Raw genomic sequence first — 108,382 nt, forward strand, 5'->3', positions numbered from 1 at the left:
AAAAAAATAAGACGAGTGACAGTACCCAGTAAGACTTAAGATGAAGAGTATATTGAGAACCTACGGTCGCATTTCACTCAAAATAACAAGAATGAGTAACTTCCAAACACATCCAGCAAGTATAATTCATGATTCCTGACATCATTTCTCTCCTGTTGAAGAAGTAGCATATCTCCAGATCAGTACCGTCAAGCAACTGCCGTTTGCAATTTCTAGTGGAAGAAGCAGCATCGGCACTCGCAGCTGATTGACTCATCAGAGTTCAATATAAAATTATGCAAAGAAGTTACATTCTCCATACTTCAGTTTATTACAATGATAACAGAGCTCGAAATGACTTTGTGGAAACGACAACGAATTGCACATATGAGAAAATAATTGTCAGGTAATTCTAATTTTTTCGGGTATTGGAAGTTCAGCTATCTTTTACGCTTACACTTTTTGTATATCCTGAGTGCAATACGGCCCGAGGATCAGCTGTAAATTTTGTTCTTTTTGATTGGGTATGATTAACCATCTTATTTGAGACATTTTAGGAACAATCCGTATATTTACATTATGCAATTTGAAGAAAGAACTGTATTGTCACAAGAAAGAGTTAGTTGTACATGCAGCCTTATATAAAGCAACCTCATTTTGGAGCAGGTTTTTAGTAATTTGTTGAAATTCCTAAATTAGAAGAGCCTGTGTCCGAACGCCCTTGAAATGGATAGAGTTTTATTCAAAGTTTATACCAAACGAAAGTGTCATTTTTGTCTAATTTTAAAATTATTTTTGAATCATTAGGTTTTTGAAGCAAAAGAGATTGATCCAGCCCGGACTCGACCCTAATTCTCGAATACGCACAGAGGGTGCTACCGTTACAACACGAAGGCATGTAGAAAGGAGGGAGAAAATACCTTATATACTGCCCCTTTTAAAGTACTACTGAGGATTAGGGGGACCCAATCGCCAAAACCTAGTGATGAAGAATAGCCATCCACACCTTTTTAGTTCGGGCGCCACTGCCGAAGTCATTAGGTTTTTGAAGCAGAAGAGACTGAAAAATGAGAAATGCCTTCGCCGGGACTCGAACCAGAACTCTCCAATACGCGCCGAGTGTTCTACCGTTACACCAGGAAGGCATGCTGAAAGCAGGACGAACATACCTTATAGTATACGTGAATGCTGTTACGTACAATGGTGTAAAAATTAATATATCAAAAAAGGGGGGGAGTTATTTTGCCAATAAAAGTGCACTTCGTTGGGCTCTGACATTTAAATTGATTAAGATAATGTTTTTTAACCTTTTAACTACAGCACTGGTGTTCGAAAATGTCACGCCCGAGTATTTCTCGGGGTAATTTTTTTTTTTTTTTTTTTTTTTTTTTTTTTTTTTGAGTGCATCGTATTGTCATACCCGAATATATATCAGGAGATGTTTATTTCGGCTACATTTGGTTTTTCCAATAAAAAAATTTGACAATTTGTGTACCCAAATCATGAAAATAGCTTGACAGTTAAAGGGTTAAAATACTTCAGATACTCTTTATCTAATAACAACGTAACAGATAATCGCAATTATTAAAACTTCCTTAGGCTGCTATTAGAATTGTTTTTGAAGATCTACAAGCTACATTAGAGGACGTATTGCACTTAGAATTATTTTAAAGTTTTCTATACGATACGTTATGCTGTTACGTCATGATCACGTTGCATTACGTTACGTTGCCAAATACTTATCATCCACTTGTTTTAGCAGGTGTTCCTATTGGAACTCCGTTGCACTGCCCAGCAAAGATGGCTGAAAACCCTGTAGGTGAACTCACAAATAATGTGAGCTCACCTTAAAATAACATTATTAATACAATATTTCCCTTAGATTTTCAAGTTCTGTACTCTATACTAACTTTAACTAATGAGTTTGTTTGATGTTAATATGCGATAATTAGATTTTTTCCTTACTTTAAATTTGGAGTCAGAAAATAAAACTATTCGTCCTTTAATAAAATGAACTCAATTATTTCTAACATTTCTCATTTATTTCAGTTTAAAACTCCAAAATTGCAAAACTGTGTTTTAATTTGCTACTAATACTCTGTAGAGTTATTTTGATGCAGGAGATATGAAAAATGTGCGGTGGCCTTGCCGAGATTCGAAACTGGACCTCTCGAATACGCGCCGATTGTGCTAACCGTTACACCGTAAAGGCATGCAGAAAGAAGGGAGAATATATCTTATATACTGCCCCTTTGAAAGGGAGACAAGGGATTAGGGGAGCCAGTCACCAAATCCTGTTGGTAAAGAATTATTATTCACCACATTTTTTTAGTTAAGCGCCACTGTAGAGTCATTAAGTTATTTTGATGCAAGAGACATAAAACTCTGCAATGCTCTCGCCGGGACTCGAACCTGGACCTCTCAAATACTCGCTGAGTGTGCTAACCGTTACACCACGAAGGCATGCAAAAAGGAGGGAGTTAAAAAACCATAAATTGCAATACTTTAAGGAATAATTGCATTCCTTGTGCGTGCTCTGGTGGTAGAACTTGTGAGTATGTTCGAATATCTTGGAAGGTCTGAGGTTCGAATCCTAGGGAAGACATAGATGCTTTCTCTTATTTCCTGTCTCAGTATCTCTACAGCACAGCTCGAACTAACATGTAGAAGACGATAATGGATCACCACCAGGAATTGGTTAATAGGATCTTGGTACCTCTTCCTTGTCATCTTCGTGTTGTCGTGGTGTAAGTGGTTAGTACATCTAGCTAACTTCGAAGATCCATGATTGAAATCCTTAGAGAGGGCATAGCTTGTTTTTAACATTTTCTACTCCAAAAATAATGTTTCAAAAACATTAATTTCAGTTTTGATATAAAAATTTTACTCCCAAATTTAAACCTTTAAAGAACTTGCTATTAAAAAACTAGACTACTAAAATCTGAAATTCATTTTTCTGTCCAAATTTTCTTAAATTATATTGCAGTGTACCAGTACTTAAAAGTACAATAATAATATAATTGCTTTAATTTACATAGAAATATGCATTTTTAAAAAAAATTTAAATGAATAATAAATATAATTGCTTTCACTTAAATAGAAAGCAAGAAAGAATATATGTATATAATATATTATATGGAAATAATAATTATATAGAAAGCAAGAAATAATAAAGTTATATAGAATCAATAATAAAATTACATAGAAAGCAAGAAAGAATTACATAGAAAGCTATTTTAAAAAAGCAAAAGCTGTAAACAACGTTTCTTGAAGTGTAATTTATGAAAGCAATCAATGCTATTTTAAATTAAAAAAAAAAAAAAAAAATACGCACTCTACTTTATTTCTCACTTTGTTTCGGCATTTATTAATTTCTTGAAACTTTTCGTCGTGTTCCTCAAAATTTAATGCATGGCAACTGTTTCATGTCTGATGGAAAAGCTTAAATCTTGAATAGGAATAGAAATAATAACAGTGCAGAAACATTTAAAAGAACATTACTCCCATTTCTTTACTTCTAAAAACTCTACCTCGCTATAAACCTGAATAGACTCCATTATCCTTTTATATTTACATAAAACCTATTTGCATTGCCATTATGATCCCTCTTTGTAGAGTTTTGCTGAAGATAATGTAGGTGGTTGCGATGTAAACAGAACATCACAAAGATAGCATTGTATATGTCTTTCGTAATAAAAATGATCCAGATTGTCCCTAACATCAGATACCTTTGTGCATTTTTGAAGCTATTATAAAGTTTTTCCAAAGTAGAATGCAAAGCTTGGGTGGAATTGAATACATACAAATGCCCACTTACTTTAATATATGATAAATCAGGAATAAAATAAGCCATTTGTGTATTCATATATTGCGTAAGTATGTGACTTTAATGGCCATAGTAAGATCAACGACATCAATTTCATTCTATAAATACTTATACTATTCTAAAAAACGAGCGTTTCCTTAATTTAATTCTTCAAAGTAGGGTTTTCTCTAGGCTTGTTCGAATAAATTGCCGGATTATTTCAAAACTCTGTTTTCTAGATTCCTTTTAGTACATGTTAGCAAACGTCAGACTAAAATCTATCAGAAAAATAAATAAAGTAAAACTTTGTTTCACAAATGTCTTGGATCATGAATATATCGGCTCACGAACAAACTTTCCAGACAAAAAGTGTTTTGGATGATGATCGATATCTCGAGATATGAACAAGTAAGTCGGCAACAAATTGTAAGGTACTTTCTCCCTCCTTTTCGTGTGGCTTTGTGGTGCAACAAGAAGCATTCCTGACGCGTAATCGAGAGGTCCAGATTTTGAACCACTGAGGGCACTGCGGATTTCTTCACTTTCCTGACATCGAAAAGTTCTATGACTCTACAAGTGATACTCGAACTAAAACATGGCAGACAATAATTCGTCACTACCTGAATTTCACGACTGGCTCCCCTCATCCCCAGTCGCTCTTTAAGATAGGTCCTTTAAGGTATTATAAAAAGAATGCGTCGAAACTTTTTTTTTTTTTGTCTGTATTGTCTTATTTTTACTTATTTTCAGATACATTGTGTAAAAATATTTGGTAATTGTAAAATTATTATAATAAGTTAAAGAAATATCAAAACTGCTAAAATTTTTGGCGACATCCTGCTGCAGGTCCCACGGCCCCAGTTTAAGAAACCCTGATTTAAACCAAAAGTGTTGGCTTTTGGAAGCACGAGTTGGTGCCGATTATTAAACTCCATTCAGTTAATAAAGGGTTCTATACACCCTTCTCCCGACTTTGAAGTACTTTAAAGGACTTCGTGAAAATTCACCAACAGCCTTCAACGTCGCTTACATTTTGTGATAGCTTAAAATACACGACATTACAAACTATCGGAGAGTAGAATTCTTATATACGTGCATTTCTCCGCAATTTGTGGGGTACACCGAAATACCCGAAAGATGATCATCTACAAGATAATAATTTTTATCTCTCGAAAGATCAAATCTTTAAATAAGTCATATTTTGTATGTAATACTGTCAATCATCAACAAAAATAATTCTCAGCATCAGGGTATAGTTATTACTAACAAGAATATAAATGTATCTGGTTTTATGCGATTAATTAATTTCACAATGTTCTCAAGTATAACATTGTTATAAATTGATACGCCAGCTGTTAGGTGACGCATCAGAATAGTTCGGAATAGTCAAATCAGAATAGTCTTCAGAATAGTTTGTATATCTGCATAAGCAAGGAGTGCAGTAATGAAAGCTTAGCCTAATAATTCAAAGGCATATGCCAAACAATTCTAGTTGTATATTGTATTAGTAATGTAAATTATAATATATAAGTAAATTATATATGTGTATTAACACTAGATTTGTTATTTATGCGAACGTCACTTACCTCTGGATGAATACTTCAAACCGAAACGAAACAAAACAGTATTGCAAGTACAACAAACGTAAACAGCTTAATAATAATACTACACATTTGCTTTTGTATTTTAATTTGCGCTGTCCTTGTTAGACGATATGAAATTGAAATATATGTTAAGAAAGTAAATGTAAGTATTCAAAAGTTAAAATTAATATTGCTGTTCTTAAAATGTTTTTTGATACCAAATATGCTACATTTCAAAGCCTAAATGACTGAAGCAATGGAAAAGCTAAAGCAAATTCAGGTTTATACATAAAAAAGAAAGAAAATGTAGTCACAAAAGTTTCTTCTTTTGTTATACTAAAATAATTACTGAATTAAAATAAATAGCAGACTTAATTAAACAATTCGAAATTTTTTTTAGGAATTTCTTAAAATGTGTTATTCAACATATATAAATTATGCACGCATGAGACCTTTCAGAACAACATGGGATTTTAGTTGGGAGATGGGAAATTAAACTTTAAGACTATATCGAAGATTGCCCTTTTTTGATGTATATTGCAAAGATGCCTTTTTCATTCGTTTTTAAGAGTTCAAATATAATCTCATCAAGAATTAAACAATCAAATCAAAATAGTAGTTTTTAACTATATTTTGTTCATATTTCACCAGTCAAAATAAAATTTAAAGCTTTAAATCTATTTAAAAATTACCAAATTTAATTGTATACTATGATTAGTTAATTCTGCAAAAACAATCAATATTATTTTATGCAAATATAACAGGATATGTTTTAATTAGTTCATTTCATATTTTTCTTCATTGACTTCAGTTTGGATGTAGAAATTTTAAACGCTTGAGATTATACCGGATTTTGCCATTTTTAATTTACATTGCAAAAGTAAATTTACTAAGACTGTTCGCACATTTTTAGACGATTTTCACTGTATTTACAGAAATATTTTACCTAAAATTTTGTCTTTTAAATATTTTATTTCATAACTCTTATTCCTCACTACCCTTCTACACCGTAATTTCAAAGACAATGAAGCTTTCCTCAGTAGCGGAAGAGGTATTTTATCCCATCCCTCTTAAACAGCTTACCAAAGTCCAAGGAGGGTTATATGTCGACGTCTGGACAATCCGATTTTTAAAAGTCCAAAAGCCCAAAAATCCGTGAATGATACATCAGGAGATTTAGTAGGGATTTGAGTATGGTCTTGATATAGGTTTTTTCTTCCACCTTTTTTTTTTTTTTTTTTTTTTTTTTTTTTTTTTAGGAAATTCATAGTGGGTTTTGACGTACGGCTGATTGCTTTGTCTTGATGCAGTTCTACTGATAGATGGCACTATGGGTAAAGAGAAGTATTTCATATTTGAAAATTGGGTATAAGTTATGTTTCCGATAATATGTGGAGTTAGCTTTAACAGTTTTCTGCAATCTCTTTAATTTTATTTGCCGTTATATCAAAAACCAGCAACAATCATATTTCCCTTTAAAAAACTTTCTTTAGATTCTTTGAACAATATTCTAAGATTTTTTCTTCTCTTTGATAATAGTAAATGGCTCTCTTTTCATTGCAGTCATTTAAATATACCACGATTCATCTATTGTGACAAGATTTTTCCATTTTTATCCAAATAATTGGTTCTCATAGAGAATTCCGCAGCGCGTTTTGCTTTCGGCGATATGCCGTGGAGAAAGATAATGCACATTCCGCTATTTCGCCTTCTTGGGATTGAAATCAGCATTAATCACTTTGTTTATAGTTGACATCGAGCATTTTAATGATTATGCAACTGTCCTTTGACTTCGGAGATTTTCTTTTAACATAAAGTTCTTACCTTTGCAACATTCGAAATATTCCATTTTTTGCTTGTATATGTATTGTGAACAATTTTTCCCCTTGAAGCCAAACTCTGATTCTTTTTTCTTTCTTATTATCTATCGTCTATTACAAGAGTATCTATCGTTGCTTTGGATACCAAAAAATCATGGCTTTCATAGCTTTTTTAATAACTAAATACGAGTAATTTTCTTCGGAAATAGCGGTAACATAGCCTTTCGTCCACTGCTTCTTTCAAAACGCCATTTTGCAGGAAAACAAAATTGTTAACTTTCGGACGATAATTTACATTTACAAAACTATAGCTGCAGTTAAAAAAAGTTTTCAAGTGGGCGAATTTTTTATAGTCGTCTAAAAAGTGTACGAACAGCCTTTGTAATATTCTGCTTTGAAAAGGACAAAGGCAAATTTATCAAGAATTAAAATTTAGAAAATGGATTTTCAACAGTTAAAATAAAATTTATAGCTCTAAAGCTGTTTTAAATTTACCAAATTAACTTGCATACACAGATCAATTAACTTTTAAAAAAATCAGTATTTTTTTTTGGCAAAGTATAACAGGAATTTTTTATTTCTGTTCGCCATCAACAAGACAGCTGGTCCATTGGGAATCTTAAAAGCTTAATCTTTATCGGAAAAGCGCTTATCAGCTTATAAAAGTCCTGTCAACGAGTTGATGTATAATACATAAACTTGGGTTACGTCTCTTCAATACTGTCATCGTTGCTATTGAGATGCTAAATTGGATAGCTTATTCTAACTAGGATAAACACTTCCGAAAGACTTGTTTTGTATTCTGCTTAGGCGCTCCTTGCTTTGACATTCGACTGGTTTCACTTTCTCAAAGTCACAATATGCGTACTGGCAGATGAATGTTATGATTTTATTAAGTTATAGGAGATGATATCTACCTACTACTGACAGCTTTAAATGCTATAGGAAAGTTAAAATACAGTGCTTAACAATTTCTTACGGTAACAATACATACATTGAGAAACAGGCAGTTACAACTAATAAGTATGCGTCGTTATAAGATTATAACAAAGCACACAATTAATAGTTTCGCACGGTAACAGTTTGTCAATACCACGTGATTACTACCGTATTATATTATTTTTCTTGATAGTTGTAGCATTCATACATTTGTACTGTTATTGTTTTTAAATATTTTTAAATGTCATGGAAATGTTCATTTTAAAAATTCATTTTAAAAGGCATGGAACAATGTTCATTTTAAATGTTTAAGGCATGGAACAATGTTCATTTTAAATGTTCATTTTAAAAGGCATGGAACAGTAATATCTTCAAGTGACATCAGTTGAGTTTAGAATTCGAACTTCAGACTGAAAAATGTGATGGAGCTCTGAAAAGAAGAGATGGAAAAGCAAAATAACAAATAGTAATAACTGCAGTAACTAAGCAAAATTGCAACAAATTCGGTTCCCTCAACATAAATCAAGCATGACCGCAATCGTAAATTTTAGCATGTTGTACAGTGTCAAATAAAACAATGAAGAAAGATGCTTTAAAATACATAAATTCTATCATCTGATGATTACAGATCAACAAAAGGCAGGAGGCAGCATTCATGGGCTTTCTACATGAGTCTACGAAATTCTAGATAATGTAAATGTATAAAATCAGCTAGGGCTTGATCTCTGTCTTTCAGGAAGCCAAAATTCGAGAGTTCAATACATAATCGTGACCAACCCAGGGAAAACTTAATAGTATCGACTTATTGCTTATACTAAACATATTATGACTTGATAATATTTCTGTGAATGGAGTAAACAAATTTCGTTTTACTCAGATGTTAAAATAGATTCAGAATACTATACACAGAAATATTTACAGCATTTTCTGCAGTATAATCTTCCCTAAATATGTCCAAATACGGATGGAATGCTCCATCTTTGCAATTTTTTACATTTTAAAATTTACTCATTGGTCAAAATATTCATGTCATGAAGTTCCAGGGCTGGAACTTGAATAATTCTGATGCTACACCATGCAATTAATTTCCGTGGATGGTTCATGAAAAATAAAAAAAATCATGAGAAACGTTTTTACTCTAAGTAATATCTTGGAGAAAGGTAAAGAAAATTCCCGAATGAATAACATTATGCGATTTAAAATCATAACCAAAGCAATGTAGATTAATCTCTTGTACCAAAGTTAGTCATATTGAGAAATCCCTAATGATTTTGTAAAATTAATATTCTTGCTTGCGTGCGGGTTCGTAATAGATTGAATGCACAAGTCCGGTAAAACGTTAATAAAATTTATTCTTATTACAAGAAATATAACAAAACGCTGGATTTTTCCACATAGATATTCGTATAATATCGCAATATCACGCAGTAGTTATATTTTAAACTGCTAAAACGTTAACTAGTACGCAATCCAAAACGCAGGGAAAACTAATCCGACCTTACCGTGAATTCGCTACAATCAACAACTAAACAACTACTGAACTGAGATGTTCTCTCTCTCCGGCTTTTTATAGCTTTTTTAATTAGCTGCCCGAGATAGTTCTAGAAATGTCTGGAAATCAAAAGGATACAGTTACAGATAGCATAATCGTCAATTACATTTATTCAAATAAAATATCAGTTACAGAGATAAACCTTTATTTCAATGTTAAATGCACGTGCTCTTGTATTTTCAGTTTACCGGAGTAGCTTTCTCTTAAAATTTGTCCCGCTCTGCATTACATGGAGAAGTAAAACAATTTTAATTATAATTCTATTAAAAATATCTAATTAAATACAAAATTCGTAGCACTGCACGTCCCGAGCAGCACGATCCCTGGACAAGAATCCAAACTTACAGTTAAAGCATCAATGCAATAATACACATCACAATGCAATAACAAACAACATAAGCAATAATTGTAATAAGTAACTTAAAGCAAATCAAATACTACTAAATCAAATAAAATACAAATTTATAAATAAAAAGGACCATGGTTTTATATTATTTACATTATATACACTACGTACTATGGCCATAGTAAGAAGCTAACCTGTTCTAATGATTTTATTATTCCGTAATTTGCCTAAATGGTCATATAAATTTTTTAATTTATTTTAAATCAATTTATAAATATTCCAGTGGGATTCCTATTTTCTGTATTTTAGACTAACAAATTTGAATATTTTTCTTCAGAAAACCTTAGGTATCAAATGCAGACCTGAAGTATTTCGCCTGAGGTTTCAAATTCAAACAATTTCCTGTATAAAATGTTTGAAGAACGGTGCAAATTAACCCAATTCAAACTCTTGTTATTCAATTCTTAGACTTCAAAAAAGAGTCTGAACTTCCAAGAGAAACTTCTTTGAAGAATTTCATGCATGACCCGCATAAATTCTTGTCATGAAAAGTACTGATCATAGAAAGAATGAAGAAGAAAAAAATTCTTTTCCCTTCGGTTTGAAAAAAATTTCACTTGAAGTATTTCTTGAAAAAGTAACTTAAGATATTTTCTGTTGCTCGAGATATCGTCTCTTATCTTCCGAAACAGAAGTTTCTGCCCCTCGGGAAAATCCGACTAAGTTGCACTGTTTTAAAATCAGATTTTTACTTGAGCTCGAGTAAAGCATGAAAATTATTAAGATGGAAACTAATATTCAATATTCACCACTCATTTGCTTCAAAGAAATGCTTTGTCCCGTAAGAAACGATGTTGAACTCTGTTAGGTAATATGAATAAACGAATCATTGGAACAATTTTTAAACATATATTTGCTTTAAGTTTACTTCATGACTACCATTGAATAGGCAGCGCTTAACAGATTTTCTAGGCTGCCTAAAATATATTTGAATTATGATACTCTTATAAAAAGGAGATCAAACCGATATAATAAAAGATTTCAAAATAACGTACAGTTCATCCTGGACCGATGATAATTTTAAAAATTAAATGCTCCATATATTTTCAGAATATGAATCAGATCTGATTTCTTCAATACTTTCTTCCTTAAATGCATTGGCTTGCATTGAATTATAAGATCATTAGAGGTGTATGCTTAAAAGAATGCCTTCGTAGAGAACTTTCTAAGGGTAACTCTCTCCTATTTTCATTACATATGAGGAAAACCATCAAAGCGCTTATGTGACTGGTGATTCTGTGTGTCATATTCTATATTTTATTCTATAATCTATATAGTTATTCAAAAACAGCATCCTAGCAACGGTAGATTCGGGAAGGTGCACAGGCGACTATAAATTTAATTTCAGTGTACAGAAATGTCGCTAGAGAAAACCAGAACTGATTAGCAATGCATTCGGAATTTCCAGTTTTGTAGCAGCAGAAAAGAGCATGGTAACATAAAAGCATAAAAGAAATAAACTGTTTTATTTTAATGATATATAACGACTTTTATATGAGTTTTTATTTCTAACTCTGAAAAAAACAAATTTGCCACATGGTTCTAAAATATTTTGCTAGGTGTCTATTTAATTGTTCATTTAATAAAACTTGCATCAATAATCGAAGCATACAATGATTAAATGTCTATCTGAAGCCTAATTGCAAAAGTAATGTTTTGCGCTGAATTATTAGACAAATTAACGAGTAGATATAATGATTAACACAATATTTCTTCCAATATCTTTATTTTTACACTATTGGTCTACCATAGACAGCTTAAATACAGGCAGTTAAAGACAATGCGTAAGAGAAGGCTGAAGTTTTATACATAAAATAAATAACATTTCGTGGATTTTCTTCTTTTATTTAATTTTTTTTTTTTTTTTTCTTTTTTTTTCCAATTTGCTAAGCAATAAAAATCATGAAAATCTTGCATTCGCCTGCTGCACAGTAATTTTCCTTAAATACACTATAATGCAATACTTAAACTACAGTCTGTTCTCTTAAAAGAGGAGCTTCAAGGTTATTTTCCGCCGCCCGATTTCCCCCGTAACCATGGGAACAACAGCAGCGGAATAAAAGGTCAACTCGTATAGCTTTTTTCTCCCAATTAATTTCCGTTTAGCGAGTTTCGCTGCAAGGAAATTGAGTCTGATTTAAACTGTCGTCTCAAAATGGCATGAAGAAAATGAATGCTGTTCAGTGATAAGAACAACAGTTAGAATCGGACATAGGATAAAGCAACGGTCATGAAGTGCCTTTAAAGTAATGAGTACAACGGCTACAGTTGATTTACGTCAGTAAAACTGATTTATACCATCATCTTGTTTTTCATACTAATTCATGGTATACTTTGCTAATCTGATGGCTGTATGTATTCTGAATGCGCAAGATCCTGAATCACTGGCATGACAATTAAAAATGTTTAAAAATCTTACATACCATAATATTACGCCATCTCAGTGGTTTTCTTGCACGCTCATCGAGTGACATAAGCAGTGAAAATGATGCACGTTTGAAAGATGTCTTCATGGAAACATTTTCTTGAGATTAAAAAATAACGCTTGCAGTGAATGAAGTAGAAAAGAGAAAGTAAACTTCTTTAGATACGGCATAAACCTTTGAGGTTTTTGATTTTGCTCTATGAAACACCGTATCACGCACAAAGCGCTCAAGAATTGCTCAGAGAAGTAATTGTACATTATTTTCCTTCCTATTTTTGATGCTAGAAATGTGATCTTCCATCTTCTATACTTTAATTTGGTTTTAGAAATTAAAATAATAAATCAGATTGATTAAATAGATTTCTTACAGGTCTCGCCACATTCATACAAATATTCTTCTGTTTGTTAGTGATTCAAATTTGAAATTTTATTTACCCATAGTCTATAAAAATCGTGAGTCTTCTGCTGGAGACGTGAAAAATGAGCAGGGCCCTGGCTAGAACTTGAACACCGGATCTCTCGAATACGAGCCAAGTATGCTTCCAATTACACCAAGAAGGCATGCGCAAAGAAGGAAGAAAATACCTTATATACTCCCCCTTTTAAAGGGCGACTACGGATTAGGGAACCCAGTCGCCAAATCCTGGTTATAACAAATTATCGTCCATCACTTTTTAGTTCGGGTGCCACTATAGAGGCATTAGGTTTTTTTTAAAACAGGAGATGTGAAAAATGCGCAGTGCCCTCGCCAGTACTCAAACCCTTCGCCTCTCTAATATGCGCCGAGAATGCCTCAAATTACACCACGAAGGCGTGCGCAAAGGAAGAAAGTACCTTATAATGTTACATAAATTTGTGCTTCATTATTCTCATAAATTAGTCACCATGATTTTTATGTTGCTCTGTGCATTTAAGCGTATTTCGGCATTTAGCATTTTGGAAAGAAGAAGAAAAAGAATAAGATAATAAAATGAAAAAGATTATATAATAAAATAAAAAATAAAGAAATAAAATAAGAATGGATAGAAAACATAACGAAACAAAACAAAATACTGAAAAGACACCATATACATAGGGATTAATACTATTCTTGCATAAGCAATATACTGTACAAGCAAATAAACAGTGCTTATTATTATGCAGGCTAACTGAAAAGCTAACTAACACAATACATAGATAACACTATTCCAAGTAAATTAATAAAATATAGTATTGTTATATGGATAAATGATAAAGACCAGCTGATACATAAATTTAGGACTGTAGCATGTGAGTAAGAAGGACATGTTTTCAGTTAACAATAGGAAGAACGTTTGAAACCAGTTGAAATGCAAGTTGACAAAATAAATGTTACTAGAAATACGGTACAATATTTTTTATGATTATTAACAGGATTGAAATGCCTTGCTCACTACATGTATATCGATACTAAATAATATTTACACTTTACTGGGCATACATATCAAATCTCCTAAGATCTCAGTTCAAACATAAGAAATAAACTATACATAGTATGCAGAAAAATGATAGAGCTTAGCTAAACGATACATAGAATTAATATTGTTACAAGCAAATGAACAAAACATATTATTTCCCACGTAACTGATAAAGACTATCTGATACAATACATACATTTAGGACTGTTACAGACAAATAAACAAAACATATTATTATGCAGATAAATGATAAATACTAATTGATACTCTAAATAAATTTAGAACCGTTACAAATGAATAATCAAAATTTGTTACCAAATAATAATGAGAAACATATGCTTGAAACCAGCTGAAAAGAGAGTAGGCAGTGTAGATATTACTGGAAATATTATTATTTGTTACTATTAATATGTGTTATCAATAAGGTTGAAATGCTTTGCTCAGTACATATTACATATATACCCCATTTTATAAAAATACATGTTTGACAGAGGCTTATCAAATATTTATTTGGAACCGAAGTTCCTAGTTCTAAAAACTCCAGTACTATCATGTCACGTATCGATATCATTTTATACACAGTAACTAGAATGTGTTTACGATTTTTGCACCGTAAACGTTTACTGTAGTTACATAATTGTACATAGTGTACTAATATTTTGCTCATTAAATATCAGGTCCTCTGTTGGAAAACTAGCCGCTAGCAAACATTTTGTGGTTGTGACACTGCACAGTAACGCTTGCAGCCGTGCATAAGTGTCTGGTATCATTCTCCACTATTTACTACAATAAGTAATATTTTTATATTTTACTAATAAGTCCTCGGTTCTTTAACAAATCGAATAAGTGAACGCGTGAAACTCGCTACGGTATGAATGGGAATGAGAATAGGAGAGTTAAAAAGTACAGAATAAATCCAACTTTGGAGTTGTATATGTATTTTGAGATTTGGTGATAAGTTTAAACGAAAACTAAATGATAAGTAATATTAGATAACGAGATGAGGTTAAACGAGATGGAGAGATTATTTTATTGTTTATTTTACAGCATAAGTCAAACTTCGCGCAACATTCCCCCCCCCCAAATGGCGGGCGCTTGCTTATGCCGGCATTGGCCACTCCTAAGGCCTGATGTGGTAGTCTCTTCATCATGGAGGCACCCAACATGTAGTCCACTCTCGCCTCCTATGAAAGGACAGACAATTTACATCCATACTCTCTCCGGGATTCGAGCCCGGGCCCTTCGGTATCGCAGTCAGGCTCCCTAACCACTATACCGTTTGGACGGCGGAACAATGATTGTTAAAGTTAACCAAAATCATAAAAACTTCACTCTACATAATATTTCGGGTAAAAACATTTATAAATATGAATTAGCATTCTGAGTGTGCCAACGCCACACACTTTTTTCTCTTCCCCTTTTCTAATATAAGATTATAATGTAAAGTTATATATTTAAAATATTTTATTCTTTGATTATAAAAATTTCATTTAAAATGCAGATTTTTAATCTGAAAATGCTTTCATAGCGATGCATATAACTTTTATTCTCATTTATGTAATACATAGTTTTGAAAAAATTGAGAAATACTACTATAAACTGTTTACCCTATTTACGACGTATCTCTTTCCGATCACTCATTTTCTGATTTGTCAGTTTCATTTATTTTCGCTATTGTGATTGTAAACTGCCTTCTCTACAAAATTAAATCATTTTAAATCCCTTCCATTGTATTTGAGATTTCCCATACTTTAAAAACTATTCACATGACATCTTGGGACTCACTTCCCTCTGCTGACAATTCCTGCAGATTATACCCAATCCATAGTAATATATGGCTTCCATCTATCTTATTCTTGCATTCGCATAATAATTCTATGTGGTAAACTTTCTTTTGCAAAAGTGCTGGTGCGGGTGGTCACATTTTTTTTTTTTTTTTTTTTTTTTTTTTTTTTTTTTTTTTCCCCTTACTGAATATTAAGGTGCAGATGAATTTTTTGCTGAGGATGAACATCCAAACATGCACATTACCTAGGAATTTCTAACACAAAGAAAAAAAAGAATTCATGCTTTAGTTTTCTAGAATTTCTTTATTTAGAGTATAAACTGCAGAGTTTATATTTGCAGCAGTAAAGCATAAATACTTAGAATATAAACTACAGTGTTTGCAATCATAAACACTACAAATACTGTATTTTAATTTCTAACCTTCGAATTATTCAATACACATTATACTGTTTGCTGCTAAATAAATGTATGAATATATGCTTTGCACTTTGATAATCGAAACTCTTTCCAGCGAGAACTTGAGATTTATAACTCGGAGATTATGTGTTAGTCCACAATGTCTTTCTAATAAAGATAACGATTTTTTTTTTTCGCTTTCTTAACAAAGTGCCAAAGCTTCTAACGTCATTAGAATAAAAGGATGAAAGCTTAGTGGCAAATAAAATCTTTCAGTATCCCTAGGGCATTGAGGCAGACTATTCAAGCAGAAATTGTGTCAACAACAATTAATGGTTCACTCCCCTAATATCAGTTAATGTTCAATGTGATTCTACCTTGAAGTGAATTCATTATAAAGGCATGTGATGTTGACATTTTAAAAACTTGCACTGTATTTTTACTCAACTGTGATGCAAATAAAGTATAACCATAGTCAGTAAAGAAGTTGGTCTCTTCTGACACAATCACACTGACAGAACCCTTCAGAGCTTGAATAAAATGGGCTGTAAATAATTAATATAAAAATTTTCATTCCTTTAGACGATAATTTTAGAACTTTCCACGAATGAATACGGCGAATTTCAACTACCAGATTTTTTAAGCTTAATGGAACTTAAGCTATGAAAAACCAAATTAATTCGAGTAGATCAGTGTGGGTAATATCCACAGAAGTTAAATATGGCCAGTTTGTGAACAGTTGAATACCAAAGTGAAGACTTCAGATTAGAATCTGAAATTTGAAAAAGAATATTAAAAACTACAAAGGATAAAAGAAACATTTTAAAAGAATTTTAAAAAATTATTATTTACCATTTACGAAATATATGGCGTTAAAAACATCTTTTTTAATTACATCAATTCTGTATATGCTCATAAAAATTATCCGCTGGCTATAAGATAAAGTTAAAAAATAAAATAAAATTCAAAATAAAGATTCAAATTAAGGAGTGTATTTGCTTTGAAGTGGCTAGGTTTGTTAATCAATAACAAATTGGTCAAATCTGAAAGATAAATTAAAGATATGCTTTGCTGAAAGGCAGCACTTTGAGAATCCCCTGTGTGCAAAGGCGCATGGAATATTAATGAAAGATCCATATGTTTCACTTTGTGACAAACTAAATAGATTCTTTCTATTTTTTCCATCCGTTAACCTCCGAGGCTGTAGATTTAGTCTGAAGAAAAAGAAGCCAAAACTCGTTTATTACTTTGATAAATTCTAAGTTTGAATAATACATAATATTCTTGAAATATCTGTAAATATTTGAATTATTTTTACTGCGTTGTTAATTTTCTGTTTTGTTGTAACATTATGTATCATTTAACTTATTTATTTACTACTTTGTTGCTTTAATTGTGATAACTTTACGGTTTATTTTATGTTTAATGAATTTGTAGCCACGTGTTTTGTACTTATTTCTTATTCATCATTGTTACTAACTTGTTATCTAAGTACACTGTTTCGAGAAATTAGCGTAAAGTGTAGCTTTACTAACTCGAAACTTTTTAAGGATAAATGTTATGTGTGGGTATTATGAGATAGTTTTACTGAGGATCACCCCAAGATAAAGGACTTGCTTGGACCATGGGATATCATCTCCATAGAGTTGCAGATTTTTATTGCATTTGTTCTTCTTGGTAAACTGGATTGCTTGAGTCTTATCTATATTAACTTTGATCTTCCATTTTGTCATCATAGTCTCGAGTATATTTATGTAGTCTTGTAATCGTTATATTCCTGGGCTAATAAATGCACTTTGTGAGACGATCGCAGTGTCGTCTGCATACATTGCGAATGTTGTGTTCTGTGCGGTGGAAATGTCGTTTATGTAAGTGGGTCTAAGCAGACTTCCCTGGAGGAGCCCAGCAAGGATTGCTCTACGTGTTGATAGTGTATTTGAGACGCAACGCCAAAGTGTCTACCAGTTAGGTGGGATTTGACTATGTTTAATGGTAACCTGGAAAGCCCAGGTTGTGTAGATTGTATACGAGTGCATCCAGCCATGCACGGTCGAAGACCTTTGCTATATCCAAAAACAGACCTCCTGTAACTTTCTTATTTTGCAGCCCTTCACTTATAAGTTCCACAACCCGATATACTTGGTTAACCGTAGAACGTTTACGTCGGACTCCAAATTGGTGAGGAATGATAATACTATTTTGTTCCAGATGTTGGTTGATCCTGTTGAGTAGTACCGCCTCCGTAATTTTGCTAAGTGAAGACAATAGGCTTATCGAACGATAAGATTCTGAGGAACGTGGCGGTTTCTTTTTCAGAATCGGTGCGATTTGAGCCAACTTTCAACTTTCCGAAGTGCTGTCATCTGAGTAAAAGGTTGATTACTTCGTGAAGTAAAGTATGATCTTGGCTGGGAATCTCTTAATCATCCTTTTGCTAATAGCATTGTACCCAGGGCTCTTGTTTTTCAGCTTCTTTACAAACGAGCAGACCTCCGACGGCATGACTAAGTTCGTGCTGTCTGTGCGTGGGCTTGTCGTATAATTGTTGTGAACGTATAATTGTTCCAGACGTCCATGGTTCGATTCCCGGAGAGGGCTTTGCTTATTTTTCATCTTTCCTGTTTCGAAATAACCTAATGACTCTAGAGTGGCACCCGAAATAAAAGGGTTGTGGGTGACGATTCTCCACACCCAGGATGTGGCGACTGGTTTCCTTAAAACCCCAGTCGCCCTTTAAAAGGTGTAGTGTATAATGTATTTCTTCCGCCTTCTTAGCATGCCTTCGTAATGTAGTGGTCAGCATGCTGGGCACGTATTCCAGAGGTTCGTGGTTCGATTCCCGGCGAAGGCGTTGATCATTTTTCACTTCTCCTGCTTCCAACAAATACCTAATGTCTTAAAAAAAAAAAAAACACATTTATTTCGATTGTTTCAATGCTCAGTTCTTAGCGTGTTTCAGAGCACCATAGGTGCTAATTCATCTCGAAGTTCACTTTTTATCCGAATCACTTTTCAAAATACGTATACTTCCATCCGAAAATGGGCACTTTGAAGCCGGAATTTTGAATTCGTTTTTGATTTTTTGGGCAAATTTAACAAAATTTTTGTTTAACAGACTCGGCAATTTCAAAGCGATCAATGGCAAAATTGTTCGAAGTAAAACATTCTCATCTGCAGCGCGCCTTACTTTTGCCATTCCTCAAAACATAACACATTTGCCTTTCACTTTTAATGCACAATTTCGGTTATTCGAAAGCAGTGTGTTGCCTCTGCCTCAATTAGAATGCTTTTACTCGGTAACGAATCAAATGATCGACAAACACCAACTTCTTAAATTTATTTTTTACATTTTAATCTGATCGGTTTAATAAAAATGCATTAAATCCTGAGATATTTGATTAGAAATATTTTTAATGACACTAGCTGGACTCATTAAAATTCATGACATAAATATCTTTTTTTTCAATAATTTTTTGGGCGGCAAGCCGTTCAACCATGTAATATTCAAAAAATAATATAGCGTATTTAAATATATGTATGGAAACCCCTAACACTCTATCGGGAATTCTGAAGATATGCTAATTCTTAAATAAATTCTGATTTTACTCTTGAATTTAATAGTCAGGACGGTATTGATAAAATCATCATTAGAGATTCACCGAGAATTCCCAGAACTACTCTTCGCAAACATTTAAGCTTGATGGAACCATCAGCATTTTCTTAAAAAGATCAAGTTGGCACAGGCGGCGTTATTTCTAAAACCTGGCAAAAGTCCGGCAGTTCCTTCATTTTACAGGCCAGTCTGTCTATTGACAATGTTCGATTTTCCAGATTTAACTTCTTTCTGCGAAAGACCAATGCCCTGCACCCAACCAATATGGTTTCCGAATAGGCAACTCAACCGAGCATGCCATAAAAGACTTAATGGCCACTGTCTAACGTAACAAGGATAATGACCAAGGAGGTTAGAATAGAAGGAGGGAAGGTTCAACTCAAACGGTGAAGCTTGGCGGCCATCTTCCTGTTATCACCGTGACTTGTGCAAGGAAGTCTGTCATTGCAACATTTTTTTCTTTTCTTTTTGAAGCATGTCAGCTTGTATTGCATATGGATGCACAAATAGATTCTCGAAAAAAATTCCGGGCATTATTTTTCACACGTAAGTATTAATTTTCTTTTTTTATGTAATATGACAACTATGTCAAAAATATCACAATGTCATGTGGTTTTCTTTCCAGATGTGAAAAAAAGGACTTAAAATAGGTTATTTAATATAACTATAATCAAAATATATTAAATACATTTTAATGTTTCTTTTTATAGCTGGTATCTTCGTTCCTTAAGATATAATGCTATATGGTAGGATTTAAATTGTATAATTTGAACGTTTTAGTTAATTCGTTTTATAACTTTCATGAAAAGTAAGAAATCAATTGTTACTATTTTTATTAATTGTAAAGGTGTTAAATAAAGCAATGCTTTTCTTTATATATTAATTATTATTCATTTTTTTAAGATAAACTGTTCTGTTGTTAAATTTTTTTTGCATAAACTTACAAATTTCTGGGCAGTATAGTGATAAAATTAAGTAAAATATTTACACAGTTGAACATGTGAAAAGATGTATCAAAAACTTATATAGGTGTATTTCTGTAACTCAACTTAATTAAAGGCAGTTTCTTTGAGATTAATAAATATGAAATGCGCATAAACTGAAATCAATGAATTCACATAAATCTGTCTTATTTTATTAAGATTTATTTTCTAACCTAAGCAAGTCCGTGAAATATGCAGAAACATCATTTTTTAAAGGCTTTAATGTTATGCGCATGCATTTAGATTTCGAACTATTTCTTAATAATTTGCTGTACATAGTAAATTATGGATATCATCTTTATTACTTTAAAACAAAAATTCAACAATAGCGAGGGATTTCGTTATAAATTTAACATATTTTTACTGGAAAATAAATGCACAGAACAGGTTAGAAACATGTACATGTCACTGCAGTAATGCAATGTTTTGAAGTCACAAACATGGACGCCGCTTGTTCGGCGGAGTTTCATTCCCCGATAGTGGTGGAAACCACGAACCCTTTCTCCTTCTATTCTAACCTCCTTGATAATGACTTGAAGTAGATATTGATATCAGTGTTGCCAGAAAATTTTCAACTAAAGTTGCAAAAGAAGACTCAAAAGTCGCAAATGACGTCAGATATCGCGATTTTTCTGACGTCGCAACTATTTTTATATATTTATATATATATACATACTCACTCACATGACATCTGAAGTCATCAAAAATTAATGTCTATTGGTTTCGTAAATTACTGTATTCGATTCTATTTCAGTTCTGCCTGGTCGATTTACTTCAGATTCTGATTAATTATGAAAGCTTTGTTCTTTCACTATTTAGAAAAATGACGTTGCTTTGATTTTTAATACATTTCCATTGCATAGTTCTTATCAATGTTATGAATTAGGACAATGAATTTCCTTTCTTTCTCTGTTTTGGTGATTAATAAATGGCGCGCAAGCTGCCATTTATTACACCGATCAGATTAAAATGTAGAAAATAAATTTAAGAATTTAGTGTTTGTCGGTCATTTGATTTGTTACCGAGTAACAAACACATTTGCCAAGTTCCTTTGTTCGATTCGTTATCACCATAGAATTGGGGGAAGGACTGACTGAAAAACAAAACACACAGGGGACAAGAGGGAGGGAGTGAGAGGTCCTAAAGCAGTTTTTCTTCCTTTTCCACTTTTTCCTTTTCTCCTACTCGCTTCTCGTTACACCGGCGTCAGGCTCTGCAGCCTTGAAAAGGAAAGCACATATGTAAACAAGATTGCCAGATGCAAACTTCTATTTAAGCCTAAATAAACTTTTTTTTTATTATATATATATATATATTATTTAATTTTACGATACATTAAAAAAATCTTTGTAGTCGCAAAAAGTAGCTTAAGAAAATGATGGATGTCGAAAAAATTTTGCAAAAAACGCAGATACTAAAATTCTAGTAGCACAAGTTTGTCAAAAGTGGCAAATTTGCGAAAACTTGCACTATCTGAAAACACTGACTGATATTAAGGAAGACTCCCTATGGTGGCCAGACGTAATACCTTTACTGCACATTATAGCCTGTCCAGCAGCCGTTATTACCATTCTTCGCTCGTACCTTCAAGATCGAAATATACAAGCAATATCAGACGGTGACATTTATGTCAAAAATGTCTTTAGAGGGTGCCTACAGGGATTATGCCTAGGACCAAACCTCTGGAATATAGTGGCGAACTCGGTATTTTCTCAGTTCGAGAGTGTAAAATATGCATACGAATTTATGCTAGTTGTGGCAGAAAAGAGCAACCTCGAAATGAAATCTTAGTGTTGTCTCGATCTATTCAACCAATGGGCCAGAGCACGTAAGCTTCAGATTTCGGCACAGATAACTGTAGGTAAAGTAAACCTTTACCCACAGGATGCAGAAGACAGCTTAGATGCAACCCCAGCGTTGAACTCCATGGGATAAAGGTAAAATGTTTCCTCCAATCTTGGGATAATACTCGAAAACAAACTTTCCTGAATGCCACAAGTCAGGAATTTTAAGATTCGAATTAGCATCCTAAGCAGCAACTATACAGTTATTAGTTTTTTTATACGGGAGACTTGAGAAATTAGCAATGCCCTCACCGAGACTTGAACCTGGACCTCTCGAATACACCCCGAGTGTGCTAACCATTACACCACGAGGGCATGCTGGAAGGAGGTAGAAAATACCTTATATATTCCTCCTTTCAAAGGTCAACTGTGGATTAGAAGACCCAATCGCCAAATCTTGTTGGTGAAAAATCATTATCCACCACCTTTTAGTTCGAGAACCTCTGTAGAATCATTAGGCTTTTTTAAGGCAGGAGACATGAAAAATGTGCAATGCCCTCGCTGGGACTCGAAAATGGACCTTTAGAATACATGTTGAGTGTGCTACCATTGCACCACGAAGGCATGAAGAAAGGAGAGAGAAAATACCTTACACAGTACAAAGTCCGTAATCCGGACATCCATTATCCGGAATGATCTATAATCCGGACCTCAAAGCCACAAATCTTTTTTTTTTTTTTTTTTTTTGGTATGCTTTATGCATGCACGTTAATGCGCATTCGGAGGATGTGTCTCCAGATACGTTAAAAAATGCTTGGCATAATTTATGGCCAGCTGCCATATTTCATTGTGACGACAATGAAGATGATAGCCGCAAATTTGAAAGTTTTCGGACATTGCAAACTAAAGGTGAAATTTCCAGTTATTGGATTTTGTAAACAAATGTGGAGAAGTGGTAATAAACGAAGATGATATAACAGAAGTTTTTCATTGCAACGACAATTCCCCAATCATCACTCAATTAGCGGACGGCGAAATCTGTAGTATGGTTCTAGATCCAGAAAATACCGCTTCCGATAGATGGAACTTTATAACTGAACAAGAAATTATGTCTGTTTATAGAATTAAAGAGAGATTATTAGCACAAAAATCGAAGCAACTTAAACAACTTACATTGAAAGAAATGTTTAATAAAGTAAACAAATAAATGATAATTTTATTTATTTATTTATTTATTTATTTATTTATTTTTTGTAAATTTTGATATCCCTTAGATCATAATTGCTCTTTATTTCATAAATTACATTTTCATATTTTAATTGTATAATTTCTGCATGCCATCTCACCTGATTTAAATTGACAATCTATAATCCAGAAAAACCCCTAATCCGGAATCGCCGAAGCACCGACGAGTCCGGATTATGGACTTTGTACTGTATAACAGGGATCCTTTTCGTCAGGCATCTTGATTACGAGGAAAGAAGAGAAAAATTGAATACAAGTGGGAACTTGCATCACACGGAAAACTAATTCGTAAATCTAAGGTAGCACTTGCCTTAGATTTACGAAATAAAAACAAATAAAGAATGTGTTTTTACTCGGCAAGTGATTTTTTGAATCCTCAACTTTATTACGAAAACATATTGGATAATGTTTTTGATTTTGGTTTTTGTGATAACACAATTTGCTTTGATTATTATGCTGGCTATGAGAAAAAACAGTTCACAAAATCCGAACTCATTTCTGTTATTTCCGCGATTTGATTAAAGAGTGCATCGGGTCTCGACGTTTCACCCCGACTTTTCTTAAAATATTTTTTGATTTCTTCCCCGATTTTCTTTTAATGCTGTTTAATAACTGTTTAGAATTACACACATTACCTAATAATTGGAAAATGGCAAAATGGCCAAGATTATTTTGATACCGAAGGAAGAGAATCATTTTCGATTTATCTCTTTACTGAAAGCTTTTGCTAAAACTCTTGATAAGCTGACTACAAAAAGGATTTATCACCATTTATTTATCAATAACTTAATTTTAGAAAGACAGTTTGGTTTTGTCCCAGGTAGATTAACAGAGGGTGCTTTCTACTGGGTGGTTGATTTCATAAGACATAATAAACCTAATTTACATGTTGTAGTGGTCTCCGTCAATATTTCCGGTGCCTTTGATGCCCTTGGCCTTCTCTTCTGTCCTCCTTGTGTAATATTGGTATTAGCTCTAATAGTAAAAGTGTTTCTCAGCTGCAGCCATGCTAGGTTGCTAGTGGAGCTTACAGCATTTCTAAAGAAAATAATAATTTAATACATGATGTTTGTGAATTTATACCATTTAAAACATGCAATTTTTTTTCCTATAACTAAAATGTAATACTTCCACTGCATTTTAAATAAAAAATTTTGAATTAATATTTTTGTTCTTCATACTGCTATAATTGCTTCTGGGAAAATATAGGTAGTTCAGGTAGAAGAATATGAATTTGTGTGAAAAACAGAATGCAAGTATTATGAAATAATATTCATATTCAAGGTTAATAATATGGTGTTATTAAATTTATAATCATACATAAAATTAAATAATACAAAATTAAACAAAACTTATGAGTGAAATGTCTATAAAAAAGTATGCTAAAGGAAAAAAGGCAAAATAAACAACAAGTATTACTGAAATAACGAAAAGCAACTGGAATTTTATGAGTTTATACTAGATATTTTTTTGGTAGCTTGTAAGACAATGATCATTTTCTCATTATCACTGCCAATTTTGCCTTCAACTTATATGAATTGGCAAAGCAAGGCTGCAGTCAGAGTTTATAAAACTATTGAGATATTTCTTAGCAATTTAAAATTATCCAATTTTCAGAATTTTAATGAAAATATTCAAAATTTGTACTAAAAAATGATAAATGTGTTAGGGCTGATTTGAAAAAAAAAAAAAAACACTAAGCATGAAGAAATGCATTTGTGTACATGATGTATACTTCAAAATTCATGTATTTTCCTTGAAGAACTGGCAGAATTTTAATTATCCAATTACAGAAAGCTGTGAAGACTGTCCATGAAAAAATGATTTAAGTGTTTTCTAAAAGAAACTAGCTTATATTTATGTTACAAGTAAAATGATAAAAATATATATGCTCTTATCTTTTTTCAGGGGGAGGGGGACAAAAACCAAACAACAATGGGGAGGGGACAAAACAACAATTTATTACAACTACAAAATGAACTGAAACAGCTCTGGCTACAGCAAAAGTAAAAATAATGAAATCTGAACAGATAAACAAACTGGTTAACCTTAATCTTATTTGTATATCGTTCTTTTAACCATATGATCATGACTTGATATACTCCATGGGGGAAAAAATAAAATAAACTTCAAAATAATACATGAGTATTAATACAACAGTAATAAAAAAATCTACATAATAGAATAAGAAAAATTAAAAATAAATGTTTTAATAATAAAAGACTATTTAAAAATTGACATAAACATGCATACTACATAGGTGTTTAAATGTGCTGTCAATCAGAAAACATTAAAAATGATACTTTTTTAAATAACTAATGGTCTTAATATTGACTCCTGAATTTGTTGCTAGATACAAGATAATGTAGAGTTCATATGATTTATTACACGTTTTGACTGAAAATTTCTAAATTTATTATGAACATATATATATAATCAGATCTGATTCATAGAAAAATACATAATCTGAATTAACATCCTTTACATAATATAATGTATAGTTTATATGATTTATTACACATTTTGACAGAAAATTTCTAAATTTATTATGAACATATATATATAATCAGGTCTGATTCATAGAAAAATACATAATCTGAATTAACATCCTTTACATATATGGATTCCAGAACATTAAGAATTTTTCTGTGGGATTTTGATGGTAACCTAGAACATAACAATAATGCTTATTAATAAAATTAGACATTGAAATACAAAATATGCATGCAGACATGAATTTCCAAAATATGCATTATATGCTTCAGATATTTCAAATATGGCAGAAAGAAAAATTTTTAGAGTCATATCTGCTTCATTGAAAGGCAATGATAAACTGTACATTATACAATGTCATTTTTCAAATTGCTTCAAAAATAGTAGTAAATAATAAAACTATTAATATTACTGATAATGATGCTATGTACTACATTCATTTATTCATATTAATAATAAAACTATTCAATATTATATTTAGCCCAAATGGCATTAGCCCAGAAGAGCTATTAATCTCATTCTGGCATTCTGTCTTGATTCACTTTTCAAACTGTTGCCACCAACTATTACAGCCCTGTATCATATTTAAAGAAATTGAATAATGTAGATTCTACATAAATATATGTATGTTTCTCACATTGTGATAAAACAACAGTACCTAGAGCCATCAAATTTTGAATAATGTAATCCTCCAGTGAATATGGATATCTGGAAGCCCAAATTTGGAATTTGTTTTTACCTATTTCATATTTTGTCAGACATATTAAAGAATTTTTGATTAAGAAACTCAACGATTTCAAAGTGAGGAATGGCAACACTATGGGGGGGCATTTTTATCTCCAGCACATGAGACTGTATATCGAAATTTCTAAAGGTATTTTAAAATTATTTTGTGATATTGCTGTTGAACTGAATTTAATGGTTTAAGTACGAAGAACATGATATTTAATAAATAGAGGTAACATACAAAACGTTAAAAAAAAAAAAAAAGCCCCAGTGGGCATAATGTAAAATCTGAAAGCTTTCAGATTTATTTATTTTTTCCTATATCTGTATTTTCCCCTATTTTTGTGTTATTTTATTTAATAAAATTTATGCATACAAGCTCATTTAAGAGTCAGTAAATATTCAAAGAGTTTATATGCCAGAGATCTTACAACAAATGGTTATGCAATTAATATATAAATAAGTATAATTTACTTTCTTTAAATATTTTGTTACTTAAATAGTAATTGCAATAAAGTCTGCTACATGTATTTTGAAAATCTGAAGAATTAACCATTATTATCACAGGTCAACATCATATCAGCAAAAAACCTGGCTAAAATAAGACTTTCTTAACTTAACAGTGAAAACATGAGCTGAATTTTACGACAGTTAATGCGAAATACAGCATCACTTCAGATTTCTTGACAGTAAATAATTTTTACATTTATATATTGGAAAAAAATCCAGTTAAAAGCAATCATCCAGATCTCTGGCTCTGAAATACAGTAATTTTTGGTATGGAGTTAACTGAAGTTAAGGATATAAGGACATATATTACTTGGAATATATTAACTGTCCCCCCTTTTTTTTCACAGCATACATATTAATTAAATTAATGAGACAAATATTGATAACAGTTATTGCCATTAGAAACTAACAGAAAATGAAGAGATACATATTGCTTTTACCTGCTTCATCTTATGACTCTGATTTGTAATGTGCTGTTGTAAATTCAAAGACAAATTTAAAAATTTAGCTAGGTAAGCTACATCACATGAACAGCATCAGATCCTTCCATAAACCAGGTCTATTTAAAATATGGATTGTTTTCAGCCACTTTCAGTTTTAAGGGTTGGTTAATTAACACCAGGCAATTATGGTTTTGAATCATGTTACAGCACATTTTTAATTAATTTTGAATTTCATATTTTTATCAGTCTTTAAATCTTAACTTAAAAATACTTACTGTTTTTACTTCAAGATATTCATGTAATCCATCCTCACCTCTAAAAAATAAAATTTAAAATCGATTAGAAAATTGCATTTATTAAGAAAAAAAAGAAAGAGAACATTTTTACTAAACCACTATGATAATATATACAACCAGGCTTTTTAAAACTGGCATTAAGACTGAAAGTATAACTATGAGTTATTTATACAAAATATGGGCATCTACTATAAGGGGTAATACGTTGTAGGACTCAAAATATCCCGGACTGAATCTGCAACGTAAAACTTTTGTGCAGGAGTGCAACTATGAGAATGATTTTGTGTTACTACATTCTCCCCCTTTTCTAAAAGTGGTTTGTCCCAAATCACATGCTCACGGCAACAGCGTTTTTTGTAGGCAGGTACATTTAGTAACCGGCGATGGAAAGAAATAGCGTCAATTGAGCAGAGAATCAATGTCAAATTTTGTGTTTGCTTGGGAAAGAGTGATATGGAGACTTTCGAAATGTTGAAGCATGTGTACAGAAGTGAAATGTTATCAAGAACACAAGCTTTTGAGTGGCATTGTTGTTTCAGAGAAGGCAAGGAAAGTGCCAAAGATGACGAACGCTGTAGCCATCCTGTGATTTCGTGCGCCAATGAAAACATCAAAAAGATGTCTGCTGCGGTACATGCAAACAGGTAGCAAACAATTTGCCAAATAGCAGAATCAGTTGGGATATCAGAGGCCACATGTCAGTGGATATTGACTAAGGATCTTAACATGCATTAGGGTGTGTCAAAAAATCATTCTCCACATGTTAAACGTAAACCGAAAGGGAATTCGAATGGAAATAGCATGAGACTTAATCTCGGCTGTTGACAAAGATCCTTTCCTACTTGGCAGAATTGTTACTGGAGACGAGTTACTGGTGTTTTTTGTATGACCTGCAAACCAAGAGAGCATCAGCAATGTGGAAATCGCCACAATCTCCATGGAAGCAGAAATTCCGCCGAGATCTTTCTAAAGGAAACGTCATGCTAGAGGTATTCTTCGATATCCAGGGCATTGTGCATTTGGAATTTATCCCTGAAAGACGCACTGTAAACAAAGAACTCTACATCGAAATTCTGCGTTGTTTGTGCGAGTCAATCCGGAAGTAGATACCAAAAATGTGGGCTGAGCAGTCAAGGGTGCTATTGCATGACAATGCTCCTGCTCACCGATCTGTACTCATCAATGACTTTATGGCGAAAGCAACTGTGTTACTTCATCCTCCTTACTCACCTGATCTTGCAGCCTGCAATTTATTTTTATTTCCTGGACTGGCAAGATGCTTGCAGGGTCGTCGATTTCAATCTTCAGATGAAGTTAAATGTGCATCGCAGGCTGAATTAAAGGATGTGGCTAAAAACGGATTCCAGACATGCTTTGATGAACTTTACAGGCACTGGCAAAAGTGTGTTGTTGCACAAGTGTCTTATTTCGAAGGATATGTTTCTGAAATTTAATTCATAATATTTTTTATGTTACAGACTCAGTTCGGGAAATTTTGAATCCTACCTCGTATATTCAAAACATAAAAATATATAATTTCAAAGTATTTAAAGTAACATTTTAAGAGATTTAAAAAATAACTCCATAGACATTTTAAAGCAATCGTACAGAATTTTTACATAAAATTAACTTCACAGATCTATATAAAAGTAACTAACATGTATCACATTTTGTTAAAGAAGTCAAAGAAATATATGACACTTTAACAAAAAGAGATCATGTATTTCTTTATTTTCAATACATTAAAAGTAATACACTGAAGAGACAAGAGCAGAAAAATAACTGATTAATAACTGCTATCTGCCTTAGATAAGCTGCTTTATGGCAAATTCTGTAAAAGTTTATATTCACCAATGATGAAATTCAAATAGTTTAACAACTAATTTACTATCTACATAAGTTTAACTACACTAATTAATTAATGATAAACTGTTAATTAAATACAAGAGATTAATTTTCACAACAGGTTGACCAAATTGAAAGTATTTTGAGAAAAAATTCTGTGAGCTGGTTGAATCCCACCACTTATATTCACATTACACATGAGAAAAACCATAAAATCCCTTGCACACAACCCATTAAATCTCTCAAAACAGAACCTAGCATAAATTACCAATATTCAGAATCTTATACATAGGGCTATTAGCGGGTCTGTGAGAACTAATGTACATTCATTAATCAGTAAAACATAAAACTAAAAGAAAGTCCAGAACATATTAATAAGTATCAGAATCTCATTTTCGATCAGATTTTGATTCAGACTACAACAGAACATGGAAAGTTTCCAAGATATGTAAATAGTTTCTTCAAAGAGAATGTGAGATGTAAATATGATTGATTACCTAAATGAGGGGGCAGATATTAAAATTATATTTTGGAAAGTTCTATCACATTGGCATTCAAAAGAGAGTTTTCAGTAAAATCCCATCTAACAATAAAGTATCATTTATTACTCCAGTCTATCACACATGTATACATAAATTAATGGACTTCATTAATAAAGCAGATAACATTATATGCATGTAATGTTGACTATAATATTAACTCTTAACCTTATTTTGTCGAACAAATATTGTTTTTGTTTGACAGAATGCGACTCTTATATAAAGAACTTTTATTATCTAACTTATGTACAATGACCTATGAACAATTATTGTATAACTTATGCAATTTTTTTATTTCTATTGTGTGAATTGCATGCAGTGTATATATGCTGATGCTAAAATTAATTGTAAATTTAAATTTCTGTGCTACGAAAGTCTAACTTGCCATTTTGGAGATAAAAATGCATCCCTACTAAAAGATAAATTTTGTCTTATTTCACCTAGGCCATTTGGTTTCTTATCTTGCTTTTATGCCTGTAGTACTAAATTAAGTGAGATAGGACTTAAATTTTACTATTAATTTACTATTAATTAGGAATAATAATTTATTTTATGAAACCTTAGCTATTTTGCTTACAGTAATCCTTTTGTATATCATGTCTACTGTGAATTAGAGATACATTCAATAAAAAAAAAAGATTCCATCTCATAATTTGAAAAATATTAATGCTTGCTTTTATTACATACTTCTTGAAATAGTTCATGAAACTATAATTTAATAGCACCAGACTGCTCTGGTATATTTATGATAAAAATTATCAAATCTTTATCTATTGATAACTTTGTAAATTTTAAGTTTTCAAAACACTATTTTTCGTTTACACAGTCATTTTTTTCTCTTTGTTTACTTTAAATGTGCTATAATACTGAATTTAGCATAAGTCAAGCATAACTTCAACCATTTTAATCCTTTTCACATATTCTTACTCATTTTCTAACACTGTCCTCTGAGAAAAGCTAAAAAGGAGTTTAAGTAGTTTTAGAAAATAATTAAAAAAACTGGTTGCTGACACACATGTCATACAGTGTTATTAAAATAATAAAACGCCCAATAGGTTGCTTACATGTATGCATATCATATCTAAAATAACTAATTCAATATTAATAGAATACCTGCATGAATTTATTCTTAAATGCCCATTTCTTTACAAAATCTATGTATACTACAGTCATAAAAAATGACATTAATATCATAATATTCTAAGTCTGTGAAGTATATTTTCACTAAAATTATATGTAAGTGCATATTGTTTTTTCTACAGGATTATAGCTGTGCTGATATGATGACAGGAAAGACAACTAAGAAACACTGTACAAACCACTGTTTTGCTTTTTCATAACAATTTTACTTTCAATAGTAACATTAGATGGTCCTCTATGCTAAAGTTTAAATTCCACACTGCTGTAGCTGAGTGTTTCTTAGCCTGCAGCATAAACAGAAATAAGTTTTATTCAATACATCAGAATGAATATAGTGAGTAAGTTATTCTAATTATACATGGAATTTGTTGGATTCTTGAAGCTTGTACATAAGTACTTGTCTTTATTTCTTTGACTGACCAAAGATTGAGCCAAATGAAAGATGTTACGTTGACAAAATTTTTTAACATTGCTTCTGACACATAATGACAGTCATTTAGGTTTTGAATTTATATCACCACAGCAATGATAAGAAGGTATTGTAGTGTGTACTGTGTATGAAAGCTAGGAACAAAGGTGCATGTTTACAAATAAGTTTAAAGGCCATATTGAAACTAATTACCAAACAGCATTATCTTACCAGAAAATTAAAATAGTGAAACAACTAAGGCATTTTTCTCAGGTGCAATTAGTCTGTGTCAACTAATATTTTACTACCATTATGGAGTTGTATGTAAAGTCACGAAGCACAAAAAGCCTCATATCATTGCAGAACAATTCTGCAGGCCACCATAGATTTGATGACAATTATGATCAGCGATTCTGAGAAAAATTGCTTCCAAAAGCATTGTAATGATCCTCAGGTTTGATGGAATGACAGGATTAAATTAGAGGACTTCTTGCTCTCTTGAGAGAGAACCACCATTTCCGCTAAATGATGGGAAAGTAATCAGCAAAGGAAACTCGTTAAGGACCTTCCCCTTGTGCAGTTTCCTTGCAACAATACCATATAAAGAAAGGAAGAGGCTTTTATCCAAAAAATGCCGTAGGTATAATTCGCGCTAAGTGATTATGTGATCTGCATCATGTGGACGTTTTGTCTGTTCATTCAGTAGCTGTACTGATGATTTGCTTTATTTAACCCAGAAATCTTTGTTCAAGTTTTAAAATAAATATTTAAAAGACCATTGATCTGATTATTTTCCATCTCGGAAGTTCACTTATGGTACAGCTATAATTTTGGTGACAGCGGTGTGGATCAAAAATCCATGAAAAAAGTTTACGGACATCAGTCAGGATAAAAAGTAACATCAGATTCCTGAATTCAGCTCTTTGTGGGACAGTTATTGTTCAAATATCAGCATTTTTGCAGAAAATACAGACTACCACGTTCTGAAATTCAGCTCGAGTTTGTGGGATAGTCATTGTCCAAATATAATCAGCTTTTTGCAGGAAATACAGATCGCCAGGTTCTGAAATTTCAGCTCAAGTTTGTGTGACAATCACTGTTTCAATATCATCAGAAATTTTAAGATTTTGCGCAACTGTCTCGTGTCTGAAAATATTTCCATATAGAATTATAGTGTTAAAAAATTCATCCATTTTAATAGTGGATTGTCAGGTTCCAAAAATTCATTTCTGAGGGAAGTCTGTGGGACAGTTGATGTCCAAAGGTCATCAGCTTCTTGTGGGACCATCAGTGTCCAAAAAGTGAAGGGTTGTGAAGTTTGCAGTGTGTTGTAAAGTGTCTGGATCATTAGCATCAATAAAAATCTTGTGATTAATTAATTAGGCTGTGACAGAATCTTCTTTTTCCAAGCATCAACCAGTGCATTTAAGTCTACAAATCCAGGCGGGTAAGTACCTTGGATTTTTATACTACACCTTCTAGTCTCCGCAAAGAACGAAGTAAACAAACTTCGGGTTTCTGTCACGCGATTCTACGTGCATGCAAAATGTAAATAAATCTTATGAATAAGAATCTATAAATTTGTAAGGAATAAAATATTGGTTCCATTGGAGTCAGAGAAGTGTTATTTTCCTACATTTGTATACCAGACACTTCACTGGTGTATACCGGCATGATCGAATTCTACAATGGCTGACGAAGACAAAAACCGAAATTAAAGCAACAACTGCATCTGTCGCCAAGGTAAGCGTTAAAGTTCTTCCTTTTTGGAAGCCAGATCCTAAAATATGGTTTATTCAACTAGAAGCACAATTTAGAAATGCAAAAATAAATGCAGATCAAACAAAACATGATTATGTTATAAGTTCCATTGAACCCGATATTTTGTCACAGGTATCTGATATTTTGCTAAGTCCACCACAAGATAATAAATATGAGGCAATTAAAAATAGACTAATTTCATTATATGCTGATTCAGAGACTCAAAAAACCCAAAAATTACTGAGTGAATTAGAACTGGGTGACAAAAAGCCATCTCAATTACTGTGTGAGATGCGTAATTTGGCGAGCGATAAAGTAACAGATACTTTCCTAAAAACATTGTGGCTACAACGTTTACCCGTTAATATGTGTAGCATTATATCTGTTAGTAGTGAAGATTTGTCAAAAGTGGCTACAATGGCCGATAAGATTTCGGAATTAAACCCTGTTACTCCCCAAATAGCTGCTGCGTCATCCATAATGGTAAAAACGGAAGTGATTGAAAGTTTACAAAAACAGGTTAGTGAACTTAGCTTACAAGTTTCTGCTTTAAACAAGTAACGCCACAGTCGTCCCTATTGCCGTAACTGATCCAAATCAAGAGATATTAGTTACAGTGGTAACAGATCTACTGATATTTGTTACTATCATAAAAAATTCGGTGATAAGTCATTTAAGTGTAAACAACCCTGCAACTACTCATCAACATCACAGACAAATAGTCTGGAAAACCAGCTCCCCGTCTCTCATTGACGATGGAGGGACAAGTGGTGCAGCTGAGTCGTCTTTTCATCAGCGACAATGAATCGGCTACCCAATTTTTAATAGATACTGGGGCAGTAATTTCTGTCGTTCCTCCCTTACCTGCAGATAAAAAAAAAAAATCTCAAAAATTAGAACTCTTTGCTGCAAATGGTACGAAAATTAAAACATATGGCCAAAAATTACTCAAGCTTGATCTTCAGAATCCGAAATCAGACGATCATTCACATGGCCTTTTGTAATTGCGGACGTAAACAAACCGATAATAGGGATGGATTTTCTTGCAAATTTTAACTTTTTGGTAGATTCTAAAAATCGCAAGTTGATTGATGGTATTACATTCTTAACAACCAATGGAACTCCTTGTTTTCAAAATAACAATAATAATATTCTGATTTTAAATGCCGTAAATGATCCATATAAACGTATCATTAACGATTTTCTGGATTTGTTGAAACTGAATATAGTTAATAATAAAGTTAAAAATCATAACATCAAACATTATATCGAAACCAGAGGTCCACCAGTTTTCACTAAAGCCATGAGACTATCAGCTGAGAAACTCAAAGCGGCTAAAAAGAAGTTTGAATTTATGCTCCAAATGGGTTTATGCAGGCCATCCAAAAGTAACTGGTCGAGCCCAATACATCTCGCTATGAAGAAATCAGGTGATTGGAGACCTTGTGGAGACTATCGAGCGTTAAACAACGTCATGATTCCTAAAAGATACCCTCTCCCATTTTTAACAGACTGCAGTTCCATTTTAGCTGGAAAAAAAGTTTTCTCATCCATAGACCTCATTAGAGCGTACCAACAAATTCCAGTTCGCGAAGAAGATATACCGAAAACGGCCATTCTCACTCCCTTTGGCTTATTCGAGTTCCCATTCATCACGTTCGGCCTACGAAATGCGGCCCAAACGTTCCAACATTTCATGAACAGTGTCTTGAATGGACTAGAATTCGTCTTTTGCTATTTGGATGACATTCTAATAGCCTCTCCAGATGAAGAAACTCATCGAAAACATATACGAGCAGTCCTCGAGAGACTAAACGAATATGGCCTCTGTATTAATGTGGCAAAGTGTAAATTTGGTCAAGCAAAACTTGCATTCCTGGGATACGAAGTGTCAGCTGAAGGACTCAAACCTCTTTCAATGAAAGTTGATGCCATCAAAAATTTCCCAGAACCAAAGTCATTTACTAGTTTAAGACGATTTTTAGGTATGGTGAATTTTTATCACAGATTCATACCAAATTGTGCGAAACTGCAACAACCTTTAACAACATTGCTCAGTGGTATTAAAAAGAACTGCAGAAAAGAAATAACCTGGACGGCAGAAACAAGAAACGCCTTCCAGATCTTAAAAGATGCACTTATTCATGCCACAAACTTAACTCACCCATCCGAAAAGGCTAAAATATCGCTAACAACTGATGCTTCCGATACTGCCATTGGAGCCATTTTACATCAGATTATGAATAATGAAAAACAACCCTTGAGTTTCTTTTCCCGAAATTTGACATCAGCACAACAAAAATATAGTGCCTATGACAGAGAACTCTTAGCCATCTATACAGCAGTAAAACATTTCAAATACATCTTAGAACGGCGAACTTTTGCAACATACACGGATCACAAACCACTAACATTTGCCTTCCAACAAAATTTGGAAAAAGCTTCGCCACGACAAGCTAGACAACTGTCATATATTGGCCAGTTCTCAACCGATATCCGATTCATACAAGGGCATGAAAATACCGTCGCTAACGCTCTCTCTCACATAGACACCATTTCTGTACCATCTGCAATAATAGACTTACAAACTATAGTAGACTGTCGAGAAGATGACGACTTGGAGATAAAACAACCCAAACTTAAAAATCCTGCAGATCCCTATAAAGCGACAAGAAAATTTACTGTGATACTTCTACAAATTATAATCGACCATACATCCCTGCAAAGTTTCGGCAGAAAATATTTTCTTCAATCCATAATTTATCTCATCCTGGAATAAGATCCACGATAAAATTGATAACACGACGTTTCATATGGCCCAATATGAATAAAGACTGCCAACTATGGACTAGAGCATGTTTATCTTGCCAAAGATCTAAAGTTCACAGACATACACAGTCATCTTTGGGTGAATTCAAAGTACCTCCACACAGATTCCAGCATTTAAACATAGATCTGGTGGGTCCGCTACCTCCTTGCAAAGGGTTCAAATATCTTCTAACCATCATCGATCGTTATACACGATGGATCGAAGCGGTACCGTTAGAAGATCAATCAGCAGAATCTATTGCTAAAGCTTTGATTTATATTTGGTTTTCACACTTTGGAATTCCGAATCGCATAACATCTGACCAAGGTCGGCAATTTGATAGCCAAATTTTTCAAGCTTTAGGAAAATATCTTGGTTTTCATACAAACACTACAACTGCATACCATCCACAGGCAAATGGCCTGATCGAAAGACAACACCAAACTTGAAAAGCAAGTCTCAAATGTCATCTACTCGAATCAAAATCATGGCTGGAAGCATTGCCTTTCGTTCTTTTAGGCATAAGATCTGCCATCAAGGAAGACTTAGGTTGCTCATCCGCAGAACTTGTATACGGAACCCCTTTAGCATTACCTGGTGAATTCTTTTCAACAGTACCTCATATGAAACAGTCTGAATTTTCTCAAAACCTTCAGAAAATAATAAGAGCTATGAAGCCAAGTTCTACCACCACCCATGGAAATAGAACAGTCTTTGTTTCTAAACATCTTTCCAACTGTTCTCACGTATTCCTATACAACAACATTAATAATTCGTCGCTACAGCCTGTCTATCTTGGACCGTATCCTGTAAGAGCAAGAAAGGATAAGTACTTCGACATTGAAATCCAAGGAAAAGTTAAAAGAGTTTCAATAGACAGACTAAAGCCATGTTTCTTAGTGCAAGATTCTGATATTCGTTTCCAAAACTCCCATTCCAAGAAAGCGGAACTTGGGGAAACACCTGCACTCAAGAACACTGAAGAAAATTCAGAAACTCATCATGAAACCAAGACTACTAGAACCGGCAGACATGTGAAGTTCCCCAGTCACTTTAAAGATTATCTTCCATAATCGCTGTCACTAGGAAAGGGGTGTGTAGTGTCGCTTTAGTTCCGTTAAGTTTCTAATTAAATTTAGTTAAAGTGGAATGGCAACACCTTCTAGTCTCCGCAAAGAACGAAGTAAACAAACTTCGGGTTTCTGTCACGCGATTCTACGTGCATGTAAAATGTAAATAAATCTTATGAATAAGAATCTATAACTTTGTAAGGAATAAAATATTGGTTCCATTGGAGTCAAAGAAGTGTTATTTTCTTACATTTGTATACCAGACACTTCAGTATATTGTATTATCATAACTATTTGAGTTTTACACAATTGAATGTAAAGCATTGAAGAGGTTAATATTATTTGTAGTATCATAAGTCCTCAAGTAGACAAATTATATTTGAATGCATAATGTGCATATTATAGTGTAAATTGTCTTGATCAGTGTTTAAATTCGTAGAATATGTTGTGAAAAATTACGGGTTAAAGTTTACTTCTCATATTTTAAACTGCTATTTGCTTAAAATAATTATATATATATATTTATTTATATATAGAGAGAGGGAGCTAGGGAATTGTCAGATTGTTGTCATAATTCGGGCTTACATCATGGCATTCTTAGCAAAGGTTAGAAAAGATTATCTTTTAACCTTGGCTGAAGAGTTAGGGAAAAAGGTCAGACCTGAGATTAGAATACTGCTTCTAATACAGCTGATTATGAGAAATGATCTTATGAGGAGGAACTTGTGAAAGATCTGTTGCAAATTACTGCTTCAATGAGGCTTCAGAGAGAAGAGAGGCAGGATAGAATTAAGAGAGAAGAATGGGATTTTGAATTAACGAGATTTTGAAGTTACAAGCTGCAGTCAATAGGAAAAGTTTGGAAGTTGGACACTATTTACTCAGAAATCAGACTGCACAAAAATTATAGGAAATCAAAATGAACATGTCTTTTGTCAAGAACCGATGTACAAGAGTCGATATCAAAGAAACCAAGAAACTGTTAGTACTGAAACTGAAAATGGGCAAAAATATAATGAAAGGAGTGAAGATGGCAGGTGCTTAACTAACAGGGAAATTTCACCCTCTGTTAGGAGGCAATCAGCTAAGAAGGCCCAGAAGGCAAAACTAGCTTTCTCTAAAGAAAACCCTATTGGGCAACACAAAGATGAATGAACTGTCTATTCATTCATTTGATACGACTCAAAATTCTCACTTACAAAGAGAAAGTGATGATTTGAAAACACCCATTTATTTAACATATTTAAACTCTCAAAGTTTTCCTTAAGAAGCAATTATCTGACAGAAAACGAAATGCTATTTAAAGACCTGGAAAATGGTTAGAAATCACTGGTCATTCCAGAAATAATTCAAGAAATAAACATAGATATATGCAGACCCTTGCCCACTATACCTAGGAGAAAGAAAAATATACTAACCACATCTTGTTTATCCTCCAACTACCAGGAGACGATTCCAATAGAAGATATCACTTCTGTTACTGAGGTGGATGCATTACTAAAACCTTCCACCAGAATGAGAATTTCTAAATAAATTTGACACGATCAAAAAACTTTGGTTATGCCAGTTTTAGCCTTTTACCAACCAGACAAATTCTCAGTAAATTTGACAGAGTCTGAAATTTTCAGAAGTAGTTTGTCCGAAATAAATTGCGTTGTAAATTTACCAGAGAAGAAAGATCCAATATTCACCATCTCATTACGTTAAAACCTTATACAGAGAAACCTATTAGGAATAATTATGCATATTTTATAGATAAAGTAAATCAAATTGATAATGAAGTGGGTTTTTCTTTTATTGATATGCCATATTATATATATATGATTATTCTGAGGTCATTAAGTGCAGTATTTCAGGATTAAGTTTCAGGTTTCCACAGAGAGATTACCAGAAACTGATGTTCAAATATCCACAAGGCTTTCATTTTTAACCTGGATAAATACATAATCAATATAAGATAAAATTCTAGTTTCTACAAGTGTAATTTAGTTTAGTATTTAGTTTTGTGTTTTTTATGCTGGCCTCAATATAAGTTCATATTTTTTTATCCTTGGTACTTAACCCAGCATAGTTTACAAATTTTGTGCTTAGATTCATTGTTTAGTGCTTACTAGCAGTGATAATTAAGCAATCAGGTGCATATAAATTCATAAAATTAAGCAAAAGATATTGGAATTCTGCACACCCCCTAGGAGAAAGGGATTGTAACAATCCTCAGGTTTGATGGAATGTCAGGATTAAATTAGAAATTAGTTTCTTGAGAAAGAACCATGGGATCCGCTAAATGATCGGAAAGTAATCAACAAAGGAAACTCATTAAGGAGCCCCTCTTCCTTGTGAGGTTTCCTTACGATCATAACGTAAAAGGAAAGGATGAGGCTTTTGTCCAAAAAAATGCCATAGGTATAAGTCGTGCCAAGTGATTATGTGATCCGCATCACATGGAAGTTTTGTCTTTGTTCAATAGCTGTACAGATGATTTGCTTTATTAACCAAGAAATCTTTATTTAAGTTTTAAAATAAATATTTAAAAGACCACTGGACTGATTATTTTCCATCTCAGAAGTTCACTTATGGTATTGCGCCTATATGTTACAGGATTACCAAACATGGAAAGCAACACATAACAGAGGATCTCAAAGATTAATTTTTAAAAAGCAAATTTTGGTTGTAAATAAGGCCATGAATCCCATTCACAAATGGTAATTTCATTAAAAAGATCTATTCTTTAAAATTATCAATGCAAATACAAAAACTCACAACCTCTTTAAAACTCTGAGCACATTTGTAGAAAATAATTTGTAGTGTGCAACATTTTCCTTAGACTGGTTAGTTTAGTCATTTTAGAAAATAGCAGGCATTTATTCAAAGCATAGCACTACTGTCACTATTGATCCACTGGATCAAAGAAAATGATCACATCAAAACTTTGGATCTTTCAAGTGAATCCGATAATAGCTTATGTGGTAAATGAGAAATAATTCATAAAAACCAGATTTTTTTTGGTAGAGCTCAGAGATTTGTACAACATTTTCTGAATTTATATGCACCTGATTGCTGCTTGTAAGAAGGAAATGAGAAAATTTTGAAATAAGCTGAGAAAACATCAGCTTAAATAAAAAAAAAAAAATTAAATTAGAGCTAGCTTTGTAAAGAAGAACAATGAAGACGGTGATCTCAAATCTAGCTGATTTCTCTGGAGGCATACAATCTGCTTTTGAAGAATATCTACCACATTTCAACAAATCCAAACTAGATGACAAAATATGATTATATGTTTTAAGCCTTCATGGAAAACTTACTAACAGAAACTAACCAGCAAGCATATGTACATACAATAAAAAATTATGAAGAGTTCATGCAGTATGCTCCACTGCTAAGAATAAAATAAAATCCACTGCAAACAATCAAGGTTTTGTGGCTCAGTCATACACCAACTGCTTTGAATGCTCTTCCAAAAAGATATTAATAGATTTGAATGGATTCACGATCAGTTTAGGGTGGACTTTCTATTTTAATTTATTTCAGTAGAAGAAAATCTTAATGACTTACGCTGAAAACTAATTTGGAGGCATAAAAACTTCCTCACTTTCTGATATTGGAAATAAAATGAACAGATTGTAAAGCTCAGCTAATTTTAATTCCTTTTGCAACAACACATTTGCATGAAGTTGTGTTTTTCTATCACCATAGCTGAAAAGCAAGTATTGTACAGAAATCAGTAGGATATGAGGATGAACTGTGCAGTTTCACTCCAGGATTTATAATGCATTCTGCAAAAGATATACTCACCTATCTAATAATTACTAAATTTTATTCAAGAATATGACTGTTTAAAAATAAGTAATTTAAATTATGTATTCTTTATAAATTTGAAATGTGCATTTCATTAATATTTTTAATCAGCCAAACCTAATTGCACCAACTGTGCATTGCAACTGTGCATTATGTTTTGAATATGGGCAGATTCATGACCATTCAGAACACTATGAAACAAATATGTTTGGAAATAAATGATTTAATCATAAATGGCATGTTTATTTAAATTTTGCTTTAATTCAAGCTTTTGTCAAGGTTGAGAATTGCTTCATTTGCAATGCATTCACCTAATTTTTCTAATGTACAACAAAAATCTAATATACTTAATACTAAAACATATAAAGCGAAAATCTACATTTAACCATAGCTTGGAATATTATTATTTCAAAATTAAACATATGACTTTAAATCTAAATTAAGAATTCTTATATAAGAATCAAATGAACTTAAATTTCTTAATTTTTATTAAATAAAAAATCTTACAGCTCTCTTCCTTGTCCTGACATCTTGAATCCACCAAATGGAGTCTGAGGGGTTGTAGCATCATAACAATTAACCCTGTAAAAGGGAATAAGTATTAAATTATTGGTGGAAAAAAAAATGTAAGCTTGTTGGTATTAAGTACAATACATGGTAGATTTTTTTATATTTATCAGAATGAAGTTTGCTTTAACTTTCTAAGGATATATATGAACAAATCTGTAATTATATAGAATAAAAATTGAAAAGCGGGGGGGGGGGGGGGGGAGTTTCTCACATTCATACATCAAAATTCTGCTCTTGATTTTAAGAACATAGTTACTGACAGAAATTTTAAACTTAATATATCTAAAAATTTATTTAATTTTTTATTTTCATAAATAAATTATATCTTTCGATTAAAAAATATTTATTTCACTTCTACTTGTAAAAGATACTATATTATAAATATACTACACTGTAAAAATAATCCATGCATTTAACTTAAAAATTGCATTTAACTTAAAAATTACTTTCTTAACTACCAAACATTCATATTTCTCTGTTTAAAAAGGTTTTATTACAATCAAACTACTTCACTATTTTAAATAGCTCACCAACATATTAATTACATCACTTGCATTAGCTAGATTAAAAAATTGTATAAAGTGATCCAAAAAAGGTGAAATTAAAAATTTTTTTAATCATTGTCAATATCTTAATATTGTATACTTCATTTTAACATTTCAAACATTTATTCAGAGAATGTTAACTGACAAGTTTAAGTTTTCTTGAAGCATTCCAGTTACATCAAGTATAATAAATGAAAATAAGTACAGGGTGCAGCAGGGAAACTACCTTATTTTTAAAATGAATAACAAAAATAGAATAAGTGATATCAGTTTAATTTTTTCCAAGTTATACAGAGACTCTTCAATTAGGGGTTTTATTATGGTTTAAAAATAATATCATTAAGGTGGCCTCCGTTCTGGTCAATGCATTGAGATAGTCAAGTCTTAAAATTTCTTTCCACTTCTGCCAAATATGTTGTCGATAGCCAGTTGAGCCAGGGTCTTTGGACATTAGAGATTTCAGATAGCCCCACAAAAAGAAATCACAGGGGTCTAAATCAGGCGAGCGCGCTGCCCACTGACGATTGCCCCATAAGGAGATAAGGTGTCCAGGAAAACGTTCTCCAAAAAACCATGGTCGAATGATGCCTATTCTGGACAATGCACACCAAACAGTCACACGTTCTGTATGGAGAGGCTGCTCATGAAATTCTTGGGGATTTGTGCCATTCCATTATGGCATGTTTTGCTTAATGCATGCTGCATAAGCCTTATCACTAAAGAACACAAGGACATCATGAGGCACATTGTCAAGAACGGCTTCGCATGCATTTTTTCGTAAAAGAAAATCCCGTGGATTAAATTTTTGCAGCACTGTCAATTTATATGGATGAAAATGCAGTACGTTGAAAGTACACGACTCTATGGTGACTGCATAGACTCTCTCGTCCACTGCATGATCGGTACTAAACCTACACAACATAAAATGTTAGATACCACTCTTTTCAATGAGTGCCACCCTACCCTTCTCAGAATAATGTTGTGTGTTTCAAATAAGGAAGTTCCCCTGTTGCACCCTGTACTTTCCCCCTAAATCAGATGAATCTGCTCATTTTGATTTCTACTACTATAAAGCTCTTTTGATTATATATGGATGAAGGCCAGAAATATACTTCCTGAAGCCCTTATTTCAATATGGAGTATTTATTCCTACATTATTCAGTGTTTCTGGCACATTTTGCTCTCCCGCAGAAAATGAAAGCGACAACTAGTATTAATATCAGTTTATAAGTAATCATGTAACCCACATCTTTTAGTTACCTATTTTTTAGATGGTGGCACTATTAGTGATTATTGTTTTAATGTTTTAATGGTGCCATCTAGAAATAAATAAAATTGATAAATCACATACTACAGTACAAAGTCCGTAATCCGGACTCATTGGGACTTCGGCATTTCCGGATTAGGGGTTTTTTCGGATTATAGATCATCAATTTAAATCTGGTAAGATGGCATGCAGAAATTATACAATTAAAAATATGAAACCATAATTTATGAAAAAAAGAGCAATTATGATCCAAAGGGTATTAAATTTTACAAAAAAACTTAATATTTATTTGTTTACTTAATATTTAAATACTTTATTAAACATTTCTTTCATCGCGCGCATGCATAAAGCATTCATTACACGCAAGCGTAATGTATGTGCATTTTTTATGCACATGCGTAAAGTTTGTGGCTTTGAGGTCCGGATTATGGACTTTGTACTGTATATGATTAATATCGACGTCAATTACATAAATCATTTCAATACTGGTTTCAGTAACTGCTAAAAGAAATACAGTAGAAGTCCAGAAATCCACAAAGCTTGGGACCAGAGGTTGTGCGGATTTTAGGGATTTCAAGACAGAAAAGATAAAGCATAATATTCGGACTAAAAGTGCAAAATAAATAAGGCATATCAGATACATTTAATTAAATTACTATATACATTATTGCAATAATTTATCGTAAATTATTATTACATATATAAATTGATTATATTATTCATTATATTATATGTACACAGCATCAAGGTTTGCCAATTTCGCCTCATACAAAGATTTCCGGTTTTGGATTCCGGTGTTAAAATCACTGTTGCTGTAAAATTTCAACAGCTTTTCTTTATTTTTCAGTATATCATACACAATCATGTCGCAATTCCATACCATTCTGCTATAAATCGGGCACCTGCCTCCATCTTTTGCAGAATTTGCAGTTTTTACATTACCATCAATGCAACATGTTTATGTTTTTCAGCGTTGCAAGCAGTAAAATCATGAGTGCGTTTCTTATCTGTCATTGTATTCAAAAGGGCTGAAATTTAAAATATTCTTAATTTATCCACAAAATATACGGATTAAAAAAAAAGGTAGCACTAAACAAGCTCGTAACAAAGCTCAGAAAATACAACAACGTGAATCGTGAACTTGAACAAAGAGTTGAGCGAATCGTCTGCTTTTTTACCTCGATGCAGATTAGAGGGAGAAAAACTTTCATCTTATTTATTTTTTTAACTCTTTTTCTGTCAATAATTTGGTATTTCCTTTATGACTCATTCAGTAGTTATGACGTCATTATTTGGTAAGTATTTTTTCTTCGATATTTCGTACTCAATGTTGTGATTTCCGGAACCTATAAACTGAATGTTTATATTTTGAGAGGCAATGCGGATTTCAGGTCGGCAGATTTTTGGTATTTGACTGTACTAGCAGAATATCATACTGATATTGCAATTCAGTTCCAAAATATGGGAAACTAGATACAAATATTAGTTTTCTAAACAGCAGTTTTTTTTTAATGCATGTGTGATGATGACTTAAATGTCATGTGTGATGACATTAAATTACCACGTTTTAACTTAAATAATAATACTCTACTTAGTCAAACAGTGATTATGACTGCTGAATACCAATACTTTGACCTGTCGGTTCAATCCTAGACAAACAGGCTGGCTGCAAGGTTGAGTTTTGAGGTTTTGCCCATGAATACAAGCAAATTTATCTTAGAAAGTTCTCCATGAAGGCACTCTTCTACATAGACAAATAGCCCTCATGGCTTTGCCATATTCAAATAATCTAAACTTAAATAATAATAATTTTAATAAGCATTTTGTTACATAATCTTTCCTTAACAATTCATTAACAGAAAGTACTGAAGTGAAAGAACTGCGGGTACTGAAGATAATACACAATAGCTTTCATGTTGCTTAGGAAAAGAACTTATTTGTAGCATTTAAAAAAAATCTAGCAATTTTCACTGAATACAAATTCAAAGTTCTGGCTAGGATAGTGATTTATTTTATAATATTTTTCTATTTAAATTCCTATGAAGGCTAAATTAAAATCATCTAAAAATTACGGAATATGAAAATTTTGCAATTCATTAATTTATCTATTATCTGCAAAAACTGAAAAAATTCCACAAAAATTTCAGAAAATAATTCTTAAAACTCATGCCACTAATTATTAATTTATTACTTTAACTAGACGATACATTAAGACATATAGAATAAACAACACAATGCATTTCAATAGTTAATATAAAAGAGAAAACCAATAGAATGCAGTAGGATTCTGTGAAAAAGGTATCCAAATTCATTATCATAAACTAACCAAACAGATCCTGCTTGAACAGCCTGTGCAAATGTTATAGCTGTGTCGATATTCTTTGTGATTACACCAGAGCCGAGCCCATACATTGTATCATTGGCTCTTTCGATGACTTCCTCAAGAGTTTTGAACTTCAATATTTGTTGCACAGGTCCAAATATTTCTTCTCTTGCTATTGACATGTTGTCCTTAACATCAGCAAACACAGTAGGTGCTACAAAATATCCTTTGTTTCCAATCTGTTTGCCACCACAAACTAGTTTTGCTCCTTGTTTCACACCAGATTCAATTAAACTGAGGATTTTTTTCAGCTGTTCATTATCAATCTAAAAAGAAAACAAATAAATAAAGATTATGGTTCTTTATCACAATTTATTATCTTGTACTTTCTGTTTCAATTTCATAACATGTTTTTATTTCTTTCTTAAATAGAACTACATACAGTGAATTTAAGGTCACATATTTCATTCATTCCTGAAGGCTGTTTTTCAAATGAAATGCTTATGAACTGAAACAGGTACTTAACATTTCCACCCAGCTTAATAAAAGTTCCCAAATGTCCAGAATGTGCTAAACTCTTGCAACCATGCACATAACAATCCTTCAATCAATTAACATCGCCATTTTCACATGTATTTTGTTATACTGCAAGTTCTAACAGTTTTTTTTCCACAAATCATGATTTTTTTAAAAAACAACAGAAGAAATTGTGGTAAAATTTCAACAGGAATATAGAAATTTACCACAAAATCTCTAAAGGGAATAATGGTTTAGTTGATTTGGTTAGTTATGGTAAAGCACTAGTACTACTTGGCTGAGGGTAGAGATGCCTTCATGGAGGACTTTCTAAGGGAAAATGGCTTGCATACACGTTACACATGGAAAAAACCACAAAAACATACATGCAGCCAGCCTGTTCACCTAGAATCGAATCCCAGATCAGTGATTTTACTACTCGGCCGCTGATGAGCCCTAAATGGAACAACAAGGAGATGCATTTTGTAGATAACTGGTATTAATGAGGTTTGTGCAATGCAGAGTTTCTGTGATTCTCCGATTTTTTTTTTTTTTTTTTTTTTTTTTTTTTTAAGCATAAACTGATCATTGTGTACATGGGAAGAACACAGCAAAAAAATTGCACTAGATAAAGAATGTAAGTGTATTTGTTTTTAATGTGTCACATAATCCTAGTTAAATAATTAAAATTTGTATCTTAAATTGCTATTCTTTTCATATGTTGATCATGTTTGCCAATTTACAGTAAATATTGATAGTTTCGGAATCTTTGAAAAAAGTTGTGAACCACAAATTTATACCCAATAAATAACTTTACCATTCCGTCTGTAAAAAATAGTTAAACTGCGCTAAGGTGTTTGTTTTAATGTGAAAGTACAATGGAACAATTCCCCCCCCCCATAAAAATTAACGTAAAATGAATTAAGTAAGTAATGAATTAAGAAATTAATGTAAGTTTCATTATTTGAGAAGACTAGAATGTGAACATATAAAGATATGACCTTTTTCTCAGCTATTCTACTGATTATAATGAAACCATACACTGAATTATATAAGAGTATCAAAGAAATAAAATAAGAGGTTTATAATTCTGAATTTCTCATGAAACATTCAAAACAATCTGTTCTGGACTTCTTGTAGTAAAATGATACTGATATAAAAGAAAATATAGATAAAAAAATTATGCTATAAAAAGTCTAGTTTTATTCCATTGGGTCTAAGGTAATCTATAGAAAAATTATACTTTAAGAAATTTTAAGAAATTTTCTGAAAAAATTTAAAATGGAAAAAAAGAAAAAGAAAAAGAAAAAAAGAAAAAAAAAAAAAAAAAAAAGAAAAGAAAAGAAAAAATGAACATTGTAAAGATATTAATTTAAAAATTAGAAATAAAATGAAAACAATAGAATAAATCAGACAAGAGATTTCAGATACTGAAAACTTGTTTTTGGTGAGCACCTATAACATTAGTGGAATCACTGAAGTTCTCACAGTTAATTGATGAGGCGGGGTAAAACTGACATTACATTCTTAGAATTTAAAAATTGTGTTTTTTCGAAGAGACATGAGGAGAATAATAACTTAAATACAGATGATTTATTTGTCTTATTTAAAACAGAATTAGCTTGCATATGATTTATTTGTCTTACTTAAAACAGAATTAGCTTGCATAAGAAGTTCTGCTCAAGTTCAAGTAAGTCTTCCTCACAAAAAATATTCATTTGACTGGTAAAAGGCATGTGAAAATTACTGTTTCTTTGATTTATCAATTATACATCAATTTAATATTATTCATCAATTATTATTGGAAAAATCCAAAAACTATAAGCAGCTAACCCATTCACCATGAACCATATCACAACTAGCTGCCAGCTTTAACCCCTCAGATGATTGTGCACAAACTTTAGTGAAAAAACTAGAGAAATTCCGAACGTAGATGAGAATCTCAAAGCTTGCATACTAAAACATGATGCCCATCAGCTGATGAGTAGTCCAGCCACCAAACACTGGTAGTTTGGCCTTGGATTCAAACCCTGGCGAACAGGCCAGCTGCATGGAGGTTTTTGTTGTCTCCCCCCCCCCCACATGTAATGTGTAGATGAGTCAGTTTTCCTTAGAAAGTATTAAATGAAGCCAACCCTTCTCTTTAGCAGATAGCTCTCGAGTCTGCTATAATCAAATAAACCAAACCTTAAATATCTTGGAGTAACACTATATTACAATCTTAATATTCTAATAAAAAATCCTTCATGGCATTAGCTTGTTCATTGCAAAACCTGACGAAATGTTGTTTTGCAAACAACCCACATCTCCCAGTAACAAAAAACAAAAGTATTACCGTATTTGACGGCATATAAGATGCACCCTTATTTAGACAGCCACACACAAGGAAAAAAGTTTCAATAGCGTGGTTTCTTTTAGTTCTCATGTTTCGTAAAAACCAAATAAACAATTATTGAATGCAATTACCTTCACGTATAAGACGCAGGTAGCTTTTTTGAGACCAAATTTAGGAAAGAAAGTGCGTCTTATATGCCGTCAAATACGGTAATGAAAAAAATATTTTTGATTACCATCTATCTTAAAAACCAGGAGATGATCTATAACTTATACAAAATAATTTACGTACTATGAGTAATATTCCTATACTTCATAAATAGAACATGCATATTAATGAAAATTATTTTTTTAATTAGTAAAGGGTATGTTTCTACTCAAAGTATGCAGAATTTTAAAATAAATTTTATTAAATTTATAGAAAACATATAACCTTTAAAAGAAACATTATACCGAAATTTGAAATGAAACAAATATTTAATGAGATATGAGCATTTCAAGGAAATAATTTTTACCAGTGTGTGTTGGACATAATACATCAACCTTTTTCTTTCATAGTTTAGTAAACAAACATATATAGCAACTTTAAAAAATTATGGACAAATGCAGTGCAAATTCAGGAAGATATTGAGAATACATTCGAGTTTCTTTCTGAATCTAGATGGATGATAAAAGATCTTCCATGAATCACCATTTTCTAAATTTATTGGACTTGGTTCAGTATTATGCAAATAAGCAAAAATGTGTATGATGTTATATAAATGACAGTATCAATAATGCAAATTTTAATCTTTTATTGCAAAAACCTATCTATCATTCAAGAAATTTGGTACGATTTTGCATACATTCCAGTAAAAATAATTTCTGATATACATGGATAACTTATTTATAAAAAAAATGATTTTGTTGGATTTGGTCTTTTTTAAATGTACATGAGACAAGCTGTAGGAAGATTAAACAACTTTGAAGTCACATTGAAGTGAAAATAATATGAAGTACAGTAGAAGTCCAGAAATCCGCAATGGTTGGGACCAGAGGTTGTGTGGATTTTAGGATTTTGCAGATTTCAGAACAGAAAAGGATAATATTCAGATTAAAAGTGCAAAATAAATAAGGCGTATTAGATACATTTAATTAAATTATTATATACATTAATACAATAATTAATTATATGCATTAAATTATTATTACATATATAAACTGATTATACAGTACAAAGTCTTTAATCCGGACTCGTCGGGACTTCGGCGATTCCAGATTAGGAGTTTTTCTGGATTATAGATCATCAATTTAAATCTGGTAAGGTGGCATGTAGATATTATAAAATTAAAAATATGAAACCATAATTTATGAAATAAAGAGCAATTATGATTTAAAGGGTATCAAAATTAACAAAAAAAAAAAGCTTAATATTTATTTGTTTACTTTCTTAAACATTTCTTTCAGTGTAAGTTGTTTAAGATGCTTCCACAAAAAATTCAAAAAGTTCCTTTTTCTTTTTTCTTGTGTCATCCAATGCCATACTCCTCACATAATTTTGAGACGGATATGCCTTTATCCATTATTTTTTTTTTTTTTTTGGGAAGCAATTCCACTTTTTGTTTGATGGACATCGAAACATGCTCTCGCTTTGTAGATCCTTTGGCAGCTCCAGAATCAGAAACTCTTTTTGACATAATCAAAAGTTCAAGCTTACTTTTTATAAAATTACTCTAACAGTCTGTAAAAAATAATAAGCCGGATCCAATTAGAAGATTAAGGAACAACGCAATCTGCAACATTAACTGAAATAGATAATTACATAATTTTAGCCTAGCTTATACCGTCCATTATACATTAAATGTGCATACGTAAATGTATTATGTGCATGCATAAAGGTATTATGCACGTGCGTAAACGCATTATGTGTTTACGCACGCGCAGAAAGTTTGTAGCTTTGAGGTCTCGATTATAGATCATTCCGGATTATGGACGTCTGGATTAAAGACTTTGTACTGCATTATATTATTCATTTACATTAGGCTCCTTTATTTTTAAATCAGCATGAATCTGCTTCCCCTTTTCTCTCAGGAGTAGTCCTGAAATAGGTACTCCATCACTCCGCCGCTGCCGGAACGATTCGTACAAGACAGCATCGAGGTTTGCCGATTTTGCCGCATGTAAACATTTCCGGTGTTAAAATCACTGTTGCTGTAAAATTTCAACAGCTTTTTTTTATTGTTCCATATATCATACATAGTCCGTGCGACAATTCCATACAATTCTGCTATACACCGAGCAGTAGCACCTGCCTCCTTCTTTAGCAAAATTTCCATTTTTTTTTATTACCGTCAATGCAACATGTTTAAGTTTTTCAACGTCGCAAGCAGAAAAATCCCGAGTGAGTTGCTTATCTGTCATTGTATTAAAAACGCCGAAATTTAAAATATTCTTAATTTATCTACAAAATATCCAGATAAAAAAAAGACATCACTAAACAATCTCGTGAAATAACAAAGCTCAGAAAGTACAACAATGTGAAGCATGAACTTGAAAGAAGAGTTGAGTTAATCATCTATTTTTTTACCTCGATGCATATTGTAGGGGAAAAAACTCTTATCATGATGTCAATAATTTGTTATTTCCATTAGGACTTATTATTATTCGGTAATTATGACGTCATTATCCAGTAAGTATTTTTTCTTCGATATTTCGTACTCCATGTTGCGGTTTCCAGAACCTATAAACTAAATGTTTCTATTTTGAGAGGCAACGCTGATTTCAGGAGTTGGCGGATTTTCAGTATTTAACTGTAATAATATGAAATAATAATAGATATTTCAGTTAAATGTCTGTTTTATCAAATGTCCAAATTATTGCCAAAAAATGTATTTTCCACTTATAATTTATGCTTACAGCATAAAGACTGGATGTTTAAGATTAATTTACCTGTGGTCCATGATCTGTAGCTTCATCAAAAGGATCTCCAAGGACTCTCTTCTGTGCACGTTCTGCACTTTTTGCCACAAATTCATCATAAATACCTTCTTGAACATAAGTTCGTGTGCCTGCACAGCAGCACTGACCCATATTAGAAAAGACAGCAGCATATGCAATTTCCACTGCTTCATCAACTGTGGAATACAAAATAGTATTTTTTATAATTCAAAGTATATGTGGTAATTACTTTATAAACTTCTTAAATTTGTAATAGCACAGGAATTTAATTTATAAAGGGAATAAAGAAGACCGATTGTTTCAGGGCTGACTAGCATTGTTTAATTATGAAAAACCACAATGCTCCATGACGATGTTAATAGAAAGCATCTCAGAAAATAGGTTTAGAGGACTGTATGTTTAGAGTTGGACTGTTTAGAGCAATTTTCATGTAACAGATTTAAAGTTTAAAAGGATTGTGTATTACTCCTAGCATTAAGCCTCACAGGCACAGAGTTTATGTTTCTCAATATTAAACAAAAATTAAATGTGTCCTATTTTGTAATTATTTAAACTTAACAAAATGATAAAATTGCATTATTCCTTTTCCACATAATGTAACATTTTTAAACGTATTTTACAAATACTTAATAAAATTCAAAGAAACTTGCAAGATAATGCATGTTGTCTCAATAAAATCTCACATATGAATTTTACATGACTAAGTTTTTTCACGTTTAACTCATTTTGCTTTACCAAAATTCACGATAAAATTTTTTATACGTAATTTGTTTTATATTTAATCCTAATGCAAAATCTTTATTTTGACAAAGAATAAATTTTCAGTGGAAGCTAATTTCCTACATTTTTAAATACATTAAATTCTTACCATCTGCATCATCAAAGACAACAAGAGGACTTTTGCCACCCATTTCTAAAGTAACTCTTTTGCAGTTGGAAACTCCAGCGGCTTCAAGTATTAACTTCCCAACCTATTGACAGTCAAAGTAAATTGTGAATACTTTGAAATTCATTCCAAAATTTAAATGCTCATCTTTTACAATATCTTTATAGCTCTAAATATCAAATAATCTGCACATCAACTACCAGGTCTGAAAAATAATGAAAAAATAAATCTGGAAAAAATTCAGTATTATTGCATTTTTGAAGACAAAATTGCAATTTGGTTTAATAAATTCAGACATGCAAAGATCTATTTAGTTCCAACTGAAAGATCTACTATTGTATAATTCAATAAAAATTATGTGATGTCACATTCAATGTTAACATCAAATTATATTTGATAAATTAATGCTTTGACAACACAGAATATGCCAGTGCAATTTTTAAAACTTATCAAAAAACAGAATCATTAGAAATAATATAATTAAATTATCATTAAATACTTAAATTATCATTAGAAATCTTTTTAATTCTTTTAAGAACAAATGATTGAAAGTTTATCAAATATTATTTATTATACATTGACTTGGAATGAATAAAAAAATCAAGACATAATGACAATATTTTTGATAATAGGTATCATTTTATAACATATATCATGCAATACAGCATTTTAACTAATGTAAAAAAGAATATTTTCAAGATCATGGGCACAAGATGAATGATAACTTCATGTGCAAATATAAGCTTAATATTATCTTTATAAACATAATTATATGAACATCTTACTTTAATCCTCACTTAAATTTTGAAAATGATGGAACTGCATTATTATTTTGAATTATAAATGATTTATTTCAAAAGCAGTAAAAATGATTTAAAAAATATTTATTGAACTTGCATGCAGTTAAAGTCTAATACCTATAAAACAGATGCTTTGTAATCGAATATAATAATTCTAGCATTGCTACCACTCTTCATAGCACTGAAAGAAGTTTCCAGTTGAGATATTATTCAAGCTGCTTGAGCAGAATTACCTGGATATTATTAGCTGCTAAAAAATTATGCCCTCTGAGGAGAGTTTGAGCACCGGAAATAAATTGAGTGGAACCAAAACAGGATTATACAATGTAAAGAAGAGCACTAAACAAAAGAGCTGTAAATATGTTTTAGCCAAAATTTTGCCCACAGGCAACAACAGCATGCGACTTAGTACATTGCTGTGATGATAGAAATGTGGATTTTCGAGTTTCATTTTTCATGTTGCAAACAACTATTTTTCAAATGCTTGCATCTCTGTAAGAGACATTTTTCTCAGTTTCTTGAGTTGAAAGGCATTATGTAATGATACCTTTAAATAAGTATGTATATATGCAACAAGAAGTTTGTCTAAACAATTAAGACAGTATACCAGAAGGAAGAGAATCAAGATACACGGTGACAGAGTCATTTCGGAGTTATAATGAAGAAAACTGTATTTTCTTATGGCCCTTTTAGGAACTTTAAGGTTTTGGAATTGGAATCAAACTGTTTGTCACCTACAGGACTAGTTTATTACTTGAGTCAGATTCTTAATAGAAAATTTAACAAGAAATATAGATTTTCAGTTCAACTTTAAACACAATAATATTCAGAGATAAGGATATACATTTAGAATCATAAGATTAATAACAATAATATAATAATTAAGACAAAAATTAAAAATATAAAAACTCTTTAGGATTATAAAATAGGCATCTGTTCTTTGAATAAAAAATTTCTTTGTCTGAAATAAATGAAAATATCATTCCCTTTGACTAGTTAATCCAAGTGGCAATATGAAATTTTGATACTTTTCCATCATAACCATAACATGAATTTTTGGCATTATATCAATGAATTTATACTTCTGTTTTTACACCTTCGATTTGAATTTTTTTTAAAAAAAAAAGGATTGACCAGGAACAGCAACAAGAACACATTCTCTAGTTTCAGCAAAATTCTCCAAAAACGAATCATGGTGGGAAAACAAGGAATGTATACATATATATTCTTGTTTTAGATATGCTTTCATCAATTTCTATAACTTTGCAACATCCACTGATTATAACAACAGGAGGATGTAATAAGGAATTGGCCTATATATATGTAGCCCTACTTAGTTCATGTAATCATTCCAACCAATCTTGAGCTGTGATTCATTGAAAGCACAATGGACATATTGTGCATTTAGTTCACAAAACTCAATAGACATTAATTCCTGTCACCATACATAAATGAATCATAAACCAGTAACTAAGGGCATGCATGATCTTAAAAAGCATATTTGTCTTCCCAGCATGAGCAAAAGCTGCACAGATATTTTAGCTTAAACATATTTTAATTTCATTAATATAGATGTTTATTCAAAAACAACCTTCCATTGAGAAAAATATCTTTTAAAAAACTGGATAATCATGTATCACTTGCATTTATTTATCTGAAAAATGTGGTTTGGGGAATGATATTGATAATTATCACTAGAAAAGACATGAAACCATCGCACTGAGAAAATACGTCAAAGCAAAGCACCAAATGGTACAGCTTTAACCCTCTAAGTGTCCAAGCCTTATACATGTATCTTCTAAAATATTTATCATATCTCTAAACAGACATACACATAATGAAATGTTTCCACACAATAAGGCTGGTATAAGTATTTGAAAAGGAATCAAGGTAAAGGGTCATTTTGGAAATGTATCAAAAAAATCCCATTTACTCAAATGGCCCTTTTGGGAAGTACGGTTCTGACAGCAAACCATTGGCTGCTACAACCGTTAATGAAAAATACTGAAATTTCTATGCAATCAAAAATATACCTCTCAGATAGTGCACCTCACCAATTACATGTTAACAATCTTAAGTATAAAAACAAATTACTATTGCTACGCTGAGCATAGTATTTCAAACTACATAGCGGTACTTTGATATTATCAAAGCAAATGAGTTATTTAAACCAGATCTGAACTTTAAATAAATTTAAAATCCTTTTAAATTTTTCTAGAAAGATTTCAACACAGTTACAATTTTTTTAACTGATGATTTTCAAGTAAAAAATTAATCAGCTTTCGCACATTTTTAAAAAATTAGGAACTGTTAATAAAAATACATTGATGGCAGATTTACCTCAGTTGATCCAGTAAAAGCAACTTTGTCAATTTCTGGATGAGCAGCAATTGCTGCACCAGCAGTAGGTCCAAATCCTGGAAGAATATTTACAACACCAGGAGGAAATCCTGCCTCTTTAATTAAGCTTGCACAGTATAGAGCAGTTAAAGGAGTCTGTTCAGCTGGCTTTACAATTACTGTATTTCCAGTGGCAAGTGCAGGTCCCAACTTCCAGCTCAACATCACAACAGGATAATTCCACTAGAAAAGTATTTTACTCCCATATTATCAAAATGGTATTTAGAAAATTTAAAGCTGATTACAACAAAAGCTTACAAAACACAAATCTTAGTATTACAAATTCTATAACAGCCACATGCTACAAAACCACAGTAGTAAATGAAGTTTAGGAAACATGAAAAACAGTGAGCTATTCACTTCATCTGCTGTTATAAATTTTCTTTGTCAACAGTAAAAACATTAGTTTTACTTAAAAAACATGAAGTTTAAACAATTCAGGGTCAATAATTAAAACCGGAAATTGTGATCCTGCACGAAAATATCCTATGAAAGAGAGCTTTCAATACATACCAAACAAATAATTGAAAGTTCATGGGATTAAATGAAATTTCAATTAAACTGGGTCATGATTATTCATGACTTTTAATGATTATTACGTCCATCAGACTTATATATTTGCATACATTTTATAATATAAACAGATATAGATTATTTAATTCCTTTTTGTTAAATAGAAAGTACTTTCAATGCATTACAAAAAATTTTTAACTCTTACTAGTGCTTACAACAAGCACTAAATACATTCACATCAAAAAGTACATTCACTTCATCTTAAAATGATTTTAAAGGCTTTAATACAGTCTAAAGTCGTTAATTCGGACACCCATAATCCGGAATGATCTATAATCCGGACCTCAAAGCTAAAAACTTTCTGCGCATGCGCCGCGTTGGCACATGCGCACAGGCGTTTTACGCGTGCACGTAAGACCTTGACTACTGCGCATAGGCGTGTGCGCAAGTGCAGAATATGTTTTCGCCTGCACGTTTAATGTATAACGGACAGTGTAAGCTAAAATTATCTAATTATCTATTTCAGGTAATGTTAATGATTGCGTTGTTTCTTAATCTTAGAATTGGATCCCACTTGACTGTAAGAGCAATTTTATAAAAGTAAACTTGAACTTTCGATTATGTCAAATAGAATTTCTGATGCTGGAACTTCCAAAGGATCTACAAAACGAAAGTATGTTTCGATGTCCAACAAACAAAAAGTGGAATTGCTGCAAAAAATGGATAAAGACATGAAGAATGTGACAGAGAGGTTAGTGAAAACAAAAAAATTTCGATTTACAAGTTAGTCGGTATTCTCAGCACAGCAATTAACGGGACTTGAACAGTGGAACTTTGTAACTGAACAAGAAATTATGTCTGTTTATAGAATTAAAGAGAAAGTATTATCACATAAAATGAAGCGACTTAAACAACTTACATTGAAAGAAATGTTTCATAAAGTAAACAAATAAATATTAAGCTTTTTTTTTTTTTTTTTTTTTTTTTTTTTTTTTTTGTAAATTTTGATACCCTTTAGATCATAATTGTTCTTTATTTCATAAATTACGGTTTCATATTTTTAATTTTAGAATTTCTGCATGTTATCTTACGAGATTTAAACGGATGATCTATAATCCGGAAAAATCGATAATCCGGAATCGCCGAAGTCCCGACGAGTCCGGATTAACGACTTTTGACTGTATTATCATCTGGCACTATCAGCATTAATAAGACATTATAAAAATATTTTAATATTTTAGTCAGCTACTTCTGTGCTAAGAAAAGTCGTTAATTTAACTTTTTAAAGTTACATTTGAAAACAAAATATAAGAATGACTCACAGGTATTATCTGCCCACAAACTCCTTTAGGTTCAAGACGAGTGTAAGAGAAAACATTTCCATCTAGAAAAGGATAATCAACTTTTTAGCACATAAATTTCAACAGTTAAGTGAAACATAATACATTTAATGGCTGACCCCCCAAAAAAAATAAAAAGCAGAATCAGTTTATTGCTACTTTTGATTTAACCTCTCACGGAATTTAAGTCACTTCTGTTAATATCCTACATAACTTATAAAGTGCTTTCTCTTCCTTATTTACTTCAGTAAGTCTTAAATATAATTCAGAAAAGAACACTTAAGTACATTATTTCACACTTAGCATTTAAATTCCATATATAATAGAGTTATTTTAAAGACATATATATGAATTATATCAAAAGCAGAACGATGTTAGCAAATTTTAATGCTTAAGAGAAATCTTAATTGCAATACTTTATTATACTATGTGATTTTTTTATTTCATTTTGAAGTTCTCATTTTTTCCCACAAGCTGTTTTGCTGCCCTTTCACATGACTCTCAGTAATATATTTAACCCTTTGACATACAATGATGTCCAGGAGACATTATTCATTGCATGCACCATAGTTGGGCGTCTCCGACATGTCAAGAATTGTTTTTGGTGAAAGCGAATCTTTATATTAGATTCTTTAACTGTTTCAGTTGCACATTGATGCTATTTAGTTGTTTAACATGTCTTCCCCCTCTCAACAGTACCAATAAACAAAATCACATTGCCAGACGAGCAAAGCGGGAAAAAAACACAATGAAAAGCAGTAGTCAAAACAGGAGTGATTTCGCACGACAAACACCATAGCACATATTTGAATTTAGTAAAAATTAGAAAATAGCCCTCCCAACATGTTCGAGTTGAATGTAGTACATGAAAATGACGATGAAAGTCTATTACACTATCCTACTGATGATAATGAGCATGAAAATGGTCATCAAAGTGTTTATACTGTTGAGTATTTACGTGATGCTCCAAATTCAAGTGAAGCTAGCTCTGTTCGCCAAAACGTATGTAAACATGCAAGACCTATTTTTAAGCAATGAAGATTCTGATGCAGCAGAGGATGAATGGAATTGGAAAGAAAAAGAAAATATTATGAATATAAAACAATTTACTGTAACTTCCCATATCAATTGTTTAGTTCTTCAAAGATTGGGTACAAATGCAATACCTCTGTGTGTTTTCAAACAAGTTTTATGCAATTTTTTTTTTTTTTTAAATGATACGAAATGAATAGATATGCAGTGCAAATGAAAATGAACGAGGAGTGGTGTCCGTTGACAAATTATGAAGTTGGAGCAAATGTCGCAGATAAAAAAATCTAAAATAAGACATGTATTGATAAAAAAGAAAAATATTAGAAACACTCATATTTTGCGAACTATGCCTCCTAAATATTTTTTGGTCATAACGTACTCTCTTCATTTTGTGGATAATGAGATGGTTTCTAAAGACAGAATATGAAAGGTTTGATCTGTGGTGGATTACTTGAATACCAGATTTCAACAACTAGCATAATTTCCGGAAGAAAGGCCGCATCAGCGTAAACGCTGCACTCGAGAAAAATGGCAGGAAAAAAACTTAAATTACACAGAAACGCCGCATCAGCATAAACGCCGCAATAGATTAAATTGCGCGTGACATCCTCGTGGGCCGTATAGATGCAAAAACTCAACCTATCTTCACTATCTGAATTAAAAAGATTTAGTAAATCCTGATCTAAGTCTTCCAGATCATCACTTTCATCGTCTTGGTTTACAGTCTCTTTATCTAAGGATATAATTTCAGCTTCTTTGAACCCTGCTATTATTGACGATGTTTCTACCGATTTCCACGCACTTCCTGCCCACTTTGCAATTTCTTCAAAAGATGCTCTACGTATTTTACCGCTTTTGGTTTACGTATGCAACCTTTCACTCATCCAACACTCCCACCACTTTCGGACTTCAGCTTTGAAGAATTTATTACCTGACAAATCTAATGGTTGTAAAATTTTTGTCAAACCACCAGGAATTATTGCTTCGGTCGTAGACAATTTTTGACATCTGGTTTTCACTGACTCAAAGAAATGAGCATGCATGGAATCCATTATCAATAACCCCATTGGTTGGAAAAAAGATCCCATACAACACTGCCAAACTTTTTGTAGCCACTCATGCATGATTGTTTCGCACATCTAGCCGTTTTCGTTTGCACAAATAATTACGTTATTAGGAAAAATCTCCCTTCGGAATAGTCTTTCGTTTAAAAATGATTATTGGCTTTAGCTTGTCACCGTTTGCGGCACAAGCTAACACATATAATGACGTTCTTTCATGCCCCGTCATAAAACACAGATACAGTTTTTGCACCACTTTCATCAACAGTTCAGTTTGCAGAAGAGTCGAAAGCTAACAGCGTTTCATCCATATTTATTATCTCTGACCGAAGAAGTTTTTTTTGTCAATAATAGCTGTCACATATTTTAGAAAAGATGACTTTTTATCCTGCCGTTCCATCGGTAATTGTTACCCGACTGTTGTTCTAGTACGCACAGAAATATTTTTCTTTTCATAAATTTGCTACACCTCCTTTGAAATCATTTATGTTCATTCGTTTTGCTATAAATTTTGCTTGTAAGCGAATTTTTACAGTTGAAATTGCCATTCCCTTTCCTCGTTGCTCCTTTATCCAGTTTACAAGGTCGTCCTCTAGATTTGGCCACCTTACAGTACTTCTTTTGGCTCGTTTCTGTTGTGGCATATTTTTAAGAAGTTCTTTTTCAGTTCTCCAACGTCGAATACATCTGTTGTCCACTTCAAACTCTTGAGCTGCTGCTCGATTTCCAATTTGTTCAGCAAGTGAAATTACATTAAGCTTAAAACCAGCAGTATAGCTTCTGTGCCATTTAGGGACATTTTCAAAAATTTTTCGCTCCCATCTTAGTTAAAAACTATCCAACAAGTACTTGTACCCAAACTGATGGGATCTGTATCTGGCAGAATGCCAAGAAAAATCCATTCATGCTGAAGGGGAAATATGTCAGAGTTTGTTATTGCGGGGCAGGTGGAGTTGTTTCCAGGCAGGTGGAGTCGTTTCTGCCTTTGAAAAAAATTGCAGAGAAGGCAGGGGTGGGGAGAGGATGGGTCCTGGATGATTCATCGAATGGCAGAGGAGAGAGACTATTCAAACTGATGAGAATGTTGATTTGAAAGGGGGAAGAATGTTATTGCTCTGAGATCTGGTTTAGGGTGAATAAAGCATGTAGGTCCGTTCAAGGGAAAGAACGTAAACAAAATAACGTTCGCAAAAAGCAACTGAGTGGTCTTTTGTGTGGGAACAGCACCAGTCTATGCACAATGACAAGGCCATCCAAACTATGTACAATGACCATCATAGGAAATATTTTAATTTTAGTGCACCTAAACGCCGCATGCGTAGAAACGCCGCACCCGCTGAAAATTTAAGTTTTAAACATGTAAACGCCGTGGCGTTTCTTCCGGAAATTACGGTATATATTCTGGAACGAAATATTTTCATTGACGAATCCTTAAGGAAATTCACAGGCAGATTGCTGCAAAGTGAATGCTCAACTCAGTTACATGCAAAACACTGGGTACATTTTCCTGAACATATATATGCGAGAAATATAAAGCAACATCCTGCAAAGAGATGCCATGTGTGCATAAAACAAATATAACAGAACATGTTATATTTGTTTTATGCGCACATGGCATAAAACAAATATGTGAAACAACTCGGCAGTGTAAAACATGTCTAGTTCCACAACATATTCCAAAATATTTTGAGATGTATTGCAGTTTACAGAACTATTGAATTATTATTTTGTAGTATTACTTAATTATTGTACATTAACATTTGCTATATAACATTCAATAAGGTTGATATATATAATGTAAATTTTAGAATAAAATATTCTGTTTCTAACCTTGCATACCTGCATCCACAGTTCAGCCAAATTAAATGGTATTCTTTGGACACATTGACGTGTATTCTATTTGATTGTGAAGGGGTTAAATATTTCAGCTAGAGTTAAAACTGTCAGGAAACTATGAAAAGTACTCTAAGTATTAAGCTTAAGAAGGCTGACTGAAAAGTTTTATGGCTAATTCTTTTATTCAGAATCAAAGAGCATGGTGCCTGTACACTTTTTAATATGAAAATAGTGTGTTTCACAATTATATTTTTAGCATAGGAGTCCTATACATTATTTAAAGTGAGAAAGATAATTTTGTGACCCTTTTTAATACTGCCATCATAGTATTTTTCATTTTTTCATCGAAAAAGAGAATTTTACACAAATGGCTTTCAGTGTCAAAAATGTCCAGATATCAACTTCACATTAAGACACAGAAGATTTTCCAGTGCTGTTTCATAGATTTCATACAGTACTGTACATGATAACAGCAGTGTTGCTGAGTATTGTTGATATGTCGACCATTTAACACAGTTAAGGCGTTTAAGTAAACTGCCTTCTATTTAACACAGCTTTATAAAAGAATCATAAGCTAGAATAACTATGAAATCTTTATTTAACAAGTTACCGAATTTGTTTAAACAAGTTACAGAATTTGTTTAACTTAAATAGAACAGAAATCAAAGTTAGCGGTCTTCACAAACATTTAAACCGAAGTGATAAAAAAAGAAATTACGTGAGACTCATTTATAAGTTTTAAATATCTTCAGGCTTATTAAGGCAATATTATCAGGAATATATTCCTGATAATATTGCCAGGAATATATTCAAAAAGAATGAAGCTCATGTACAATGCAAGCACAAAATATTTTTAAGAATTCTTCAAAAACACAGGTAGAATCCACTCTCGCCAATATATTATTTGGTGCTCATTTGTTTTTTACATTATCAAGTTTCATTATGCAAAAGTGATACTAATTTATTCTAACATTGCCCCTGTTTTGCTAATGAAACTCATACAAATTGCAATTGATTCTTGCAAACCTAAAGTTTAGCTTTAGGAATAGGTTTAATCATAATAATAGCAACCATTCACTCTGTTGAAATATAAGACAGTTTTGTGATTCTTTTGTTATGCAAGTCGTGTATATGATCAAACCTCTGAAAAGTACACTTTGTGTGCTTTGTACACAAAGTGTACTTTTCAGATAGCAAAAATTTAATTGTTGATTGATTATCTTCAAAAATGGTTATCGGTAAAGTTTGCGGTGGATTTTAATGTTTTGTTAATTGTTAATAATGTATGTTAATTGTTAATAATGTATGTTAATTGTTAATAATGTACTTATACGGCAATGCATAAAAGGCTTAAATAAATTGACCACAAGCCCAGTTGACAAGAAAACTTTTTTAGCTAATGGTATTGCATGTCCTGATATAAAGTGAATGGTAAAATGCCATCAAAAGTTAAGCCACAGAAATATAGATGTGATAAACACGCTTCAGAAAAATAATCTAATAGTTGTACTAAATTTTACAAAGGCACTCCCAGTGTTGAATGTTCAACATGTATAAGAGCAAAACTACCAGAAAAATCTTATCCAAAATCTATTTCTAGATGTAAGAATTCACTAGATTTAGTGGACACAGATGTGTATGGGCCAATGGAAGTTAATAGTATAGGAGGGAAAAGATATTTTCTAACTTTCATTGATGACTATTCACATTGTACTCAAATTTATTTTATTACTTCAAAAAGTAAAGTATTAGATAAACAACATATTGCATCGAAAACAAAATTAGAAAGAAAATAAAAGTTCTCGGATCTGACAATGGTATGGAATAATGCAATGAAACTATTGAAAATTACTTAAACTTGGTATTTTTCACCAAGTATTGGTTCCTTACTCCCAGCGCAGAATGGCATCGCAGAAAGGAAAAAATATTCTTTAATAGAAATGACAAATGCTATGTTGTGAAATTCAAAATTACCAAAACGTTTCTGGGCTGCAGCAGCAGCTACTGCTGCATATCTTCAAAATAGGTTACCAACTAAAAAAAAAAAAAAAAAAACTAAAGTCATGAATAAAATGCTGTATGAATTCTTGAATAAAAATTCATCACCGTATTATGGAATGGTAGAAAACATAATTTAAGTCATTTATGAATATTTGGCTGCAAAGCATGTTATTCTATGAACAAACAAAAGAGGCGAAAATTAGACAACAAAGCCAAAAAAGGAATATTCATAGGGTAAGATTTACAAAGCAAAGGATACGGGATATATGCAGGTAAAAGGAAAATAATACCGTAATTTCCGGAAGAAACGCCACGGCGTTTACGTGTTTAAAACTTAAATTTTCAGCGGGTGCGGCGTTTCTACACATGCGACGTTTAGGTGCACTAAAAATAAAATATTTCCTATGATGGTCATTGTACATAGTTTGGATGGCATTGTCATTGTGCATAGATTGGTGCTGTTCCCACACAAAAGACCACTCAGTTGCTTTTTGCGAACGTTATTTTGTTTACGTTCTTTCCCTTGAACGGACCTACATGCTTTATTCACCCTAAACCAGATCTCAGAACAATAACATTCTTCCCCCTTTCAAATCAACATTCTCATCAGTTTGAATAGTCTCTCTCCTCTGCCATTCGATGAATCTTCCAGGACCCATCCTCTTTCCACCCCTGCCTTTTCTGCAATTTTTTTCAAAGGCGGACACGACTCCACCTGCCTCGCAATAACGAACTCTGACGTATTTCCCCTTCAGCATGAATGGATTTTTCTTGGCATTCTGCCAAATACAGTTCCCATCAGTTAGGGTACAAGTACTTGTTGGATAGTTTTTAATTAGGAAGCGGAAAATTTTTGAAAATGTCTCTAAACGGCACAGAAGCTATACATTTCTTACCTTTAATTTATTTTTGAGTTATGGTTTCATTTCATGCATTTTTCTTAACTGGTATGTCATATATCAGGACTTAGGTTGAGTTTTTGCATCTATACGGCCCACGACGATGTCACGCGCAATTTAATCTATTGCGGCGTTTACGCTGATGTGGCGTTTCTGTGTAATTTTAATTTTTTTCCCGCCATTTTTCTCAAGTGCGGCGTTTACGCTGATGCGACCTTTCTTCCGGAAATTACGGTAGTTAATATTCAGAAACATGCCTGTCTCTGACAAACATGAACAAAATAATGCCCAAGATTTAGAATTTATTCACTTTGATATCTTGCAAAGTGCTGAAGAATGTAATGAAGAGTTAATCTGCAAGTAATAAACATAGAATTATTGAGAATTTAAAAGTCTAAAGACCCGTTTCCACTGCTGCGTATGCATTGTGGTGTCTATGCGTTTCTCCAATCAGCGAGTGAATTCACTTTGATTGACATCTGCAAGTCGGTCGATGTGCAGTGACGGATGACATATGGATGGAGTTCAACAATGTTCAACTTCTTATCCGTATGTCTGCAGATGCATTAGGGTCACGTGGTAAAAAGGGAGCAATCAAGTGTTGTCACCAAAAATTAATGGCGGCAGAAGTAGCGATGAACACTGGCTTAAGGAAAGAATGTTTTGCTAAAAAATACTTATTTCTGAATTAACATTATAGAGACAAATCTGCATACTGAAAAAGACAGCACTCAGCTGAATTTAGTTAAAAAAAAGATAAGAAAAATAAGATAACTGCAACTACAGTAGAAGTTCGCATAGAAAATCAGGAAGTCAAAATATTCAGTTCGAGAAAATCAGGCACCAAAAAAAAAATTTCAAGTCCATGAAATAGCAAAATTTGTCCTGACAATTACTTAATAGTTCTGGATACACATTTACCTTTAATGAAACTGAACGTCTGACTATATCAAACTGCTGTAGCAAATCACATATGGCATTAAAAGAGTCGTTATTTTTTCTTTTGAAACATGTAAAAACTAAAAACGTTAATTTTAAATTAAATTTGATAGTCTTTTAAATATTCCACTGCATTAAAGAGTATGTTAAATTTGTATTTCTCTATTTATAAATATACCTTTTTGGCTAACATATATTTGTAAGTACATGGAATATATTTTTAGCAGCCCGTTTAACTTCAATCGGAATGCCACTTTAAAAGATAATGTTTTTTTGTAAGAAATGTACTAGAAGCCTGAAAAACAAACTCTGCTGAATTTTTTAGACGATACCACACTGAAATAGGACCAAAAAATTTTGTTTTAAAAATTGATTTATTTGATGATGTATATAAGCCAAAATATGCATACCATTCCTGTCTGATGTCCCGTTGATTCTTAGTGGTAAAGCTGAACGGTAACAAGGTTTAACTTTTGGGGTCAAGAGTTCGAATCCCATACGCTTTTTACACCCTGTCTGCAACTTTCTTAGCTTCTTGTTCCAATTTGATCTATATTCGTGTTTTACAATTTATTTCTATTATTATATGCATTAAGCATAATGTTTCATTTATGCTCTTATTTAAATTTTCCCCACAAAAAATTTTGAAAATTATATAATATGAATTTAAAGCATATCCTGTACATATATATATATATATATATATTCGTTTCACTTTTATGTGAATGTACATACATGTGCTCAGACTTTTGGATGTTTACAGCTCTAAACTTTCATTACCAATTAACGTGAGACAGTATTAAGCCCTAAACATTTTTTAACAAAAAATTACTATAATAATTGGCTTTAATTCAGTCCTCTCCAGCAGAAGTGCAGGAATTAATTAATTAAATATTTCCATTTTCTTTACCTAATGTGTGTGTTCAGCAGTACATATACTAAAATTGTATATATATAAAGAGAAAGAGCTTATTTTTATAACTTCTTCTATAAAAAGAGATATGAATTAAAATTTTTTAAATTAAAAATAATATTTTATGGATTATGCATAAAATATAACTGCCCATAGTGCATTTTAAAACAAATGAGATTTCTAATAAATTATCCAGCTATGATCCTGAAGGAATTAAAAATGAAGAAATTGGTGCTAAAATTTTATATATTACCTGCTTTCTCCCCAAATTTGGGCATATTTTAAAAATATACGATCTCACATGGCAGTCAGCAGTATACAAGCATAGCAAATTTTGTGTAAATGTTGTAAACCTTTTTTTACAGTTGCTCTGTATTTTTAAAGTACCAACAGTTTTTTGATTTGTTTAACATTTTTATTTTATTTATTTATTTGCTTATTTTTTCAGTAACAGTACATTTTAGTTTTAATAATATATATATTATTTCATTAATATTTAAGGCTTCTAGAAACACAAAGAAATTTTTAAAATTTACTTCAGCTTCTATGCAACTAGTGATGTTCATAATATGCATTATAACCTTACTTATCTAAAAATTACTAGGGTACTTTACTTTCACAGTTTATAAGCAGAAATAAAAATTTCCAATAACATGGAATTTAGTAAACGAAACTTTTCTGTGTTTTATGTCAGGATCCATATCAAATCCAAAACAAACAATGCTCGCTTAAGCGGGGGAAATTCAGATGTTCAGAGTTGTAACTTGCGAACTGGTTGTTTGGCGCCAAAATATTACAGTGACATCTAGCGAATGATAAAATGAAAATAATCTACGGATACGCGACATTGGAAATGCTGGTACGGATGCCGTAGGCGTGTCTTCAATTGGGGCAACGTGTTCGTACGCAGTAGTGGAAATGGGCCTTAACGAGGCCGCCATTTGTTTACATCTGAAACTCGTAGTAGAACAGGGAATTAAGGAAAATGGTGCATCAATTTCAGTGTAACTTTGCCCAGTGAGACAAAGTTCACTTTCAATTTTGTGCACTAAAAATTTTGTCTTCCTAGAGGTTCGACTAATTGCTTGTTTTGTAACAGAAATAATTTTAACTGTAAAATTCATTTTTTAACTGTATTTGGTGTTATGGTTTTTCTGTATTTTACAATTTTTAATGAAGATGCTTTGAGTTTTTATGTATTTTTGCTTTGCCACAAAGTGAGAACTGAATTAATTGAATGAGAAATGTATCTGTAATGAAATTCGAGGAAATAAAGTTTAAATGAAATACAGCAGAAAATGTGTATAATTTAGTAGGTTGCACAAGAAAGTCACATGCGGTGATAAGATATTGTTAATTATTATCAGAGATTTTTAATCAGGTCATCAGATATTTTTAATTAATGTTCCACTTCACATATTTTAATTGAAAGAAGAAAAGATGACCAATATTTACTTGTGTCATTGTTTGAGTGAAAATAAAACTAAAAAAGAAAATGAAAGAAGATTTCTGTGACAGATTTTCTAATCTAAAAGAACTGTTTCATGCTCACATAAGCATGTTAAAAAATAGGCATACAAAAAGAAAATCTAGGAACAACACTCCTAAACTTTCATGCAGCCAATTCACCTTCAGTGGTGCAGTTTATTAAATGATTCTAATTTTTAAAACATGTAAAAATTTTGAAGATCTGCAAGAGGAAATAATCATTCTTCTTACAATGTTTCCAAATCAAATACAAATTTTAAAAAATACTTTGTACAAAATAATGTACATCACAGTATAATTCGCTCCGCTGAATAGTCTGTTATCTTCTCAATTAACCTAATATTACATTGAATTAACAACGGATTAAGTATAGAATTCAAGATAAAGCATTGGATATTTTACCAGATGGAATGGTTTTTCCATGGAATTTATCAGCATACCCAGCATAATAACGCAATGTTGCTATAGAGTATTCCATATCAAACATGGCTTCAGAGAAAGGTTTACCATTGTCTAAAACTTCCAAACTCTAAAAAGAACCATCATAAATTATTAGAATTTTGAAAACGTACAAATGTTTGATTAATTATATTCAGCAAAATTACAGAACAGCAACTTTATCAAACATGCCATTTACAGGACTAAGCTATTTTTATGCAGTTTTAAGATAGAATAAATGCTTTTTCATATTTGATAATCTATCTCTTTTTTTTTTTTTTTTTTTTTTTCTTTAAGATAAACAGAAAACAGCTTAAAAAAGTTTCAAACTCAAATTGATTACATAAAGATTTATGTAGTATTTGGATGCACATAATTTTCCAGACATAATGTCAATGTCAAGAATTTTGGTACATGAAATGGTACTCAATGAAAACATCTTGGAGAATGCAGGAAGAAAGCATCACAGCATAAATATCATCACAAAAATAAATAACAGTAAACAAATTCCTTGTTGGAGAAAAAGAAAAATGTCAACACACAATTTCAAAATATTGTAAAACATCATAATTCAAACAGCAAAATTTTCCACTTAATGTTTTTATAGCAATATTTTTAAGAGATGTTTAGTATTTGTTTTTTCCCCTACAGCAATGTTTTGAAATTTTTCACTGCATTATTATTATTATTATTTTTATTTTTATTACTTTTATTATTATTATTATTTTAAACTTGTAATGCTTTTCTCAAACAGCCTAGGAATCTTTTCTTGTATTAATAATGAATCAACCATTTAATGTCTAGTACTTCTTATATAACTTGATCGCCTATGAAGAAAAGGTAAAATTTTACCAATGTTAGAATATGATTGCATATTTTGCTGTGTTTCGTAAATAGGAATATAGAACAGTTTTCAAGATCTCATTCTGTTGCATTTTGACATCCCCTGTTATGTTTCCCTGTTTTAATTTGTTTGCATAATACATTCCATTTCTCAGCATGATGATTTAAATTAATTATTAGTTTTATTCCTGCTTGAACTTGTTTTACTAAAACTTAATTAGAATTGATTATGAGGCTAGTTTGCCCAATAATTTTTTCAGCAATAACAAACATAGAGGAAAAATTACTTTTCGCTTTACTTTTGTATGTTGTACTCTATTGCAAATTCACCTCAGAGAAAGGACCATTACTGCCACTACTGTTCAGACAATTGGGCAAACTCCGCAGACAAATTGATTATAATAAGTGGAAGTTTATTCTCAGAAATTAATTTGAAGATGGTATATTTATGATGTATGCAAGAGAATACTGATGCCATTAAGGATTGGCATTGGAGATCAGTCACTGTGGTTAGAATGGGCAGTAATACGATAAAAAAAATTTTTTTTTAAATTGTGAAACAGAAAATTATACATGCAATCAACTTTCAAATCTATATGATGAAAATAATCTTAACAGATTCATATCTCTGAACCAAGATATTTTTTCAAGAAATCTGAAAACTGCAGAGATGTATCTGAATATATTGAAAAAAATTAAATCTATTGGAATTTAGATGAGGATGATATTGCCCACACATGCTGTAGATAAATTAAGCTGTTGTTAAGTGTGCACCTTCAGTGTGCAACTCAATATGCTATTATAGCTAAAAAAAGATACAATGGAAAAGATTTTGATGCCATTAAGGATTGGCATTGGAGATCAGTTACTGTGGTTAGAATGGGCAGTAATGTGATCAAAGATTTTTTTTTTTTTTTTTTAATTGTGAAACAAAATTCCATGTGCGATCATCTTTCAAATCTATATGATGAAAATAATCTTAACAGATTTATATCTCTGAACCAAGATATTTTTTCAAGAAATCTGAAAACTGTAGAGATGTATCTGAATATAGTATTGAAAAAAATGAAATCTATTGAAATTTAGATGAGGATGATACTGCCCACACGTGCTGTAAATAAATTAAGCTGTTGTTAAGTGTGCACCTTCAGTGTGCAACTCAATATGCTATTATAGCTAAAAAAATGTGGCGTTCCGACAACTTTTGGTGGTCGTGTGTGCTTAATGCATGATATAATTAAAGAAAATAAGAATAGACAATCTCCTATAACAAAAGAATATATTAAATACTAAATTACAATTTAAATTACATTGCAGAGATCAACACAGAGCTTGGAACACAGTCCATGCTACCTTCGCGTACAGTTGTCCCACGAGAAGTCTGAGTGAGTAAAGATGTCGCTTTGCTGCTCCGATTAAGAACTGGATTTTACACGTGGCGCCATCTCATGAATAGAAGTTGAAGTATCTGTCAGAACGCCACAAAAAGATGCAATGGAAAAGATTTCAACAGTGAATAATGGTAGCTGATTCTCTAAAAGATAATTTCCATAAGAAAGAAATCTTTTATTTTATTTATTTATTTATTTATTTATTTATTAATGAAAAGCATGAAACTGTACTAACTTTGGAATCGGGAACAGCATTATAAAATGGTAGGTTTTATTATATTTTGTTCAATAGCAACATGCTGCATAGTTTCCTTGGGCTTATTTTGTTGTTATCTTTCAGCATCACCCATTTTTTAATATTGCTTTGAATTGCTTGCACGGTGCATGTCACTACTTAGCATGATAATTAAAAATTAAATTTTATTCCTACTAACACTGTCTTATAAAATCTAATTTCATTAAATGTATGTTGATTATTGGATTTATGAATCTGAGAAAAGTATATGAAGATACCCACCGCAATGTAATCAATGTCCCTTTCAATGAGGTCTGCAAATCTGAAAAGAAGTCGTCCCCTTTCTGAAGCATCCATGGTTCTCCATGGTGAACCTAACTTAAAGGCCTTTTTTGCAGCCTTGACAGCTATGTCCACATCAGCCTAGGGAATTAAAATCATTAAATTACATCACTAATGTTTAAATTAGAAAAGGAAAATTTACTACTTAAAAAAGCTATTACATCAGAATGCACTGCATTTTAGATTTTTTGCATAACTCAGAGGTCTTCAAAAATTTTTAATATCTTTAAAAATTGCTGTAAATAATAGCTCTTAAGACATTAAGAATATGAGCTGACCTTTTCCAAGAAATAAATATTCTACAGAAATCAAAACCTGCATGAAAATTCAAGATGTTTTACTACTTCAAATATCAATGTTTTACTTTAGTTAGATTGCCTTGTAGTCTTGCATAGTTAAGAGTTTAAATATTTTACTGCTAATGCAATGTAACTTGCACAGCAGGCAAATAATCAGTATTCAAATGTAAATTCTTTAGTGATTTACATTACAAATGTAAATTCTTTAGCAATGCTGAACCTATACTATGATTATAGTAGTCATAGTATAGGTTCAGCATTGCCTAAGATAGTCACAGAGAGGTATTTTCCATGCTTAAAATTATGTCATCTAGAAAGAAAGGAATTATTAATGAAAGTTCAAATTTATAACCTTGTAGGTAGACTGGAAAGGTCAGACACACTTAAAAATTTTGGCCGTATATACTATAACGAAGGTGAAGAACTGGTATCTGCAAATTCTAAACATCATTTTACCACTTTCTAAAAACTACCCTAAGAAAACAGCAATTTTGTCTACTTATACATGTTTGTTGAAAGACTTTTCTTAAAACTAGACTGATAAGCTGCATGGAAATGTCAGAAGACTTTTAAAAATGGTTATTTCTGGGATGTTCTCCAAATAGGAATGGTTAGTTAATCCATCAAGGCAAAGCAGATGATGGCTGTCTGTTTAAACAAAGGAATTCCTTCATGCAGGACATTTTTAAGGGTCCTTTAAGCTTGTATTTACATAAGTATATTGCATGTGGAAAGTCATGAAAACTTCAAGCTACCATTTAGCCATCTGTAGCAATAAACAACAGCCCACATAGTTGAATAAAGTTTAGAGAAAATTACGGCAGTAATCAGATATAAAAATGAATCAGTATCAAATAAATACAAAAGTTGCTGATTAAACTCAGCAACTGGACTGGCTTTTTCAAAACCAAATTTCAGAAATCTCATAATTTTCTTGCTTGATTTGCCTCAAAGAAAATATGTTAGCTTTTAGGCTTTCATCTGACCCTTACATATTCTCAATTTATTCTTAAGTAAAAATAAGCAAGAGAGATCATGCTTATAAATCTTTTCAATTCTTTGTGTAAATTTATCATGATGGTGTGGTGGTGTATTTAATTATGGCAAAGCACACGAGGGCTATCTGCATAAAGGGAGGGATGCCTTTCGTGGAGGACTTTCTAAGGGAAACTGGCTCGTATACACGTTACACATGGGGAAAACCACGAAAACGCCCATGCAGCCAGCCCGTTCGCGGGATTCGAACCTCAGACCGAACTACCAGTGTTCAGCGTCTTTACCGCTCGGCCGCTGGTGGGCCTAAATTTATCATGAACTAATGCCAAACTACAATCCTGAGGATTTACATAAATTTTCACTATAACTTTTGAAAAGACAAAAATTTACATCTGACAAGATTGATGCAGCTTCCTCTCATTTAAGTGAGAAAGACAGTAATATAGGTTTGGAACTTTTCCTGTAATATAAAAAATAAAAAGAAATTAAACTTCTCTAGACTTTCTTCTAGACCATACAAAGCTTCAGATGATATTCATTTCCTTAGAAAATATAAGTATTGATGATGTTCAATTTTGATCTTTATTCATAATCCTCAGAAATACTTATCTCTTTCAATACTGTTATCCAAGGATACTCACTGCAACAGATTTTACCGCATATTTAAATTTAAAAGGCTTCTTTCAAGACTTCTACAGCTACTGCCCAGCTTTTAAATCAAAATTTTACTTCAACAGCCTTATAAAATTAAAATTTCTGCTTTGCATTTTTTTTTCCCTATAATGTTCATTTCTGAAATAATCAATTTTGTAAAAATAAAATATACGAAAATACATTTCATTGCTTTTAATGTTAATTACATGGCAGCAGAATCAATACAACCAGTGCAAAAGGCACTTTACGGCATAATTGAGGTGAGATAAAATTTTAAAATTTAGGAAGGCAGACTTCAGATGCAATAGAGATTGCCCAAGGTGACAAAAAAAAAAAAAAAAAAAAAAAAAAAAACCTGCAATGACCTTGTGTGGTAGGTTTTTGATGGCAGGACCTGGCCAAAGATTATCAAGTTTCTCATCATTAGTTAAAGACAGCTTTTGGCATTCTATTGCAGTCATATTTTCCATGGTACTTTAGATAATTTGATAATTTTTATATTATTAAATATAAAATTATTAGATATTTTTTAGATGAGCTCAATTCATAATTATATGATATAAATTATTTCATTAAATGTTTAGAGACAACTTTAGAAATCCTATGTCTGCTTTAAGCAGTCACTGCTAGAAAAATTGCTTACTTAAAAGAAACATCACAAGAAGTTTTATATCAAGAAATCATATGTCTAATTAATACAGGTAAAGATGACACAACTAAATGCATCAATGCAAATAAGGAAAAAAGGCTATCGGAGTCAAGCTTATACTGTTTGTAGAGGATCTTCTAACTTCTAGTTAAAGTGAAACAACATTTCAACATGCAAATTCAAAAATTAATACAGACTTACTTTATCAGCTTCTTGAACATCACAAATTTTTTTTCCAGTATAAGGGTTAATGGCTGGAAAAGTTTTACCACTGACAGAATCATGCCACTCATTGTCAATGAAGATCTGATAAATAAATGTACATTAGAAGAAAAATCTGATAAATGTAAGATGATTTTACCCATACATAGTTAATAACATCAAGAAAAATCCTAATATGAAGGGACTGAGGAAACTGAAATTCTTGTTGGCTTATGGTATAAAGTATATTCTCTATTTTATTAAATACTACTTATGTTTTACAAATGATACAAACTCGAGCTTTGGAAAAGCACTACCTTGTTTGTCTGCTGACTTTGAATATAATCCATGTTTTACATTGTTATTTTGTTTTATACTCATCACTTAATTTCTAAAGTTTAGGAGACCTACCGAGGAGATCTACAGAAGTTAAATAAAAATAAATAAATTTATAAATAATGATAAAATTATATGTTAAGAGATTTTAAAAAAATTAAATGACAATTAATGAAATAATAAACAAAATTACTAGAGCTCACTTAATTTGCACTCGGACTTGAATTATAATTTCAATCAAACACTGAGAAGTGCCACAGTAGAGCTGGCAAATGAATTTATATTGTTTATAATTAAAGAAGGCGAATATCGTAGCCATCTTCCAAGAAGGAAAAAAAAAAAAAAAAGAAAGAAAGAAAGGTGCAAAATTACAAGAAAGTTAGCAAAGACGATAAGCAAACAAACGTTTAAATGTATTTAAAAAAGAAAATTGCGATAAAAGGTAAGCGAACAGACGGCGGAAGTCAATCACCTCTGGCGCATGACGCGCCAAGCTTTCGCAGGCACGTGGTTTGCTAAAATTGTTTGTTTTGCTTTCCGCAAACGGTTTTCTTCTCTAGAATACAATCAGACACGTTATGGATAAATCTCATGCATTTTCCCTAATGCGATGGATTTTTTTATGTACCATCCACTTAAACACCTAATAACCTGAATTTTCCGAATTTCTCAGTTAAAATTTCACACTGCTGCAAAACATTTCATAAAGCTCGTGGAACTCTCATTATAATTATCGTATGCTATTCTGCCTTATATTTCTTCGGGTTTAAATGAAACGAATATCGAGATCATTAAGAGGCCAACTTATCTAAGACTTTTAATGTACTGAAACGGGCGGCGGGGGGGGGGATTTGCTGTTAACGTATGCTCATATTCCAACAGTAAAGATGCAGAACGTTTTGCCACTTTTCGGAAATACTTATGTGTGAACCCCATCAGAAAGGTAAAAATATCGCATGAGCTATTATAGTAATATAGGGGTAAAAAAATATTCGTTAAATTACTTTAGTAAAAATGCAATTCATTAAGCGCAAAAGATAAGACAAAAATATTTTCTGTAAAAGAAATATTGAGTAGCTAAAGAAGTAAAAATTTTGTTGAATTACCATGCAATTAAAATTGGTTTTTATTCTCTGTAAATTCGCGGTTGCGAAAACTAGTAATTAGACCCAACTTCAAATCTCGCGAATACCTAGCACTGGCGGAACGGTAAAGTCGCTGAACATTGGGAGTTCAAAACATGGTTCAGTTTCAGGTAAACAAGCTTTGGCTGCATAGACGTTTTTGTGGTTTTACCCATGTGTTACAGGGATACGAGCCAGTTCTTCTTAAGTCTTCCGTGAAGGCATCCTTCAGGCAGATAGCAATGTCCTCTGCGAAGACCTCCCTCCCTTTTGAAACACAGCCCTCAAAAGCTTTGCTTAACCTAAATAATGAGTGAACTGCGGAATCAATTCTTCAGAAGGAGTCTCTAACAAATACACTGGAATTCACTGCGCGTATTGAGTTAGCATTAGACAAAATTCGAACGATACCAAGGTTCTTAGAATGCGTTCCATTTCAGACTCCAAAATATAACGTCGCTTACTGATACATTTAAGCGGTTGGTAATTCGAGAACTTATTATGAGACACAACATGCAAGACATTAGTGGCCAAATACTTAAAACTAAAGAGCACTGTTATTTCTACCAGGATTCCAATCATGGTTAAGGGGCTGGATGTATGGGTGTTTTCGTGATCTACCCTCCCACGTTATGTAGCATGGATGCACCCCAATTTTCCCTAAGAAAGTCGTCGACAAAGGCATTCCTTAAGTACACACCCCTGATATATTTTAGTATAATTAATACCAACAAAGGGAAGAAACACAAACAGCATACAATGCAACGCACACCCGCGATTACGCTGCAGCAACCCTTCGCTGTCTGACGCACGTGAAACGACGAGATTTTAAAAAGTCGCATGAGGTATGTATTGTTTTCTCAAAACATTTTAAGCCGTATATTATCTGTAAAGGCAAAGGAGCACTTAAAGTACATGGTCAGCCGAAAGTCCTTTCGAGATATTGGAGGCAAGGGAAGAGAGATGGGTGTTCTCCCTCAAAAATGGACCAGAATTGCACAGTTCGTGCACAGTCTGTCGGGGCTATATGGCTAGAGCTATTTTGACAAGTCACGCTTAGGGCCTCATCGGTGGTCAAGTGGTTAATGGTTAATTGAGTACTGGTGGCCCGACCTGGTTTGGGTTCGAAGCCAGCCGAACGAACTGGCTGCATGGTTGCTTTCTCCTAAACGTGAATACGAGTCAGGTTCTTTTAAAAATCCTCCACGAAGGCATCCCTCCTCTTAAGCTGATAGCTCTCATGGCTTTGTCATATTAAAACAGTGCTTAACACCTCTGAACACTTAAAGAAATGTACCGAAAATGACACAAGATGCAATAAATATTCAGTTTGAAAAAGCTCTGCTGCCAAAAATAAGTTGTCAACCAGAAGGTTCAATACAAAATAGACAAAATTTTGCACATAAATAGCTAGAAAATGCTTTTTAAAATGATGGCATATCAAAGAAAATACAGAGGAGCTGTAAATAGTCATGCAAAAGTGGAAAAAGACACTGTTAAACGTTATCATTACATGACGATATATCCTAAAGTCCCTTTTTTTTTTTCAATCAACTATGAAGATGGCATTTTGATGACTCGAATCATAGGTCAGATTAACTGATTAAGGCAAAATAACGCACGGGCTATCTGCCTACATGGATGGAATGTCTTCGTTCAGGTCGTTTTATGAAAAACTTTTTCATATCCAGGTTACACATGAGGGAAAAAACATGAAAACTCTCATGGCAGCCCGTTTGAACTAACCAGTATTCGGCGATTTTGCGGCTCAGCCGCTCAAGGAAAAGGTCAAAGTTTAACACATGACTACAAAAAATTATATAGATAAATGGAAAATCAGGATGCGTCATTAATAACATGAGGATTTAGATTGGAAATTGCTTGGTACCGCTTTTACGAACTTCAAATTTTGGATCTCAAAATTTCACGTTCTTGAAAGCGGTTCTAGATGAAGGGCTATTCGGGCAATTCCCAAGGATTTAATGAGACGATAAACTATAATTTAATGAGACGATAAAGTATAATTTAAAATCTGGATAAATGAAATTTTCTAGCGCTAATAAATCATACAGGATTAGGGTGGACTGCTTTATAAACACTTCGTCAATAAATAATAATAAATTCGTCAATAATCTAATATTAAATTCGTCAATGATATTCTGCTCTTCTTCCTTCGAACCATTTAATACTATACTAGGAAGGTGCTTCACTTTCAAGGGCATGAATTTGTCTTCAAACTTTCGAAATAAATTCTTGCGGGGAAAATTTAAAATAATAAGAGCATAAATAAAACATTATATTTAATGTACACAATAACAAAAATAAATTATAATTCACAAATACAGATTAAATTGGAACACGGAAGCTAAGAAAGTTGCAGACAGGGTGGAAAAAGGCTCTCATGCCAAGGTCTTTGACAGGACTTGGCATGAGGGGCTTATTTACAAGTTCATGCGGCTTGGTTTTTCCAAAATATAGCAAATTAGAGAAGGTGTTAAGAGTCACTGCTTGGACAACACGTTTCATTAGAAAATTAAGAAAAACTAGCGACATTCAAGGAACTCTCACAGCTGAAGAGTTACAAGAAGCAGAAAATTTCTGGATAAGATCAGAGCAAAAGAAGTTTTTTGCCGAAGAATATGAATCCCTCAAAGAAGGTAATTCAGTTTAAAAAAGTTCTCCTTTGTATAATTTTCTTCCTTACATTGATGAAAAGGAAATCATGAGGTTGAGAGGAAGACTGGAATTTTCTGACTTCTCACTAGATAATAAACATCCAATAATCTTACCTAAAAATTCTCGACTAACGATTCTGATTGTATGCAAAGAACATGAGAAGATAATGCATGAAGGAATTGCTGCAACTTTAGCTAAAGTCAGATCACGCTTCTGAATTCCTAAAGGACGACAGTTAGTCAAAAAAGCATTAAAAGGTTGTATAATTTGCCAAAAATATTTAGCTAAACCAGCAGACCAGATGACAGCACCCTTACCAAAGGATAGAATCCAAGAATCGACTCCATTTGCAGTCTGTGGAATTGATTTCGCCGGACCAGTTTACGTAAAGACTTCTAAAGACACTCGAAAATCCTATATTGTTTTGTTCGTTTGTGCAGTAACCCGAGCTTTACACTTAGAACTTGTATCAGATATGTCAACAGAATCCTTTTTACTTGCATTTCGCAGATTTTTGAGCAGAAGAGGAAACTGCGTAATCATCTACTCTGACAACGCCAAGACCTTTAAGAGGACAAAGAAAGAACTTCCGAATTTTTCAAAAGTTTTAAAAGATGACAAATTCAAGAATTTCATTGCCAAAGAAAGAATCCATTGGAAATTTATAATCGAACGAGCCCCATGGTGGGGAGGGTTTTATGAGAGACTTGTTAGAACTGTTAAAGAATGTTTAAGAAAAATCGTAGGAAAAGCATTGTTGACTTTCGAAGAAATGTCTACACTACTTGTCGAAGTGGAGTCAGTTCTTAATTCACGACCTCTAAGTTACGTTTACAACGACAACGACGAGCCGCAACCGTTGACTCCAATGCACTTCTTAAACATTGGACAAACTGATTTGAAGTATCCTTTGACCTTTGCTAGAATCATCGGTAGCGAAACGACAAGAGAAACGCTGTTAAAAAGAAAGCGATATCAAGAATTGCTGTTAAAACAATTGTGGTGGAAATGGAAGCAACAATATTTATTAGATCTTAGAACTGCCCATTTCTTGAAGAATCCGCAACTTCAACCAGAACTAAAAGTAGGAGATGTTGTTTTAGTCGAAGGAGATAATAAAAACAAACTCTTATGGAAACTTGGTAGAATCATAAAAATTATTCCTGGACGTGATGGTAAAGTCCGATCATTCGAATTAAAAACTGGTAATGGGATTTTAAAACGTACTGTTCAACATCTATATCCTCTTGAACTTTAGATATTTTGAACTTTAACAATTTAGTTATGTTTTTTTTTTTTTTTTTTTTTTTTTTTTTCCTATTAATGATTAAATTGAATATCGTTAGTTAAGTTTGTTCAGTTAAGTGGAAAATATTTTAAAATTTAGTTCATTTATTAGTTATAGCATTTATTATCTGATACCTGTATTGGAATTGAAGTGTTTGACTAATTAGTATTTTTTAATATTTTTATAGAATAGTGATTTATGTACTTGATTGTATGTATAGCTGAGTTAGATGAACTCTTGTCAGAGTTCAGGTGTCAGAGTTCAGGTGGTGTTAAGGAATATTCTTCGATATCGCCAAGAGATGGCGTTAGGAGTCCATCTATTGGCTTACTTAACCTTTCCCCTTCTGAACACGTGACTTGAAAAAATATTCTTCTTCTTGAAGGTAGAATTTCGATGCACTACGCAATAGAATTCGATTGAGATTTTAGCTGGAACTATTCCGTTCTTGCCTTTTGAGCCTTAAATATTCGATTCAGGCATTTTAGCCTACATTGTATATATGTAAATATTAAGTTTAATTAAAATTTATGGAAAACCCTCCAGGCCATGCATCTCCTCCTTTGGATTATGAGTGATTCGACTTTGATCTAGAACTTTCGTTATTAAAATTATCAACTCGTACCTGACGGATAGATCCTTTCGGGTGCGAGTTCGCCACGAATACTCAACTCCTCGCCCGATCTGTCCAGCAAGGAAAGTTGCTCGGACCTCAAATGTTACCCATTTTCGTAAATGACATACCTAAGTCACCTAATATAGATCTAGCTTTCCATCATGAACCAACATTCCAACACCTCCACGGTAATTTCTGCACTGCAGAATTATCTTTCAAGCCTAGAGCTCTTGGCTCGGACTGTGGAAGATCAAAATTAATGCCGCTAAATGTGCTGCCACTTTATTTTTCCGAAGTACTTTCTCCCAAATTTCGATTTCCAATGCGAAGGTTGTCAAAACCCAATTACTGCCTTTTTTTTTTTTTTTTTTTGCTAGAAATAGCGACCTGTCCACGAAAAGCAGGATTTTGCTGTATAAATCAATGATAAGGCCAATTCTGACATATCCTAGTTCTCTATGGGGCGCAGCAGCAATTACTAACAGGAAACATATCCACATTTTTCAGAATATTATGCTACGACAAATTTATTAAACTCCTTAGTTTGTTACGAAAGAGGACATTCATAATGCAGCCAAAATTCTCCCTGTAGATCGCTTTATACAGCGACTTTCGGCTAATTTTTTCCAAAAGATTCCTTCGATCGGAAACCCCGTACTCCACTGCCTGCCTGTTTATCATCCGGGAATTGCATCATCACGAAAGAGACTCAGAGCTACTCTGGAGAACGCATATAATGCGCTTCAATTTTACCAAGAGGAATTGCTATGGAGACAAGGCGCCTCGAAGGTTTCACTACACTCGTTCGCATGCCCCCCTCCTGAGTGAATTCCCTGATCTTTCAGCTTCCCTCAGGGTCACTCTCTCTTTGTCCCGTAATCGGGCAATGTTACTTCTTTCAAAAGTAAGCGGTTGTTAACTGACTTTAAGCAAAGAATATATATTGCTAAGAAGGAAAATTTAGCAGCAGGAGTGGCTCCCTTCCAACTAAAAGGGAAACAGTTGCGCATGTGTGAAATATCTGTCGCCAAAAAGCGTCAATGCTCGAAGCTGATGTCGAAGTTCGAACACGTTCGACTGTCACGTTTATCAAGAGTTTAAAGCTGTGTAACTCCTTTTTTTCCCCTCCATATTGACGGATATAAAATCAGACATCAAACTGCTATATGGATAATGCAAATTCAACAGCCAGTGAAAGTGAAACTTCACCTAATTTTCTTATTCATCTTAATCCGTGTTCCTCAATTTCCTGTACACGTGGTGGAGGAGGAAAATCTCGGCCAGGTCCGGTACACATCACAGAGGGGGAAATTTTCGCCAACCGGTTCCGTCGCCAAATCCCTTGGCGAATTTTCCCTCTTCTTTCTAGCGGCGTAGAAGACAAACTGGTTTACATTACGTCTATGGAGTCTTTCCTTCTTTACATAGACGTTCTTTGCTTTAAGTACGCTTTTGTTCCCTTCTTAAAAGGGTTCTAATTCATTATTATTTTTATTAAATTTTAACTTAATCTCACTATGAGAATTAATACCATTTTTTATTAGTTGACATAAAACTTAAAGCTGAAGTGAAGTAATCATTTTGTATTTATAAAAGTTTCTCCTCAGAGGCATTGCTGGCCGTGTCTCTTTAAATCAAACTCGCCTAACGAATTCCCGCTTCTTCCCCCCTCCCAGACTCAAGCACTTCCGACATGGAAGTATTTTGCGATTGTTTCCGCTTTCGTGTTGTTAACACCACATGACTATTGATCAAGGAAAAGTCCATGCTTGTCAAAATTCATGATGTAACCCCCTCAAAATTTATTCTGGCCCTTTTTCGACACAAAAATTTACTAAATTAAGTCCTTCAGTGTTTTTACCCTTTTTCACTGTGAAAGGCAGTTACTCTTTTGTTAAATTTAACATTTGGCACTAAATTTTACATCTTTGCGGAACCCTCTTTTTGGCGATAAAAATAATTCTTTGATGATGTGAGGATAAAGACAATAAGCCTAAGTGCCTCGTAATAGAACCCTTATTTGTCCTTGAACTCCATCCGTACCACACATCCACTGGATTGCAGATGTCAATCAAATTGAATTCGCTCGCTAATTGAAGAAACGCTTGCGTAGCGCATACGCAGAAGTGGATTGGATTGGATTATTCAGTTATGGCAAAGCACACGAGAGCTATCTACCTAAAGGGAGGGATGCCTTCGTGGAGGACTTTCTAAGGGAAACCGGCTCGTATACACGTTGCACATGGGGAAAACCACGAAAACGCCCATGTAGCCTGCCCGTTCGCGGGATTCGAACCTCGGAACGAGCTACCAGTGTTCAGCGTCTTTACCGCTCGGCCGCTGGTGGGCCCATACGCAGAAGTGGAAACGGACCTTTATGCACGAATGTCAAAATAGTATTGTAGCAATAAATTGGCAGAGGTGGACCGGCTGCTTGGCCACCCAAGTTACCTAATTTATCGCCCATGGATTTCTTTTTGTGGGGGCCATGAAAGAATATGCGTGGAAGACTCCCGTCGACAGTGAAGTGGAACCTTGTTGCACGAATAGTGGTCGCGGCAGAAACTGTCTGTGATATGCCAGGCGTATTTGAAAATATTCGGCGATTAGTGCAACGGCGCTGTGAATGCTGTGCTCGTGTAAATGGTCACAATTTTGAACACCTACTGTGAACCTTTACTTTACTTTGTTGGAATAAAGGTCGCGTCGTTACGACTGCTTCCTTGTGTTAACTTTACTTGTCTATTTTGTTCATGTTGTGACGTTTGCGTACATACCTTCCTATATAAAATCGATTTCCTGACGTCTTCAATACTTCCCCAAGTAATTTGAACGGTAAGTTTGAAACACCCTGTATAATTCTGCGAGTAGCACATATTAGAATATTATTGCGGATACAGAAAAATATTTTTAAAATATAATATTTGAAATATAAAATAAAAGTTGCAAATACATTTTTAAGGATATCGAAATAAGTTTACAAAATTTCTCAAAAATCAGTTATAAGCATGCAGATCAACATGTGCTGTATTTTGGGGATATTTTGACATTTTAAAGGCACTTGACTCCTTAAGGTATTCATCATACTTTACAACATACATAATACACACATTATGTTAATATTTATATTTATGCAGATCGGCAGCTTAAAATTTCGTAAAGTAAATTAATAACCATGTCGCTGTACTATGTTATGGAAAGATAATCAAGAAGGTTCGGTTTTGTGCACAACTGCCACAAAACTACTATTGTCCATCCGAATATGTTTTGTGTGCAAGTGTCTCTAATTTTCGATTTGTACGAAAGTGCCACTAAAACCTCCTGTAAAGCATCCAAAAACATTTATCCATTCATTTTTAAAGAATTTAAGAGCAAATTTATCTTTTAACGATTTTTTTTTTTCAAAATCGTTTGATAGAATCAGTACTATATATACATATATATCAAAGTTTGAATTAATTGAAATACATTGATATAACGAAAGAAATTTCCTAATATTTGCGCAATAGCTGCAAAGTAATAAAATAAAATACTAATTTCTTTACTAATGAAATATTGAATATATTATCTCCTTATATAAAGTTAGTAGAACTGTATTTGAATGAAGTTACCCAGAAGCATTAAAAATTGAATTAAAAATTAAAATTTTAAATTGAATTTAAAATTGACTTCAAGCCATCCTAGCGAATATTACGGTACATCCTACGATAAAGACTATATTTCAGCTGGAGAAATTGAAATTTATACAGATGGATCAGGGTTTGCGGAGAGCTGTGCCTTTGTTGTATTTTTCCACGGTATTGAAATTGATTACAAAACGTTTACTTCAAAACCAAGAAATTCAGTTTATCAAGCAGAATTGTTGGCAATTAAAATGGCTTTATCCTGGATCAAGAAATTATCCGTGGGGTATTACAATAATTTATACTCGGATGCCTTATCTGCTCTTATGGCGCTCACTCGCCCCTTTCAAAAGAATAATATTGTTAATGAAATTAAGCATTATATTTAGAACTACGAAAGAAGCATATTTTGAATTTACATTGGATCAAAGCTCACGCTGGTCATTATGGGAATGAGAGAGCGGATGCTCTAGCGAAAGAAGCCTCCCTGGGGGTTGGAACCGAAAAGGTTTTTATTCAAGATTCGAAAAAGAAGACATATACTATAATATATGACAAGCTTATTAGAAACTGGAAAAATTTATGGGATCTCTCTGAAAGAAACAAAAACTATCTAAAATGTTTAAAAATTAGCTAAAAAATGGGAATTTTAGGAGATGCAGATGTTAATCAAATTCTCACTGCACATGTTCTCTGCTTACTTAAAAAGGTTCCACCTCCAGGAAAATGATATATGTAAAGTTTGTAATAAATTCGGCGATTCAAAGCATTTCGTCGAGGACTGTTGCCTGACTGGAAGTGTGAGAGAAAAACATAAATTTGCGAAGTTCGAGGATTTATTTAGTAATTATAAATTGTTTAGAAAATTTGCAAGAGATATTATGCAAACGGTGAATGAGAATAAGAAGAATATTGGTATCGAGATATAACAAAGCAGAAAATCTTACTGAAAACAGAAATAATTGAGTCAACTTATAAATTTAAGATAAATTTTGATAATATAAAGAAGATTTGAATAATAATAACTAATTGAAAGTAAAACTTATAAAGATTTTAAACTTCAGAAAAAAAGTCAGAAATGGAAACGACGTACTTATATACTAATTCACCGAGAGTGCTTGGAATGTCTGGATGTACTTTTATTATTATTATTATTATTATTATTATTTTTTAATGCCTGTCCCCTCATAGCCATATGGCAGGTTTCGCCTGCTAGGTGGGTTGGGGGCCAGTGCTTAGAACTAACTAACAAATATGCAAAATATTAATTCCATTCATACAGATAACATTAATCGTTTAATTCTTAAAATTATAACGAATCCCCCAACCCCATTTTCTAGCACATCCTTGAAAAATTTCGCTTATCTAAATGATCAAGCACATGACAATGCGCTTTGTCATGCATAAAACAGCTATATCATTTTTCCAAATTGTCAACTTGTTTTCTGCATACGTTTTCTTACTTTCCCAAAAGTAACTCTTATGCAATCAGAATTTTGACTCGAAATGTCCCTGATGCAACATGATGTACCGATGTTTGTTTGATGACGACTGTTCGCTGATGCCCGATTCTCAGATGTTCTGTACAGTTCGAACAGCTTGTAATAGGATTGTTTCGCTGCTGAACCAGTCGACCTGAATATGTTTTACACATAATAAACGAATACGCGTATAATCTACGACAACCCATATTAAAATGCAAATTAAATTTTCACTGATACCAAATAATGCAATCGTCAATTTTAACAAGAGTCTAAATGTCCTTGTTTGGTACCCCTTGTGTGCTATCCACTTACTGAGACAATCGTATTATGTATCTACTTCAAATGGAGATGACTTCTTTGTTCTGACAAGCGATGGGCAAATTTTAAAATTCCATTCATTATTAATGACATGGACAGTGCGCAATGTAAGCAAACTGAGATGTCTCATTTCACAGTGGCAAAAGAGATGAATTTTTTTGATTTACAATGGTAAAAACATGCACTTCATATTTGGTTGTTTGTATTAGCCGAAATGTATCGCGTGTATGAACACTAGAAAACACATAATCTACTCTCATCAACGTTTATCGAATTACATTAACTATTTTTAAAAAGTTTCCTTCCTGTCTATCAGGCGCCACTCGTTATGATCACGTTTGTCCATGACAACTTGACAACATTAAGCGATGAGAAAAGTTACTTCTTCAGAGAAATGCTCATCTAATGCCATTTTGCTATCGCTACTACAGCTTCTTTACGGGTAGTTCAACAACAAATATCAGCATGCATTATTATCAATTTGTTTAACGACTCTTTCACCACATGATATTCCAACTAACAATCAAGTTATTTTAGGTGGAGATATGAACACATGATACCGCGCATGAACTGCAATTTTAGTAGTCACATTGATAAAGCAATTCACAATTTTGCTACATGATTCAACTTCGAAATTGCAGCTCCACCCATCCCAGTACATTACAGCACTAAGGTTAGAGGAGAGAGTAGGGTACCCCTTGTGTATTATTCCGAAGTTGTTTCATTTATCGCCATACAGTGGTTTATTTATGGTAGGCTGAGTAGTTGAATATTATGGAAACTCTATTATGATGTAATCGGTTGCATGATTGCGATGAATTTATAAGGACTTGTCGTGTGTGTTGACAGTGAAATGAGACAAAATAGTGAATATAGTTCGATGTGTACATAGACAAAGTCAAGGCAGTGCGCAATGCCTAGTTTGTGCAATTCTTTGATTTTTTTTTTTTTTTTTTCTCAAGTGAAAATAGGTTCGATGTGTATATGGATAAAGTCAAGAGAATGCGCAAAGCCAAGTTTGTACAAATCTGGAAATTTTGTAAGTGAAAATAGGTCTATGTGTACATGGATACCGAGTTTGCCAAATTCTTTGTCTTGGTTTTTTTTTTTTTTTTTTTTTTTTTTTGCTTTGCATAGCGGCAATTTTTGGTGCAAAAATCGCCCCTACACAAGCCAAAGTAACAAGTCAAAGAATTGCACAAACTCGGTATCCATGTACCGCCAAAAATCGCCAAGGGGTACCCGTAAATACACTGGTGCACAAAAATTAAGGACGAAGTCGAAAAATTAGCATATCAGCTGAACGAAGAGGCAGAGCGGACAGAAAGATTAATCAGGACATTAAGTAAGTGATATACGGTAGCACATGCGCAGATATGCAGGTAGACGTAATGGGGGAATGTCTGAATAGTATAAAGCATGTTGTCGGTGTAAGATCACTATTTCTGGCAAAGAGATTGCACGCCGTATAGCAGTTAAAAATCACCCCGAGTTGCTGCCTCAGCGAGAAATGGCGAATAATCAATCTGTTAGACGACATCTGGATGCTTTTACCCGAGGTCGAATCATTGGGAAGTTGGAGGAAGGCCGCAGTGTGACAAGTGTGGCTGCAGAGTTCGGAACTGCTCACAGCATCGTTTCACGACTTTGGAGACAATTTCAAACTACAGGAACAGCTATCCGGGGGTTTAGTAGTGGTCGTCCACGAGGAACCACACCCGCAGATGACCGGTATATTGCCTTACAGGCCAGAAGAAACAGGCGGCAGACAGCGGGAGAAATCGCTAGACACACGACACAGGCAACTGGACGACCGATATCGCGTTTTACCGTGGCTAGAAGACTGCACGGTGGTGGTCTGTTTGCACGACGCCCTGTACGGTGTGTACCTCTAACGCCTGCCCATCGGAGAAGGCGTTCTCTGTGGTGCCGGGAACACCGAAATTGGATAGACAATGAATGGGGACGAGTTCTCTTTACAGATGAGAGCAGATTCAGTCTGAGTAGCGATTCTCATCGCATACTCATCTGGAGAGAGCGGGGAAGCCGCAATCATCCCTCGAACATCATTGAAAGGAACAGGTATGGAGATGGCGGTGTTCTCGTTTGGGGAGGCATCATGCTTGGTAGTCGTACAAACCTTCACATCTTCGACGCAGGTTCAGTCAACGGGACCCGTTACTGTAACGAGATTCTTCTTCCATATGTGCGTCTTTTTAGAGGCGCTATGGGTCCGCAGTTCCTTTTCATGGACGACAATGCACCATGTCATGGCACAGTAGCTGCCGAACAGCTCTTAGAGAGTGAGGATATTGAACGTATGGATTAACCGGCACGATCTCCGGATCTCAATCCCATCGATCATGTATGGGATTTTCTAGGCAGACGCTTGGCAGCTCGTACCTTACCACCAGTAACGATTCCAGAGCTTCGATTGGCGCTGAAAGACGAATGGGCAGCAATGCCTCAACAACTCATTGACACCCTCATTCTCAGCATGGGCAGACGCTGTGAAACCTGCCTAGCAGTCAGGGGATATCATATCCCCTATTAAAGACCGGATGTTTCTTGCTGGACACCCAGGGATGTTTCGGCCTTCAGTCGCATTGCGCTCCATGCTACTTTTTCAATAAAACTTCTTTTTATCCCTCTGATTTCTCTTTTAGTAAGTGTTGCTTACATTACTCATGTCCTTACGTATTGGGGATCTTACGGTATTAAATGTGTTGATTTGGAAAGCTTTTGTACAAAGTTATATTGAAAAAACCGTCTCGTCCTTAATTTTTGCACACCAGTGTATACTTTTACCCAGCACTAATGCAAATATTTTCATTTTATCATGAAAGGTCTGTAACGTCTCAATAAAAATAGAAGCAACTGATGAACTCTCTTCCGACCACAATTCGGCCACTTTGAAGCTAAATGATAGCTAGTATAACACACCACACAAGCAAACCTTTATTACTAACTGGAGAAAAACAAAGCTCTCTACAACACACATTACACAACAAGTACTGCGCAGACGAGAGATGAGTTAGAATACGTTATTCTAAAACTTCACTAATGATCTGAAAACTGCCCTAAACAGCAAAGGAAGCCTGTAAAGCCTGTGAAAAAGCATCTTCCTCCTTTGCTTTTCTTTTGAAAAATTACGTAATTTTCTTCAGATACTATGAGTACAGTTGTTTTGCCAAACTTAAGACAACGATCTTGTAGTTATTTAAATGTAATGTATATGTAGAAATGCGAGTATAAGTTAGGCAATTATTTTAAAAATATCTCTTATTATGTTGAATCGGAAGAGAAACACGCCAATGGAAAACACGCCAATGGAAATAATTAGGTCAAAAAAAGCAGTCTTAGATTAGATTAGATTTTGAATAAAACTATGGATTTCAAAGGGGGAGCAGTCAAATATAAGTTCCTCTTCTTTAGCTGCAGGAAAAAAAAAAAAAAAAAACTGACATATATATTCAAAACTATACCAAACTACTATCTTTTTGGGGGGGGGGGGTGAGAAGCTAACTTAAAAAGCTGTTATTATCTTAAAAAAGAGTAATAGAATTCTCCCACTTTAGCGTGCAGATGAACAAAAAGAATGAATGCCATTGTTTTTTTTTTTTTTTTCAATAATTTAATAATAAATGCACAGGAGGGGAAACCTGAAACGTTTAAGAAAGCATAGCGTATTTTATCTATTATTTTAAAATTAATAAATAAGTATTATTAACTTTTTGAAAGTTATATATAATGTCACCTTCTCTTCTAAATTAAAGCTACTTTTTCGCGCACAGTTCATTAAAGCTTCCCCCCCCCAAATTTAAAACGTTTATTTCTTTGCTGCGAATTGCGTCTTTGCAATCAGTATCAACATGACTACGTCATCACTCCTCACTTCCTGTTTCACAGGGAAAAGCTCTATGAACTAAACATTCTCTTCTAAATTCCGACTTCAGTTACTCTGAAATAGGATTTGAATTTTCCCACACAATCGAAGATTACTAATCTTTGTTAAAAATATTCTTCCGCCTAGTAACTAAACAGTTCGTTCTAATTCCATCTGACTGCTTGGCAACCCGAACGAAAATAAGAATTACTTTCGGTCATAAGTGATTACTTATCTCAATCGTCATTATAATCACTATTTTTTTATTCATATCGTAGAGAATTTATCTACTCTCTACTCCGTTAGTAACTCTTATCTTTCGAAAATAATTTTACAGGGGTGGAAAGTTTGAAAAAGAGTTTCAGATATGAAAGACAGCACGTGTTTTCGATAATTTCAGTACAGTAAAAGTGGGATTCGCTTTCTTTCATCCATTAAGGGTCGAAACGGGTTTCAAATCATGCAAGTCGCAATCGCGAGGGTCTTCATGTCCCAGGATGAGCCTCACTTTCAAAACACTAAATATAACGTAATATGGCTTAACTCACTTTCAAAAACACTAAATATAACATAATATGGCTTAAGATCTTATCTCTGTGTCTTACGATAAGAGGCAAAAAAATTAAGGCCAAATAAAGTTAAGCCCACTTCGTAAATCTGTCACTACATAAGGTTGCTTTCATATGGATGTTAAAATATGAAAAAGTTAATTGATTCTAAAAAAAATCCCAAAAAGGGAAAAATTTGATGCCGAATTCTCAATCGATTATGCTTTTTCAAATTAGCACACAGACAAGATTATGCTTTTTCAAGGTCAAACATTTCTCTTTCCGTCGCTCTTAACAGTGACGTATTTTCTTTATCTTCTTAGACTCAAGAGACAAGGACGTCGACGTCACTACCTGATTGACCTTGCTCGAGAACAGCAAATCTCGCGATAATTCATTATTAAAATTAAAAAAAAAAAAAAAAAAAACTTTCTGACAAGATTTGGTGCACTACGAGTGTAGCAGTCTTGGGCCAGGGGTCAAAGGGTATGGCTATCGAGGCCAGGGGAGTCAAAGGGTATGGCTATCGAGGAGAACGGAAGTCGTTTCATTATTTCAGCTTTGCAAAGCGCACAAGGACTGTCTGCCTAAGATGGAAAGGGGGGACCCTTCGTGCAGCACTTCCACTTTCGTGAGGAAAACTGGTTCGTGCGCATTAATAGCGGAAAAAACTACGAAAATCAGTCACGAAGCCAGCCCGTCCGCTTTAATTGAATCCAAGACAAATTCCCAGTATTCAACAATCGATCACTGGTGGCGCAAACGGGCGGTAGAGAGATGAAATGGTGATGGCGTGGGTTAAGGGGGGAAAAAGAAAGTTTGCGCCCGATGACTAAAGGAGCAAAATAATTTTAAGAATGAGAATATTGCGCAAAAAATTACTTTCATCGGTATATATTGTAATATACAGTGGTGACCCATCCACGTGGAATTATGTAAGTGTAGTTAACACTAGAAACATTGTCATCCACAAAACATTTTCATTTCTATTATTTCATCCTTTTTTTATTTCAGGAATGTAAAGTCAAGACAATGAGTACTGTTTTATTCCTGTGATTTTATCGAAAATATTGGCTTAAGTTTACTAAATTTTCAATATATATGTAAGATATAAAAGTATGTTTCAAATTTAATTGGAACTACCATGAGCATACTGATATTCTACCGTTAAATAACGGGATTCTTTTGAAGCATTGAAACATGACAATACTTCATAGTCATAATCTTATCCATCGGTAAGAATAATCTTCTGGATTCCTATATTGATTTTTTTCCCCCAGAGATGTTAAAGGTGGCAAGTAACGAGTACACGTAATTCATATGAACAGCGTAAACGTACCACAAAGAAAAATGCACCTGCTAATGGACTTCTATTGAACTGTAAAAAGCGGTGTATCAGAGGAAAAAGGACAATTAAAATCAGTTAAAGTTGAACTTCCAGGTACTTACCCCTTTCTCTAGCGTACCCGTTTTCTGTCCCCTTGATAATTAATGACTTGACAGCAACTGAGCAGTATTCTTCAGAAAAAGCATTAAATTTGAAATTACATAATGGAATGGAGTACTTGCTGCATTATGCTCTTGGTTTCGCTCACATAAAACATTTGCTATTCCTTCGAAAACTAGAATTCTAAACGTTTATTCTTCAGTTGATGCCCCAAGAATAAGATACCTCATTCGCCGACTGATTACATCGAACACTTCTTTTACATGGTACATAGTTAAATTATTTACGTTCAACATATAAAGATATCCAATTTCGGAAAGATGTGTTTTGTGGAATGTTTTCCGAAAGAACTCGGTCTGCGTGTATGCGTTCAGAGAATAAAAATTAATAAACTAGACTGTCTGGGCGAGAGGGAAGAAAATAGTAATTTTCAAAGTAGTAGGTTAGAACTGGATTGAATTGGATTAAACAACGATGAAAATTCGACACCATATTTTAAAGTACCACTTAGCAGCATGTAATAGAAAATATTTTTAAAATGTAAATAATCGATGTCAATTTTGATGTTCCACAAGACAGTGGCGACATTTTTGCCAAATCGGTATATAATTTGGTGATACGCAATTCTTCAATTTTATAAAAGAGTAGCGTCTCTATTTTCGCATGTATTCCTTTTGTTGTATTCCGAATTCTACCAATTTTTATACGCAAATTGTGATTTTTTTTTTTTTTTTTTTATCTCAAATTTTAAAATATACATTAGTGAAATTTGCCTGCAACTGAAGAAAGTGCAATAAAATTTCTGCAGTAATTCAGTATTTTGTCGCAGTATCAGTGAAGGGAAAATTCTTAAAGCGATCGTTATGGAATTTCTACCAGAACAAAAGAAATAAAAACCCGCTGGTAAATAAGATTACTGATCGATTTTTGAGAAAAACATCTCATAAAATTACAAAATATCTGCGCAAAAATACGTTTTTACATAGGGCCGGATTTAGACTTGACCTAAGCAATTCGAGGTACGGGGCCCTTTTATAAGTCCATTTTTTTATAATGTTACACGAGTGCTTCATTTTTTTAGGGGGGGGGAAGCTGTATATGTTAATAAAGTAAGAAATGAATAGACAGCATAGTATGTGCATATCTTCAAGGACATAAGATCAAATTCTATTATTTAAAAAAAACTCGCACACACGTTTTGTAAAATTCAAATGCTGCCATTCTAATAATACAAATGCAAGAAAATATTTACACTGAGAAGCGAGTAAAATCAAAAATTTAAAAGGACTGGAATGTTTTGTCCTCTTCACAGAAGATATATCGTATTTTGACAATAAAACTGTTATATAACATAAAAAAATTTTAAAAAAATCTCCGTTTTTCTGTGTCATATATCCGTATCTACGATTTTTAAATTTATTTCTGTTAAAATTAGTTAACAATCGAACTCCCAAAAGCGTTATCTAAAAAAACGAAGCAAGGTTTGTAGATCAAGGGCTAAAATTTACATCTGAAAAACATATTTGTAAAATAACAAATACATCAGTACGTTTTTGAACACGTATATAAAACTGAGAAGTTGCATCATACTTTTCTGAATTGAACTACAATTGCCATAAAGTATTGCATTAACTCATCAATAGCTATAAATTCCTGAAATTTCCGAGACATGCATTTTCTTTTAAAGGTAACGCATTAAATAGATGCATTTACTTTATCAATATATAGAAAACGACATTCTAAATTGTATACCATACTATTAAAAATGATTTCAGAAAAAAATTCAAGCAATAATTATTGCAAAATACTTTTTATTTAATATTTGTAATATAATAATGTACACAGATTTATAACATACAAAAGTGTTAATGAAAGATAACAAATTAAACGTATACACACTAACAGTAAGGGAAAAAAAAGTTAAACAAGAACATTTAAGCAATAATAATTGCAAATAAATATCACTACTTTTTATTTAATATCTATAATAGGTAAATACTCTTTGATTCATAGAGATATTAATAAAATTACGCATATATAGCAATTTAATACGAATTATTTATTAATTACATCTACACGAATTTCGCATGATTAGCAAACACCCCAAAGATAGAAATAACTTTTCGCAAATTTAATGCTGAAGCTTCAGTTAAAAAAACTGAAATAAAGTATTAACATTAAAGTATTTGATTACAGAAAATACTTCAATTCAGAGCATGGGTTTTTAAATGTTTATTTAAATTGATGCAAAATAAACTACGAAATTATTTTTAACATTAATAGCACAACGGATTATATAATGTGAACTAAAAATTACTATTAAAATTTTAATTTGCTTAAAATAATAATAATAATGTGATTACTATAAAATTATAAATAGAATTTTTACGCAAAACATTTGAGCACAACCCGACTTAACGCAAACTGCTTCCAAAAACGCACGCAAAACCTCTGTTGACAGAACATAAAATTTAATCACATCCAACCAACAATACATTTATGCAAAAATATAAAAATATGTTTCAAGAGAGAGGCTACGAAAATTGAAAATACTGACCTTTGTATACTTTATTTCTGGGCTCTTTATAGCCGGCATGATTTCAGGTGCTAAAAACCGTTACAAAACTTTACCGGCACTTCCCGCGGAGAGCAGAGTAGCGATAGCGAAATGTCGTGCAGCAGTCAGTTTTCGGAGCAGAGAGCTATTTGCGCATGCGCTCGGGCGATTCCATTTATCTGAGGTAACGAAAATCCTGGAGTATTCTCCGTAAGGAGCTGTGTATTAAGATTTTCGCATTAGGTTGGTGTGATGTGTTATTAAAATCGGAAAAGGTATATTTAGTAGGATTAACTATTAATGTTATTAAATTTCATTTAAAATCATTTAATAATTTAATTAATTTATACTGATCTGATCTTTCAATTTTATATGAAACCAGTTAATATATATATATTAGCTTGGAGGATGTTTTTATTTTAAAATCAACTGTATGATTAATTTCCGAAGACATTGCAAAGGAGGAAGAAAGCTAGTACATTGACATTCGAAAATATTGTTGTTGTTTTTTTTTAATTTTTTCCCCGTTGTATTAAAAGTAACACTCTTACTGGTTAGTCACTTAATTGACCACATTCAAAATCTCTTTACTTCTAGGAAAGGTATATTATATTTCCGCCACGAACTGGAAATGTGTCCATTGTGTGCCCACCACTTGAAGAATGGCCGTGATATTTCCTCTGGTTTGTTCCTGACGAGAAAATGAGCTGGCTGCAAGGGATTTTCGTGGAAGATTCATCAGAAGGTTCTCCACAGCATCAGCTATTCCTATAAGCAGAAAGTCTTACTGTGTTTTGCCATATGCTTAAATAATCCAACTTTTCTTTGATAATATGGGAGGCTCACCAGCGGCGGAGCGGTAAAATTGCTGCACGTGGGTAGTTCGACCTAGGTTTGATTCCAGGCGAACGATCTGGACGTGTTGGTGCCCTTTCGCAATCAAAGCCGCAATTTCCTGCAATTATTATGTAAAACGAATGCTGGAAACGAATATGCATTCGTTTTACATAATGCTGAAAACGATTTTTTTTCCCTCTAAAGGTCTCTCGAATTAAAAAAAAAAAAAAAAAAAGGTGACTCTTTTCTTTCGGGACGGAGGACAAAGAAATTAAAATCTCTAAGTTTTATAGTTATTTTAATTAAATGCCTTTTTAAACAATGCAGATTAATTCGAAGATCTGGGAGCACCTTCCTATCTTGCAAATGTAGCGAAAACCGAAATTAAATGTTAAGTACGAATGAATAGAAATAGCTACCTGTTTGGGGGGGTCTACGAATATTATAACCACCTTCTTGAATTTTCATTGAAATGGAAAAGAATACATATGATACCTGAAATCAAGCTAGAATTTCCTCACAAGCACAATAATATGCCAATGTCCCTACATCTGTATTCCTTGAAAATATAATGATTTATGAAATAAGGTTATTACTTCATTCCATGTTATTCAACATCTTCCGTAAGCTGTTAACATTAGCAGTATTATGAGCTAAGAAATTCGCGCGAACTTGGTGGCTCCGCTTCACCGCTTTTCAATGAAATTAGTTTCATGTTCTGAAGAAATAGTTGGCTCTTGAAGTTTTGAGCAACAGTAACACATGGATTGTTAATTTGATTTGTGCAATAAATGCATAAATCCGAAATTTTATCTCAAAAAGTATGAGCGCACTTTTCTCCTTTAGAGGAGCCGTTAAGTTTGCGCACTTTTTCTTGGCTTTAAATTTCCACTAGTATGGGCCTTAACTGCTCAAATAATCAACTAAGATTGCCAGTTTCACATGCTGTTAGAAGCTTTTATATCCAGTGGCTAATGAGTTTTTATTCCATTAGAGATAAAATTACTCTGTGTTGCAACGAAATTATGAAAATAATTTAGCGAAACGAATCAAAATATGGCGAACACTAAGATGTCTGAAAACTGTAACACATCAAGTAAATGCCACTGAAAGTACGGCGACTTTCCCAACAGTCGTCAACGCAATGTACGTCGGATATTCTTCGGGAAAGAAATTGATCCAGAGTTGGGTTGTACAGTTCTTTCACATAACAAATAATATGTGCATAAAATTCAGCTAAAGTTAAATGAAGTGTGACCTTGACAAACAGCTCCGATTTGCAATATCAGATCAGAGGAAATTTGGGTGAAATGAGGAATGTTCTACTCAGTGATGCTTCTTCTTTATGAGTACTGAAGTCAATTATCAAAACGAAATTCTAATATGATTTAAATTCATCGTAGACAGACCTTCTCCAGTTTATTGCGGATGCCATATTTTCAGAATTTCATGCTACGCAGATTCTTTCATCACTCACAAGGCAGTCCCATTTCGGTCCTACATTATCAGTTTCGTGTTGAATCGCATGGAATGTAGGAATGGTATGTCATTAACAGCCATGGTTATTATCACCTCATGAAGTTATTATGGAGGTTATAACTTATGAAGGTATAACCCAGAGTTAAGTTAAAAATCCACAATCAGTTAGTTAAGATTACAACTTTATAAGCTTGTGGGGATTCATTTAATTTATCTAAAAGTTAATTTTATTTTAAAGCAACTCTCCTTTTATTCTCGTTTTCAACCCATGCTTTCTTGGCAGAATTTTAAGAAGTTAGCGCGCGTGTATTCAATGTAGTAGAAGAAGTAGTATTTAAGGAAGGTTTTGGGAAGGTGATTGTACAGCATGTTATGCCTGCCTAAAAGCCACGCTGTTATCTTAGATTTCTATTACACTGAGTTCTTTTAGCCATTATTAGGCTTGCTTACGCCGACTTTTACGAGTAAGAGAGCGGTTTTACGTTACTCGTTTACCTTTTGATTTAAGCCGAAAGTGCGGGCTCTGGAAGCACGAGACGGTGTCATCTGTGAAATTTATATTGAGTTAATAAGGGCTGTTTACAAGCTTCTCTGGACTTTTGTCGTACTCGAGGATAATTTCTCCCACAGTTTTTGTGCAAACTCTTTAGTTGATGCAAAGAACAGAAGACGCTATAAGTTATAAAAATAGCAACCAAGGGCATCAAAAACCTAGCTACACCGTGGTATTTGTATGAAAAATATAGTTTAAATGCATGTGCCATATTTAAACTATATTTTTCATACCAATACTAGTGCTAGTACGAAACTAAAATCTCAAGGAACATTTAAGATGACAGCTGCGAAGTTCATATACAATCCCCTATCACTGACACATAGATAAAGATCTTTACCTATTGCTCATACTCAATATTAAGATTCGGTTTTATCAATAAAATAAGAAATAGAACAGCGTGTCCAGACGTCTGAATCATCGTAAAAAATATCATCAAGTCGTTTCTTTACAACCGTTAAAGCAGTGTTTCCTTAACATCTTTTGACGACACACTTAATGTATCAGGATTATATGGCACTAGATTTCAGAACATAAGCCTTTAAGATACAGCGCTTAAGTAAAGAAATTTAAAAAAGAAATAAACACATCTATCAAGTTCACAAGCAGTTTATGTCAGAAGAATTAAAATGCATATTGAACAATCATATAACATAAGCGAACATTGCATAAATAAACTGCGATTAGTAGAGTATGAGAACTTCTTTTTTTCCGTACGTTTTCTGGTTTGAGGAATATTCTTTTTACTTTACACCTGCAATACTTATTGATGTTCTATAAAAATTTGTCGTCTTTAGAGAGGGAAAAAACAACAAATTTCTAAATTTAACGTGATCATAATACTAATCTGTTAATTTTAACTTCAATTAAACCAAGGTTAAAGAGACAGCTATTTATATGTAAATTCCAAGAAACTAGAATTTTTATTAATTGAAGGAATCCATTTACTGTGTTCCCACTAATGCAATGAGCTATATGTCTTCTCGTCAAACTGGCTGAGTAACAGATGTCTTCCTCACCACAAAGGAAAGAAAGCAGACTTACAGCATGTCTAATATTATAAATAATTTTTGCCTTCTTCCGTGCATTTGCTCGTGTTGCAACTGAGAGCAAGCCTGGCTGGCAATTTGAATATTCGCAGTTCGAATTCTGGCGAGGGTATATCTGATTTTTCACGTTCCATAGTTTCCAAAAGTGCTTAACGAGCTCTGTAGTGGTGTCTGGTAGACAATAGTTTGTTACCCACATACTTTGGTCGGCTGGTCTTCATCCTCTCTTTACTCTTAGTAATTCTTTAAGTAAAGAAGAATATATCAAATTATAGTCTCACCCTTGCTTATTCTAGTGAAACAACTAGATCATATTTAGCTAGCAATCGGAAGATGTGTGGTTCTAATCCCAGCAAGAGCACAATTGAATTCTCGTATTTCCTTGCTCTAAATACCAAATATCAGGTTACCCGATAAGTAATGTCGTTTTTTAGACAGGACTTGTTAATATAGTCCTAGAACTAGCGAATTAGCTAATTCGCTTGAAGAAGTTTTTTACGAATGTATAAATACTACTAAATAAAGATAATTTCTTTCAAATAAAATCTGGTTCCAAGCATTTGGATGCTATTTTTTTTAATAATTTCACATGAAAAAGGGTAACAGGGCAGCAAATATTATAAATGATATGGATAAACTGGATAATAAAGGTGTTTTGCATATTCGGGTGGCAAGTTCCAACGATTGTTCTGTAAACTTTGAAAAGGCGACGTTAACTTGAAAGATGTCAACCGCTGTCGGCGCTCCGTCGTTTCTAATAACGACATGTTGAAAACTGCAACTGAAAGAAATTCATATGACAGCTGTTGAGGAGTTGGCAGAAAATATTAATTCACTTTCATTAACTGTCTGTCTATTGCTATTTGAAGGAACTTGAAGCAGTGTCTAAGCATGACAAGTGTGTTCTACATCAACTTATTGAAGTTAATCGAAACGGATATGTGAATATCAGCGCTGTTCTTCATTCAGATGGAAAAATTCTGCTTTCTCTTACTGTCTAGAAATTGGAGATGAAAAGTGATTGTCAGTTCAAAATTCGTCAAATTGTCTAGATAGAAAAGAATACAATTCCTATAGACACTTGAAACGGATCTTCAGCACTGTTTCGCCAACAATCCGGAGTGGCAAAGTCGCTTAATACTTGGCAGCTCGATCTGAGTTCGCTTCTAGGCGAATAGGGTGAGGGCGAGAGCTTTTTCCGTGGTTTTCTCCGCATGTAACATTGATATAAGCCTGTTTCCTTTAGAAAGTCTTCTGTGTAGGCCCCTTTTTCTTTAAGCCCTAGCATGCTTTGCCATAATCAAATAAACTAAGCCAAACCAATCCAATAAACCAGCTGATTCCTTTAGGAATCGCCTAAAAAGCCTATAATAGAGTTGGAAGGAATGCTATTAATGCAGAGGGGGAATACGTAGTGTAGGTTAAGTTATTATATTATGTTACAAGCAGCTTCGCTGCCAGCCTTCGTCTGGCATTTAAATGTACCGGAAAAATGGCTGAAGGGAACACCAAACGTTAAATTTAAAAACTGCGTAGAATTTCACTCTGCAGAACAACTTCATAAAAAAAAAGTTATTACGTATAACAAAATTACAAGGAAATAAGCAATATTCCTTAATACAAATATTAATTATCCTAATAAATAAATTAACCAGCTTCCCTTTGCAAAATCTTAAGAACTCAAATAGTATAAAGGAGGTTAAGAACTTCGTTTCCTAAAAAAATCACTCAGAACTTTTCAATATCTTAAAAACAGTGAAATGAGCAATAAATAACATAAAATAATACCAAAAAAATTCTGAAAAGCAAAGTATAATTAATGATATTTTATCTTATATTTTCAAGAGAAAAAAAATTGCATTGAAATAAGCTATATCCCTTAATACAAATATTAATTATCCTAATAAAAAAATTAACCAACTTTCCGTTGAAGAAAAAAAATCATGCAAAACTTTTCAATATGTTACAAACAGTGAAATAAGCAAAAAATAACATGAAAGAAACTCAAAAAAACAAAAAATTCCGCGCAGAATTTTACTCTGCACAACAACTTTACCCCCCCCCAATCAATAGAAATGTATTATATATATAAATAAAAGGTATTTTAACCGTTCTCGAGTCTATATCTTTAGTTATTTGAACTCAGCGATAAGTCTCTAAATAGTTCACTAGGTTCCTCATCGTTCATTATAGGAAAAAAAATCTGATGTGTACACTACATGACTTCCTTGTACGGAATATTAAATTATATGCATTTTTTCTTGCATTTTGTTTAAACTTATTGGACTTAATTATATCCACTTTGCCGACAGCGCATAAACCACAATAGAATAAGTGCATTCTTTAAAATTCACTCTATTTGTTTACCATAGCGACACTCTAGCACTAGGTTCACTTAACAGTATTATATTTCGTTCATATTATGACTCAGAATGCACAAAATTTGTATCATTTAAAGAATTGTGTAATCGTTCCACATGTTCTATTCAAGTACTATAATAAAGCTAGAACGATGTATAAAAGAAATTAAGGAAACAAAACAAAAAAGAAACAGTTTTTCACAGACGATTGAGTATTTCTCATTCAATTAATTCAGTTCTCACTTCGCGACAAGTCAAAAATACATAAAAACTCAAAATATCTCTACTAAAAATTACTAATTATTAAAAATTAAATTATTAAAAATCTTAAACACTTATTTCCTCGAAAAAATTCCAGAAAGGATTAAGCATGATTTAAATCGCAATAAATAAATGAAGGCGTTTATTTTTGTTGTTGCGAAAATACGTTTCTCTAGATTGGCAACAAATTCACTACTCAGCTGTTTCAAATGTAAACAAGCAATGGCCGCCATCAAAATAGGCTTAGCGGCACTCACTTAAACAACTTTTAAATTGTTGATAATTTTAAAAATATTGCATACAGATTTACTAAAGGCATAAAACCCTTCACCGGAAGATAAAAACAACATAATTTAATCATTTTTAAAGGAAAAAAATGTACAATTTACAACTGAGAGGAAAGGAACTGAGATCACTGAGCCGGGTAAAAGAGTGTATATATTTATAAATATATTTATATACGTTTGGTGCGGCCGATGTAAACCAAAATACGAGGTGCACATCTACATGTTATAGTAGTCTTATATATAAAATTTCAACGTTCTGAGGTTACTCGTTTTTGAGTTATGCGAAATACGTGCGTATGAACTTACGTACATACGTTCGTACAGACGCCACGAAAAATTCTCTTCAGAATTCATTTTAAAGCAGTTTTTTAGTTTTTTTGGAGGAAAAGAGTCTTTTATTCTGTCCTTACGTACAGATATCACGCAAAAACATCGTTAAATTGCATTCGAAAGCCGTCAAAGTGGATAATTTTCGTTGAAATATGCTGCCTGAAGCTTTTCGCGATTACAATACTTCCTTTTTACATCGTACAAGGAAGTAAAAAAGACAATGAAATATGCCAATCTCTTAAAAACAGTGACATAAGAAATACAATGAAAAATTGTTGCCAAACCCATATTTCTAAAAGAATGAAACTATTCAAAATGATGCGATTTCATGATGCGAATGATAGATAACATTAAAAGTACTTAGATCTAGATGCCAAATATTTAGATTGGCAACAGTGAGTGTAACGGAAAGAATATTTTGGCCAGATCATCGCTTTAACCGAGGTTGCAATTTTTTTATTTCTTGTATATTCGACACTTTTAAAACTTTACCAAATATCCAGGGTAAAATAATAAACTGGCCGCGAGACGGAGGGACCACATTATTAAACTGGGGCAGTCCAGGTCAAAGCGAGAAGCCTGGTAAGTAGATATACATGTAAAAATCATAGTTAAATAGAGTCTCCCTTTCTTAAATCCTGTGTAAAACTATTGTATGGATAGATTACTTGTCTTTCACAATTATACGTGCTTATATTGGCATTTAACGGTAAACCAGCTGGTTAATGAAACGATTAATTGGAAGTTCAATGCACATAGAATTTCATTTTTTGAACTTTCAGTGGTTTTGTCTTGGTTTAATAGATTATAACAAAACACACTCGGGCTATTTGCCTACGGGAAGGAATGCCTTCATGGAGGCCTTTCAAAGGAAACTGGCTTGTATACATGTTGCCCATGAGGAAAACCATGAAAAGGCCCATACAGCCAGCCCGGTCACCTGTAATCGAGTCGGAACTACCAGTGTTTAGCGAATTCACCACAAAGCCGCTGGTGGACCCAACTTTCACTGGGTGAGAAATAGACTCCAATTCTGGTTTAAATAATTACTACCGCCTCTAAAACGTACTGAAGCGATATATTTCAATTACAAATTAAAATTTAACCAAAATTCAGTTTTAAATTGACGTTTATTTTATCAAAGAAATCTATATTTTCTTAGGATCACTAATATTGTTCCTCTTTTTTCAAGAACCAGAGTTGTATAGAATATATTTTTGCTCCTTGAATAAGAAAGAACTACGTCATTTGCTTTCGAAATCCATAGTTTTTGTGTAAAATCAGTATCAGTTTACGGACAACTTTTATCTAAATTTAAACCACTAAAAAAAAAAAAAAAAAAAAAAAAAAAAAAAAAAATAAGATTATTTTAAAATTATAATTAGAAATATCGTTATTTTTACAGTATGCATTTAACGTGTTTATTAATTTATTTTGTTATACTTTTCCAATTTTTCCTTTTCGCTTGTTAATTTGGGATATTTGAAACTGTACTATCACTCTTTATCCGACAACATGACATTTAAGTTGTGCTATCTTAAACTATTTGAAGTTATTCAACATAATTTAATGCTTTAATCAAATTAATTTTTGGTGAAAAGGTGGCAGTATATTTTGGAAATGTTTATAAGGGCGTAATTTTAATGCATATTTTCATATCACATAAAAATTATTGGCATCATTTATGAAAAACAACTTATTTAAGTTCTATTTATAAAAACTTAATCTGAATTTATTTTAGAGGCATGCAGCTTATCGAAGTGAGTTATGAAGCACGGAAATTGCTAATTTTTAAGTATGTATAAATTATGTCATATATTGTGATCTGTTTGAAAAAAAATCTTTGTTTTATTTCTTAATTTATCGGAAATACTCATGCATGAAAAAGGATGTATTTCTTTCTATTCTGAAATATTTCAACAAACACACAACTCAAAATCGTAAAAACAACCTTGTATTTAGTGTAATATTGTAACACTCAAAATAGTGTTACATTTGAGTGTTACAATATACTTACGCTAAATACAAGATTGTTTTTACGATTTTGATAGTCACATTTGCGTGTTTCTCTTCTAGTCTAAACACACAACTGCTGTTCAAAACTAATGTTTGAATGAATATTTTATTACCATATCTGAAATGACTTATTTCTATTTCCCGTCGATAGCTATATATCGTAATAAAATAACTCCACACACATTCCACAGTTTAAATACATTTATTTTCCATAGCGACACTCAGGCGCTAGGTTCCACCTTACAGCGTAACATATGAATCGCAACTTCCAATGTACCATAAATCAAGTTTCTCACAGAATACATTTCATTGCCAATTCCGGCGGCGCATGCGCCCTTAGCCAACATTCCGCTCTGGCGCCAAGCATTTCACAGCTAATACAAAACAATATCGACTATCTGACTGAAAACTAATAAGAGTGACTTTAAATAAAGAGTGTAATCAATTTTGAAAGGTGAAAATGCAGCTTTGAAAGAGACAAGGCAGTGCTAAACCAGGATGTCAAAAATGAGTATTTCTCCATTTGTAATACCACCTAGAAGGCGCCAAAATGTTGCTCTAAAAGGCAATCGTTGTTTATTAAGCAAGTTTTGCTAAGTAACGCTAAGATTAATTTCGTATTAATATTTAGTTATAAAATAACAAATGTAAAATTATGTATTAAATTTTATCATATTTTGCATAAAGTCCAGTCGTCAAGTCTTAACACAGGCTAGATTTGTTAAATTTAATTTTATCAACCCTTCCATTGAAACCTATACATGTACATTTAAATATTAGAATTGCTGATATTTAAGTTATTGTTCTTAAGTTACTGGTCTTAGTACATTTAAATATTAGAAATGCTGATATTTAAATTATTGTTGTTAATCTCACTTGTCTGGCCTAATCAGAACAAACGCAAGAATTTTACTTGGAAGGCATTATTGCGTCTGTCATTAGAGAAGAGCACCCCGTAGGACGAGTCCGAGGATCTCTCAATCTTCCTCCCTATCCTGCAGTGGTTTACTCGAAATTCCCGCTCGACGTATATTCTGAGTGCCCCTGTGTGAGTTCCCGTTTCAGGTGCTACTTTGGTAGACGGTCGCACGGATTTTGGCGATTTTTTTTTTGGCGAGTAATACAACTTATGGTAAACCCATTGTTGGCTAAGTTATTTATGGTAACCGATACTTTGTTGTCATTTTATTTAAAAAATAATGTGTTTTATTGTGCATAAATTCCGTGTTTTAAATATTATTTATGGCTTGTAAATATTAAAAATCAATTTAATTTTACATTTTTATTTGAACTAAAAATTTTATTGTTTATCATATTTTATGAAATTTTATGTTGTGGATGATGTAATCAATGACGTCACTTTACTTTAAAAGTAATTGGTTTTAATATGTATAAATTTAATCTAATGTTTTAAACATTATTTATGGCTGTTAAATATTAAAATACAATTTAATTTTGCATTTTTTTAAAAATGATTTTATTATGTATGAATTTTTAAATAATTTTAATTCTAGGCGTGATGTAATAAGCTCTCTGATTGGTTATAGAATATTTGTGCATTAACAAGCTGTAATCAGCTCCCTGATTAGTTACTGACAATTTGTGCATTTCCGCGCCGTTTTAAAATTTAATTCATACCTTCGAATTCCCTCAAAGATGTTATCTAAATTACAATTACAATTCCGATTTTTTTTTTTTTTGTGGTACTTATCAATAAACAACATGTTAAATGACTGAAAAAATGTAAGTACATATTTTTCTTTTATTTTATAATTGTATACTTCAATTTTTGTTAAAAAAAATTAATACACTATTTTCAAAAATTGCTAAGATAATTATTGTCCATATGTTTTAATGTTAATTATATTCTATATAACGTATTTTAAAGTATTTGAATTTAATAATATTCGAATTCTTTTAAATGTTGGTATGATGGTTTTTAATTCGATATTCAATTTCAGTAATATTTTAATCTAATTAAACGTTGGCACAATGTTTTTATAGCGGTGTTTTTATTCTCTTCTTTGCTATATGAAAGTAATAATAACCTTACTTTAGTAGTAGTAAATTTATTTATTTACACTTGCCTGCCATCTTAAAAAACGTCATTTTCAACAAAAAATTAATCCATTACTTTTAACGATATTTATTTATTTATTTATTTATTTTAAGTTTCGAATACTTAACTATGCGTAAAAACAGCGTTTTTCAAGATGGCTGACGTTTGTAAAAATCGCGCCAAAAATTGCGCCAACGTAAATCGCCAAAAATCCGTGCAACCGGCTACCAAAGTAGTACTCAGTTTCATTTAAAAGCAAGCATCCATGTCTTCTCCGGTATTCGAACCTTTACCCTATTTTACAGCCGTCAGCATCACTAACTACTGTACTGTTTGGGGCACTGATATTTATTCATTCAATGCGTCGCACGTGTCATGCACTTGCATGAGATCCGACTCATCATATCTCATTGATCTGATCACACTTATATAATATAAAGTCCATTGTGTATTTCTTAATCTTCTTGAGCTGCACTTGGTACACTGCGAAAAAAAGGGGGCGGACAGTTATCTCCCGTTCTACTGGGGCGATTGACAAAATTCGAATTGTCTTTTTCATGTCTCGAAAGCGCGACTTAGGATATATGGTACTCTTCTGTTTTGAGGGCGATAAAAAAATTGCCGCGAAAATGTATGCGCAAAAGCGCCAAATTTAGCAAACGCGCCCATTTAACAGCGCGCCAAATCTAGCGTACGCGCTGGTTTCAGATTGCGTAAGTTTATAAAGTTCTATATTTTTTTAAGACGCCATTGAAATACTAGTTTAATTTTTAAATCTTTTTTGATATCCTATGGATTTAACAATTTGGGAATTGCCCGTGATGAAAAGTTGGCGATAGAATTTTGGGTAAAGTGCAGAATCACTCACTGCTTGACGCGTTTTTAAGAATTGCACATACTCGGTATCCATGTGCACATCGCCCTATTTTCACTTAAAAAAGAATCCCAGAATTGCACAAAAATGGCACTGCGCACCCCCTTGACTTTATCTATGTACACATCGACCTATTTTCATTTAAAAGTAAAATAAAATTGACAAAAATCCAATGTTTTTACCCTTGTAAAAAGCGGCAAACAAATAAGTGAGCGATTCTGCACTTCTGAATATTTTCAAAGAAAAGGCATCATTCATTACAGAAAATTACGTTTGAACAACCAACGAGATGAAATTATGCTTTAGCGATAAGTCGGTAGCGAAACAGCGATGCAGGCATCCATTCAGTTATGTTTAGCAATTTTTATATAAATTATAATAATGATTTGAAATAGTTATTTACTCTTATGCTTCTATTCAGTCATGTTTAGCCTTTTTCATATAAATTATAATAATAAAAAATTATTGTATGAAATTAACCTTTTCATGTAAAGTAAAACATCAATATTAGATAGTTATTTACTATTATACTTCCTTTCTTGCCGCAATTATTAGGGTTGCCGCAATTATTTTTGGCAGCATTGGCATCAACAATAGTTTGGCGATTTTTTACGGCCCTCGAAACCGAATAGTACCGAATATATATTAGATTTATATATAACATTATTCTAGCATAGGTATTTTGACACATAATCGGACGTTTTCTGAAATAACATACCAGTTTTTTCTCCATATTTCGATTCTATGAATCAAATTATGCCTAGATATTAAATTTTGTAAAATTTGGTGCGAAATTTACGCAGAAATTTAAGAACTTATCTTGGCGAATTTTTTTGCCAAGAATAATTCACTTGGCGAACTTCTTAATATATGGCAACCAATTTTACTTTCCGGAAAAAAAGTCACTTCGTTTCCACTTCCAAATAATTTTAGCAAAGTGTTTAAACCACATCTGATGTTTTATCACTTTCAATAAACATGCCAAATTTCAAAACGCGCCAATATATAAATTTACGTATATCTTTGGACATTTTGAATACAAAAATTGTAATTTTTTGCAGATGCTTAGAAAAACATCTACTTTAAGATGATGGTAAGCATTTTATAGATTATAATTTAAAATTGTTTCAGAAAAATTTGTAAAAATTATTTTAAAATACAAATTTTAAAAATAAATCGCAAAAAACGCATGAATTTTATTTGGAATGAACCTGAATTTTGTAATGTGAAATTAAGAATCAAATGAGCTTGATAAAAAAAAAAGAGAGATTAATAATATATACCAAACTCAATTAACATTGAGGAGCTAAAATTTTGACAGCTAATTTTTTAAAAACTACTTGTACAAAAACTTTTTTTACGAAACTTGGTAGTTTGGCGTAATTTGAGTCGTAGAAATGAAATATGGAAAAAAATTGGTATGCTATTTTAGAAAAAGTCCTATTTTGTATCAAAATGCCTATATTAGAATAATGCTATATATAAATCTAATACATATCCTAAATCGCGCTTTTGAGACAAGAAAAACGCAAGTTGAATTTCGTCAATCGGTCCAGTAGAACGAGAGATACAAAACTGTAAACCCCTTTTTTTTTCACAGTGCATCGGAATTTTTCAGACGGAAAAGCATATTTTCAATGTTTGGCAAATTAAAAAGCGAAATCGTGCATATATCAAAACTAAAGGCCTAGGATGAACCTTAATTTTTTTTCGAATCACAATGCTAAAAGTATTCTTATCTCTTCACATTTCTTGAATCTTTCGAATCTTTGAGATCCTTCACATAAAATTCAGAAAAATAAATTAATAATAAATAAACTTTACCAAACATTAAAAAGAACCAAACCAAGTGAAAGAGAATGGGAAATATAAAATTAGATAAGAAAGCAATGTTTCTGGTAGCCATTCCCATTTAGTAAATGCATTTTTATGACGTGAGTAAAGCTGATCATTCGCAATGCCTGAATTAAACAGTTTAACAGAATTTATGTCAGGACACTGACAGATTCGAAAAACTGGTAGAGTTCGAATATTTTCACCCTCAAATCTAAGACTGTTTTCCCATGATTTGAGAATTCGAATATCTTTTCCCTCGTCGGAAGTCTTTATGAGGTAGTATTACTAATAAGAAAGCAT

At 32.8% G+C, this 108,382-nt stretch overlaps 1 protein-coding gene across 1 annotated transcript; it reads right to left on the reverse strand.

The window, feature by feature from the left end:
* Positions 1 to 25,694: 25,694 nt before the first annotated feature.
* LOC118182099 (aldehyde dehydrogenase 1A1-like) lies at positions 25,695 to 94,295 on the reverse strand. Its single transcript, XM_085820804.1, has 12 exons — positions 94,142 to 94,295; positions 74,239 to 74,343; positions 71,380 to 71,520; positions 68,593 to 68,719; positions 58,004 to 58,065; positions 56,109 to 56,351; positions 52,951 to 53,053; positions 52,074 to 52,258; positions 46,299 to 46,621; positions 42,098 to 42,172; positions 28,202 to 28,241; positions 25,695 to 26,421 (listed from the first exon to the last, which is right to left on the reverse strand). Exons 1-12 carry the CDS (start codon positions 94,178 to 94,180, stop codon positions 26,389 to 26,391), a joined length of 1,476 nt encoding a protein of 491 aa, XP_085676930.1. The 5' UTR covers positions 94,181 to 94,295; the 3' UTR covers positions 25,695 to 26,388.
* Positions 94,296 to 108,382: the final 14,087 nt, after the last annotated feature.

This window comes from Stegodyphus dumicola, chromosome 7 (genome assembly GCF_044657685.1).
Source record: "Stegodyphus dumicola isolate Sdum_Otavi_A_Nest chromosome 7, ASM4465768v1".
Classification (NCBI taxonomy): domain Eukaryota; kingdom Metazoa; phylum Arthropoda; class Arachnida; order Araneae; family Eresidae; genus Stegodyphus; species Stegodyphus dumicola.

Bases quoted from the DNA above. Each gene is read 5' to 3' on its own strand.
- LOC118182099 (XM_085820804.1), bottom strand. From the start codon at position 94,180: ATGCCGGCTATAAAGAGCCCAGAAATAAAGTATACAAAG. The intron at 74,344-94,141 runs GTCAGTATTTTC...TTTATTTATCAG, and splicing joins CAGAAATAAAGTATACAAAG to ATCTTCATTGACAATGAGTG. The intron at 68,720-71,379 runs GTGGGTATCTTC...GGTTCTTTTTAG, and splicing joins GGGACATTGATTACATTGCG to AGTTTGGAAGTTTTAGACAA.